The sequence below is a fragment of the Aegilops tauschii genome, chromosome 3 (genome assembly GCF_002575655.3).
Source record: "Aegilops tauschii subsp. strangulata cultivar AL8/78 chromosome 3, Aet v6.0, whole genome shotgun sequence".
Lineage (NCBI taxonomy): Eukaryota > Viridiplantae > Streptophyta > Magnoliopsida > Poales > Poaceae > Aegilops > Aegilops tauschii.
The window spans coordinates 581,228,561-581,372,739 of record NC_053037.3 but is presented as its reverse complement, the minus strand read 5'-3'; the positions used below and the strand labels follow the sequence as shown (position 1 = coordinate 581,372,739).

The 144,179-nt window shown below is 44.1% G+C and overlaps 2 protein-coding genes and 1 long non-coding RNA gene across 4 annotated transcripts; 1 reads left to right on the top strand and 2 right to left on the bottom strand.

Annotated features, from left to right (window-relative positions):
* Nucleotides 1-41,105: 41,105 nt before the first annotated feature.
* Nucleotides 41,106-44,033, top strand: LOC141042525 (uncharacterized). The gene is made up of 2 exons (XM_073511184.1): nucleotides 41,106-42,934; nucleotides 43,079-44,033. The coding sequence occupies exons 1-2, from the start codon at nucleotides 42,022-42,024 to the stop codon at nucleotides 43,513-43,515; spliced, it is 1,350 nt and encodes a 449-aa protein (XP_073367285.1). The 5' UTR covers nucleotides 41,106-42,021; the 3' UTR covers nucleotides 43,516-44,033.
* An 11,510-nt stretch (nucleotides 44,034-55,543) lies between these two features.
* On the bottom strand, nucleotides 55,544-84,830 carry LOC141020728 (uncharacterized). Its single transcript, XM_073495668.1, has 5 exons — nucleotides 84,537-84,830; nucleotides 83,764-84,491; nucleotides 56,115-56,276; nucleotides 55,862-56,051; nucleotides 55,544-55,576 (listed from the first exon to the last, which is right to left on the bottom strand). The coding sequence occupies exons 1-5, from the start codon at nucleotides 84,828-84,830 to the stop codon at nucleotides 55,544-55,546; spliced, it is 1,407 nt and encodes a 468-aa protein (XP_073351769.1).
* Nucleotides 84,831-94,973: 10,143 nt separating this feature from the next.
* Nucleotides 94,974-105,662, bottom strand: LOC141021067 (uncharacterized). Of its 2 annotated transcripts, none has more exons than XR_012181075.1 (4): nucleotides 105,101-105,662; nucleotides 104,805-104,941; nucleotides 104,265-104,338; nucleotides 94,974-95,241 (listed from the first exon to the last, which is right to left on the bottom strand). It is a non-coding gene; the product is annotated as an uncharacterized lncRNA (long non-coding RNA). The 2 variants fall into 2 exon arrangements; XR_012181074.1 differs by having other exon boundaries at nucleotides 104,805-104,992; nucleotides 105,101-105,661.
* Nucleotides 105,663-144,179: the final 38,517 nt, after the last annotated feature.

The following is a 144,179-nucleotide window of genomic DNA, read 5'->3' as shown; positions in this document are numbered from 1 at the left end:
GACAGCTACGGCAGCGGCGGAGTGAAGAAATCCGCTGCCGGCGTGAGTACGACGACGAAGAGGTCGAGGCAGTGAAGCTCTTCCTCACCGGCGACGATGAAGTAGCGACAGCGCTAGGGTTTGGGAAGCTCGAGCTGGAGTGAGATCGAGCGGAGTAAAAAAGAGGTGAAGAAGGGGAGGGGGTATTTATAGCCACGATGAAAAACTGTTCGCCCGAAGAATTGGGACGAACGTGCCCCTGACCGTTCTCATTCGCTTGACATGTGTCACCCACGTATTGAAAAGTGGAGATCGTGTGAGGTCGTGGGTGAATAAATAAGTGTTTTCATGGGATGCGGAACGGTTTGAGCGGCAAAACAGTAGTTTTGGATAAGATAAGTTAAAGGTTCTGTTCGCAAATTCTTCAGCTGACAAGGACATAGTGAAGATTTTGAACGAGTTTCAAATAGAACGCACAATGTGAATAGATTTGGTTGAGTATAGCATAGAGGGGGAAGGGTCCGATCACATTCACTTAGCAAAAGACGCAACTTGAAGAATTAGCAATAAGTGAATGCTGTAGAGGACATAAACTCATATATATATATATATATATATATATATATATATATATATATAAGAAAAACGACGAAAACAGTGAAGACAATGCAAAGTTGAAGAATATGAACAACCGAGGAATTTCAAAACTGAGAAAAAAACTCAAATTGAAGATTTTCAACTTTTGGTGGTGGCATGACCCACCGTATAAGAATGATGATTTCAGACACCGCGTACAATTGTCATAGGGTTCTGAGAATCAAATTCTTCACACTTAGAGTGTTAATCTTCATTGATTGAAGAAAAATGTTTCTTCATGTGTTGCACATCTAAATCATCAAATTTTGCATAAGTGTTAGGATGAGAGTCCTTTTCAAAGAACGTTCGAAGATTCTAAGATATTTAGCTCACACCGCAACTTGCTAAATCTCTTCTCATCCAAGGGCTTAGTGAAGATATCGGCTAGCTGTTCTTCAGTTTTCACATGCTCAATAGAAATGTCGCCCTTCAACATATGATCACGAAGAAAATGATGACGAATCTGAATGTGCTTTGTCTTCGAGTGCTGAACTGGGTTGTGAGAAATCTTGATGGCACTCTCATTGTCACAGAAGAGAGGCACATTCTTCACGTTGACACCGTAGTCCTTGAGAGTTTTCTTCATCCACAGCAATTGAGCACAACACGAACCAGCAACAATGTACTAAGCTTCAGCAGTAGACAGTGATACGCAGTTCTGTTTCTTCGAGGACCAACAGACCAAAGATCGTCCGAGGAAATGGCATGTGCCTGATGTTGACTTGCGGTCCACATGATCACCAACATAGTCAGAGTCTGAATATACAATGAGATCAAAAGCCGAGCCCTTGGGGTACCATAATCCAAGTGTTGGTGTGTGAGATAGATATCGAAGAATATGCTTCATAGCCTTATGGTGTGATTCCTTCGGCGTAGCTTGAAATCGGGCACACATGCAAACACTAAGCATAATATCGGGCCTAGATGCACATAAATACAATAAAGATCCAATCATGGAGCAGTATACCTTTTGATCAAAGTCAATACCATTTTCATCAGTGCATAGATGGCATTGGTGGGCATTGGAATTTTGACGCCTTTGCAGTCTTGCATGCCGAATTTCCTCAGTACATCCTTGAGGTATTTCTCCTGAGATATGAATATGCCATTGCGCTGTTGACGAATTTGAAGACCTAAGAAGAATTTCAATTCTCCCATCATAGACATTTGATATTCTTCACTCATCATATAGGCAAATTCATCACTATAATGTTGGTCAGTACAGCCAAAGATAATATCATCAACATATATTTGGCACACAAACATTTCACCATCATAAGATTTAGTGAAAAGAGTAGGGTCGAGTGAACCGGGTTTGAAGCCTTTCTTCATGAGGAATTCCTTCAAAGTATCATACCACGCCCGTGGGGCCTGCTTGAGGCCATAGAGGGCCTTATTGAGTGTGAAGACTTTGTCAGGATGCTTTGGATCTTCAAAACCTGGGGGTTGAGCAACATATACTTCTTCCTCAAGCTTACCATTGAGGAATGCACTTTTCACATCCATTTGATATAGAGTGATATCATGATGGTTAGCATAAGCAAGTAATATGCGAATAGCCTCAAGTCTAGCAACAGGTGCAAAAGTTTCATCGAAATCAATTCCTTCAACCTGTGTGTAGCCTTGAGCTACAAGCCGTGCCTTATTCCTCACCACAAGGCCATTTTCATCTTGCTTGTTGCGGTAGATCCACTTTGTGCCGATGATATTGTGCTTGCGAGGATCTGGACGTTTGACCAGTTCCCAGACATTGTTGAGCTCAAATTGATGCAATTCATCTTGCATAGCTTGAATCCACTCAGGCTCCAGAAATGATTCATCTACCTTAGTGGGCTCTGTGATAGAAACTAAAGCAAAGTGCCCACAAAAGTTAGACAAATGTGAAGCTTTTGAGCGTGTGAGAGGACCTGGAATGTTGATGTCGCTGATGATTTTGTCAATCTGCACTTCGTTTGCAACGCGAGGATGAGCAGGTTGTCGTTGAGGAATTTGATCAGCATTTTTTTCAGCACCATTTTCTTCAGGTGCCTTAGCTCGACGATCTTCACGTTCTGGAATGAATTCTTCAGCAGATTCTTCGGTAGGAATGACATCCTTAGTAGCCTTGAGCTTGATAGATTCCTCAGGAGGTATTTCATCTAGCACAGGAGGTAGGTGCTCTCTTTGCGAGCCATTAGTTTCATCGAACCGCACATCTACATCCTTGTGAAGAACGTTGTTGAAGACTCTGTAAGTGTGCGAGTCCTTTCCGTAACCAAGCATAAAACCTTCATGTGCTTTCGGTGCAAATTTAGAATTGTGACGAGGATCTCTAATCCAACATTTAGCACCGAAGACTTTGAAGTAACTCACATTGGGTTTCTTGTCAGTGAGGAGTTCATATGCAGTTTTCTTGAAGAATTTGTGAAGATATACCCTGTTGATGATGTGGCAAGCAGTATAGATTGCCTCAATCCAGAAGCGACGAGGCGTCTTGTACTCATCAAGCATTGTGCGAGCCATCTCAACAAGAGTCCTGTTCTTGCACTCCACGACGCCATTTTGCTGAGGAGTGTAAGGGGCAGATAACTCATGAGTAATACCAAGTTCATCAAGATAGTCATCAAGACCAGAATTCTTGAACTCAGTTCCATTGTTACTCCTGATGTGCTTGATCTTCACATCAAAGTTGGTTGAAGCCCTTGAGGAAAATCGTTTGAAGACTTCCTGCACTTCATGTTTGTAAGTAACAATGTGTACCCATGTGTAGCGAGAGTAATCATCAACAATGACTAAACCATATAGAGATGCATCATATGTAACAACAGAATAATGGTTAGGACCGAAGATATCCATGTGAAGCAATTCAAATGGGCGAGTGGTAGTCATGATAGTCTTCGCTGGATGCTTGGCCTTGGTCATCTTTCCAGCTTCACAGGCTCCGCATAAGTGGTCCTTGAGGAATTTGACATTCTCAATGCCAATGACATGCTTCTTCTTTGCAAGCGTGTGCAGATTCCTCATGCCTGCATTACCAAGTCGTCGATGCCATAGCCAGCCTTCTGAAGCTTTTGCAAGTAAACATATAGCTGGTTGTGGTCCTGTAGAGAAATCAACAATATACAGATCTCCTCTCCTAAAGCCTTCGAAGACTTTGGAATGATCAGCTTCCATGATCACAACACAACGATACTTGCCAAAGTCAACAACCATATCAAGATCACAAAGCATTGAGACAGACATGAGGTTGTATCCTAAGGACTCGACAAGCATGACTTTGTCCATGTGTCGATCCTTTGAGATTGCAACCTTACCTAGACCCAATACCTTGCTTTTGCCTTTGTCAGCGAAGATGATATGCTTCAGATGTGAAGGAGATAAGGGAGCATCCGTCAATAGATTCTTATCACCAGTCATGTGGTTTGTACAGCCACTATCGAGGACCCACTCAGTGGCTTTGGGTTGATCATCCTGCAGATGAATTAGTGCAGCTTACGAACTCATATACTTCATCAGTGAAGAATATGATATCAACTCATCAGATCAATTTCATCAAGCAGTAGAACACATAAAGCAGTATGAGGACGTGAGGAATGAAAGTTCATTTCATCATGATTAGCCTGCATCCTTTCAGGCATTTTCAGGTCTCCAGCAAATTCTTCAGACGTTTTAGCACGTTTGGGGACCTGACCCTACATAAGAGACTAGTTCCTTTTCTTCACCACCCACATCTGAAGGGGTGGCAAAGATTTCATTACTCTGCGAGCTCCATACGAGAAAGGTGGCATAGAAGCCAATCCATTTCGTTTCACATAAGAGGAGTTAGGATAAGCATATGAATAAGTAGAGAAATTCTTCGAGGACTTATGAACATAATGGTTAGAAGAATAATGCTCATATTCATAGCCCTTAGCTCTTCCCTGCGAAACAGAGGGGTTAGCACGATGATGATCATATGAGGACTTTGATTCCTTTGAGGAATTTGATCCATACGAAGAATTTGGTCCATATGAAGAATTTGATCTGGGGTTTCTATTCTTCACAGGTGGTGTCATGAGGACATTCACCTGAAGATTTTCGAGGCATCTTTTGGGAACCCAGATTTTCTTCATAGGGGAACCGTTCCTGCAGTTAGTGCCAACATATCTAGCAAATACTTCACCATTCTGATTTTTGAACAGTTTATAGTTGGAGTCAGATGACTCATCAGAAGAATGAGAAGATTCACAAGTATATCCAGATAAATTGGATGGATCAACTGGAGGTCCCTTTGCAGCAACCCATGAGGTTTCGGGGTACTGCTCAGGCTTCCAATATGTACCATCAGCATTGAGTTTCCTCTCAAAGGCAATACCCTCTTTCCTAGGGTTTCTGTTGAGGATCTGCTTTTTAAGCACATCACAAAGAATCTGATGCCCTTTGAGGCTTTTGTACATTCCTGTCACATACAATTCCTTCACCCCTGCATCATCAGTGATACTAGCAATGTCCTCAGATGAGGAATTAGAGATGACAGAGACAGGTGAAGAATTTGTAGCATTAGAAGCATTTGAACATTCAGGTTAAGAATTAGCAGATTCACGTTCAATGCACTTCAAACATGGTGGAATGAATTCAACCTGAGCAGCGCTGATTTGTTGAGCTAGCAATGAATCGCGCTCCTTCTGAAGATCTTCATAACTCACTCTTAGCTTCTCAAGATCTTGCTTTCTTTGAAGAAATTCATAAGAAAGCTTCTCATGATCAGATAAGTGAGTGTTATGATTACTCTGAAGGTTATCAAACTTAGACTGAAGTCTCTGAAGATTATCAGTCAAGGTTTGAGTGCGATCCATTTCTTCACCCAACATATCATCGCTTTTGTCTAACCTATTTTGAACCTTTTCTAAAGCCCTTTGCAGTTTCACAGCAATTTAGGAAGTTTAGAATAGCTGGGCTTAAGGTTGTCATCAGATTCATCCTCACTTGATTCAGAGGAGGGGTATTTGAGTACTTGGCACCTTTTGCCATGAAGCAATAGGTGGGAGAGTAGTCATCATCGCCTTGATCAGCCTTGTTGGTGAGGTCATTTTCTTCAGAGTTGAAGATAGACTTGCTGACGAATGCAGTAGCGAGGGCCAGGCTCGCCACACCAGACTCGGACTCCTCAGATGCCTCCTCTTCCTCATGTTCCTCAGATTCAGCCTCAGAGTCGATTTCTTTGCCAATGAATGCCTGAGCCTTCTTGGAGCTGCTCTTCTTGTGAGACGAAGACTTTGAGGATTTTGATGATGAAGATTTTGAGGATTTCTTCTTTTTCTTCGCATCATCAGAACTGTAATCCTTGTATTTCTTCTTCTTTGACTCCTTTTCCCACTGAGGACAATCTTGAATGTAGTGACCAGGTTTCTTGCATTTGTGGCAAAGCCTCTTCTTGTAGTCACTAGATGAGGAATCATTGCTCCTTGAGGATTTTCCAAAGAGACCACGAGTTGAGAACTTCTGGAATTTCTTCACGAGCATTGCCAGAGCCTCGCTCAATTCCTCGGGGTCACCAACGCTGCTTCCAGAATCCTGACAATCAGAATTAGAGACAGCCTTGGCCTTCAAAGAGCGAGTTCTGGCATAGCTCGATCCATAGAGATCTCTCTTCTTAGCAAGCTGGAACTCATGAGTGTTTAGCCTCTCGAGGATATCAGCGGGATCAAGTGACTTGTAGTCAGAATGCTCTTGTATCATCAGTGCCAGAGTATCAAATGAGGAATCAAGCGATCTCAGCAATTTCTTCACCACCTCATGGTCTGTGATGTCAGTGGCACCAAGCGCTTGAAGCTCATTTGAGATGTCAGTGAGGCGATAGAAGGTTTGTTGAACATTTTCATTGTCAAGTCTTTTGAAGCGGTTGAAGAGATTGCGAAGAACATCAACTCGAGAGTCACGCTGTGTTGAGACTCCTTCATTGACTTTGGATAGCCTATCCCAGATAAGCTTAGCAGTTTCCAAAGCACTCACTCTTCCATACTGTCCTTTGCTCAGATGGCCACATATAACATTCTTTGCTTGAGAGTTGAGTTGCTTGAATCTCTTCACATCTGCAGCATTCAGAGAAGGTGTGACTGAGGGAACACCATTTTCCACAACATACCAGAGATCGTTATCAATTGCCTCAAGATGCATTCGCATCTTATTCTTCCAGTAGGGGTAGTCCGTCCCATCGAAGGTAGGACACCCAGCAGAGACCTTGATCATACCTGCGGTTGACATAACTAAAACTCCAGGCGGTTAAACCAAAATCACACAGAACAAGGGAGTACCTTGCTCTGATACCAATTGAAAGTGCGTTATATTGACTAGAGGGGGGGGGGGGGTGAATAGGCGATTTTTATGAATTCTTCACTGAGGAATTTGCTGGTGAGGAAATTCCTTAGCGAAGAACTACTAGCATAAGTACTCAAGAGTAAATATAACAGAGCATAAGCATAGTCATCATGATGAGATGAAGACAATCACAGAGTACATGAAGCGTAATCACAGGATAACACAGGATGAAGACAAACAGACTGAAGAAATTGAACTGAGGAAATTGAGAAAGTCTTCAGTCAAAGTCTTCAAACACAGATATGAACAAGTGCACAACACAGTAATGAGGAAATGAAAGAGTTGAGCAAATAGAACCAGTAAGCTTGGTGAAGACAATGATTTGGTAGACCAGTTCCAACTGCTATCTCAGTTGTACATCTGGTTAGGGAGGCTAGGTATTTAAACCTGAGGACACACAGTCTCGGACACCCAGTCGATGACACGCAGTCCAAGACACTCAGTCCTCACCGTATTCCCCTTGAGATAAGGTCACACGGATCTCGCCCAATCACTCGTGGTAAGTCTTCAGGCGACTTCGGAACCTTCACAAACTCGGTCACTCGGCGATCCACAATTCCTCTTGGATTATCTAGACCATGATGCCTAACCGTCTGGAAGAAGCACAGTCTTCAAAGGTAACAAGTGTCGGATCCACGCAGGATCAATCTCTTCAGTGATGCTCAATCACTTTGGGTTTGTAGGTGTTTGGGTTTGGGTTTTCCTCACTTGATGATTTTCGATCAAAGTCCTCTGAGGATGGGTTGCTCTCAAATGACAAGTGTCAGTTTCTCTCGGAGCAGCCAACCAGCTAGTGGTTGTAGGGGGTGGCTATTTATAGCCTAGGGAGCAGCCCGACATGATAAGACATAAATGCCCTTCAATGATATGACAGTTAGGTGGGTAGATATTTTGAGACAGCTGGCGCGTAGCACAGCAACGGTCGGATATTTGAGGTTCAAATTCCTCAGGGCTATCATGTCCCTCACTGTGTAGCCAATCCGCACTGGCAAATTCCTAACTCCTTAGTTAGAACAAATTGCTCAGAGACCAGAAGAACTTCGTCTCTGTCACTGAAGAATATGACTGAACTGTATGAGATTTCCAATGGCTTCACTCGAAGGATTGGTAGGTGTAGGATTTTGAGTTGAGCATCACATGGAAATTTGTCCTTAGTATTTCCTCGACCCCCTTTAACAGTACGGTGTTTCCTATGACTCAAGAAAGAGAAAATGAAACTACGAAAACAAAAGTCTTCACGCTTCATGTTCCTCGAATGAATACCAAGTCTTCAAGGTCACACCAATTTCTTCACTTTCAAAGTCTTCAGAAAGTCTTCAGAAATCCAAAGTCTTCAGTCGAAGAACTTCATTTTCAGGGGTCGACTTTATCTGGAAATATCAAACTCGTCATAGACTTATAGTCCTGTGTACACTCATAAACACATTAGACCCTTAACCTATAAGTCTTCAATACACCAAAATCACTAAGGGGCACTAGATGCACTTACAATCTCCCCCTTTTTGGTCATTGATGACAATATAGGTTAAGTTTTCAACGGGGATAAACATATGAAGTGTAAAAACTGATATTGAGGAATTTGATTGCAAGATATAGAAGAACTCCCCCTGAAGATGTGCATAGTGAGGAATTTGCTTTTGAAGCAATGCACACTTGAAGAGTAGAATCATGGAGATCTCCCCCTATATCTTGTAATTCATTCACGCATTTGATATATAATATGAAGAATTTGAAATGCATGATGAAATATGGTGACTGATGTAATTCAGCATGCGTGCATTAATCATTAACGAGGAATAAGCATGCAGAAAATCTCAGCAGAAGTATCGGGCCACCATAGAGTTTCAGATTACAGCTGGGTCAGCAAAGTCATCAGAAGAACGAGAGTTGTAACTTAGCAAAAAACGCCCATATTAGATAGACCCGCTTGAAGACTAACTCAAATTTCTCCCCCTTTGTCATTGAATGACCAAAAGGATCGAGTGGAATGACAAACACGGGACAACAACTGTATTGGGCTGCCGTCTGACCAAACACACTGAACCCATCCGTGCTGACGACGACTCGAGGATGCCTTGGATCTGCCGTTCTTTCCTTATGCAATGCATCAAAGCGCTTCCACGCTTCACCATCCGATGTGTGCACCATCATCACATTCCCATATGCATCTAGTTCGGTTCTTTTGCCCGTTTTGTGCCATGTCATCTGTCTGGCCGAAGAACATTAACGGGTATTTTGGTCTGCGTCTTCTCACCCATACCGTTGTCTACCACAACATACCTGGAAGACTTGCAAATGGGACAATAGTTCAAGTCCTCATACTGAAGCCTAAATAAGACACATCCTTTCTCACAGGCATGTATCTTCTCATATGGCATCTTAAGAGCACGGAGGATTTTGTCTGACTGGTACAGGTTTGGAGGTAGCACATGGGCTTTGGGTAGAAATCGTCCGAATACTGTCATCATTGCGTCATAGCATTCTCTGCCCAAGTTGAATTGAGCCTTCAAAGCCATTATTTGTGAGATGGCATCCAGCTGACAAAGCTCAGTGTGCTCGTGGAGAGGACGTTTTGAGGACTCCAACATTTCAGTGAAGGCCTTTGCAGATTCCTCCATCTCCTCATCGGAGTCCCGAACATCGTCAAAGTCTTGCACCATGTCTTCCATCCCGGTACCATGCTCGTCGGTGCAACGACGAACCACCTCGGCTCTGGCACGTTGGGCAGACTCACCATGTAATGTCCAGACCGTGTAACCAGGTGTAAAACCAAGCTTCTGCAGGTCTTTACTCATTTCAAGCTCGTCCCTCATTTTATACTTGTCGCACCGGACACAGGGGCGCCAGCTTAATTTCTGGCCATTTGCAAATGCGGCTCTAACAAACCCCTTGGTTTTTGTTAACCATTCCTCGGTCCAAACTTTCTGACTAGTGTAACCGGTGTACATCCACGCACGATCACTCATATTGACTTCCTACTAGACACACAAGAAATATATACATAATTAAGCAAACCATATCCATCAGTTAATGGAGTTTGTCAATTTTATTACGTCCATGCAACCTACACGCTAATAGGTAAGGTCCTAATCCCACCCGAGTATGTGTAGATTGGGTTCGTTTTCCCATGCTCTGCTCCGGATCCGACGCAAAATTTTGGCAGCACCTCCCCGCTGTTCTCCTAATACACGTCTCGGCAATAAGCAGAGAGGATGTGTACCCGGAGAACAACAGGGAGGCACTAACGAAATTCTGCATCGGATCCGGAGCAGAGCATATGGGAAAACGAACCCAATCTACACATACCCGGGCTGTCCATGGATAACGCTGGACAATTCGAAAGAATCACGATTATAAATATGCAAATGCATGCATATTTATAAATGTAACCCTTTCGAACGGGAGACGCATAGTGGTTACGCATACTGATGATTGACACATATAGCTAGCAAGTTTCATCGGCACGAAGACCGGAACAGAGCAAATGAAGGGGGGAGGAGGAGATGTCATTTGTGCTCACCAACGAACGCAGGGGCGGAGCTCGTCGAACGCACAGGGAGGTCGTCAAACACCACACCCTCGTAGTGATGAAACAACTGCACATTTAAATACACCCGATGAACACAAATATATATATGATGTTTTGCATACCAAAATCGAAAATATACGACCTAACTCATAATTCACAAATATATGACCCCGTCGGGTCGGGGTTGGGGTCGGGGTGTGGTGTGGTGTGGTGTCAGGGTGTCGGGGTCGATCGGGGTGTCAGGGTGTCGGGGTGTCGGGGTCGGGTCGGGGTGTGGTGTCAGGGTGTCGGGGTGTGGTGTCAGGTTGTCGGGGGTCGAGGTCGGGGTGTCGTGCCGAGGTGTCGGGGTGTCATGTCGGGGTTGGGGTGTCAAGGTGTCGGGGTCGTGGTCGGGGTGTGGGTCGGGGTGTGGTGTCAAGTGTCGGGCTTGGGGTGTCAGGGTGTCGCGGTGTGGTGTCAGGGTAGGTGTCGGGGTCGGGGTCGTGGTGTGGGTTGGGGTGTGGTGTCAGGGTCGGGGTGTCAATGTGTCGGGGTCGGGGTGTCGGGGTGTCAGGGTGTCTTCTTCTTCTTCTTCTTCTTCTTCTTCTTCTTCTTCTTCTTCTTCTACTTCTTCTTCTTCTTCTTCTTCTTCTTCTTCTTCTTCTTCTTCTTCTTCTTCTTCTTCTTCTTCTTCTTCTTCTTCTTCTTCTAAATTAAAACTAAAACTAATCTAAAATAAACTAAACTAAAATAAACTAAAACTAAAAATAAAAATAAAATAAAACTATAACTATAACTAAACTATAACTATAACTAAAACAGAAACTAAACTAAAAGAAACTAAAAAAACTAAACTAAAAAAGGGGGGAGAACTCACCTGCAGGGGATCGCCAGTGGAGGAGGCGCGGGGCGGCCGGTGGACGGGAGGGCGGCTGCTGGAGGAGGTGGCGGCACGGTAGAGGGGAAGGCCGGACGGCCCCGACGGGACGAGGCGGGGGCGGCGACGCAGGGGAGGGGGCGGGGCGGCTGGACGGCTGCGGCGCGGCTGGCCGACGTGGAAGGGGCGGCGGGGGCGCGGTGGAGGTCGGGGCGCCGTAGGGGAGGGGTGCGGGGCGACGGGGCGAGGGGGCGGCGGCGGGTGGTGGGGCGACGGGGCAAGGGGGCGGCGGGTGGTCGGGGTGGCGAGGCGAGGGGCGGTGGGTGGGCGGGTGGCGGGGCAAGGGGGTGGCGGCGGGTGGTTGGTGGCGGGGGCGGGTGGCGGTTGTCGGTGTCAAAACCGGTGGATCTTGGGTAGGGGGTCCCGAACTGTGCGTCTTGGATCGATGGTAACAAGAGACTGGGGACACAATGTTTACCCAGCTTCGGGCCCTCTCGATCGAGGTAATACCCTACTGCTGCTCTTGTTTATATTGATGGAGTATGAAATACATAGTTGATCTACCACGAGATCATAATGCCTAAACCCTAGAAGTCTAGCCTATGTTTCTAATTGTTGTTGTCCTACGGACTAAACCCTCCGGTTTATATAGACATCGGAGGGGGCTAGGGTTACACAGAGTCGGTTACAAAGGAGGAGATCTACATATCCGAATTGCCAAGCTTGCCTTCCACGCCAAGGAGAGTCCCACCCGGACACGGGACGAAGTCTTCAATCTTGTATCTTCACAGTCCAACAGTCCGGCCAAAGTATATAGTCCGGCTGTCCGAGGACCCCCTAATCCAGGACTCCCTCAGTAGCCCCTGAACCAGGCTTCAATGACGATGAGTCTGGCGCGTAGATTGTCTTCGGCATTGCAAGGTGGGTTCTTCTCCAAATTCCGAGTACCTGTCGAGTAGTGTCCGGCTTACCATGAATGTTGCACTCCTTGGCTCCTGCGCCTAATAATGGCTATCCTCCACGTGTCGAGCGAATACGAGAAGTCGGGGCATTTTTACATTTGCAACCCTAACCATGTAAGTAAATCGTCTATTTAAAGAGACGGGGATCCCCAGATCCAGATCACACCATTCTCCCACAGCGAGTATCCATTGGAGCGCGCCCGGAAAAGCCCATCCCATCATGGCCGGCCATCGCAGCTCCTCCTCTCGCTCCCGTAGCCCTAAGCCAGGCAATTGGAAGAAGTGTTCCGTCCCCCACAACCAGTTAGTAGAGTTACAGACCCAGGGGTTTCCTCCCTCCTGCGTATATGGTCCCCGTCCGAGCCGGATTAGCCACTTACAATGGCGGGGAGCAAGCAGAGAGCTTTCCCAATCCGTCCAGGGGGGAGCGGGTATGCCTTGTCCCTTACTTATTGAGGGGACTCGGATTTCCAATCCATCCGTTCCTCCGCGGGCTCTTGGAGTTCTACGGCCTCCAGCTGCATAACTTCACTCCTGCCTCCATATTACACATCGCGGGCTATGTCGCCCTTTGCGAGCTGTTTTTGGGCTGCGAAGCTCATTTTGAGCTATGGGGGAGGCTATTCTGCCTCATACCCCATACACAGGAGGGGTCAATATATCAAGTGGGCGGATTCGAGATATGGCGCATCGCCAGGACCGGATACTTTTCCGGTACCCCGAAGAAGACGTCCGAAGACTGGCCTTCAGAGTGGTTTTATATGGAGGACGTCCCCCTTCCGGACCCTATTTGGATGGGCCTTCCTGAGTTCGACAACACCCCTTTGAAGAAACGCCGCAGCTGGCGCCCTCGGAGCCCCTAGGAGGAAGATAATAGGGAAGTCCTTTACCAGATGGACTGCATAAAAACGCTAGCCACAACAGGATTGACAATAATCGAGGTTATGGCAATATGTATAATGCGGGGAGTGCAGCCACTTCAATATCGCGGACAACCCATGTGGCACTTCAATGGAGAAGACGATGCCACCCGCTGCGGTCGTAAGGGACCAGACTCCGTCACTATTCTAGCGAAAATACTGTCCAATTTATATAAAGGAGAAGAAGAGGAATTTATCCGCATTAAGCCACGGGATGGATTCTCCATGTACAACCCCCCAAACTGGGTGAGCTGCTACCTTTTACTCCGAACCTTCCCGCATTCTTCGTCATAAATATTTACCTTGCTATTTCATAGCAGGAACTGCGAAAAGCAGTGAGGGAGGTCCACAACCCGCCTCCACAACTTGAGGACCCTGACCGGGCCCTCGACCCCGGACTTGAAGAAGATCCGGACATATTTGTGGAGCTCATCGACTGGACATTCTCTCAATTAAGCTGCGACGATGCCTTGGTGGCCATCATAGCCCATTATCCTGGGCTGCTCCCTACATCGCATGTAAGTAAAACTAGAGTCCCGACTTCCGAGAAGGATCCCTTTTCGCACTTGTGAAACTAACGTCCGTGTTTCCTAGCAGGAAAAACGCTCGCCGGACTATGTCCGGGGAGCCTTCCGGCCACGCCTCCAGCAGTCGGGCTCCAGAGCCGGACTTAGGGGCAGGCGCTAACGTGGGGCCAACCCCGGATGTTCCTCCTACATAGGATGCGGATAGGCTGTCCGCTACAAATTCCAAAGTGGAGAGTGCCATGAACCACAGGCGTCGCCGGGCCGTACTCCGCGACGCTTGTTTCTCTCAAGAGGCATTCGATGCCTTGAACTCAGGAGATGCGTATGTCCGAGCTGCTCAAAGTGGTCTTGCCAGAGCCACAGACTAGTATGTAAAGGATATACGGGTAAGGAAATCTAATAATTATGTATATCAGTAGCCCCTGAGACTTGAAACAGTTGGCACAACTGATTTAAGGATCATTGTTTGCATAGGTTCTTACTAAGAAGAATACCCAGTTGTCTCAAGAGCTGGAGGAGTGCAAAGCGCAGCTACGGGCCGCAGTTGCCGCAATGAAGGAGTCCGAGAAGGCCCCCTCTGGTAACACTTGTTTCTATCGAAAAGAATGACATGTACCAGTTAGTATTCGGCATGCATGCAAATCTAACATTAGATTCTGCAGATGATCCCGGAGTGAATCCGGAGGTCATGCGAGAGGATGAGCAATATGCTCAGCGACAGCTAAAGGCTGGCGAGCGCGTGCTTACGCAGGTTAGGCGGGAGAAAAACAATCTCCGGGATGCCAATACCTGGTTGGGCATTGAACTGGAAGATGTTCGGGCCCAGCTTGCTGACTCCGTAAAGGAGAATAAGAGGCTTCGACGCGGAATTATTAGTAAGTGCTTGAACGAACTTTTAGAGAGTTCCGCGAAGAAACCAGCTAACGTAGTTATATCTGTAGGTATGCTGACGGGTCGTCCCACAGAGGAAATACCCGGGTCTGCGGATGATCTTCTGCCAAAGCTCTCACAACTGCACGAACAAGTGCGACAGGTGATGCAGGGCATTGCCCAAGCCTTGTGGCCGTCCACCTCCCTATCCGGAGGCATGGTGGAGGTTGTGGAGGTGCTCAAGGGAGCGCGGCGGCGCTTCTGATTATGGAAGATATCAGCCTGCCGACAAGGTGCAAGGGAGGCCTGGGCCATGGCGAAGACGCGATATACCAAGGCTGACCCGAACCACATGGCCGAGGTCGGACCTGTGGGATCTGATGGGAAAGAGATCCCCGTCAGTTTGGTGTATGACCAAGTGCAATTAGCCGCAAAGTATTCCCAACAGGATTTTAGGCTAGACAGCCTGTTGGATGGTATAGAAGAAGAATTCAGTCAGTCCAAGTGACTGTGTACTTCAAGTGACATATATTTTCCCTAGCCGAATTGTAAATCATTTGTCATGGCGGACCTTTTCGCTTCGACCTCTGGACCCAACAGTCCGGAGTGTATCCGAATACCCGCTTAGTTATGTAGAAACTGGGGTATGCATGGAAACCAGGCGTAGGGGTCATAAGTGCTTGAACAGACAAGTACCCAACTAGCTATGTTATATTACATGGATAGTAAGAAACATCTTCCAGGGAGAATAGTTCCATTAAGGGTTCCTTTCCCTGGGTGCGCATGCGTTAATGTGCATGTCCGAACTATGAAAAGAGACGTAGGATATAAATATCTGGGGGCATGTATTACAATAAAGAAAAGTCATCTTTTGTTCACCGACCGAATATTCCCTTAAGAACGCTAGCTTTCGGCTTCACCCAGTCTAAGGTACACATCCGGCTGATCCGGCAGTAACAACCGCAGAGGTGCTCCCCTTATGCCCTAGCCGAATTAATGGGAACATAGGGCATAAACGCAAGAGCCAGGCAACCCAGCTTGGCCAAAACTTAAGTCATATCGATGCATATAATGGCGAAGAAAAGGTACATGTGGAAGAGTAACACATGTGCGGGGGGCATAGAGCCCGGGACATAGTTATATTAAGCTTCTTGAAAAGAAGCCCCCAGGTATAATGAGCACGCTTAGCGTGTCAAGATTGTGTAGTCAAGACACATTTTAACCTTTTAAGGCCATGAAAAAAGGAAGAAATAGAGAAAGAAAGAAAAGACAGGTAACAGATGTATATAAAAAAAATTGACGGAGGTAAGGAGACGAACAGAGTCCGGCACTAGGCGTAGAACCATTGGAGTCTGGCTGCGTTCCATGGGTTTGGCTCGAGTCGATTGTCCGATGCATCCCGCAGACGGTACGCTCCACCGGTCAGAACTTGGTCCATAACGAAAGGACCTTCCCATTTGGGCTTGAGCTTGTTCTTTTTCTTCTCCGGTAGGCGTAGAACGAGTTCGCCAACGTTATGGGTTTTGGCCCGTACTTCTCTGCTTTGATACCGTCGAGCCTGTTGCTGATAGAATGCGGAACGGGATTTTGCCACGTCAGGCTCCTCCTCCAAGGCGTCCAAACTGTCCTGCCGATCAAGCTCGGCTTCTTTCTCTTCGTACATGCGCACTCGAGGTGAGTCATGAATTATGTCGCAAGGCAGTACCGCCTCTGCGCCGTACACCATAAAGAACGGTGTGTATTCGGTAGTGCGGTTCGGCATGGTCCGCAGCCCCCATAGTACGGAGTCGAGCTCCTCTACCTATTGCGTATCTGATTCCTTCAAGGATCACACTAATCTGGGTTTAATGCTGCTCATGATAAGACCATTTGCTCGTTCGACTTGACCGTTAGTTTGTGGGTGATAGACAGAAGCATAATCGAGCTTAATGCCCATGTTGCCACACCAATTTTTTACCTCGTCGGCTGTAAAGTTCGAGCCGTTATCGGTGATGATGATGTGGGGGACGCCATAACGGTGTACAACCCCGGATATGAAGTCTATCACTGGTCCGGATTCGGCCAATTTAACTGGTTTGGCTTCTATCCATTTGGTGAATTTATCCACCATGACCAATAGATATTTTCTCTTATGGCTTCCCCCTTTAAGGGGTCCTACCATATCGAGCCCCCAGACCACGAAGGGCCAAGTAATGGGGATTGTTTGGAGAGCGGTAGGTGGCATATGGCTTTGGTTTGCAAAAAGCTGGCAATCGACGCATCATTGAACGAGATCCTGTGCGTCTGCTCGGGCCGTCGGCCAGTAAAAACCTGTACGGAAGGCCTTGCTTACAAGGGCCCGAGATGCGGCGTGGTGGCCGCCAAGTCCAGCATGAATTTCTGCCAAAATTTGTCGTCCTTCATCTTCGGATATGCACCTTTGAAGTACTCCGGTAGCGCTTTTCTTATAAAGCTCTCCCTCGTGGACCTTGTAGGCTTTAGACCGCCGCACAATGCAGCGTGCCTCGTTAGGTTCCTCAGGGAGTTGTTGCCTAGTTAAGTAGGCCAAGAAGGGTTCTGTCCACGGGGCGATGACGGCCATGATTAAGTGGGGAGAAGGTGTTATTTCGGTGGCAGAGCCTCCAATTATATCAGAGTGTTCGGATTCTGGGGTTATGTCCAGATCCGGACCGTTGTTGCTGGTCTCCCCTTCCCACACCACGGATGGTTTAAACAGCCTTTCCAGGAAAATATTGGGTGGGACAGGGTCGCGTTTAGCGCCGATGTGGGCGAGGATATCCGCCGCTTGATTGTTTTCTCGGACCACATGGTGGAATTCAAGCCCCTCGAACCGAGCTGACATTTTGAGGACGGTGTTGCGGTAAGCCGCCATTTTTGGGTCCTTGGCATCAAAGTCTCCATTTATTTGGGATATTGCGAGGTTCGAATCCCCGCGCACCTCTAGGCGTTGAATGCCCATGGAGACTGCCATCCGGAGACCATGCAACAGGGCCTCATATTCTGTTGCATTGTTGGAGTCTGTGTATAATATTTGGAGTACATATTGGACTGTATCTCCGGTGGGGGATGTCAGGACGACGCCTGCCCCCAGACCAGCCAGCATCTTAGAGCCGTCAAAGTGCATGATCCAATTGGAGTATGCGCCGTACTCTTTAGGGAGTTCGGCTTCTGTACATTCGGCGACGAAGTCAGCCAGTACTTGTGACTTAATGGCTCGCCGTAGTTTGTATGTTATGTCGAATGGGAGGAGCTCAATAGCCCATTTAGCAATCCGGCCCGTGGCATCGCAGTTATTTATTATGTCGTTGAGTGGTACTTCAGAGGCCACCGTAATTGAACACTCTTAAAAGTAGTGTCGTAATTTCCGGGATGCAATGAAGACCGTGTATGCTATATTTTGATAATGTGGGTACCGTGATTTGCATGGAGTGAGGACAGTGGATATGTAGTATACCGGCTTTTGAAGCGGGAACTTATGTCCGTCCGTCTCTCGTTCGACGACGAGCACTGCGCTTACAACTTGGTGTGTTGCCGCTATATATAACAGCATTGGTTCGCCGACATTTGGCGCGGCCAGGATTGGTTTGTGGCCAGGACGGCTTTAATTTCTTCCAATCCGGCAGTTGCCGCATCCGTCCACTCGAAGTGTTCGGTGTGCCAAAGAAGCCGATAAAGGGGTTGTGCCTTTTTGCCCAATCGGGAGATAAAGTGGCTTAAGGCAGCCACACATCCCGTTAATTTCTGGATTTGCTTGAGGTCTGGGTGGGATAGCCAACTGTGACAGAGCTCGGATTTTGGCCGGGTTTGCTTCAATTCCTCTATTGGAGACGATGAAGCCCAAGAGCTTTCCGGCGGGCACGCCGAAAACGTATTTTTCCGGATTGAGCTTGATGTCATATGTTCGGAGATTGTCGAACGTGAGTGTCAAGTCGGCTATTAAGGATTCGACGTGTCTGGTTTTAATGACCACATCGTCTACGCATGCCTCCACTGTTTTGCCTATTTGTGTTTCCAGGCATGTCTGAATCATGCGTTGATAGGTTGCACTGGCGTTTTTGAGCCCGAAAGGCATGCTGTTGAAACAGAAGGGGCCGTATGGAGTGATAAATGCCGTTGCAGCTTGGTCGGACTCCGCCATCTTAATTTGATGGTATCCGGAGTATGCGTCAAGGAAACACAATGAATCGTGTCCTACGGTGGCGTCAATAATTTGATCGATGCGGGGGAGGGGGAAGGGATCCTTGGGGCAAGCCTTGTTAAGGTGCTTGAAATCGACACATAGGCGCCAGGATTTGTCCTTCTTTGGTACCATCACCAGGTTTGCTAGCCAGTCCGGATGTTTTATTTCTCTAATGAATCCGGCCTCAAGTAATTTGGCTAGCTCCTCTCCCATGGCTTGTCGCTTAGGCTCAGAGAAACACCGAAGAGTCTGCTTGACCGGCTTGAACCCCTTTAAAATGTTAAGGCTATGCTCGGCCAGCCTGCGTGGGATTCTTGGCATGTCTGAAGGATGCCAGGCGAAGATGTCCCAATTCTCGCGCAAGAACTCCCGTAGTGCGGCGTCTATTGTGGGGTTTAACTGTGCCCCGATGGATGCTGTTTTTGTAGGGTCCGTTCGGTGGACTTGGAACTTGACTATTTCGTCCGCTGGTTTAAAAGAGGTGGACTTGGGTCTTTTGTCGAGTATCACGTCGTCCCTGTCCACTGTTGAGCGCAACGCAGTTAGTTCTTCGGCCGCAAGGGCTTCGGATAACGCTTGGAGGGCTAGTGCGGCGGTTTTATTTTCGGCTCGGAGTGCTATGTTCGGATCACTAGCCAGAGTGATGATTCCATTGGGCCCGGGCATTTTGAGCTTCATGTACCCGTAATGGGGTATGGCTTGGAAGATCGTGAATGCCTCCCGCCCTAAAAGGGCGTGGTATCCGCTACTGAACGGGGCCACTTGGAATGTGATTTCTTCGGACCTATAATTCTCCGGCGTGCCGAATACCACATCTAGTGTGATTTTCCTGCACATCGTGCCTCCCGACTAGGGATGATTCCTCTGAAGGTTGTGCTGATTTGCTCAATGCGGCTCTTGTCTATTTCCATTTTTCGAAGAGTCTCCTCATAGATGAGGTTTAATCCGCTGCCACCGTCCATGAGCAGTTTAGTAAGTAGGAAGCCGTCCACAATTGGACTAAGGACCAAGGTGGCTGGTGTTCGAGCTGTTCGGAATTTAGGTTCGTCACTGGCATTGAAGGTTATAGCCATTTCGCTCCATGGATTTATTGCTGCCACGTGGCAGACTTCGGCGAGGCTATGGAGTGCTCGCTTGTGCCTATTATTTGAGGCGAAGGTCTTGAAGACTGTCAACACTGTGTGGTTATTTTCCACGGTATGGTGCTCTATTGTATTGTTGATGAGGATATCCTCGCCGCTCTTGGCCACCTGCCGGAGTATCCAACATGCTTTAAGGCTATGTGTTGGTATGGTATCCGCTGAACTGTGAATTTTGCATGGCCCATTGAGCCATCCCTCCAGCACGGTTCCACGCCCTGTAGTGGGCTTTTGTTTCTTTGTAATTGGATCGGGTGACTTACGAGAGTACACCCTTTTAGTTCGGACGGGGGGTTTAGAGAGAGCCGGAGGATCCCAAAATTCTGTTTGGGTTATCCAGGCGCTTTCCATCGCACAGTACTTCTGTACTATGGCCGCCAAGTTAGCGAAGTGTGCTATGTCACGGCGAGTTATGGCGTTGAGGATTCCCTTGTCCGTGCAATTTTTGCAGAAGAATGAAATTGCGTCTTCCTCGCGACAGTCCTTGCCCTTGCTCATTACAAGGAGGAATCTGGCCCAATAGTGATGCACTGTCTCTTGGGGCTCTTGCCTAATGTGGGAAAGATCACTTATATCTGGGCAGGTTGGTAGATTTAGGTCCGAACCCTGACCCGATCCGAGACCCAGGGGCAGAAGAGTTTCCGAGCTTGGCAGTTCGGGCTCCGGGATGTTGCCAATAGATCTGGCCCGCTGTCTGATTCTAGGTTCAAAGCTTGGGCCGTGTCCTCCCATAGACGGGTATCCGGCACGGAGAGCTCGGGAATCCGGACACAGTTTGTCCTCAAGATAGAGGAAGAATCGCTGCGTTGCTCCTCCACCACCGCTATCTGATGGGCGACCGGCGGAGAGTTAATCTCCCTTTGGTCGGGTTTAAGCCCGATCCGATCATAGTCCGTAGCGACTCCCAGGGCGGCGATGCGATCCAAGAGCTCGTTCAAGGAAGAGAGCTCTATCGGATCCATCTGCTCGGCGAATTCTGAGCCGACGTGGAGGCTGTTTTTGATGACCCGAGAAGTCATCGTCGGCGCAACGGCCGAACCGGCGGTCATGACGAAGCCGCCTAATCGGAGAGTTTAACCTACAGCCAGGGCTCCCCCAGAGGTGATGTTGTCCTTGACAACGAGACGAGCCATCAAGCCTTATGATGACGGCACAGTGGAACTCTCAATGAAAGCACCAATGTCGGTGTCAAAACCGGCGGATCTCGGGTAGGGGGTCCCGAACTGTGCGTCTTGGATCGATGGTAACAGGAGACTGGGGACACAATGTTTACCCAGCTTCGGGCCCTCTCGATCGAGATAATACCCTATTGCTGCTCTTGTTTATATTGATGGATTATGAAATACATAGTTGATCTACCACGAGATCGTAATGGCTAAACCCTAGAAGTCTAGCCTATGATTTCTAATTATTGTTGTCCTACGGACTAAACCCTCCGGTTTATATAGACACCGGAGGGGGCTAGGGTTACACAGAGTCGGTTACAAGGGAGGAGATCTACATATCCGAATTGCCAAGCTTGCCTTCCACGCCAAGGAGAGTCCCACCCGGACACGGGACGAAGTCTTCAATCTTGTATCTTCACAGTCCAACAGTCCGGCCAAAGTATATAGTCCGGCTGTCCGAGGACCCCCTAATCCAGGACTCCCTCAGCGGTGGTCGTCGGGGAGAGAGGACAGAAACACACACAGAGAGAGAGGCGGCTGGGGCTCGGCCGTTAGTTTGGTCAACTCTTTGCCGTTCGCCCTCCTTTGCCGTCCACTTTTTTGCTCTTTGCGGTCTGCTGAGGGGGCCGTTAGGTTTTTTCTAAGCAGCTGGTTAGTGGGGCCCACCTCTCTCTTTGCCGTCTGCCAGCTGACGGCAAAGATTTTTTGCCGTCCGCTAGAAGACGGCAAATAAATGGCTGGTGGCAAAGACATTCTTTGCCATCCGTTTTCTGTAAACGGACGGCAAATACCTTCTTTGCCGTCAGCCAGCAGACGACAAAAAATTGGCAGATGACAAATAAGCTAATTCCAGTAGTGTGATAACTCTCCCTGCTTTGTGAAGCAAAATTCAAGTTGATGGCCGAAGGATAACAAGACATGCTTCATGTGCAGTCGGAAAACATCATGTGCTTCTCGATGCAAACACAGAGGACAGCACAAAATCAATAGCATCACATATTCACATCGTGCGACTGAAATTCTAATGAAACACGCACGGACTTCATCTGGCACAGTGTTTTCATTTCTAGTAGTGGGGCGTTTGCCAATTGTGATGCGAACACTTGTCTCTGTCGACAAAAATCTAGCTGATAAAAGGCATGTGCTTGCGGCACGTTCCAATTTATAGTTTACAACGGCGCATGCATTGTGGAGAGTTTTTTCTTCCAGGTAAAACTTGCTATTCCCTCCGGTTCACAAAATAGTTGTAGCTTTTTAAGCTAAAATTATTTATTAAATATAATATATTCTGATTAATAATTGTTCAGATGACCAAAATGGTCTAAGGCGGCATGTTAAGTATGTGCTCTGAAAGGGCGTGGGGTTCGAATCCCACTCTCAACAAACATAGTCTTTTCTTTCTAGTATAAAAACGTTTTTCCAATTTTAGAGGCGCATGCATTGTTCATAACGTCCACCTCAAAATCCAATGCTGACCACGAATCTCTAGTGTGCATTGTACAGGCCAAACCAGCTTACCATGCCCTCCCGGATGAGATCGTCATGTGGGAGATCCTCGTCCGTCTGCCCCCCAAAGCCCTCCTCCGCTGCTGTGCCGTCTGCCACGCCTGGCGCCACGCCACCTCTGCCCGTGACTTCCTCATGTCCCACCACGGCCGTCGGCCCACCCCCCTTCCTCCGTTGCTACAACTTTGTGGGCGACAAAGTTGACTCCCTAGATATCACCCCCTTCAACCACCAGGCAGGGGGTCGCCGCCGCCGAACAGCTACAGTCCGTTGCATGACTTGGACACGCCTTCTTCCATTCGTTGACCTCCCGCGACGGCCTCGTCGAGAACTACGCCCGCTTCTCCATGTGCAACCAGGCAACTCCTCAGTATGCTCCACTCCAGTTGCTTTTCTGACTTCATTTTCTTGGGGTGTACCAGCACGGCCCTACCGGCGAGTACAGGTTATTGCTGGGACCCGAAGCTCAAGATGGCTGCTATGTCTACACATTAGGCTCCGGCCTGCCCCCGAGGCACGTAGACATAGACTGCCCTGATGTGGAGGAAGAGGAACTAATATACCCCTTCAGATCTGTCCTGTTCCATGGTAGCCTGCCTTTGTGCATAGGCAACATGATAATTGCATTCAACACCATCGGTGAGTCGTTCCGTCAGATGCGTGCTCCAGTTGATCCTTGAGGCGTTCTGATTAATAATTGTTGGGATAGCCGATATGGTCTAAGGCGGCATGTTAAGTATGTGCTCTGAAAGGGGCATGGGTTCGAATCCCACTCTCAACAAACATAGTCTTTTCTCTCTAGTATAAAAACGTTTTTCCTATTTTAAAGGCGCATGCATTGTTCATAACGTCCAACTCAAAATCCAATGCTGACCACGAATCTCTAGTGTGCATTGTACAGGCCAAACCAGCTTACCATGCCCTCCCGGATGAGATCGTCATGTGGGAGATCCTCGTCCGTCTGCTGTGCCGTCTGCCACGAATGGGGCCACGCCACCTCTGCCCGTGACTTCCTCATGTCCCACCACGGCCGTCGGCCCACCCCCCTTCCTCCGTTGCTACAACTTTGTGGGCGACGAAGTTAGACTCCCTAGACATCACCCCCTTCAATCACCGGGTGGGGGTTGCCGCTGCCGAGCAGCTACAGTCCGTTGCATGACTTGGACACGCCTTCTTCCGTCCGTTGACCTCCTGCGACGGCCTCGTCATCCTCACCAAGAACTACGCCCGCTTCTCCATGTGCAACCAGGCAACTCCTCAGTATGCTCCACTCCTGCTGCTTTTCTGACTTCATTTTCTTGGGGATGTACCAGCACGGCCCTACCGGTGAGTACCGGTTATTGCTGGGACCCGAAGCTCAAGATGGCTGCTATGTCTACACATTAGGCTCCGGCCAGCCCCCGAGGCAAGAGGAACTGATATACCCCTCCGGATCTGTCCTGTCCTATGGTAGCCTGCATTTGTGCATAGGCAACATGATAATTGCATTCAACACCATCGCTGAGTCGTTCCGTCAGATGCGTGCTCCAGTTGATCCTTGAGGCGTTCTGATTAATAATTGTTGGGATGGCCGAGATGGTCTAAGGCGGCATGTTAAGTATGTGCTCCGAAAGGGCGTGGTTTCGAATCCCACTCTCAACAAACATAGTCTTTTCTCTCTAGTATAAAAACATCCTATTTTAAAGGCGCATGCATTGTTCATCACGTCCAGCTCAAAATCCAATGCTGACCACGAATCTCTAGTATGCATTTTACAGGCCAAACCAGCTTACCGTGCCCTCCCGGATGAGATCGTCATGTGGGAGATCCTCGTACGTCTGCCCCCCAAAGCCCTCCTCCGCTGATGTGCCGTCTGCCACGTCTGGCGCCACGCCACCTCTTCCCGTGACTTCCTCATGTCCCACCACGGCCGTCGGCCCACCCCCTTCCTCCGTTGCTACAACTTTGTGGGCGACGAAGTTGACTCCCTAGACATCACCCCCTTCAACCACCGGGCAGGGGGCTGCCGCCGCCGAGCAGCTACAGTCCGTTGCATGACTTGGACACGCCTTCTTTCGTCCGTTGTCCTCCTGCGACGGCCTCGTCGTCCTCACCAAGAACTACGCCCTCTTCTCCATGTGCAACCAGGCAACTCCTCAGTATGCTCCACTCCTGCTGCTTTTCTGACATCATTTTCTTGCGGATGTACCAGCATGGCCCTACCGGTGAGTACCGGTTATTGCTGGGACCCGAAGCTCAAGATGGCTGCTATGTCTACACATTAGGCTCCGGCCTGCCCCCGAGGCACGTAGACATAGACTGCCCTGATGTGGAGGAAGAGGAACTGATATACCCCTCCGGATCTGTCCTGTCCCATGGTAGCCTGCATTTGTGCATAGGCAACATGATAATTGCATTCAACACCATCGCTGAGTCATTCCGTCAGATGCGTGCTCCAGTTGATCCTTGAGGCGTTCTGATTAATAATTGTTGGGATGGCCGAGATGGTCTAAGGCGGCATGTTAAGTATGTGCTCCGAAAGGGCGTGGGTTTGAATCCCACTCTCAACAAACATAGTCTTTTCTCTCTAGTATAAAAACATTCTTCCTATTTTAAAGGCGCATGCATTGTTCATAACGTCCAGCTCAAAATCCAATGCTGACCACGAATCTCTAGTGTGCATTTTACAGGCCAAACCAGCTTACCGTGCCCTCCCGGATGAGATCGTCATGTGGGAGATCCTCGTCTGTCTGCCCCCCAAAGCCCTCCTCCGCCGCTGTGCCGTCTGCCTCGCCTGGCGCCACGCCACCTCTTTCCGTGACTTCCTCATGTCCCACCACGGCCGTCGGCCCACCCCCCTTCCTCCGTTGCTACAACTTTGTGGGCGACGAAGTTGACTCCCTAGACATCACCCCCTTCAACCACCGGATAGGGGGTCGCCGCCGCCGAGCAGCTACAGTCCGTTGCATGGATTGGACACGCCTTCTTCCGTCCGTTTACCTCCTGCGACGGCCTCGTCGTCCTCACCAAGAACTACGCCCGCTTCTCCATGTGCAACCAGGCAACTCCTCAGTATGCTCCACTCCTGCTGCTTTTCTGACTTCATTTTCTTGGGGATGGACCAGCACGGCCCTACCGGCGAGTACGGGTTATTGCTGGGACCCGAAGCTCTAGATGGCTGCTATGTCTACACATGAGGCTCCGGCCAGCCCCCGAGGCACGTAGACATAGACTGCCCTGATGTGGAGGAAGAGGAACTGATATACCCCTCCGGATCTGTCCTGTCCCATGGTAGCCTGCATTTGTGCATAGGCAACATGATAATTGCATTCAACACCATCGCTGAGTCGTTCCGTCAGTTGCGTGCTCCAGTTGATCCTTGAGGCGCTGACCTGTTTGAGATGGATGGAATGCTCGAAATGTCCATCTGCAATGATGCGACGACATCCATTGATATATGGAGGACGCAGGTCTATGAAAGAGAGGCTTGGGCCTTGAAATACCGGGTTGAATTGCCGGTTGCAGAGTTTGGGAACTTTAGCAAACATTGGTGGGTGGTGGTCGTCTCTTCAGACGGTGATGTGCTTGTGCTAGTCAAAGTTGATGACCGGCTACTTGAGATTAACGTGGATCCGCTATGAGCCTGCTTGCTTCTTTGTTGATGTATGAGAAGTTCTGATCAAGAAGCTTTGACTGTTACATTGTTGTTGAATTCCTTTTGAGCTGGAGTGGCTGACGTGAGTATTGATGCTAAAATTACTAGACATTTTGCAGTGTTTGAATTGTTTGCCAATTGCCCTGACTCATGTTTATGTTTATTGAACTGAAGAATTGCATGTCCTTTTATCAAGGTTTTCTTGTACAGAGATTACCCGGTAGTCTTCTTAACACCTAAAATTTTGCAAATATAAAATGATTTTCCTGTTTCTATGTTTTGTTTTAGCTGTCGATGAATGAGGTAGATTATCCTCGTCGACTAGCAAGTTGCAACTGAATTTTTATGATAGTTTGGAACACTAGTTAAATTGAAAGATTGCATTATAATTCTTGTTAGGTATCTAAACATATTATAGTTCTTCCTTTGTAGCATCATTTGCAATCATATTTGTCATGCAGAAGAAAGGTTTATCATGGTCAGGCTTAGGTCCCAGATTGTTCCCCTTGAGACTATGTAACTGCCAGCCATGCCCTTTTTTTCTGTGACCGGCACAATGCTTATGAATTGGGTCAACTATGAGCCGCCTAGTTTGTTTTTGATGTATACAAGTTATGGTCAAGAATCTCTGACTGCTTCATGGTTGCATGAAATTTATACTTGTCTGAATATCCTTTTGGTTTGAAGCCGCTAGCATGTTGATGCTTAAATTGTGAAGTCATTGTGCTCAGCATTTGAGATAGTTGCTAATCGATTTGCCTCATGCCCCTATTTCTCTGAACTGAAGAATTGACTTGTTTTTTTTTTTTGTCGAGGTCTTCTTCATTCTTGAAGATCATCCTGTGGTTTTCTTAATACTAAATATTTAGCCAATTTACATCTGCTTCCTGTTTCTAAGTATTGTTGTAGCTGAGGATTAAATGTGGCAGACCATCCTCTGAGTTTGTTCAGTTGGTAGCTTCACCTGATTATTAGATGAGCTTGGAGCTAGCACACTGCTGGTTAACACTGAACGGAATGGTTGCATTATACTAGTAAACTTACCAGTGGAATGTTCTGGTGCAATTCATTTTTAGCATGTGTCCATTGCATCTGGTTAGGTATTGAATTGCCCTGTTATAGTTCCATCCTTGCCATCCTTACCATCTGAGTATCTCTATCATGGCCAGGCCCAGGTCCCAGATCATGTTGCCTTTTTTCTTCGCTGTAACCGGTTCAACGCCGTGTTGCAGAGTTGCAGGCTACTCTCAATTGCCTTTTGCGTGCTTGCCCCTTGTCACTGGAGACAAAAATGTTTTTGAAGTGTGTGGTTACAGGTTACACTGTCGAATCAGTGTACAAGCCAGCGCCTGGATTAACTTATCCAGTGTGTCTGCTATCTTAAACCAGTGAACAGCTGAAGCTCTTATTCTATAGCAGTTGCATGAGCTTCTTTAACTGTATTATTTTTTTTATTTTCGGCCCTAGCTTGCAGTTTCTTCAAGAGCAATTAAGTGAGCATCTTTAACTGGATATTTTGATTTTCAGCGCAAGGTTGGAGTTCTTCTAGAGAAATTACATGAGCATCCTTCACTGAATTCTTTAATTTTCCGTGCAAGATTGCAGTTTTTATTGTACCAGAGCTCACCGATTGACTGGCTTAGTCAGTACATCGCGATCCGGCAGCGAGTGTTCCTCGATTCGTATCCTGACTTTAGTAGCTGAAGTTGGAGCGAGGTTAACTGGAACTGAAATTGACGGGAAAACGTGAAGCGTATTGGAAAAACAATGATGCAAAATTGGGCGGAGAGAATAGAAGGAAACCAAAAGGAGGAATACCAAGGAAAAAAAAGTTTGCTTTTTTTTTTTTCAAAATTGGGCGGAGAGAATAGAAGGAACATACTAGGTTAAAAAAAGATGAAAATGTTGGGAACAAGTTGCCAGAAGAAAATACAGTAAGCCATGCTTAGGGTATATTCAGAATAACATTATCTGCTTCTCGCAGACTTACATCAGTTGCCTTGTAAGTAGACATGAAGGAACATTTTGTTCGCCTATCCATTAAATGTGTTACCTACATAGGGAAAAAATGTGTTTATCCAACTCATGCAAAGTGTTCTTGTTCCGAGAAAAAGCATGATAAAGCCTATTATGTTAGAATCAATTTATTATGTTCAAAATATATGTACACACATGTGATAATTCTTTTTATTTTATTTTTAAATCATAGAACTGCATCAAAATATTACCCGAGTATCGGTGAAATTCAAGAAAGCTAATTACAATAAAATAAAAGGTAAAGTATAAATATAAATAAATTAAAAGTGTTATAAACACCATAAGAAAATATATAAAAGTGGAATATAAAACAAAAAGTTAAAAAAACATGAAGCAAAAATGAAAAAATTACTGGAAGATGAAACAAGTACATTTTGTTGGGCTTTGTTAAGCTAAGCTAGCGAGTTTTCTCTTTGAAAATTAAGCTAGCTGATTTTTTTTGTGACGTCAAACTTGCTGATTTTGTTAATTGTGAGAAGCCATCATGGTAATTGAAATGTTATTGTTTAAAGAACAAACATGATAAAATATATTGTGCTAAAATTAATGTACTTTTTTCCAAATATACACACATACATGAGATAATTCTTTTTATTTCTCAAAAAATTTATAAAACACCATAAAAATATTATGTACTGGTGGAACACAAGAAAGCTAATTATAAAAAAGTAAAAGGTCACCCAAAAAACAAAAAAACAAAAAAAGTAAAAGGGGAAATATAAATATAAAATAATTACAAATATTAGGAACTCTGTAAGAAAAAACAAAATAGAGAGAAGAGGGATAAAAAATGAAAAGGACAAAAATAAATGAAACTAAAATGCAAGAATACTGGAAGGTCAAACAACGGTATTTTATTGGGATTTTGTAAGGTAAGCTGGCTGGTTTTTCTCTGAATTTTAAGCTAGCTGATTATTTTAGACAACAAACTAGTTAATTATGTTGCGTACGCCTCCTCCCCAAGAAAAGGCTAGGTTTTCTCTGTCTCCCACCGGCACCGCCGCCGGTCCGCCTCATCTCCGGTGGCCTTAGGACTATGGCGACGCGGTGGATCCCGGTCCTTCCCGGTGGGAGGGCTCCGTCTTTGGATGTTCTTCGAGTTTTGTTTGGGTTTGTGTCCCGCTCTAAAAGACGAGATGGCGGCGGCTCCCTGAAGATGAAATAAGGTACCCCCCCTCCCGCCTAGTCCCCGTTCCGATGGTGCGTCTAGCATCGTCGGTGGACCCGTGAAGGTGTGTCTCCAGCGGATCTGTCCTTGGTGGATTTGCTTGGATCTTGTCGTAGTTCGTCTAGGTTCGTGTGTTTTCATGTTGGATCCTTCTGATCTACGCTACTCTTCAATGACGACGGTTGCTATTGTGGTGCACTGGTCCTATGAGGCCTTAGCACGATGACTTGCCAACTGTCTACTATAACAAGTTTGGCCGGCTCCGGCGAGGGAGGGGTGATGACGGCGGCGTGCCTTTGGTTCGCTTCAGTGCTTGTAGTCGTCGCTAAATGGTCTACGGATTTGGATGTAATTTTTATTATTTCTAGTGTTCGTTGTACTGCCATGATTGAAGATGAATATGTCGTAAGTTTTTTCACAAAAAGAACTAGTTAATTGTGTTTGTGATGATCCATGTAGTTAACTAACCTCACCATCAGTTTTTCTAGAACCGTTCTCGCCTGTCAAACCCTAGAGAGGAGAATTTCTAGATGCACCGCGCCGCCATCTCTTGTCCAACGGTAGGTCGCCGCCTCCTCCACAGCTGGTATGGGAGAGCGGGGAAGCCCCGATCTACCATATGAAATTGTGGTATTCCCCTCTGATGCTTTTACTAGGGTTGCACGGCAGCGCTGTCGGTGAAGGAAATATGCCCTAGAGGCAATAATAAAGTTGTTATTTATATTTCCTTATATCATGATAAATGTTTATTATTCATGTTAGAATTGTATTAACCGGAAACTTAGAACATGTGTGAATATATAGACAAACAGAGTGTCACTAGTATGCCTCTAATTAAATAGCTCGTTAATCAAAGATGGTTAAGTTTTCTAGCCATGGACAAAGAGTTGTCATTTGATGAACGGGATCACATCATTAGAGAATGATGTGATTGACTTGACCCATCCGTTAGCTTAGCACGATGATCGTTTAGTATTTTGCCATTGCTTTTTTCATAACTTATACATGTTCATATGACTATGAGATTATGCAACTCCCGAATACCGGAGGAACACTTAGTGAGCTATCAAATGTCCCAATGTAACTGGGTGACTATAAAAATGCTCTACAGGTGTCTCCGATGGTGTTTGTTGAGTTGGCATAGATCGAGATTAGGATTTGCCATTCCGATTGTCGGAGAGGTATCTCTGGGCCCTGTCGGTAATGCACATCACTATAAGCCTTGCAAGCCTTGTAACTAATGAGTTAGTTACGTGATGATGCATTACGGAACGAGTAAAGAGACTTGCCAATAACGAGATTGAACTAGGTATTGAGATACCGACGATCGAATCTCGGGCAAGTAACATACCATTGACAAAGGGAACAACGTATGTTGTTATGCGGTTTGACCGATAAAGATCTTCGTAGAATATGTAGAAACCAATATGAGCATCCAGGTTCCGCTATTGGTTATTGACCGGAGATGAGTCTCGGTCATGTCTACATATTTCTCGAACCCGTAGGGTCCGCACGCTTAACGTTCGGTGACTATCGATATTATGAGTTTATGTGATTTGATATACCGAAGGTAGTTCGGAGTCCCGGATATGATCACGGACATGACGAGGAGTCTCAAAATGATCGAGACATAAAGATCGATATATTGGATGACTATGTTTGGACATCGGAATGGTTTCGAGTGAGTTCGGGCATATACCGGAGTACCGAGGGATTACCGAAACCCCCCGGGGAGTATATGGGCCCTAATGGGCTTTAGTGGAGAGAGAGGGGCAGCCAGGACAGGCCGCGCCCCCCTCCCCCTCTGGTCCGAATTGGACTAGGAAGGGGGGTGGCACCCGCCTTTCCTTCCTCCCTCTCACCCACTTCCTTCTCTCCTAGTCCAACTAGGGAAGGGGGTGAATCCTACTCCCGATGGGAGTAGGACTCCTCCAGGGCGCGCCATAGAGGGCCGGCCCTCCCCCTCCTCCACTCCTTTATATACGGGGGAGGGGGCACCCCATACACAGAAGTCGATCATTGATCTCTTAGCCGTGTGCGGTGCCCCCTCCACCATAATCCACCTCGGTCATATCGTCGCAGTGCTTAGGCGAAGCCCTGCACCGGTAGCTTCATCATCACCGTCATCACGCCGTCGTGCTGACGAAGCTCTCCTCGACACTCAGCTGGATCGAGAGTTCGTGGGATGTCACTGAGCCGAACGTGTGCAGATCGCGGAGGTGCCGTACTTTCGGTACTAGGATCGGTCGGATCGTGCGACTACATCAACCGCGTTGTCATAACGCTTCCGCTTATGGTCTACGAGGGTACGTGGACTACACTCTCCCCTCTCGTTGCTATGCATCACCATTATAGATCTTGCGTGTGCGTAGGAATTTTTTTGAAATTACTGTGTTCCCCAACAGTGGCATCCGAGCCAGGTCTGTGCGTAGATGTTATATGCACGAGTAGAACACAAAGAGTTGTGGGCGATAATAGTCATACTGCTTACCAGCATGTCATACTTTGATTCGACGGTATTGTTGGATGAAGCGGCCCGGACCGACATTACGCGTACGCTTACGCGAGACTGGTTCTACCGACGTGCTTCGCACACAGGTGGCTGGCGGGTGTCAGTTTCTCCAACTTTAGTTGAATCGAGTGTGACTACGCCCGGTCCTTGTTGAAGGTTGAAACAGCACACTTGACGAAAAATCATTATGGTTTTGATGCGTAGGTAAGAACGGTTCTTGCTAAGCCCGTAGCAACCACGTAAAACTTGCAACAAAAAAATAGAGGACGTCTAACTTGTTCTTGCAGGGCATGTTGTGATGTGATATGGTCAAGACATGATGCTAAATTTTATTGTATGAGATGATCATGTTTTGTAACACAGTTATCGGCAACTAGCAGGAGCCATATGGTTGTCGCTTTATTGTATGAAATGCAATCGCCATGTAATTACTTTACTTTATCATTGAGCGGTAGCGATAGTCATAGAAGCAATAGTTGGCGAGACGACAATGATGCTACGATAGAGATCAAGGTGTCGCGCCGGTGAAGATGGTGATCATAACGGTGCTTTAGAGATGGAGATCAAAGGCACAAGATGATGATGGCCATATCATAAATCTTATATTGATTGCATGTGATGTTTATCCTTTATGCATCTTATTTTGCTTAGTTCGACGGTAGCATTATAAGATGATCTCTCACTAAATTTCAAGGTATAAGTGTTCTCCCGGAGTATGCACCGTTGCTACAGTTTGTCGTGCCGAGACACCACATGATGATCGGGTGTGATAAGCTCTACGTTCAAATACAACGGGTGCAAGCCAGTTTTGCACATGTAGAATACTCGGGTTAAACTTGACGATCCTAGCATATGCAGATATGGCCTCGGAACACTGAGACCGAAAGGTCGAGCGTGAATCATATAGTAGATATGATCAACATAGTGATGTTCACCATTGAAAACTACTCCATCTCACGTGATGATCGGACAAAGTTTAGTTGATATGGATCACATGATCACTTAGATGATTAGAGGGATATCTATCTAAGTGGGAGTTCTTAAGTAATATGATTAATTGAACTTTAATTTATCATGAACTTAGTACCTGATAGTATTTTGCATGTCTATGTTGTTGTAGATAGATGGCACGTGCTGTTGTTCCGTTGAATTTTAATGCGTTCCTAGAGAAAGCTAAGTTGAAAGATGATGGTAGCAACTACACGGACTGGGTCCGTAACTTGAGGATTATCCTCATTTTTGCATAGAAGAATTACGTCTTAGAAGCACCGCTAGGTGCCAAACCCACTGCAGGAGCAATGCCAGATGTTGTGAACACCTGGCAGAGCAAAGCTAATGACTACTCGATAGTTCAGTGTGCCATGCTTTACGGCTTAGAACCGGGACTTCAACGACGTTTTGAACGTCATGGAGCATATGAGATGTTCCAGGAGTTGAAGTTAATATTTCAAGCAAATGCCCGGATTGAGAGATATGAAGTCTCCAATAAGTTCTACAGCTACAAAATGGAGGAGAATAGTTTTGTCAGTGAGCACATACTCAGAATGTCTGGGTACCACAATCACTTGACTCAGCTGGGAGTTAATCTTCCAGTTGATAGTGTCATTGACAGAGTTCTTCAATCACTGCCTCCAAGCTACAAGAGCTTCGTGCTGAACTATAATATGCAAGGGATGGATAAGACGATTTCCGAGCTCTTTGCAATGCTGAAAGCTACGGAGGTAGAAATCAAGAAGGAGCATCAAGTGTTGATGGTCAACAAGACCACCAGTTTCAAGAAAAAGGGTAAAGGGAAGAAGGGGAACTTCAAAAAGAACGGCAAGCAAGTTGTTGCTCAAGTGAAGAAGCCCAAGTCTGGACCTAAGCCTGAGACTGAGTGCTTCTACTGCAAAGGGATTGGTCATTGGAAGCAGAACTGCCCCAAGTATTTGGCGGAGAAGAAGGATGGCAAAGTGAAAGGTATATGTGATATACATGTTATTGATGTGTACCTTACTAATGCTGGCAGTAGGGCCTGTGTATTTGATACTGGTTCTGTTGCTAATATTTGCAACTCGAAACAGGGGCTACAGATTAAGCGAAGATTGGCTAAGGACGAGGTGACGATGCGCGTGGGAAATGGTTCCAAAGTCGATGTGATACCCGTCGGCACGCTACCTCTACATCTACCTTCGGGATTAGTTTTAGATCTGAATAATTGTTATTTGGTGCTAGTGTTAAGCATGAACATTATATCTGGATCTTGTTTGATGCGAGACGGTTATTCATTTAAATCAGAGAATGGTTGTTCTATTTATATGAATAATATCTTCTATGGTCATGCACCCTTGATGAGTGGTCTATTTTTACTAAATCTTGATAGTAGTGATACACATGTTCATATTATTGAAGCCAAAAGATATAAGTTTAATAATGATAGTGCAACTTATTTGCGGCACTGCCGTTTAGGTCATATTGGTGTAAAGCGCATGAAGAAACTCCATTCTGATGGGCTTTTAGAATCACTTGATGCTTGCGAACCATGCCTCATGGGCAAGATGACTAAGACTCCGTTCTCCGGAACAATGGAGCGAGCAACGGACTTATTGGAAATAATACATACTGATGTATGCGGTCCGATGAGTGTTGATGCTCGCGGAGGGTATCGTTATTTCTGACCTTCACAGATGATTTGAGCAGATATGGGTATATCTACTTGATGAAACATAAGTCTGAAACATTTGAAAAGTTCAAAGAATTTCAGAGTGAAGTGGAAAATCATCATAACAAAAAAAATAAAGTTTTTACGATCTGATCGTGGAGGAGAATATTTGAGTTACGAGTTTGGTCTTCATTTGAAACAATGCGGAATAGTTTCGCAACTCACGCCATCCGGAACACCACAGTGTAATGGTGTGTCCGAACGTCGTAATCGTACTTTACTATATATGGTGCGATCTATGATGTCTCTCACTGATTTACCGTTATCGTTTTGGGGTTATGCTTTAGAGACGGATGCATTCACGTTAAATAGGGCACCATCTAAATCCGTTGAGACGACACCTTATGAACTATGGTTTGGCAAGAAACCCAAGTTACCGTTTCTTCAAGTTTAGGGCTGCGATGCTTATGTGAAAAAGCTTCAACCTGATAAGCTCGAACCCAAATCGGAGAGATATGTCTTCATAGGATACCCAAAGGAGACTGTTGGGTACACCTTCTATCACAGATCCGAAGGCAAGATATTTGTTGCTAAGAATGGGTCCTTTCTAGAAAAGGAGTTTCTCTTGAAAGAAGTGAGTGGGAGGAAAGTAGAACTTGATGAGGTAACAGTACCTACTCCCTTATTGGAAAGTAGTTCATCACAGAAATTAGTTCGAGTTATTCCTACACCAATAAGTGAGGAAGCTAATGATGATGATCATGAAACTTTTGATCAAGTTACTACCGAACCTCGTAGGTCAACCAGAGTAAGATCCGCACCAGAGTGGTACGGTAATCCTGTTCTGGAAGTCATGTTACTTGACCATGATGAACCTACGAACTATGAGGAAGCGATGATGAGCCCAGATTGCGCAAAATGGCTTGAGGCCATGAAATCTCAGATGGGATCCATGTATGAGAACAAAGTGTGGACTTTGGTTGACTTGCCCGTTGATTGGCAAGCCATAGAGAATAAATGGATCTTCAAGAAGAAGACTGACGCTGACGGTAATGTTACTGTCTACAAAGCGCGACTTGTTGCGAAAGGTTTTCGACAAGTTCAAGGAGTTGACTACGATGAGACCTTCTCACTCGCAGCGATGCTTAAGTCTGTCCGAATCATGTTAGCAATTGCCACATTTTATGATTATGAAATTTGGCAAATGAATGTCAAAACTGCATTTCTTAATGGATATCTTAAAGAAGAGTTGTATATGATGCAACCAGAAGGTTTTGTCGATCCAAAAGGTGCTAACAAAGTTTGCAAGCTCCAGTGATCCATTTATGGACTGGTGCAAGCCTCTCGGAGTTGGAATATACGCTTTGATAGTGTGATCAAAGCATATGGTTTTATACAGACTTTTGGAGAAGCCTGTATTTATAAGAAAGTGAGTGGGAGCTCTGTAGCATTTCTGATATTATATGTAGACGACATATTGTTAATTGGAAATGATACTGAATTTCTGAATGGCATAAAAGGATACTTGAATAAGAATTTTTCAATGAAAGACCTCTGTGAGGCTGCTTATATATTGGGCATCAAGATCTATAAAGATAGATCAAGACGCTTAATTGGACTTTCACAAAGCACATACCTTGACAAAGTTTTGAAGAAGTTCAAAATGGATCAAGGAAAGAAAGGGTTCTTGCCTGTGTTACAAGGTGTGAAGTTGACTCAGACTTAATGCCCGACCACTGCGGAAGATAGAGAGAAAATGAAAGTCATTCTCTATGCTTCAGCCATAGGTTCTATCATGTATGCAATGCTGTGTACCAGACCTGATGTGTGCCTTGCTATTAGTTTAGCAGGGAGGTACCAAAGTAATCCAGGAGTGGATCACCGGACAGCGGTCAAGAACATCCTGAAATACCTGAAAAGGTCTAAGGATATGTTTCTCATTTATGGAGGTGACAAAGAGCTCGTCGTAAACGGTTGCGTCAATGCAAGCTTTGACACTGATCCGGATGACTCTAAGTCATAGACCGGATACGTATTTTTTTATTAAATGGTGGAGCTGTCAGTTGGTACAGTTCCAAGCAGAGCGTCGTGGCGGGATCTACGTGTGAAGCGGAGAACCAAGACAAGGAGGGAGATATAGAAATTTGCAAAGTACATACGGATCTGAATGTTGCAGACCCGTTGACTAAGCCTCTCTCACGAGCAAAACATGATCAGCGCCAAGACTCCATGGGTGTTAGAATCATTACAATGTAATCTAGATTATTGACTCTAGTGCAATTGGGAGACTGAAGAAAATATGCTCTAGAGGCAATAATAAAGTTGTTATTTGTATTAACCGGAAACTTAGTACATGTGTGAATCTATAGACAAACAGAGTGTCACTAGTATGCCTCTAATTAACTAGCTCGTTAATCAAAGATGGTTAAGTTTCCTAGCCATGGACAAAGAGTTGTCATTTGATGAACGGGATCACATCTTCATTAGAGAATGATGTGATTGACTTGACCCATCAGTTAGCTTAGCACGATGATCATTCAGTTTGTTACTATTGCTTTCTTCATAACTTATACATGTTCATATGACTATGAGATTATGCAACTCCCGAATACCGGAGGAACACTTAGTGGGCTATCAAATGTCACAATGTAACTGGGTGACTATAAAGATGCTCTACAGGTGTCTCCGATGGTGTTTGTTGAGTTGGCAGAGATCGAGATTAGGATTTGTCATTCCGATTGTCGGAGAGGTATCTCTAGGCCCTCTCGGTAATGCACATCACTATAAGCCTTGCAAGCATTGTAACTAATGAGTTAGTTACGGGATGATGCATTACAGAACGAGTAAAGAGACTTGCCGGTAACGAGATTGAACTAGGTATTGAGATACCGACGATCGAATCTCGGGCAAGTAACATACCGATGACAAAGGGAACAATGTATGTTGTTATGCGGTTTGACCGATAAAGATCTTCGTAGAATATGTAGGAGCCAATATGATCATCCAGGTTCCGCTATTGATTAATGACCGGAGATGTGTCTCGGTCATGTCTACATAGTTCTCGAACCCGTAGGGTCCGCACGCTTAACGTTTGATGACGATTTGTATTATGAGTTATGTGATTTGATGACCGAAGTTTGTTAGGAGTCCCGGATGAGATCACGGACATGACGAGGAGTCTCTAAATGGTCGAGAGGTAAAGATTCATATAAGGGACGATGGTATTTGGACACCAGAAGTGTTCCGGGTGATACCGGGTCACCGGAAGGGGTTCCGGGCAACCCTCGGCAAAGATATGGGCTTAATGGTACAAGTAAGGGAACACACCAGCCCACAAGGGGCTGGTGCGCCCCCTATAGGGCCAGCCACGTGGGGAGAAAGGGAAAGGAGAGGAGGAAAAGGAAAGTATGAAGTAGGACTCCTACTTCCTTCCCCTCCCCCCTCCTTCCTTTCCCCCTTGTCCAAATATGGTAGGGGGGCCGAATTGGACTAGGGGCCCAACTAGGATTCCTCCGACTTGGGCGCGCCCTAGGCTTCCTCCCTCCCTCTCCCTCCTTTATATACGTGGGGAGGGCACCCCTAGAACACACATCAATTGTTCCTAGCCGTGTGCGGTGCCCCCCTTCATAGCTAACACCTTGGTCATATCGTCATAGTGCTTAGGCGAAGCCCTGCGCCGGTAACTTCATCATCACCGTCGCCACGCCGTCGTGTTGACGGAACTCTCCCTCATCCTCAACTGGGCCAAGAGCTCGAGGGATGTCATCATGCTGAACCTGTGCTGAACACGGAGGTGCCGTACGTTCAGTACTTGGATCGGTTGGATCGTGAAGACGTTCGACTACATCAACCGCGTTACTAAACGCTTCCGCTTTCGGTCTACGAGGATACGTAGACACACTCTCCCTGCTCGTTGCTATGCTTCTCCTAGATATATCTTGCGTGATCGTAGGAATTTTTTTTTGAAATACTACGTTCCCCAACACCACCAGCCAGCCACAAGGTTGCAGGGTGCACCCCCAATCTTGTGGGGCCCCTATCAGGCCTCCAGCGCCCATTTTCTGCTATATGGTGTCTTGTACCCTGGAAAAAATCAGAAGGAAGCTTTCAGGACGAAGCGCCGGCGTCTCCAGGCGCGCAGAACCTAGGCAGAAGCAATCTAGGGCTGCGGCAGAGCTGTTCTCCCGAGGAAACTTCCCTCCGGGAGGGGGGAAATCGTCACCATTGTCATCGCCATCGATCCTCTCATCGAGAGGGGGTCAATCTCCATCAGCATCTTCACCAACACCAACTCCTATCAAACCCTAGTTCATCTCTTGTATCCGATCTATGTCTCAAAACCTCAGATTGGTACATGTGGGTTGTTAGTAGTGTTGATTACTCCTTGTAGTTGATGCTAGTTGGTTTATTCGGTGGAAGATCATATGTACAGATCCTTAATGATAATTAATACTCCTCTGATTATGAACATGAACATGCTTTGTGAGTACTTACGTTTGTTCCTGAGGACATGGGAGAAGTCTTGTTATAAGAAATCATGTGAATTTGGTATTCGTTCGATATTTTGATGAGATGTATGTTGTCTTTCCTCTGGTGGTGTTATTTGAACGTCGACTACATGACACTTCACCATGATTTGGGCCTAGGGGAAGGCATTGAGAAGTAATAAGTAGATGATGGATTGCTAGAGTGACAGAAGCTTAAACCCTAGTTTATGTGTTGCTTCGTAAGGGGCTGATTTGGATCCATATGTTTCATGCTATGGTTAGGTTTACCTTAATTCTTTTTTCGTAGTTGCGGATGCTTGCGAGAGGGGTTAATCATAAGTGGGAGGCTTGCCCAAGGAAGGACAACACCCAAGCACCGGTCCACCCACATATAAAATTATCAAATTAACAAACGTGAACCATATGAGCATGATGAAAACTAACTTGACAACAATTCCCATGTGTCCTCGGGAGCGCTTTGCTTTATATAAGAGTTCGTCCAGGCTTGTCCTTTGCAACAAAAAGGATTGGGCCACATTGCTGCACCTTAGTTACTCTTGTTACTTGTTACCCGTTACGAATTATCTTATCACACAACTATCTGTTATCGATAATTTCAGTCCTTGTAGAGAATACCTTGCTGAAAACCGCTTGTCATTTCCTTATGCTCCTCTTTGGGTTTGACACTCTTACTTATGAAAGGACTACAATAGACCCCCTATACTTGTGGGTCATCAGCCCCCACCCTTGTTCTTGCCTCGGGACTCTTCTCCAGTATCTTTTCGCTCTAGCATTTTTATATTTTCCAAAAATATTCTCCGAAAATTTTCAGCCCATTGCAAGAACTTTTATTTCTGCACAAAAAACGACACCACGGTAGTTCTGCTGAAAACAACGTCAGTCTGGGTTAGTTCTAATCAAATCATACCAAAATCATATAAAATTGTTGTAAACATGGCATGAATACTTCATAAATTATAGATACATGTGAGACGTATCAGCGATATAGGCATGTTCAAGTGGGGTTGCTTGCCTGGAAGCTCTGTGGCAAAAGAGGGGTCGTCGGTGGAGTAACAGGCCTCAGGGGCAGCGTCTGCCTCGGGGTCTACTGAAGAGAAGAGAGGGAAGAAACAATAAATACACGCAAACAAATGCAACACAAATGCATGGCATGGTAATATGTTGTGCTGGTGGTGACCTATCGCAGTACTACACGTTGCAGACGGAGAGGAAAATATCCCGGCTTTAGGCATCTGTTAGATAGATGAACCGGAGGGGAAGGTTCCATGTTTACATGGTTGTTTGCATGGAGAGTATATTCAGGTTCGTCTCATTTTTCTGATCAACTTTCGTGTAGAAAACTTTTCGATCCGACCTACGGTTTATTTTCTATGATTTTTTAAAGATTTAAACCATTTTCTCAAATTCCTGGATTTATTTAAATTAGAATTAACAGAAAAAGTATTATTGCATTAGCATGATGTCAGGGTAACGTTAGCGAGTCAACCCAGCCGTTCGAGGTCAAACCTGACGGCTGGGACCCACATGTCAGTGTCACATTACTAAACAGATTAAATTTAACTAATGAGGTTAATTAGCTAGCAGGCCCCATCTGTCAGTGTCTAATTAAGTTAATAGATTAATTTTAATTATAAAAGCATTAATTATCAGGTGGGGCCCGCCTGTCAGCGACTGGGGTTGCCCAGTCAGCAGGGTTGACTGGTCAACCCAGTCAACTGGGGCCAGGGGCAGCAACGGTTGGTGATGGAAGGGTTGACGGACTCCAGGTCTTCACTAGCTGCATTCAGGTCAAGCTTAAATAAGGCGAGACGAAGGTGCCTGGACGTGAGGCTGCTCTCTCTAAGTGCCGCCTATTTAAACCCCTGGAGGCTTGCTCAGCCATCCAAGTCACTCACGATTCACATCACTCCCACTCATGATTCACGATCGACCAGAAGATCGAGAAGGCTGCCGCCGCCGCGTGCTGTGAACTCCGGCCAGAAGCAACGGTACTAATTACCTCTCCTCTCTCTTCTCCGTATAGTTACCGATCGAATAGGAACGTCTTTTGCATGCTAGCTTACGGCGAATGAAGCGTACGTACACATATCATGAAGTTAAGCCTGTATTACATACTAGACATATGCGTACTCCGTATATCCCTATGGGTTTCTTAGGGGGCTATGAGTATTTGATAAGACCCTTCCAATTGATCGCTGCCGACTCGCCATCGGTTGCCGCCGCCGTCATGCTGTGCGTCACCCATCGCCATGCCCTCCATACCGCCTGTCGTCGAGTCACCGCCGCCGATCGTCGCCATGCCGTGCACCGCTGGTTGCTGTCGCCACCATGTGACGCACTGACGGTCGTCGTCCCCACCATGCCGCGCACAGCCGCCGTGTGTCGATGTTTTGCCTCGCCATCATCGCCAACACGCCTCATCGGAGCTCAAAAAGGAAAAAAGAGAATTGACCAATTGAAATGCATGGTCCATTTGTTAGCTTAACATAGAACCTGTTTGATGAAATTAATTGAAGCCTGAGACGATCTGCAGCTTCGTATATAAATTCTTTTAAGAAATAGGAGTTTTTATAACGTTTTAATAAAATAAATTTAGTAAATCAGTCATGTTAATGGATTTGCTCCTTTATATACAAAAAAAAATATAGAATCTCCATGATTCAAAATAATATCATTTTTATGTATCAACCTTAATTATGCATGATTATTAACTATATACAAACACCACACACAAAATTCACCTAATTCACCTTATGACTATAAGCTAGCATGATTACTTGCATGTAACAACAATATTGTTTACTGCAATAGGATGGGAATAAAATATAACAAAAGGGAAAGCTTCTTTAATAAAAATAAGTAGATAATGGGCGATAATAGGGGCAAGTGAACTCTTACCTCTTGAGGGGCAAGTGATGCATCTTAAAAGAGCTCTATCTAGGTATATTTTGCAGGTAACAATGGTGTCAACCTGTCCCAAGCGACCCGGAAACCCCGGTGTGCTCATATTATTGACACTGCCGTTGCTTCTCTTGGGTGCTATCAAAATCAATTGTGCAACGCTCCCCGACAACAGCACAGATGTGCTCTGCCTGCAAGCTTTCAGACATGAAATCACTTCTGATCCCTTTGGATGGTTCATCTCTTGGAACTCCAGCGCCAACCATTGCTTGTGGCCGGGAGTGATATGCAGCCGAGCACATCCAGGGCGTGTGGTGGCTCTCCAACTCTTTGGCCTATACCTGGCTGGCCAAATCAGCTCTTCCATTGGGAACCTTACATTTCTCAGAACCCTGAACCTATCCACAAATGGTTTTTCTGGCCGATTACCTCCTTTGAAACATCTACAAAAACTTCAAGTCCTCGACCTAAGCGTCAACCAGTTGCAGGATAGTATCCCAGATGCAATCACCAACTGTTCCAACTTAAGGATAGTGGACCTAGCTACAAACATCTTGGTAGGTGAAATCCCTCCAAAATTAAGCCTCCTTTACAACCTCTCGCATTTACGACTTTCTCGGAATAATCCCATCGGGGTCATCCCGCCAACCCTCGGAAACATCACTAGCATACAAAGACTTGGCCTTGCCTACAATAATCTAACTGGAACTATTCCCGATGAGCTTGGGAAACTGACAAATATGAGGATGTTGGCCCTTGGAGGAAATAGGTTGTCAGGTGGATTCCCACGGTGTCTCTTCAACCTTTCTAAATCTCTTCAAGTATTAGGCTTGGAGTCGAATATGCTAAGCAAGCAACTGCCACCTAATATAGGAGATGCCCTACCAAACCTGCAAGAGCTTTATTTGAATACCAACGTGTTTGAAGGTCGAATTCCGGGTTCACTGGGCAATGTTTCGGGGCTGGGAACGATATAGTTAGAAATCAACAATTTAACTGGCGAAATTCCGAGCTCTTTGGGCAAACTTTCAAACATGTATGTGTTAAACCTTCGGCATAACAATCTTGAAGCTATTGACATCCAAAGCTGGGAATTCTTCAGTGCGTTAACAAACTGCACTAGTCTTGAATGGTTGTCACTAGCTGAAAATCAGCTACACGGAGCTATACCAAACACGATAGGTAACTTGTCCAGTATCCTCGATTATCTATATCTTGGTGGAAACGAGCTTTCGGGCACGGTTCTGCCAAGCATAGGGAACCTAAGGAACTTAACTTTTTTAGGACTTGGCAATAACAATTTAACTGGTACGGTTGAAGAATGGATTGGGAAGCTAATAAAGTTACAACACCTTAACCTGCAAATGAATAGCTTCATTGGGCCATTGGCATCGTTCCTTGGCCAGCTTACTCAGTTGATCGATCTTGATCTAGGAAACAATAAATTTGAAGGCCCCATACCATCTAACATAGGGAACTTGCAACAACTCTCTGACTTTGAACCTTAGCTCGAACAATATTCAGGGTGACATACCTATTTAGCTTGGCAGCATCACATCGCTCACCATCTAGATCTTTCATCAAACAAGCTTACGGGGAGAATTTCCTGATACTCTGTCTATATGTCAGAGCATACACACCATGCAGAAGGCCAAAACTTTCAGTACAATCAAGGAGTAGAGTGGATTATCTGAAGAAAGAGCTGGAGGTAAACTTTGTATGTATAGACTAAAGAGGTGTCGAAGAAACACTAAGCTTAACATTGTTTGACACAAAAAAAAAAGGAATATTGGACACTCATACAAGATAGGATAGAGGCTCGTATAAGTGCATCCCTTTTACACCGGGGAACAAACAATATTGCGGGCATGCCAGTGTACAATGTACACAAATACAAAGGGAAAAGAAAAGGTGAAGCCTGCTGGCGCGGCTAAGTGATCAAGCGATCATGGTCTTGTGGTTCCCGGGTGCTTCGGAAAGCACCCGGTTAATTACTCCCGTGATGGATGTTGTGACGTGATCGCTGTGCGTTTCTGGCAGGATGGATGCCAGGGCGGCTGCCCTGGATGGCGGTCCACGTGGTTGCTTTCCGGCAGGAACCATGGTGGTGGTGGTGGCTCTCCCCCCGGTTGTGTGGGCATGGGTGGTGCAGCGGTGGGTCTCCTGGACGCGCCTCCGTAAGGGCGGTGTCCTGGTCTGGATCTGGGGATTAGACCTCCGCGTAATCATCCAGGTAGCATCGGTGGCATGGGCGAGTTGCCGAGCGAAAGCTCCGTGACTTGGCGCCGGCTGCGGTGACACCCGTGGGTGTCGCGCTCTTCTTGAAGACGTCGTCTTGGATCTGCTCTCTGTGCCAAGGCTCCGGGTGAAGACCTTTGTCCGGCTGGACTCAGCAGCGGCGACGCTCTGCATCGTCTTCCCTCTTGAGGGTGTTGTCGTGGAGCTTAGGTGTGCTAGGGTGTTGCGTGGGTGCGTTTAATTCTTCCCGTGCTTTTCGCTGGACTCGTAGGTACCTAGGTGTGCCGATTATTTTAGGATCAGCTTTGTAAGGGGGCTATCTCACCATCTTGTATCGATCGACTGTGTAACTTGTTCGATTCCTTCACTACTAGGAAAAGGCTAATTAGTGGCGCACCTGTTTTGGCCATTAATGGCACACTATAGGTGCGCCACTATCATCACGCCACTAGTAACAAGTACTAATGGCGCACCCCTGGTGCGCCATTAGTATACCAGACAATAGTGGCGCACCAGGCAGTGCGCCATTAGTATGTCCCCTGGTGCGCCATTACTATCACTAGTAGAAAAAGGACCTAATGTGAGACATATTAGTCCCGGTTCGATTTTGGCCCGGTACAAATGGTACCATTAGTGCCGGTTCGAACGGCTATGCATTAATACCGGTTCGTGTTGAACCTTTAGTACCGGTTCGTGGCACAAACCGGTACTCAAGGGCTAACCTTTAGTACCGGTTCGTGCCATGAATCAGGACTAAAGGGGTCTTTCCCATAGTCCCGGTTGGAGACACAAACCGGGACTATAGGGCAATTTTCAAACTCTACCCCCTGTATCGCCATTTCAGTTTTGAAAAAATCAAAAGAAAATGATAGAAACTTCAAAAAATAAAATCCTTTGAGGGGTAGTTACATTACTACATGTACTAGTTAGGAAAATTTGAAAACTTAAATTTGGACATGTTTTGCAAAAAGTGTAGGGAAAATGTAAAACGGCTATAACTTTTGCATACGATGTCGGAAAAAAAGTATAATATATCAAAAAATTCAGCACGAAAATCCGCATCCAATTTTGACGGCCTACGACCTGTTTGCAATTTTTTAGAATCCTCAAATTTCAAAAGGAAAAAAAGATATGCTGAAATTTCATTTTTTTAATTTTGGTTAAATCTGGTCAAACTATGGTCAAACTACTTATTCAAGAAGTATTAATGTTACTACATAATTATTCAGGAATATTAGTGTTACTAAATAATTATTTCAATTTTTGGATTTTGATCAAATGTGGTCAAACTGTGGTCAAACTATGGTCAAACTTATTCAAGAAATATTAGTGTTACTAAATGATTACTGTTTTTAGAATAATAGTTTCAAACTCAAACGGTGAAACGTGTGACCTAATGCTCAAGCTAAACTGCTGAGGGTTAATTGGATTGACAGCTTACATTTGTTAGGAAAACAACAAGTGCAGACTTGGAAAGTAGGGCGAATAGAACTCCGAAGTTAAGCGTGCTCAGGCTGGGGGAGTGAGAGGATGGGTGACCAGCCGGGAAGTTAAGACGATTTGGAATGAGTGATCCACACTTGAGCAGTTAAAAGAGGTGGTTAGAGAGTAAATCATCAAATAAGTCAGAAAATTAAAAATCGAAAAAAAATCAAAAATTTCAAAATAAATTCAGAATTTTTTTCAAAAGAAAAAATCCTTTAGTACTGGTTGGTAACACCAACCGGTACTAAAGGTCCCCCATACCATGGCGCGAGCTCACGCCACGGGCCTTTAGTGGCGGTTCGTGCTGAACCGGTACTAAAGGGGGGGGGGGTCTTTAGTCTCCACCCTTTAGTTTCGGTTGCAAAACCGGCACTAAAGGCCCTTACGAACCGGTTTTAAAGATCCGTTTTCTACTAGTGTCATGGGACATCGAAGGTGGCTTCGCGACGATGACTCATGGAGAAAACACAAGGATCTATTTGATGGTGAAACCGAACCCCGAAGACGCCCGCGTACGAGGAGCGGCGAGGAAATAGACGAGCTGTTGAAAAATTGGAAAGATTGCCCACTGCCGGGAAAGAAGCGAAAGGCGCCAGAGCCACTGCTGAAGGTATGGAAAACGAGGTCTGTTTTCTGGGACTTGCTGTACTGGAATCCTCCGTGTGCCTCACAGCCTTGATGTCATGCATTTCACGAAGAACGTGTGCGAGAGTCTGCTTGGTACCCTGCTCAACATGCCAGAGAGGACCAAAGATGGGCCGAAAGCAAGGGCAGACTTTAAATCAATGGGCATCAGGGAGGAGCTTCACGCTAATGATGATGATGATGATGATGATGAGGCGAAGCAGGACACGGAAAGTCGTCGCAAAAGCAAAAAGGCCAAGAAGATCGAAAATGACTACCCTCCCACGTGCTTCACTCTAAGTCAGGAGGAGATCGAGCAGTTTTTCACCTGCCTCGTAGGAGTAAGAATTCCTTACGGTTACGGGGGGAAGATAAGCAGATACCTAGACTCAGCGAAGCAGAAGTTCAGCGGGATGAAGTCTCACGACTGTCATGTGCTGATGACGCAGATACTTCCAGTTGCAATCCGTGGGATCATGGACGCGCACGTCCGTGAAACGCTATTTGGCCTATGCAACTTTTTCGACGTCATCTCTCGGAAGTCGGTTGGCGTGAGGCAACTCAGAAGGCTACAGGAAGAGATCGTGGTGATACTATGCGAGCTTGAGATGTACTTCCTGCCTGCATTCTTCGATGTTATGGTGCATCTGCTGGTCCATATCGTGGAGGATATCATCCAACTCGGGCCGACGTTCCTGCACAGCATGATGCCGTTCGAAAGGATGAATGGTATCATCAAAGGATACGTTCGCAACATGTCTCGTCCAGAGGGAAGCATAGCCAGGGGCTTTCTGACCGAAGAGTGCATCTCCTACTGCACGAATTATCTAGGCATCCAGAACCCCGTTGGTCTGCCCGTCAACAGGCACCTCGGCAGGCTCGCTGGATGGGGTCACCGCGATGGTCGCCGCGAAATGCATGTCGACTTCGAGGGTCGACTCGCCGACTTTGAAAGAGCAAACCTAGTCACGCTACAACACATAGACGTGGTCGACCCTTGGGTGGTAGAGCACAAAACCTTTATTGAGAAGACGTACAATGACAGAGGCCAACACAGGAAGGACGGAGATATAATCAAAGAGCACAACTCATGTTTCACGCGTTGGTTCAAGGAGAAGCTTCTGTCGTACCCTTTACATGAGGATTCTTCCACGGAAGAAACACTCATATTCGCCTTGTCATAGGGCGCCGAGCACAACCTGATGACCTATGAGGCGTACGATATCAACGGCTACACATTCTACACAGAGGACAAGGACATGAAGAGCGATGGTTATCAGAACTCCGGGGTAACGATGGAATCCTACACCGGTAACGACAAGGACAGATACTACGGAAGGATCGAGGAGATCTGGGAGCTGAGCTACGCTGGAGAGAAGGTCCCAATGTTCCGTGTCAGATGGGCCAAGAGCATCCTAAAAGAAGACTGGTATTTCACCACCATGGTTATACCCGAAGCCAAATCTAAGACCGCGAGCGCAAACGTCACCGCAAAAAATGAGCCATGGGTACTGGCTTCCCAAGTGGACCAATGCTTCTTCATTACCGACCCGTCAAAGCCCAGTCGTGTTGTCGTGAGGAGAGGCAAAAGGAAGATCATCCGAATGGATGGAGTCGCCAATGAGCAAGACTTCGACAAGTACGGCGACCCGAAGATGGAACATGACGACGACGATGAAGTGACATACACCACAAGAAGAAGCAGTACCACCCTACCTAAAGGACGTCCGTTCAACAGAAGAACTCCATTTGCGAAAAAGAAGGACAAGAAGATTGTGAAAAGATAGCTAGCTAAGATCTATTGTATTTAAATTGTAGTCTTCATTTCTCGATTGTATTTCGACATATTGAAATGATATTTCTTCTGTTCTAGTCCTCATGAATATTTATTTATGTTTATTCTGGTATTGAATTTCTAACTCACAAAAAGTATTGAATTTGTTAATATTTTTTGAACTCATGAATATTTTTAAATTTCATGGGCACTTTTTGAATTCATGAATATTTTTTCAAATTTGATGATATTTTTTCATATTCATAAATGTTTTACCAATTCACAAATGAATGCAACTAAAAATCGAAAAAAATTGATGATATTTTCAAATAACAAATTTGATGATATTTTTACATATTCATAAATATTTTCGAATAACAAATTAGATGCAACTAAAAAAGTTAGATGCAACTAAAAATCCAAAAAAAAGTTAGTAATGGCGCACCAGGGGAAGGTGCACCATTGCTATCACTGTGTTTATGGCGCACCCCTAGATGGTGCGCCATTGCTAACCTTCCCCCCTCGCTAACCCTCCCTCGCCAGATCGATCCCCCTCCCTCCCCCTCCCTCGCCAGATCGATCCCCCTCCCTCGCCCCCCGCGCCCGCTCTCCACTGCCGCCGACGACCCCCCGCACCCGACGACCCCCGCGCCCGCTCCGCGCGGGAGTCGCCGCCGGAGCACTAGGAGGAGGAGGCCCGCGTCCACCAGGAGCACCACGCGACCTCCCCGCCATCTATCCCCGCCTCCCCCAAGCTCGCCGTCTCCGCCCTCCGTCATCTCCGCTCTGGCCACCACCTCATCGTGGTCAGGTAATCTTCATTGCCCTCCTCCCTCTGCCTCTCTTTTCCTCTCTTCCTCCTCTCCTCCCTCCAGGCCATGCCCTCTTCTGCTCTCTTTTGCTAGGTTTAGGTCAAATCCCTCTCGAATTTAGGTCAAATTAGGTTCAAAAAATTGCTAATTTTGGTCAAATTAGCAAGTGTCCATCTTGTTAGGTTCGGTCGAATCTGCTGCACACAAGAGCACATATCATTGTTAGATGTGATGACCTAGGTTTGGTAACCCTGTGCTTGGTTGTAGCTAACAAACAAATAGAAGAAGCTCATGCTTCTAGTCCCAGTTTCCATCAGCTGAACTTGTGTTTTGTTGCCACTAGTGCTAGCAAATGTATCATCAGTCATTTACGAAATAGACTGTCTTCTTGTGTGGTATGCTTGTCTGGGGGCACATGTGCAGACTGCATGTGCCCGGCAGCGGAGCAACATTGGCTAGGGGATGCAGATTAGCAGCAGTAAGATGTGTTCACCAGGTTGCAGAATATCCAGGAGCATATTCACATTCTCATTGCTGCAAATCGTCACCTGTGTTATCCATACATGTAGTAGTATTATTTTTGTGTTATAAAAAAAGCGATGCTCCCTGACGCTTAGTTTGCTGCTGGTACATCTCCAAGTGAAAATTCTTAGACATTTTTTGAAAAAGGTGGAAATCGTTGAGAAACAGGAGCACTCTTTAGGTCGGAATTTATACTCTCAAAAAGAGAGAAATAAAACTATTTTTCTCTTCGAGAGCCTCTCCTCATCTTGAAACACCAAAACCTGTGGCTGCAGCTCGTCATCACACGCAGCAAAGTGCCAAAACCCCAAAGCATTTTGGAATGGAATGGAAGACAGGGCAAAACTAGGACCCCAAATCTTGTTCAACGGCTCTCTCTGCTTATAATAATCTTTATTATTATTGTGATGATACCATGTTTTTTTTCTTTTTTCCCAGTCCAGTTGATTGTATGCCTCCCTCATCTTGACATAATATGCTTGCTTGGTTTATTATTATTATTGCTCCTGCTTATTCTTGTCTTGCCCATAAAGACGGATGTTAGTGTACTACTACTAGTCAAAACTTGAGATAATAATATATGGTTGGATGCACTCACTTGTCCTTAACAAGTCAGACTAGAGGATAATGTTCTTGCCCCTGTTGTTTCATGACAGTTACTGATGGTGCTTGCAGAATTAGATAGATATTCAGACTTGTACCATGTGTATGTATGTATTTAGCTTTTAGCAGCAGACACAAAGAAAGAAAACAACATAATGCTAGCTAGGCTAGGTGTACCACTCAAACTCACATCTAGGAATGATGGTTCTGAGCTTGCATATCCTTTACCAAATAGTTAGTAAAATGAATTGCTTGCTTGGTACTTTTTTTAGCTGCTGTTTTTATTCAAAAATTATTGGAGTTTATATCATATATATTGCTGGCATGTATTTCATATGTTCTGTAGCATTAAGGCTACATAGCATGCCATTTTTGTTGTATTAATTGCTTTCCCTACATGTTTGCAGGTTTAAGTGAAAAAAGAGGAAGAAAGGAGAATCATGGTAGGGTTTCATGGCTAGAAGATATATTGCTGGGTTTTGTCTCCGACCATCGTGTCGTGATGATATTGGGGGGTTTTGTCTAATACCATCGTGTCGTGATGATATTGTGGGGTGTTGTGGGGTTGCAGCGGGGCGGGGGTGGGATAATGATTTTGCAGGTACCCCGAGAGGCCCTTAAGTTTGCCGGAATGTCGATTAACTTCCGTTCTGGCAAATTCGGGTACTCCATATGTCCTATTTTCAGCAAAGGTCATGCTGAAATTTTCCGTGAATTTTAGCATGACTTTGCTAAAAATAGGACATATGGGGTACTTGCGACTAATGCATGGGCCGGGGTATCTTAGTACTTAATTAAGTGGGATCAACTGTTTTTTTGTCCATCACTCGATAAACTACATGTATGTGTATTTAGCATGACTTTTTTTGGCATAATCTATACCTATATGGAGTACTCATAGTTATTTAGCATCACTTAATTAAGTAGTACTCATAGTTATTACTAATCTCAGTTGCTCTCTTTCTGTGCCTTTTTACAACATGAGCAATGCATAGTTATTACTAATGGTATAATCTATACCTATATGGAGTGTGTACTATTAGTGTAAATCTTCTTTGGTTAATGATAACATGACAGGAAATAGCAGTGAAATTACTTTCTATAGGATTTTGTTGTTGTTATGAATTTTCAGAAAGGTTACTTAACTCACCTGTTGCAGAAAAAAAACAATCAGTGCTAACATGCTGATTTGTAATAACTCTAGCGGATACTTAGGCTTTTAGGGTGCCTCGGCGTCGACAAACATGATTGAAAAACAGTCAGTGCTAACATGATTGAAGCTCAGGCTTTTAGGGTGCCTCGGCGTCGACAAACCCTAAATGATAAAAGCTTAGCTTTTAGGATGCCTCGGTGTCGACAAACCCTAAATGATGAGACCATGATAATTCCTCACAAACCAACCCTTAAATAACACTGAGCCATTATGCCGTCACCCTTGAAGCCTTGCGGGCATTTGCAGCCATTAGCTTGTTCATTCTGTAGATTTCCAAAATTCAGTTTTGTACCGCTCACCGAAGCCCCAAGAAAGAAAACTGCAATCTGAAACAGATGATCAATTTTCAGCCCTTGGAATAGTTTAGTATTTTTTTCACACACTCAGACACCCTTGCTTGCCATGTGTGTGAGAGAGATAGTGAGAGGAGACAAGAAGAAGGGGGTTAGGAAGGGACTTGGACCTTAGCAACAACACACTAGGTTCCATCCCAAAACACCTAGGCAATATCACAAACATCTCTCAATTGTTCCTTGACAATAACCAACTTTTTGGCGACATTCCTCGAGAATAAGGTTATTTGGTCAACTTAGATATCTTGTTCCTTGACAATAACCAACTTTTTGACCAATTTGTTTTCCTATTTAGAGCGAAACATGGCCCACAACGATGAGGCCGGCGGTTCGGGCAAGGCATTCAGCTGGGAGCTGTCCCAGGAGATGGAGGAAGAACCTCACCGCTATGAGGACGCCGCGGAAGACACCGATCCCAACTACACAACCCCTAGTGGCGTCGGGGATGACAGCACTGATGGTAGCGCACGCACAGATCGCAGCCCACCGAAGAGGCAACGGAAGGACTGGCGCCCGAACGTGCGCGGCACCGTCAAGGAGGAATTTACTGAAGTGTCCTCCGGTGGGCATCCAACGGCGCCCAAAGAATTAGTCAAGGGGTACGCGGGACAACTCAGGTGCATTCTCCGGAGCACCGTCTCGATCAACACCGAGAACCTAAGGCATCGTGACCGAGGGAATTTGCGCAACCTCCTCTTCACGAAGCTGCACGAACGATACAAGTTCCCCGGTGACTTCGCCAACACACGCCTCTCAGGGAATAAAGTGAACAGTGCCGCCCTCACGAAGATGAGCACGACCCTGGCTACTTGGAGAGCCGCGGTGAAGAGAAGGATTGAACAAGGTGATAGTTATGAGAAGATCAAGGAGACAAATCCTTCGATCAGCGAAGTTGACTACCTGGAGTTCAAGATCAAGTGCGAGAGCAACGCAACCGCGGAATCAAGTGAGTGAGGGAAAGATATGCGGGACTTGAACTTAGGGGTCCACAAACTCGGTCCCGGCGGTTACAGAGTGGCGGAACCTATATGGGACAAGGAGGACGCGGAGCGTGCCGAGCAAGGCCTACCGCCCCTCTTCGATAAATACCGTGACAAGAAGACAAGGGACTATGTGAGGGCCCGGTACAAGATTGACCCGGTAACAAAGGAGCTTACCACGGATCCAAAGTCCAAGGCGCTTGAGCTTGTCTGGTAAGGAATACACGCCCGCGTAATTAGCTCCATATGGTTGCATTCTAATTAATGAAGCCAAATTTCTAAATGGTCCACGTTCCTTCCGCAGGACACTGAAAGCAGTATCGCAGGGTCGTCTAAGAGCTCCCCTTGGGACACCACTTTAAATAGGGCGTTGAATGTAATGAAAAACAAGGATAAGCTCAGTAAGCCGTCGTCAGCTGGTCGTGTGGCCGGCAAACGCTTGTCCATGAAATGGTCGGAATACTATACCGCTGGGCGAAAGGAGAGAAAGACCAGCTCGAAAAGCCAGGAGCGCGAGGTGCAAGAACTCAAGGCACAAGTGGCGCGGATTCCGGAGATAGTCGAAGAGCAAGTGCGAGACCAACTAGGAGCGACGATCACCGCCATTGTGCCTACCTTGATTGAGGGGCTGCAGGCGTAGATGGCGGGCGGCCAACAGGGACCGCCCCGATTCCCAGCTTCACGGGCAGCAACTCGCGCAATGCGCCGGTGGCGCCAATGGTGTCTCCGGCGGAGGCGGCATTGGTGTCTCCGGCGTCGGGGCCGACATTGGAGCTTAATGCACCTGGGTGTGGGAAGAATACGCCGGCCGGCACCTCGGCAGCAAGCGGCCCCTCCGTCCCTTGCACGCCCGCTGTTGGCGGTGCCTCGACATTAGCCGAGCTCGACGCCATCACGGTAACTAATTAAGCCTCTCGGCCGATGACTTCATCTCCTTGCCTTTGACTGGGCATCCCTGACGCCCTACATGTTTTCGCAGGGCGCCGCTGACGTTCCATGCACTCTCCTGCACTTCGTGGACGGTGAGTTAATCGATGTGGCCAAGGCCAGAATCGTTCAACCGGTCAGCCGCGTGTTCCACGGTAATCCGATGCCACCCACCGTGTATAGGGTTCAACTGGTTCGGGTGCTGCGGGGCTTCGATGACTTGTTACCTCCGTATCGACCCCCTGGGGCCGAGGAAGATGATGTGATGACCCTCAGCACCTGCATAAGCGGGCCCATGCTTTGGCCGAAGAGCCAGATTCGTTTGGGGGCGGGGGACAACACCCCACAGACAACACCGCTAGTCGTGCCGGCGCCAAGCCATAGCAAGACCGCCGCAACGCTAGCGGCGTCAGCTGATCCGGACATGCATATGGCACAGGATCCGGACAACGACGACGGTACATTTACCAACGTCGATAAGTACTTTAACAAACATGGGTACGATGACGTATTCTTGGGGCCTCCTTCTCAAGAACCCAACCCTAGAAAAGATGATCGCGATCTAGCTGGTACCGCGGAGAAACCCAATTGCAACAGGCGTCGTCTGGTGTTCAGTTCTCAGGAGACGCCTCCAGCTGCCGCCTTCACCGAGCCTCAGATAGCCGAGGTGCGAAATATTATCAGCCCCAACACACTCAAGAAGGTGGTCTCTGAGCGGAACTCGATCCCATTACAGCAGAAGAAGCAGAAGGGACAGAAAAGAAAGAATAACAAGGGTGCGAGCCAGCCGACACCGAGTACGATCCGTGCTCAGGATGGGCCACCTTCACCTAAGGATATCTCGAGGAGGGTGCATGTGACGGATATGCTCACGCTGACAAAATTCCTCCATGTCACCCTTGGACAGATTGGTGCCATTGTCAGTTATAATGCTATGTGGAAAGCCAAAACAAAAGATCACCTTCTTCATAAATTGAACCGCCGTGGCCGCATCACACTTACTAACTGGCTCTACCTCAATCCACTTCGTGAACTTATCAACTGCCACCAGGAGGTGAGTCTTTTTATCTTTGGACCTTTTGAAAGGCCCAACCATGTCAAGCCCCCAGACTGCAAACGGCCAAGTAATTGGGATCATCCATAGCTCTTGAGCCGGTACGTGAGCCCGTCGTGAGAACTTCTGACAACCGTCACATTTACTAACTAGATCCTCTGCATCAGCATGAGCCGTGAGCCAATAAAATCCATGACGGAACGCATTGGCTACAAGGGACTTTGAACCGGCGTGATGGCCACAATCCCCTTCATGGATCTCACGAAGAATCTCTTGACCCTCCTCAGGAGACACGCAGCGTTGAAATGCCCCCGTGACACTACGATGATGCAACTCACCATTGGTAATTGTCATTGATTTGGACCGCCGGGTTATCTGTCTAGCCAAGGTCTCATCCTCAGGCAATTCGCCCCGGGTCATATAAGCTAAATATGGCACCATCCAATCTGGAATGACGTGAAGAGCCGCCACCAATTGTGCCTCCGGGTCGGGAATAGCCAAATCTTCCTCCGTGGGCACCTTGACAGAAGGATTGTGTAGAACGTCTAGGAAAGTGTCCGGTGGCACCGGCTTACGCTGAGATCCCAACCGGCTTAAAGCATCAGCTGCCTCGTTCTTTCTGCGATCGATGTGCTCCACTTGGTAACCCTTGAAATGTCCAGCAACGATATCAACCTCACGGCGATAAGCCGCCATGAGAGGGTATTTGGAATCCCACTTGCCTGATACTTGCTGGGCCACCAAATCTGAATCGCCAAAGCATCTTACCCGGCTTAAGCTCATCTCCTTAGCCATCCAAAGACCATGGAGCAAAGCCTCATATTCAGCTGCATTGTTAGTACAGGGAAACATCAGCCGTAGTACATAACAAAATTTATCACCTCGAGGGGAAGCTAAAACCACCCCAGCCCCCGACCCTTCAAGTTGCCTGGATCCATCAAAATGAATAGTCTAGTATGTGTTGTCTGGCTTCTCTTCAGGCATCTGCATCTCCGTCCAGTCATTCGTAAAATCCACCAACACTTGTGACTTGATAGCAGTGCGCGGCGCATACGTTACACCGTGAGGCCCAAGTTCAATAGCCCACTTGGCAACTCGTCCTGTGGCTTCTCTGTTTTGAATAATGTCTCCCAAAGGAGCAGAACTAACCACAGTGATGGGATGACCCTGAAAGTAATGCTTCAGCTTCCGGCTTGCCATGAACACCCCGTAAACAAGCTTCTGCCAGTGCGGGTATCTCTGTTTGGACTTAATAAGCACCTCACTAACGTAATAAACCGGCCGTTGAACCAGATACTCCTTGCCAACCTCCTTGCGTTCCACGACGACGGCAACGCTGACCGCCCGTGTGTTAGCAGCCACATATAATAACAATGGCTCTTTATCAACAGGGGCCGCAAGGACTGGTGGCCCTGCAAGCTGTCTTTTCAAATCCTCAAAGACCGTGTTAGCAGCATCGCTCCAGACAAAGTCGTCTGTCTTTTTCATCATCTAGTACAGTGGTAGAGCCTTCTCGCCTAGCCGGCTTATAAAACGGCTTAAAGCGGCAACACGACCCGCCAAACGCTGAATGTCATTAACACATTTCGGCTTAGCCAGAGTGGTTATCGCCTTGATCTTCTCCGGGTTAGCTTCAATGCCTCTGTTAGAAACCAGAAACCCCAAGAGCTTGCCTGCTGGGACCCCAAAAACGCACTTGGTAGGGTTAAGCATCATCTTGTAGACCCGGAGATTATCAAAAGTTTCCTTCAGGTCATCTATCAAGGTCTCCTTCTCTCTGGACTTAACTACGATGTCATCCACATAAGCATGTACATTGTGCCCAATCTGACCGTGGAGACAGTTCTGCACACATCACTGATAAGTTGCCTGAGCACTCTTAAGCCCAAAGGGCATAGAAACATAGCAGAAGGCTCCAAACGGAGTGATGAAAGGCGTCTTCTCCTGGTCCTTAACTGCCATCTTGATTTGATGATATCCGGAATAAGCATCCAAAAAACTCAAACGCTCACAACCTGCTGTTGCGTCAATGATTTGATCAATACGAGGGAGCGCGAAAGGATCAGCTGGACACACCTTGTCTAAGTCCGTGTAATCCACACACATACGCCACGTGCCGTTCTTTTTAAGCACGAGCACCGGGTTAGCCAACCACTATGGATGAAAAACTTCAATGATGAACCCTGCTGCCAAAAGCCGGGCCACTTCTTCTCCAATGCTTTACGTCTCTCCTCATTAAACCGCCTAAGAATTTGTCTGATCGGCTTAAATTTTGGGTCAATATTGAGAGTGTGCTCAGCGAGTTCTCTCGGTACACTTGGCATGTCAGAAGGTTTCCATGCAAAGATGTCCCGATTCTCACGGATGAACTCGATGAGCACGCTTTCCTATTTGGGATCCAGGTTAGCACTGATAGTGAACTGCTTAGATGAGTCACCTGGAACAAAATCGACGAGCTTAGTCTCATCAGCCGACTTGAATTTCATCACTGGCTCATTTTCTGTAGTCGGCTTTTTCAAAGACGCCATGTCCGCCGGGTCAACGTTGTCCTTGTAGAATTTCAACTCCTCTGTTGCACAAACAGACTCAGCGTAAGCCGCATCTCCTTCCTCACACTCCAAGGCTATCTTCCGACTCCCGTACATTGTGATGGTGCCCTTGTAACCCGGCATCTTGAGCTACAGATAAACATAACACGGCCGTGCCATGAACTTAGCATAAGCCGGCCACCCAAACAAAGCGTGGTAAGGGCTCCTGATTTTGACCACCTCATAAGTTAACTTTTCAACCCTTGAGTCATGCTCATCTCCAAAAGCTACCTCCAGTTTGATCTTACCCACTGGGTACGCCGATTTACCTGGCACCACTCCATGGAACACGGTGTTGGACGTCTTGATATTTTTATCAGACAGCCCCATGCGACGGAAGGTATCGTAATAAAGGATGTTGATGCTGCTACCTCCATCCATGAGCACGTCAGTGGACTTGTATCCACCAACCTGAGGAGCCACCACCAACGCCAGGTGACCCGGGTTGTCAACCCCGGGAGGGTGATCTTCTCTACTCCATAGAATGGGCTGCTCGGACCATCTCAAATACTGAGGAACTGCCGGCTCAATGGAATTCACAACCCTCTTATCAAGCTTCTGGTCTCGTTTGCACAAGCTAGTGGTGAACACATGATACTGCCCACTATTCAACTGCTTTGGATTGCTCTGATACCCGGACTGCTGCTGCGCTCGAGCATCCAAAGTCGCCCGCTCTGTAGCCATTCTGGTGTCCTCCGACGCCAGATTTTCCTTGGCTTTTGCCACCTCCTCGCGTAATCGCGTCACTTCCGCATCATGTTGAGCCTAATCTGCTGGGCTAACCACGGCGGTTAACAGAGCCTTGATCCTATCGATGAGACCCATCAGCACCTGAGCCGGCGAGCTCACAGGGCCTCCTGCCCCGGCTGCCGCTGACCCCGAAGTCATTGCTGTCGCAGCAGTAGAGCTCAGAACGGGTTGCGTGCCGGCCATAAAGATCCCCACTCTGCTTGGTGGCTCGAAGGAGTCCGGAATACTGCTGCCATCGGAACCGCCCCCGAGCCCACCGTCTTGCAATTGATATAGCGAATCTGTATCACCCATAGATGACTCACCATCAGAGTAGATGGCTGTCTCGCCGCCAGACACGGATTTTTCAGAAAATTCTCCTCCGTGGATGCATCCCACGAAAGCACGCTTCATGGCGGGTTGAGCCAGGGCGGATTTCGCACGCTAAGCCGTTTCGATGATGTCGGTGCAGATGTCTGGCTCAGGGCCCGGCTCGCCGATCCGGCCGATGAAGACGTGGATTCCGACGAAGGGGACCCGGTATCCATACTCAATTGAGCCGGCGTCGGGGGATGTAGAGCTTGCCGCGATGACTCTTGGTCATCCGGCCCACAGCATACCCCTTGAGCCCTTCAAAGCTTCCCTTCAAGAACTCAAATCCATCGTGCGCTGGCCCCATGGTGGGCGCCATCTGTCGTGGAATTGTCACGTCAGATGTCCTGGTGCAAGGACTTAGTCGCGGAGCCATCGCAGCTAGGAAGCTTAAAGGGGTTAAACGGGACAAGGGACGCGAGGGTTTATACTGGTTCGGCCCCTTACAGTGAAGGTAAAAGCCTACGATCCAGTTGATGTGGAATTGCTAGGGTTTCGATGACCAGGGAGCGAATCTGCTAAGCCTGGTTCTTGAGTTGTTGTTTTTTTTTTTGCCCTGAACCGCCGCCGGGTCGTCCCTTTATATATACAGAGGTTGACGCCCAGCGGCCCATAGAGTCCAGGCCGGCTCATAAATAGTGTCCGGCTCGGTGACTACGTATTCATGCCTTACAGTACAAGTTATACAATATGGCGGTTTTACTCTTACAGGCCTTAAGTCGCCTTTGGGCCTTGGCCTTTAACTAAACCATCATCTTCTACCGTCTTCACGGGCTTCATATTGTGAACCGCCGTAGGTATAACCCGGCCCCACCTGGGCGGGTCATACTAATATTTACATCCCCGACACTACCGACTGATCTGCTCAATGCTGCAACCGGTGCTATGAGGAGTCTGCATGACAGTGTTCTTTCTTTGGAGAAGCGGCGTCTCTCCGAGAATGATGTGGCATAACCGGTATTCGTGGCCAAGGTGCCAGAGGGCAAGGGCTTTGTCGATAGCGCCATCGGGGGTATGACCGTCTTGCGGTTTCATGACATCTTCGCTATGTTTAACCTTCATCCGCTGCACTACACCGTCGTTCGGCTATTTTCGCTGAGTATGGAGATGCGGATCATTAGAGACAGGACCCCGGACATCGTGATAGTCGAGCCCTTCTACATGTGTGCCAAGATCTTGGGCAGCGCTGGGGACCGGCAAGTCGCGAGTTGATACCTCGAAGGCGTCATTCTGGCGAACCCAGATAAGGATAACTTCCTCGTGCCTTACTTTCCTGAGTAAGTCATCCCCTCACCGCCCCGTAACATATGATTTCTTAGATTTCGATCATTCTTTTTTTTCTAACATTCTGTGTTTTGTGCAGTTACACACATTGCACACTCATCCTCTTGAGCCCGAACTATTCCATGGCCACGTATTTCAACTCGGACCGTCAGTCGAAGAAAGACTACACAAATATCAAGAAAGTTCTTGATGATGTTCTCCCTGGCTACGCCAAATCTGGAGGCACCTTTAGGAGGCCAATTTTTAGGTATGGCAAGCACGTCTTGACCCACGTAACGACGTTTCCCTGCGTCAAGAAGCCGCCTGGCGGTCAGAAGGATGCCTACTACGCCCTCCATCACATGCAGGCGATCTTACGGGACCATAATCACCTTCTGCTACCAAATAGTCTCAAAGATTGGGCCGCACGCTTGTCGGCAATCCAGGACGCGGACCTCAGACAAGAATTCTTTCGCATCCAGTCGGAGTTTGTGGAAATCATCCATCAAGATGTCCTGCATACCTCGGGGCAGTTCTACATCAAATATCAACCATCCAACAGTGAAATAGAAACAACGCTACAAATGCAGGCTGACAATGAACGCACATTCATGACCATCACGAAAGACGGCGGCTTCATCCACACTCCGGTCCCGGAGTCGAGTCGAAAGTAGTGATGCTATGTAGTTCTGAAATATCGATTAGCTCATGTTGTAATTAAACTTTAATGAACTTGTAGGTCTCTTTGGTTTGGACAGTCGTTCAACTTATATGTAATCGATGCTATTTATTAGTAGGACCATGAATCGTGCTATTATTGTGTTGCTTTTCTCTTCTGATCCTTTTGTTGCATACTTATATATTGCTTATGTATTGTCTGTGAATTGCTACTAACGTTTTGTTTGTCTAGTGCATAGAGATGCCGTCGTATGTCGTGTACAAGGGTAAGGTTCCCGGAGTCTACGACGACTGGGAGGAGTGTCGAAGACAGGTTCACCGTTTCAGCGGTAACAGTTACAAAGAGTACACCACTAGGGCGGAGGCGGAAGCTAGATACGTGCGCTATCTAGCGGGAGAGAGGAGGGAGCGTTGGAGGAACCGGATGAAGACCAGTTTCATCGCGATGATGCTCATCCTGATGACCGCAGCTCTCTTCTATGTGATGGTAGTTTAGATGATCGATATCGACTTGTAATGTGAAGACAAACTTGCTACTCGCGGTCTCGAGACTTGTAATGTTCTAACTTTGTTTGGTATTTTGAATTCGGAGACTAATATGATGAATTGTATTCGGAGACTAATCTTCTATTGTATTCGATAAATCTGTTGTTTATATGTTGTGTTGTCTATATTGTGTGCAGTAATGTATTTTGTAACCTGTGCAAATATCAGAAAAGAAAAGAAAATTCCTAATATTCATACTTGTGGCGCACCATACTGCACTTTAGTGGCGCACTGCAATAAACACACTAGTGGCGCATTATCTAGAAGTGCGCCATTAGTAACCCAGAGCACAAGGTAAACACGCCCCCCTGGGAGGCATACACTAGTAGAAAACGGATCTTTAAAACCGATTCGTAAGGGCCTTTAGTGTCGGTTCTACAACCGGCACTAATGGGTGGAGACTAAAGACCCCCCCTTTAGTACCGGTTCGGCACGAACCGCCACTAAAGGCCCACCACGTGGCCTGAGCTCACGCCGTGGTAAATGATTTTTTTTGAAATTTTTGGAAAGAAAATTGATTTTTTTCGATTTTCAATTTCCTGAATTATTTTATGATTTAGTCTCTAATCACCTCTCTTAACTGCTCAAGTGTGGATCACTCATTCCAAATCGTCTAACTTCCCGGCCGGTCACCCATCCTCTCACTCCCCCAGCCTGAGCACGCTTAACTTCGGAGTTCTATTCCCCTACTTTCCAAGTCTGCACTTGTTGTTTTCCTGACAAATGTAAGCTGTCAATCCTATTAACCCTCAGCAGTTTAGCTTGAGCATTAGGTCACACGTTTCATCGTTTGAGTTTGAAACTATTATTCTAAAAACAGTAATTATTTAGTAACACTAATATTTCTTGAATAAGTTTGACCATAGTTGAACCACAGTTTGACCAGATTTGACCAAAATCCAAAAAATTGAAATAATTATTTAGTAACACTAATATTCTTGAATAATTATGTAGTAACATTAATACTTCTTGAATAAGTAGTTTGACCATAGTTTGACCAGATTTAACCAAAATAAAAAAAACTGAAATTTTAGCATATCTTTTTTTCCTTTTGGAATTTGAGGATTCTAAAAAATTGCAAACAGGCCATAGGCCGTCAAAATCGGATGCGGATTTTCGTGCTGAATTTTTTGATATATTATACGTTTTTTTCCGACATCGTATGCAAAAGTTATAGCCGTTTTACATTTTCCCTACACTTTTTGCAAAACATGTCCAAATTTAAGTTTTCAAATTTTCCTAACTAGTACATGTAGTAATGTAACTACCCCTCGAAGGATTTTATTTTTTGAAGTTTCTATCATTTTCTTTTGATTTTTTCAAAATTGAAATGGCGATACACAGGGGGGGGGGGGTAGAGTTTGAAAATTGCCCTATAGTCCCGGTTTGTGTCTCCAACCAGGACTATAGGTCAGACCCCTTTAGTCTCGGTTCATGGCACGAACCGGTAATAAAGGTTAGCCCTTTAGTACCGGTTTGTGCCACGAACCGGTACTAAAGGTGATCGTGGGGCCCCGGCCTGACGCCAGCCTGCCACCACCCCTTTAGTATCGGTTCGTGGCACGAATCGGTACTAAAGGTTCAACACGAACCGGCATTAATGCATAGCCGTTTGAACCGGCACTAATGGTACCATTAGTGCCGGGCCAAAATCGAACCGGGACTAATATGTCTCACATTAGGTCCTTTTTCTACTAGTGTGAACACGGTTTTCAAAGACCCGGGATCTCTATCTAGCTGGCGATACGTTGTGTCATCCATGCACCTGACGCATCCAGAAAATCCGTGGACCACCTGCCCCGCGACATATCCGTAACCGAGATAGTCGTGCACCGTCGTGAGCAGTGCGGCTCTCATAGGGAAATATTCTTTCTCTCCGGCGTCCCACGTATTGGCTGGCGTTTTCCACAGTGTGTCTAGCTCCTCTTTTAGCAGCCCCAGATACAGATTGATGTCATTCCCTGGTTGTTTCGGCCCTTCAATTAGCATACTCATGTGAATGTACTTCCTCTTCATGCACAACCAGGGGGAAGGTTGTACATCCACACAAACACAGGCCAGGTGCTATGTGTGCTTCTCTGGCTGCCAAATGGATTGATTCCATCGGTGCTCGCGCCCAGCACGATGTTCCTTGGATCGTCCCCAAATTCTGGGTGTTCGAAGTTCAACGCTTGCCACTGGCTCGCATCCTTAGGGTGACTCAGCATCTTGTCTTTTTTATTTATCTCCGGATCATTTCCGTCATCTTCTCGCTTCTTCTCCTCCCTATCCGCGTGCCAACGCAGGAGCTTTGCTACCGTAGGGTCCGCGAAATACCGCTGTAGACGAGGAGTGATCGGAAAGTACCACACCACTTTTCGAGGAGCTTTCTTCCTCTTCTTGTATCGAGTGACGCAGCACACCGGACATATGATAGACTCCGCGTGCTCGTCCCGATAAATGATGCAATTGTTCATGCACACATGGTATTTCACGTGCGGTAAATCCAGAGGACATACGATTTTCTTCACCTCCTCGAAACTGGTCGGGCACTTGTTCCCCTTTGGAAGACGTTCGTGCCAGAATGACATGTTCTCATCGAAGCATGCGTCGGTCATTTTGTGTTTTACCTTCATCTCCAGAGCCATGAGCGTTACTTTCAGGCGGGTATCCTCGGGCCTACATCCTTCATACAATGGAGTAACCGCGTCTATCTCCAGTTGATCCAGCTTGGCTTTCTCTCGGGCGACAGCTCTTGCGTTATCCGTCTGCTTGAGAAGCAGCTCTTGAATATGAGGGTCCTGCACCCAGCCCATCGATGGTCCATCGTCGTCTGCTCCGGCATCTTCATCTTCATGATCATGCCCTTTGTCTTGACCTTCCTCATCATGATGTTCGGCATCTTCTACATGATGACCGTGTACTGCATCTAGTTCGTGATCATGTCCTGGAGATTCTTTGTCTTCTCGCCCGCCCTCGCCGCGGTTGTCTTGCTGCCCTTCCTCATTTCTTGCCCGGCCCCCATGGACGACTTCATAGTCATCTTCATCACCTTGCCACCGATAGCCATCCATGAAACCACGCAAGAGCAGGTGGTCCCGCACCTGTACGGAATCCGGGTCCATAAGGCTCTTCAACTTGCATCTTCGACACGGACATCTTATCTCCGTCTCGTTCTTTTGAAGCATCTCGGCCTTCGCGGAGCTCAAAAACCTATTCATGATGCCTTCGGTCATCGTGCGGACCATGGTCACCTGCGGGGTAGAGCAAAACGATATTTTAGAACCAAAAAAATTGGCATGACTTTGCCTAAAAATAGGACAAAAAAGAATGCATAGTGCCAAATTCTCGCTGAAACGGAAATGAATCAACATTCCGGCAAAATATTGGCAACTATCGCATTTCAAATACCAGTACCAGCTGCAAACACAAACATATGCAACGCCACAAACATATGCAACACCACAAACATACGTAGATCTAGGCCATAAAAAGTGCATATGCACGTTGTTGGAGGGAGAAAAAAGTAGATCTACAACATAAAGAAAGCTTTCCCCTTACTTACCTATCAAAAAAAGGAAATTTAACCACTTAATTTGGGTGAATCTATGGTGCAAATGAGGTGAGGAGGAAGAGGCAGCCGAGACAAGCTTGGAGGAGGAGGTGGAGAGACTGAAGTGGGGAAAGTGAGTGTGGTAGGTGGCTGTCCAAAATATCTAGCTGCTCTCATGTTACCAATGGCGCACCACCTAACAATGCGCCATTAGTAACCCGTTCTGCAAAAAAAATAAAAAAAATTGTTAGTAGTGGCGCACTGTTGTTGTGGTGCGCCATTACTAGTTGCCATTACTAGTTTGAACTAGTAATGGCGCACTATACCCTGGTGCGCCATTACTAGTTTTGATAAAAAATTTAAAAACAAATTTATTAGTAGTGGCCCACAGAGTGTGTGGTGCGCCATTACTAGTTAAAACTAGTAATGGCGCACTATGCCCTGGTGCGCCATTACTAGTTTTCGAAAAAAAATTGTTAGTAGTATGGCCACTAATGGCGTACCTACATATGGTGCACCACTGCTATATAGCAGCGGCGCACCACATATGAGGTGCGCCATTAATGTCCATATTAGCTATAGCCCTTTTCCTAGTAGTGCTTTATCTATAAAGGGGGGCGAAAGCCTATTTTCTGAGCTTGATTATCCATACTAGCTGCTAGATGGCCGCCCCTGTTGATCCTGAAGCAGGGGACGCAGGAGGAGGGAGGGAGTAGGAGCATTGTTGCACGGTGAACTGGTCGACGTGCAGATCCTCTAAAATGATGCGCCATGGATGCCATGCATCCTCGGGGCCGCCTTCCAAGTTATGATGTTTGTTTCAAAATAACTAGTAGGGTGACCCGCGCATTTGCACGGCTAGATCCTTAATTCCGATTTAGGACCCATCTGTACTGCATAGTTTTGGTCATTATTATTGTATAAGTATGCACTTTTGTAGCTGAACATTATATTACCAAGACATTTGTGATGGTTCCTTCTAAATAAAATGTGCGAGGTGGCATTTCCGTAGAAAAAAGAGGGTTGTGATGGACAGAATTATATTATTTATATAGAGAGATATATACTTTTTTGCATTCATTATGCACCATTCAAAGCCACGTCGTCAACTTTCAACCGTTTGTGCCTTCATTTGCTATTTTTCATGCATTTACTGATTTGTTTTTTAGCTAAATGACCCCAAAATTGAAACGCACTACAAATAATTCTGAAAAGGTTGAAACTTAGCATGGTATCATTATTTCACCACATGGCATGTGCAAAAAAGTAGGGAGGGTGATGGCCAAAACTGAATGCATTTCGTGTACAAACTCGACACTCTCTTTCGAAATATATATCAGGGTTTTGGAAGAAAACTCATCTGTTACAAAGGCATCTTCATTTTTTTAAACTCATTACAACTCCAGACTTTTTGTGCGTTCATTATGCACCATTCAAAGCCACGTCGTTAACTTTCAACCCTTTGTGCATTCATTTGCTATTTTTCATGCATTTACTGATTTATTTTTGAGCTAAATGACCGTGAAATTGAAAAGCACTACAAATGAACTCTGAAAAGGTTGAAACTTGGCATGGTATCATCATTTCACCCACATAGCATGTGCAAAAAAGTAAGAGGGTTACGACCAAAACTGGATGCACTTCGTGTACAAACTGGACACTCTCTTTCAAAGTGTATATTAGGGTTTCGGACGAAAACTCATTTGTTACAAAGGCACTTCATTTTTTTAAACTCATTACAACTCCAGACTTTTTTTGCATTCATTATGCACCATTCAAAGCCACGTCGTCAACTTTCAACCCTTTGTGCCTTCATTTGCTATTTTTCATGCATTTACTGATTTGTTTTTTAGCTAAATGACCCCGAAATTGAAAAGCACTACAAATGAACTCTGAAAAGGTTGAAACTTGGCATGGTATCATTATTTCACCACATGGCATGTGCAAAAAAGTAGGGAGGGTGACGGCCAAAACTGGATGCACTTTGTGTACAAACTGGACACTCTCTTTCGAAGTATATATCACGGTTTCGGACGAAAACTCATCTGTTACAATGGCAATTAATTTTCTAAAACTCATTACAACTCCAGACTTTTTGTGCGTTCATTATGCACCATTCAAAACCACGCGTCAACTTTCAACCCTTTGTGCCTTCATTTGCTATTTTTCATGCATTTACTGATTTGCTTTTGAGCTAAATGACCCCGAAATTGAAAAGCACTACAAATAAACTCTGAAAAGGTTGAAACTTGGCATGGTATCATCATTTCACCCAGATTGCATGTGCAAAAAAGTAGAGAGGGTTACGGCCAAAACTGGATGAACTTCGTGTACAAACTGGACACTCTCTTTTGAAGTGTATTTCATGGTTTCGGACGAAAACTTATCTATTACAAAGGCACTTCATTTTTTGAAAGTCATTAGAACTCCAGTTTTTGATGTGTCCATTATGCACCATTCAAAGCCACATCATCAACTTTCAACCCTTTGTGCCTTCATTTGCTATTTTTCATGCATTTACTGATTTGTTTTTGAGCTAAATGACCCTGAAATTGAAAAGCACTACAAATGAACTCTGAAAAGGTTGAAAGTTGGCATGGTATCATCATTTCACCCACATAGCATGTGCAAAAAAGTAGAGAGGGTTACGGACAAAACTGGACACTCTCTTTCGAAGTATATATCAGGGTTTCAGATGAAAACTCATCTGTTACAAAGGCACTTCATTTTTTAAAACTCATTGCAACTCCAGACTTTTTGTGCGTTCATTATGCACCATTCAAAGCCACGTCGTCAACTTTCAACCTTTTGTGCCTTCATATGCTATTTTTCAAAGATTTACTGATTTGTTTTTGAGCTAAATGACCCTAAAATTGAAAAACACTACAAATGAACTCTCAAAAAGGTTGAAACTTGGCATGGTATGATCATTTCACCCACATAGCATGTGCAAAAAAGTAGTGAGGGTTACGGCCAAAACTGGATGCACTTCGTGTACAAACTGGACACTCTATTTTGAAGTATATATCAGGGTTTCGCACGAAAAGTCATCTGTTACAAAGGCACTTCATTTTTTAAAACTCATTACAACTCCAGACTTTTTGTGCGTTTATTATGCACCATTCAAAGCCACGTTGTCAACTTTCAACCCTTTGTGCCTTCATTTACTATTTTTGAAGCATTTACTGATTTGTTTTTGAGCTAAATGACCCTGAACTTGAAAAGCACTACAAATGAACTCCGAAAAGGTTGAAACTTGGCATGGTATCATCATTTCACCCATAGCATGTGCAAAAGGTACAGAGGGTTACGGCCAGAACTGGATGCACTTCGTGTACAAACTGGACACACTTTTTCGAAGTATATATCACGATTTCGGACGATAACTCATCTGTTACAAAGGCATTTCATTATTTAAAACTCATTGCAACTCCAGACTTTTGTGCGTTCATTATGAACCATTCAAAGCCATGTCTTCAACTTTCAAACCTTTGTGCCTTCATTTGCTATTTTTCATGCATTTACTGATTTGTTTTTTTAGCTAAATGACCCTGAAATTGAAAAGCACTACAAATGAACTCTGAAAAGGTTGAAAGTTGGCATGGTATCATCATTTCACCCACATAGCATGCGCAAAAAAGTAGAGAGGGTTACGGCCAAAACTGGATGCACTTCGTGTACAAACTGGACACTCTCTTTCGAAGTATATATCAGGGATTCGGACGAAAACTCATCTGTTACAAAGGCAATTCATTTTTTTAACTCATTACAACTCCAGACTTTTTGTGCGTTCATTATGCACCATCCAAAGCCACGTCATCAACATTCAACCCTTTGTGCCTTCATTTGCTATTTTTCATGCATTTACTGATTTGTTTTTTAGCTAAATGACCTTGAAATTGAAAAGCACTACAAATGAACTCTGAAAAGGTTGAAACTTGGCATGGTATCATGATACGTCTCCAACGTATCTATCATTTATGAAGTATTGATGCTATTATATTATCAACCTTGGATGTTTTATATGCATTTATATGCTATTTTATATGATTTTTGGCACTAACCTATTAACCTAGAGCCCAGTGCCAGTTTCTGTTTTTTCCTTGTTTTTGAGTATTGCAGAAAAGGAATATCAAACGGAGTCCAATTGACCTGAAAATTTGCGGAGATCATTTTTGGACCAGAAGAAGCCCCCGGAATAAAAGAGTTGGGACAGAAGAGTCCCGGGCTGCCCACTGATACGTCTCCAACGTATCTATAATTTTTTATTGTTCCATGCTATTATATTATCCCTTTTGGATGTTTAATGGGCTTTACTATAAATTTTTATATTATTTTTGGGACTAACCTATTAACCTTAGGCCCAGTGCAAATTGCTGTTTTTTTGCCTATTTCAGTGTTTCGCAGAAAAGGAATATCAAACGGAATCCAAATGGAATGAAACCTCCGGGAGATTTCTTTTTGGAACAAACATGATCCAGGGGACTTGGAGTAGACGTCAAGAAAGAAACGAGGAGGCCATGAGGCAGGAGGGCGCGCCCCCCACCCTCGTGGGCCCCTCGTAGCTCCACCGACCTACTTCTTCCTCCTATATATATCCATCTATCACGTAAACATCAAGGAGCACCACGAAACCCTATTTCCACCAACGCAACCATCTGTACCCGAGAGATCCCATCTTGGGGCCTTTTCCGGCGCTCCGCCGGAGGGGGAATCGATCACGGAGGGCTTCTAGATCAACTCCAAAGCCTCTCCGATGATGTGTGAGTAGTTTACCACAGACCTTCGGGTCCATAGTTATTAGCTAGATGGCTTTCTCTCTCTTTTTGGATCTCAATACAAAGTTCTCCTCGATCTTCTTGGAGATCTATTCGATGTAACTCTTTTTGCGGTGTGTTTGTCGAGATCCGATGAATTGTGGGTTTATGATCAAGATTATCTATGAACAATATTTGAATCTCCTCTGAATTCTTTTATGTATGATTGGCTATCTTTGCAAGTCTCTTCGAATTATCAGTTCGGTTTGGCCTACTAGATTGATCTTTCTTGCAATGGGAGAAGTGCTTAGCTTTGGGTTCAATCTTGCAGTGTCCTTTCCCAGTGACAGCAGGGGCAGCAAGGCACGTATTTTATTGTTGCCATCGACGATAAAAAGATGGGGTGAAAATCTGAGAGTTTGGAGTGATGACCATTCTGATTTCCATTATGCCCAACCATAGCCTACACCCTTTTCAATAGTTCAAGCAGACTGTTGTTTCTTCTTTCTTCGAACATGCGCATGATCTGTTCAGTGGTTGGCGGATGTGGCGGTGGAGGTGGTGGTTGTGGATACGGTTCGGGGGAATGCCCTGCCTGTCTTGCTGAGCGACGAATAGGGACATCCTCACTAGCGCGACTGCTGCTGCCTCCACGCGTCATCCTATTGTTTGTTTTTTCCAATATGAAGCAACCGAGATGAGCAACATCCATAAATGGGGAAGAAAAGCAAGCGACAAAGCCTGAAAGAAAGCAACAAGAAACCAAGGCGAATAATAACGAAGAAAAGTTCCAACATAATTATACATAGACTCATAGATGAAAGGAAACATCATGACGGGTACGACTAAGATCATACATGAAACGAAACATGATGATAAGTACGACTACATCCGTACATCCAAGCATCATGACAACCTCGGATACTCTAACAATCTAGTGCTCTCCTGGTCCTGCTGAGTCCTCTCCTGAGCCAGACTTGGATCCTGAATTGACGATGTTAACGGAAACCTCCGGTTTAAAGGTAACACGACGACGCTGCCTCGAGGACTCTCCCTCGGGGGCAGGTGCGGGATGAGGCTGGATCATAGGGGCTGCGGGAGTAGCGAGAAGCGAAGCCCACTCGGCAGGGGCACTGTGGGGAGTCACGGTCGAGGTGCCCGAGCTACTCGAATGAGTAACCGGGGTAGTTGGCAAGCTAGAAACTGGTAGAATAAAGGGGGTAAATCCTATGGAAGGTGGGAGCGGGACTGGACCTAACGTCCACCAAAGCAGTGCGAGCACGAGTCAGATCTCGGGCTAGCTCGTGAATTAGAAGATAGCTAGCAGTGATATAGCGGGAAAGGTGGCTAGCAGGACTCTCGGCCGCCGGATCAATAACAGGAAAGCTTACACGACCATCATCGTGGAGGGATGGGTAGTAGTAGAAGCCTGGGTGGGTCTGCATTTGGATCTCGTTAGAGCGTAACTCAATGAGAATCTCAAACGCAGCAAACTGAACAGCGTGAGCAGGGGTAGAAGCGAAACTAGTCCTAGAAGGACGTGTGTATGAACCAGATGCCGAACTGCAGCTCAAGGTAACCACCGCGTGATACTCGTATACTGAGTCTGCTAGGCGCTCCCGGTACACCCAATACACTGGGTCATCACCGTGAGGGTAGAGGCGACGCCACACTCTTCGAAGAAGGTGCGGCGAAGTGCACGATGACAGCTCCAACTGACACGCATACGGTACTGGAGCCATATACACTCACAACCATTAGTCGGTTAGAAATAACAATAAATCAAATGCATGCAATGCAGCAATCAGATGCAAACACTACCGGCACTCAAAACTAAACTAGCTACCGTTCAACTAACGCATCAGCGGTCTAGCGTGTCCTACGGTCAGCGCGGCTCTGATACCAAGCGTTGTGGCACCCCGACTCAGAGCAACCGGTTTACCTTGCATTGCTAGCCCAGAGATCTAGTATTCTGGCAACACACACCAACTTGGTACAGAAAACAACCGCTTTATTGATGCTAGCGAAAACATAGGTTTGATATTACATCAGATAGCGAGGCCAAGCGGCACACACGATGCGGCTGAACAGTATGTTCACCTATCTATTATCTATTATATACATAATACAAAAGTCAAACAAGCCATCATGTTCGTCCACATATGCTAATATTATTTACATCGTCCGACCAAAAAAATAACGGCTGAGATTTAAAAATATTACGTAACATATAAACATGTATGTACTAATATATTGGACTGTCACGTCTTTACATAAGTATTCCTATAATATATGTAGACTTAAAGCTCCGATGCCAGATCACGATGCAAAAACGAGGCACGTTATATGTATGCCAGATCACGAGTTTTGGTCACGCACGCTGCTTGCTTCCTTTGCCGATTCAATTCCCTAAAGAGACCCGAAGTCCGTAGAATAAAAGAATTTGCTGCATCCTAGCGTGTAGTACTAATCAGAAGCGGCCTTAAAAAAAACTAGCACATGCATGTATATCTATCTACTCCCTTTGTTCTTAAATATTTGTCTTTCTAGATATTTCAAATAGACTACCACATACGGATGTATATATAGACATATTTTAGAGTTTAGATTCACTTATTTCGCTCCGTATGTAGTCAGTTGTTGAAATATCTAGAAAGACAAATATTTAGGAACGGAGGGGGTATTATATAATTATTAAGACAAAAGGCAAACAAATCATCTCATGCGTCCACATAGATTAAATTATCTTAAACGTCAATATTAGAAATTAACGGTTCAGATTTATAAGATGTAGCGTTACATACAAATATTGTCAAGTACAAATAATTTGGCACATCACATGTCACATAACAATAGTCCACGTCTTTGATCCAATCATATGCCTTTCTACCAAATCAGATATAAGCTTACGTTGGAAATTCTCTGAGGAAAAAGAAAACTTACGTCGCTCATGTATATGTGAATAGTGTCCAGTGATAGGCGGAAGCGACGGGCAATGAGTGCAAACCTCAGATTATAGAAATGCATGGCAATATATAAGAACAATAGACAAATCAATTTGAATGTTATTTGTGTGAAGTGAACACAAACATGTCTTTCGAGAAAAGAAAATTGCTCCGCGCAAATATAAAGGTAGATGCAAGAAAATATAACTTCAAAGTTTAATTTGCACTATGCAATATACCTCGGTTTCAAAACAACTCCTGCTTGATAAAAAAATCAGTTACGAGCACAAGATTATGTTTTTAGGATTCAAAGGAGTTTAGGGTGATAATAATGTTACCTTAGATGGCCAAGTAACATGGCAAATACCATGTTGCTCCATGTAGGATAACTAATCTAATCGGTTAATTCAATGGAAGGTCACAAATAAAATTAGTTAGGCATAAGTGAGCGCTAATCTAGAGCTGCCCAAGACTATACATTAACGGGTAGGAGTTGCCCGGCATGTAATGGCATCACTTTTTTTTATGAAGAGAATTGCTACCTTGCTTCGTATTCCATTTTGATGACAAGTATTTCTGGACGGCGGGAGTACTTCCTTTTCCAGATCATGAATTTAGTTAGCATATGCTGGAGTATATCACAATACGTACAATTACAAGGACAGCGTTTTGTTGCTCCGGTGCATCTGCACCCAGTAAGAACAGTAAACTAGGAAAACATGCTCAGGGGTTCTATGAGAATCAAAATTTCTTCGACAAAAGACATTCGAGGATCTCTAGAGAAAAAAACACTCAAAAAGACATTTTTGGAGACTCTTGTTTTACTATTTCTCTAAAGCTCCTCTAGTGTCATTTCACCAGAACAATTTGTACGTTCCTAGCACACTCGAGCATCTTTGACGAAAAAATTCAGATATTTTTAGACTTTTACTATTATTTTGAATTGTTAATGAGGGAGTAGATGACCCAGGCTCATAATAGAATTGTTTATACAATTACCTTTTAGTACGTACAATTACAAGGACAGCGTTTTGGTGCTCCGGTGCATCTGCACCCAGTAAGTACAGTAAACTAGGAAAATATGCTCAGGGGTTCTAGGAGAATCAAAATTTCTTCGACAAATGACATTCGAGGATCTCTAGAGAAAAAACATTGAAAAAGACATTTTTGGAGACACGATGTTGTTTTATTATTTCTCTAAAGCTCCTCTAATGTCATTTCACCACAAGAATTTGTACGCTCCTAGCACACTCGAGCATCTTTGATGAAAAAATTCAGATATTTTTAGACTTTTACTATTATTTTGAATTGTTAATGGGGGAGTAGATGACCCAGCTGGCTGATCATAGAATTGTTTATACAATTACCTTTTAGTATCTAGGCAAAATTTCTAAGTCTACTTTAACAATGAACAAAGAAAAAAAATGTTTTCATAGTGTGCTTCAAAGTTTATGAATTCCTGGACTTCAGAAAATATGAAAATTGAAACAAAACTGTAATCTTATTTGTAGAATAAAATATCATGAATTAATATTTTGATAAGCTGGGACATGGCAGTCAATTCTTCAATTGGTGGTCATATCTAGACCGCCAGTCAAATGGTACATACGAAGAAAATAAAAATATATGTGCATTCCGAATTAGATGCAAGGCATGCATGTTCCATGCTACAAGACAGTGGATCAATTCGAGTGTGGTATGTCTATGATTACTTCGACAAAGCAAACTACTATTTTATGTCTGAAGCTATTTTATGAGAACAATTGTATTTAAAATAATAAATTACGTCAAGTATGCAATATCATTTTAGTTGTGCTGAAATAAAAAAGTCATAGAATGACAATATGGGTGCAATCAGAGAGAAAAGGCTATCAGAGGAGTGATTGAAAGGTGGGTGTTTTTACAAAACTATGAATGAACGTATGTTTGTAATTATAGTTTTTTCTATGGTATGCAGGCGAGATCATAATACTACGACATATCCCTAAATGGTAGAACATATATGAGTGCCTAATGGTTTTTCTTGGACGTAGGCCATAAGATTAAATATCCATAGAAGTCCGGGTGAAATAGGAAAAACAATCTGAGTGTGATGAAAACAATCTATAGTTTGAGTGATAGAGAGAAAGGTTTCAACACAAAGATTCAATAATAATCATATAAAGCATGTAAAGACATTTAGTTGTGTCAAAACCATGGAACAAAATCAAAGGTAACATAGATACGGTAAGATAGTACAATGTGTATAGTGTTAAGGAGATCTTGGGGTTCGGATATAGGCTTTCTATTATCCGTTGGACCAAATCTTTTACCAAAATAATTAAGAGATATAAAAATATATATGAAATCTAGCCGCGCAAACGTGCGGCTCACACCACTAGTTATTTAGTGAACATGAAAGGGCCTCGATCATGACAACTACGCCGCAACGGAACTATGACGAAGCAGAACTCCATAACAAAGGCACACCAATGTGGACACGGTCTAGAAACGGGAAGCACTCCGATCTGGTAAGACTTTCCTGAAAGCTGGCATGACACGCCAGGTCAGTACATTGAATATTCTTGCAAGCTCACAACAAGTAAAAGCATAATGACAAACAATAACATGACAATTAAGCAGGTTAAATGCAAGGCTTCAACATACTACTCATGGAGTGAACATGCTCGTGCACCTAGTCCCTCGGACTCCTTACCATACGGGTTACCTCGTAATCAATCTCATCGATACGGTGATCACTCCGGATCACAACGGAAACCAACTCTCAGGTTCCAACAACAACCATCTTCATGGTTTCAACAATCTCATCACATAACCAGTGCCAACCATATAACTTTAGTGTGCAAGATTAAATTATTTATGTTGATCCATGGTGTGACCTACTACGAACTGGGTCCATAACCGAAGACGTGGCTATTGATAGATTTAACACACACTCTACAGAGGTTAGCACACTGTACCCACACCACGGAATCCATGGCCTCGAACTCCCATTCGGGTGGACCAACAGCATTCCGATAGAACCAACCCATTGCCATGACACTCTCCCAGCCACTCCGACCAACTCCCCTCTGGGCTAAGTCATGAGTGGCCCTGATGTCAACCCGTGATATCCACGGCCACCATCGTGGCAAAACATAAACGGTCCCAAACAGGGACAAGGTACCATAAAACCAACAACGGGCACACAAGGTTATGTCTGCTTACCGGGCCAAGGTACCGCACGCCCATAAGCTTCCCTCATTGGAGGCACCGACCAGAGGCATGACAACCGACCGAATAAGGGCCTTCCCATAAAGGCAAGTGTGGTTGCACTGGGAAGCTCGATTCGGTGGCACCATGACCCGATCAACATTATGTTCAAGTTGAATTATCATCAGGTTTAACTTGAAATAAAAGAACTCGAGTCATAGTATGCCATGAACATGCAACTATCCGACATGCACTATATCCACATATCACTGAAATGAACCGGATCAACATCATAGAATCATTTTGCATGCACTACTAATCACTTTAGAGACACTGGTTTTAACTCACTGGTTTTAACCCAATCATCTTTAGTTATGACATTAGCATGGTAAAAATGATAAATCACTTATGAAAATAATACCGATCATAACCAAACCATAGTCATACTATCAAAATAACTCAATTGCATCACACTAGTCCATGCAGTCAAGTACTACAAAAAACTAAACATTCCAAGCATAACAATGAAGTAACACAAGCAATATTTATTAAATGATTAAAAGCATGAAATATATCATATTCAAGTTGGAAAATCATAGTTATTGAAATGACACCATGCAAATATTTGTTGGCTTGCTTTAGCACAGAGGAGGGTCACACTCCTCCTGGTTCTCCTCAAGGCAAGTTTCTCCTTCTGAAAATAATTAAAAACAGCAAAAGAAAATATCAAGAACCACTCTGAAATTCACCAGAAATTCTAGGCAGCAAGGAAAAATCTAAAATTTGGTGTGCTGCTAGAATATTTCAATACAAAGCAAATGCAAAAGGAATCAACTCATTTGGAGTTATAGATTAGGAGTTAGAGCTGGTCAAAATGATTTAAATTTGAATAAAAAGAAAATCTAGGGGGGTGACATCGACGGCATATTCCAACGAATACGCCTCCACTCGTACCGCTTCGGGCGCGAGTGGAGAGGCTGACAGCGGGCCCCACGCGTTAGGTCTAGAGAGAGAGAGAGGGGAACAGAGGAGGGGCGGCGCGTCGCCGGCGTTTCTCCGGCGAGGAGAGGTCGGTGGCCGCCGTGGATAGGGCGATGCGCAAGGCTACGGTGAACACACATATACCCGAAACGCGACGAGGGGTGGTCGGACGAGGTCGCCGTGGTCGTCTCCAGCGGCTGCAGCGGTCAGAGCTCATCGGAGAAGAAGATGACGGCGTTGTGAGGTCGCTCCAGTGGCTCCAGAGGCGTCAGCGAGCACCAATGGACCACCAGGAACACGCCCACGCAGTCGGTCAAGCTTGAGAGGCATGGGAGTGGGATGGGGCAGAGAAAGGGGATCGCCGGCGAGCTCGGGTCGGGGATGGCCGCCAAAGGCCTGCCCGGCCGGGCTGCGGCATCCTACGGGGTCGTGGAGGTTGAGTGCGTGAAGAGGTGAAGAGAAATGAGCTCGGGAGGGGTCTATTTATAGGCGAGGCTGAGGCGGGGCTCGAGGGCTCGCCGGAGTCTCTGGAAGCAGCGCACGGCGAGAAGGGGCATCAGTGAGAGGGGGAGAAGTGGCCAGGGCTCACGTGACCACTGTGTGAGCTCGGGGACAAGCATAGGACGGACGAGAGGGCACTGAGTCAAGCACGGGGGCACTGTGCTCCTCTGGAGCGGCGCGTGCATGATCGCTGCGGTGTCTCCTGCATCAGCGAGCGCAGCGAGGGTGCTGGGGTGATGCAGCGAGGCTGGTGGCGGGGTGCAGCAGGCTAGGCGCGGTGCTGAGACGAGAACGAGCTCAACAGAGGCTCGGGCACAGCTCAGAGCGCGTCGGTTGCGTGCTGGAGCCCATGTCCTCATGCGGTCACCACGCGCACTATGCCTTCGTGATGCCTAGGTGATGCCAAACTTTGTCTAGGCTATTGACCATGCTTTGTTTAGTCTAGGAGATGAGTGAACACACTAACAGGATGAGTGAGTTGATCACAGCTCTCACTGAAAGTCTCTGGACAGAAACTTGTGGTCAAATTTGTGATCAAACTAGGAAGAGTTAGGAGCTGAGCTCTGGGTTTAGTGTTAGGTTACTAAGTGTAACATCCCAAAATTCTAAATTTTGGAATGTTATATTAAATAAATAGTTTTGATTGTTTGTTTGATTGTGGTGTGATTGCTTGTGTGAAATTGAGTGAAATTTGAAACTTTTGAAAGTTAAATGAGAGGGAATGAAATGATTTTCCCGAAAGTTTCACCTTGCATTTATGATCTCCATGAATTCAAATTCATTTCATCACAAAACCCTAGAGTGAAGATAATATGACTTCTTCCATTTAAATAAATGAAAAGGGTTTTTGAAAATATTTGAATTTCATTTGGAAATATTTCAAATTTAGAAACTTTCAAAACATATGAAATATGAGTTGGAAATTTAAAAGAGTCAAATTTAAAGTCTCTTTGAAATTATTTTTAATTTGGAGTTATTTGGTTTTTATTCAAATTATTTTTCTCCAAAAATAAAATATATGAAAAATAGGGTAACATGATTCCCTACATTAGAAAATTGGAGAGAAATAAATTTGAAATCATTTTGGTATTTTTAAAATGATTTTTATGAGGTTTTATTGCAGCAGTAGCACTCTTTTCTTTATTTAAATTTTTGTGGATTTTATTTGACGCCAGAAAATTTTTCATGTTGTAGAAAATCATTTTCTAATTTTTTTGATATATTATATGCCTATATAATATTTTTATTTCTTTTGTTTTTATTTGTCTGTCTGTGTTTAAAAAAAAACTCCTCGGACCGACTGGGCCGAAGCCCAGCCGGCCCAACAGCGCCACCATCTCCCTCGCGCGTGCCCGAGCCGGACTCCCGCTGGAGTCCGCCGCCGCCCCGCCTCGCCCGGCACCCCCTCCTCCAAGCCGCGCCTCCCCCGGCCCCTTTAAAGGCCGAGGCCACCCCTCCCCTCGCCCCCTCATCTCGCCGCCGCAACACGCCGCCATCCCCGCATCTCGCCGCCGCCGCTGCCAACCACCGTTGCCGCCGCATCGCCGCTGCTTCGCGCCGCCCCGCGCAGCCCTCGCCGCCTCGCCTCACCGAAGTCGCACCACCACCACTCCCACCGACGTCCGCACCGAGCCGTGCCGCCGCCTGCTCGCCTAACTCCGCCGCCGTCGGACGCCACTGCCCCGCCGGAGCTCCGCCGCCCGAACCCGACCCGCCGGTCAAACTCGGTAAACCGCCTTTTTTTAGATCTTTTTTTAGAAAACCTAGATTCTATTTTTTTAGGTTTAGTTATTTAGTGAACGTTCGTTAGCTAGGGTTCTATAGCGAACGGATTTCGTCGGATTAGGTTCTGTAGCAAACGTTCGTTCGGTAGGATTTTTTTTCTTTTTCTTTTTAATTTCTACCAGGGACCTATCCGTAGTGTTATTTTTACAATTTAGCCCCTGATCTTCAAACGAACACAACTTGTTGCTCGTTTATCCAAATCCAACGAAACCAACGCCCACTTCTTCATTATGATCCCCTCTATCCAGATAACTAACTTAATATATTTTTGAAAGTTTAAAATTTGGTATCAAACAGATTTGAATTCAAACTGCATTTGTTCATAACTTGAGTTTCGTAACTCCGATTTAATTGATTCTTTTTGCAAATCGAATCTCTTGACGTAAACTTTCTGATAAGGCCAAATTCACTTAGTTTTGGTATTGTTAGAAATTGCTTTCTGTTTGCAAGAGTTGTTTGCTTGTTTTCGAAGTTTTCTGAGATCTTTTCTTCGATTCTTTTGCATGAGTGCTTATGTATGCAATTGCTTGCTCACGATAGATTTACCGGAGTGTGACAAGTAGAACTATCAGGAGTTATGAGTGCGAATCATCTCCATCAACAGTACAAGGCACGTTCACACTTTGATCATACTTTCCATACACAGTTTTTATGCATTAGTTTCGACCCTCAAACATTGCATGAGTAGGATGTAATAACATGTGGGTATTTGGGAAGTAGTTGATGAGGTAGGAACCTATTGACTTATATTCAAACCCTGGGTGTTACTACGTTATGCTTACTGCTATGCTGTGCTCGTAGACGTGGTTTGGTTTTGAGAGAATTCATGAAAGATGTGAGAGTTATTGTTAACTAAGGTTTAACTTAAGGTGGCTACTTTAATACACTTCTGGGTGGATTGGTTTGTGGACACCTGGGGAATCCAGTGTTGTCCAAGGAGATCCCGGGGTACCCGTGTGATTATCCTATGGTTCGCCATCCAGGCTCAAAGAGATCATTATGTTATTCATGCTGGAAACTTCCTTGTGCAGCCACATGCCATTATGGGCTCTGGCATAGTTGAGTATGTTGTGTGACCTCTTACAGTGGTAGACTAGCAGATGTAGGGGATGTAGGTGGTACTATCTACCCATCGTAAGAGTTAATGCTTCAGAAAAGTGCGCAAACCTCTGCAGAGTGTACAAACTAATCATGATTAGCCGTGTCCCCGGTTATGGACATTTTGAGTATCTGGTTCTTGAATTATCATGTTGATCTCATCACTCTATTTAATTAATAATTTGTTGGATTAATGTTAATTTGGGATTGAGATGGGGAATACCATTCTCAATATTTTCAACAAACTTTGTAGTTAATTAAAATATATTCCTTTGTTGTAGAAAAAAAATTAGCTTTATGCAAAATTAAACTTAGAGCCTCCAGCAGCCAAAAATGCATATAGTGATCGCCATTATTCAGCATTGCTCTACAGTGTGAAATTGCTAGTACATTCAATGTACTGGCCTATATGGCTGCAACGTCTCATGTTGCAGGATCTTACGATGAGTAAGTGATACGTTAGGGTTATGCTTTCTACACTCAACTTTGCCGTTGGTGTTGATGGGAATCCACAACCTTATTGTTACCTCCGCTATATGGATTTGAGGTGATAGTATTTACGTTACTTTATACATGTGATTTACCTCTGTTATAAATTCTCGAGTACTGTGTGTGTCAGCATACCGATCCAGGGATGAAACTTAACACAGAGACTTGATCCATTCGGGTCGGGTCGCTACACTAAGGCAATGATGCTCAAGAAAATTCAGCTCCAAAAGATCAAAGAATAATGCACTTGCTATACAAACTGCATTTTCTGGTCAGAGTGCAAATGAATTTTCCTAGCAAAATTGGGCCACATGACCACTTGATATTTTTGCATAAGATGATGAGTCACTGTCCAAAGGGTGTGTGTGAATTTTCTCAGATTTTTTTGGTCAAGAAAAAGAGGGGTTGCTTTGGAGGGAAATTGAAAATATTCAATTTTCAGGGTGAAAATGAATAGTTTCCTTTGAAGAATTTTTTTCCAAAGCATTATGATGAGGCATGAGAGGTCAAGAGAGGTTGTGAGAGGTGAGGAGTGTCACTTGGGTGAAAATCAAAACAATGCCCAAGTTCTAAGTTGTAGGATCGGAAGTATGTCTAGAGGGGGGTGGGGGTGATTAGACTACTTGACCAAGTAAAAATCTATCCTTTTCCCAGTTTTATGTCTTGGCAGATTTTAGCAACTTAGCACAAGTCAAGCAGTCAACCTACGCATGCGATTCTAAGATTATAGCAGCGGAATGTAAATCATTGCATATGAAGGTAAAGGGAAGGAGTTTGGAGGGAGCAAACGCAATGTAGACACGGAGATTTTTGGCATGGTTCCGATAGGTGGTGCTATCGTACATCCATGTTGATGGAGACTTCAACCCACGAAGGGTAACGGTTGAGCGAGTCCACGGAGGGCTCCACCCACGAAGGGTCCATGAAGAAGCAACCTTGTCTATCCCACCATGGCCATCGCCCACGAAGGACTTGCCTCACTTTGGTAGATCTTCATGAAGTAGGCGATCTCCTTGCCCTTACAAACTCCTTGGTCCAACTCTACAATCTTGACGGAGCTCCCAAGTGACACCTAACCAATCTAGGAGACACCACTCTCCAAAAGGTAATAGATGGTGTGTTGATGATGAACTCCTTGCTCTTGTGCCTCAAATGATAGTCTCCCCAACACTCAACTCTCTCTCACAGATTTGGATATGGTGGAAAGATGATTTGAGTGGAAAGCAACTTGGGAAGGCTAGAGATCAAGATTCTTATGGTAGGAATGGAATATCTTGATCTCAACACATGAGTAGGTGGTTCTCTCTCAGAAAATGAGTAATGAAAGTGTAGGCACGTTCTGATGGCTCTCCCCATGAATGGAGGAAGGGTGGAGGGGTATATATAGCCTCCACACAAAATCTAACCGTTACACACGATTTACCAAACTTGGTGGGACCTTATAGTGAAAATCGGTCTGACCGATTCAGTTCAAAATGTGAACGTTAGGTTTTTAGGTGGGACCGATATGCTAGGGTTAGGGCATAACTTGATCTCGGTGAAACCGATTACCTCAACTCGGTGATACCGATTTCATTAATAAGCAAACAGAGAGTTGGTCAGGCAAACTCGGTGGGACCGATCGCTCATTTCGGTGAGACCAAAGCGTTACGAAAAGGAAACAGAGAGTTTGCATTGCCAACTCGGGTGGGACCGATCGCTCATTTCGGTTAGACCGAAACGTTACGAAGGGGAACAGAGAGTTTGCAATCCCATCTCGGTGAGACCGAGATCCCTATCGGTGAGATCGAACTGATTAGGGTTTCTGGCTATGGCTATGTCAAATGAACTCGGTGGCGCCGGATAGATCAAATCGGTGGGGCCGAGTTGACTTTAGGTTTTGGACATATGTGGAATTGAGAAAGTGGTTGAGGGCTTTTGGAGCATATCACTAAGCATTTTGAGAAAGCAAGCCATTAAGCAACAGCTCATCCCCTTTTAATAGTATTGGCTTTTCCTATGGACTCAATGTGATCTTGGATCACTAAAAAAGAAAATGTAGAGTCTTGAGCTTTTGCCAATATATGTCCTTTGCATTTTGAGGGGTCCATATCTCTAGTCCATGCCATGCCAATCATTGAAATTTCTGAAATGATCATCTTGAAAAGATATTAGTTCAATGAGCTATATGTTGTTAAGAATTACCAAAACCACCCAGGGATTAGTTGCACTTTCAATCTCCCCCTTTTTGGTAATTGATGACAACATATAGATCAAGGCCTCGACAAATGATAATAAGAATGAAATACATCATCTCTTTGAGAAATATGTGATAAGCAAGAGCTCCCCCTAAATTTGTGCATTATTTAAAATTTGCTTTTGAATGCGAATGCACAATCGATTAGGATCATGGTTTACTCGTCCATGTCACATACATCTTGGTGGAGCGCTCAAAATGATAGAATGTGAAATATGCACTCATTACCAAGACAAAGTGAATGTTCATACAAGAGATATAGAGAATATCATCATCCAAGCACATGACCATAAAAGTATCTCACACACACAACCATAGAGTAGCATCCAAGCAAGCAAACAAATAAGTAGAAAAGGGGGCAAAAAGAAGCAAAGCTCTCTCTCTCTCTCTCTCTCTCTCAGCCTATGATCTATACACTTTCTCCCCCTTTGGCAACAAGTTACCAAAAAGCTCGAAAATGCATACTGCTATGCGGATCTCTAAGCTTGATCTTCGAGAGGTTGCGTGGAGAGGGGTCCTGCAACAAATGCATCTGAAGAGGTTGTAGGAGTTGGTGGAGTTGCAACTGGAGGGGCAACTGAAGCTGTGGCTGCATGAGCTGAAGTTGTAGCTCTAGTGTCTGTCACTGGCACTGCTGCAGACCTCTGTCTTCTGGGCACCCTTTGATAAGCATCAGTGGTGGTCTTGTCACTCCTCTCCTCAAGCTCTTCTTGAATCTTCTCCACTGAACTCTGAATCTCAGTCACTTTGACATCCAAGTCATGAATTTTTGTCTCAAAAATTCTCTCAAGACTCTCTTGATTCTAAGTCAGGGTGGCCAAACCTTTCTCTATTCTCAAAGTAGCCTGAATGAGATAGCCAAGTTGGTCTTGTTTGGACTTGAGAAATACTTGTGAAGCCTCTTCAACATTGGGCATCTTGGCTGCCTTCTCTTCTTTTGCTTTTGCTCTCTTCTCCTGAGCCTCTACTGAAGTAGGATCTGTAGCATCCATGACAACTGTGTTGTCCTCAAAATCAGTCCCCAAGGGAAGGTAATCTTTGTCCAACAGATATATGCCTTTGCCCATCTTCGAGTTGATGAGCATTTGAATGTGTGGAGCATACCCACATGATCTCGTTTAGTCTGCTGCAGTTCTCTTGATTGTTTCAACTATCAAGCTCATCACTTTGAATTTCTGTGGCACATCAAACAGTTAAAGCAAGTTGATGGAGTGGCTTCTGATCATCCTGTGATCTCCTGATTTGGGCAACAAGGTGTGCCTTAGAATGGTGTTCATAGTGGCCCATCCAGACAATAGATAGTACACTGAGCCTAGCTTGTGTGTCTCCAAGGCCTTGTCAGGAATTTCTTTGTACATGTTGGCCATGGAGTTGTGATCTTTCTTGCACTTTGCACAGACATCGATGTCATCCTCAGCTTCTTCCGGAGCATTGATAAGCTTGGCCCACTCAGCAACAGTAGATTGGTACCTAGTACCCTCAGACATCCAAAACAATTTACCATCGGGGTAAAAATGAGAAGTAGAGTAAAATTGCATAATCAGCTCATCATTCCACTTGGTCAATTTTTGACCCACAAAGGTGTCAACTCCATTGAGTCTGAAGCTTTCATGCACTCCAGGGAAATGATCTTCATTGCTATCAATGTACTTCCAATCTACCCATTTCATGTCACACACAATGGGCTTATTATCCAAGAGCATAGTCTCATAGAAATTTTGTTGTTCCTTTGTGTGAAATCTGTAGTCTACAGCAGTTCTCCTTCTTGCAGCATAGGGGTCTGATTGTCTCCACAATATGAGACATGCATCCTTCCTTAGCTTCATGTTTTCAGCCACTGGATGTGTATCATCATGATCTGGGATCTTGGGCTTCAATTTCCTAAGCACTTGGGCTTCCTCTTCTTCTTCCATTTCAGGCACCGGGGCCTTATTCTTTTCTGCAGCAGGTATGTTTCTGGTGCTTCTCTTTTGTGCAGTCTTAGAGGCTTGAGCAGTAGTTTTGGGGGCAGTCTTGGGCTTTGATGGAGTAGCCCCATACTTGATGGCATCCCCCATCAGCTTCTGAGCTTTGGGTGCTGGTGCAGCATCCTCTTCTTCATCTTCTTCCTCATCAGATTTTTCTACCATGGTTGGTCTTCCAAGTACTTTTTCAGTTGTGGTTCTTGCCCTCTTCTTCTTCTTGCCCGCAGCCACATCATCATCTGACTATTCCAAAGTGAACCTCATTGTTTCTTGAGTGGAGGCTCTGACTTTGGACATTGGCACTCTCTTGGCAGGAGCTTTCACTTTCATTCCGGGCTTGGTTGAAGCTGTTGTGCCATACTCTTTCTTAGCAACCTTTTTCTTTGAAGTGACTTCCTCATCAACAACAAAATCTTCATCCTCTGAATCTGAATTCTTCTTCCTCCTCTGCCTAGTAGCAGCCTTAGGCAGGTTGCTAAGAGTACTTCTGCTGCCATCATCATAGCTGCTTGAGGGACTAGTGCCCTCACTCAAATTGACCTGTTCCTCATACTTGTTCTGGCTGTCACTTTGCTCTGACATGGCTGAAACTACAAGCTGACTCTATGAATAGATATAGTTGAGATAGAGTGGATGAGCATCACAAAGTGCAGAGATTTTGCAAAACAATTGAGTCAAAAACTTAGTTTTAGTTTTCTACAGAAAGCATTTCGAAGCTATCGATTTGTTAAACTCGGTGACACCAAAGCAACATTGGAGTCTAAACTCATGGAATCGGTCAGACCAAGACACAGTTTGGTGACTCCGAGATTGCTAGGGTTTCACTGAGAGTTGAACTCGGTCACACCGATTCGTAAATTTGGGTCAGACTGAAAATTACAAGTGCAATGGCCTAGGCCAAATCGGTGAGACCAATTTCTACAACTCGGTCGGTCCGAGATGAGTTCGGCGGAAACCTAACCCTAAATTTTTGAATCAAAACTAATCTAAAGGAAGTTTTTGCTGGATAGGGTAATCTCATACGTGGTAAGAATCATGGCATTCACCTAAGTGCAGGAATCAGAGGTTAAGATTGCACATAGGGGTCTAGTTCATACCCTAACTCAGCGGTGGACTCGCTACGGCGGCAACGACGGTGAAGATTTCCATTGACGGCGACGGAGACCAGTGGCGGAGGGTCGCTGGCGATGAGGAGATGACCCAAAGACCTGAGTAGGCAGAGAAGGATACGAGCGGGCGAAGGGTTTTGGAGGAATTTCCAAAATTTGACCCGTGGGTATATATATATATATATATCCTGACCCTGTCGGTGTGACCGAGTGGAATGACTTGGTGGCACCGAGATGCAGAATCGCAAGCGGTTACTGCAACTCAGTGTGACCGAACTATTCAAATCGGTTGCACCGAGATTGAAAACCTAGATCAACTCAATGAACTCGGTATGACCGAAAGGTATGAATCGGTCAGACCGAAGTACATGGAGAGGTTTTGGAACTTTAAGTCTATGACGAATCGGTGGCTCCGAGTGCTCCTCACCTAGAGGGTTCGAATCTGACTTGATCAAACTTTGTGATGTAGCACGAATAGAGTTTGAGACGAGAAAAGCATAGATAGCCAGAGGGAGTTCTTAGGCATTCTTGTTCATCCATTTGGCAAAAGAAAAAGAACCAAACAATCAAAGCAACAAATGGATCCTCGAATGGAAAAAATATGCAATCAACATGCTCACATCATAAGAGGGCAAATGAAATATGTGGCAAAGCATGCACAAACACTCTAGCATCTATCAAGCAATTGGCGATGACTAGGTCATCTATATATGAGTATATTGACCGAGGAGTCAAATGAGAACATTTGATCGTAGGTCATACTCATCGTTTAAGCACAAGTGGGGTTACCACTTTTACATAAAGCATTGTTGTGTTCACACCATTAGAGTTGCTTTAGCTCAATTCTTAGAGTAAAGCTCCCCTCGATGTGATATCCCCCCTAAGAGGGATGAACTAACCTTGGGTTTTGTCGATGATGACTTCATGTAGATGTTGAAGATGTGGTTGCTCAATGTTGATGTAGATAATTTGGAGCAATCCATTGGAGTGAGTTGCACTTTCAATACCTACATGGGTTAGTCCCACAAGGAACAAACAAGGATATCAATAGACATAGAGTGAAGTACACACTAGATGATGTCCATGAAAGAATTAGGTTACCTTGTCCCTTAACTTACCAACAAGAGGGTTTGTGACTCCTTGAGCTACTGCAAGGTGTGGAAGTTGTTTGCACTTGTTTTAGCCAAAATGAATATGAGTGAAGTATGTTGGCGTAGTCACCCTCAAGAACTCTCTGGTTCTTCTTCTTCGGGATCCACATCATCTTGATGGGAATCCTTGGAGCTGTAGTCGTACTTGATGGAGTAGAACTTGATGTAGTCTTGGGAACCCACTTGACCAAGGCCTTAGGAGCTTCTTCAAATGCATCAATCTCCTCTTGAAGCTTGTCCTTGCCTTTTTGCTTGTGGTCTCTTGGTGGAAGATCATCTTGAGCTTGTGTCCCCTTGAAGGAAGTAGGATCATTCTTCTCTTGTTGAGGTACAAACTTCGTTCAAAACCAACACCTTGATTCTTCCGGTGCTTCCTTGCTTGCGTACAATTTCCTCAAATTGCTTACTTCCGGCAAGGCTCTTGTAAACACCTTTCTCTAAGATTCCCTTCAATAAGCTATTTTCTTGCTCAAGTGTAAATTGTCTAAGAGAGTCATTAGTGGAATCAACAGAACTACTAGAAGCAACAATATTGGATTTAACATGATTATTGTTACTACTAGAAGAAGAATCTTTTTCTTGTTTTTGTTGCTAGATTTTACTTGTGGCATGTAAGTAGACAAGAGTAGACGCTTGGCAATGTAAGAAGAACTTTTCATACGAAGATCATCATTGATTGATTTTAAGAACCCATGCTCTTGCTCTAGGTTGAGCTTTTCAAAGCGTAACTTCTCATGAGTCTTTAAAAACTCTCGATGATCTTCCAAGGTAGTTTCATGAGCTAACTTAAGATTGTTTAGTTCTTTAGTTAGACGCTCAATCTCCTTCTTATCATCGTCATTCGTTTTATCTTGATTAGCATGATTAATAGCAAGTTTATCATAGTTTTCATCACTAGAATTGTCAACAAGTAAATCATCATCACCTAGCAAGTCATCTTCATCACTATTGAAATCAAAATACTCGGGTGTGATACCTTGGGGCATTTAGCCACGAAGCATCTTCCAATCCCTTCATTTGGTGAATCAAATATGTCGTAGGACTTGGATGACACAAGTGCGAAACCGGCAACACCTTCATCTTGAGTATATTCGGAGTCAGAGTCATAACTTCTCTCGGGATGGTGGTCGGAGTCGACGCCAGATACCCATTCACCAGCATGAGCTTGATGTCTTCGTTTTGTATAGCTCTTTGATGACTTGTACTTCCTTTCCGAATCCTTGCTTTTGCGAGAGGGTCTTCGTTCATAACGATCATCTCTACTCCTTCTCTCTCTTGGAGGTGATTCTTCTCTTCTGCTTCTTCTTTTAGGTGAGTCTTCTCTTCTTTTGTAGGGAGTCGTACACTCATTGGAGTAGTGTCCGGGTCTTCCACAATTGTAGCAATTACATTCACGACTAGAAGATCTTTTGTAATTGTAGGACCTTGACTTGGAACTTCTTTCTTTGCTTCTACTCTTGTAGAACTTGTTGATGTTCTTCACCATTAGGCTCAATTCTTCATTGAAGGCTTGTTTCTCACTTGATGATGTAGGAGCATCACATGAGGCTTTGTAACCACCACTAGACTTCTTGTGAAGATCTTCTTTATCCTTGAGTGACATCTCATGAGCAACAATTCTTCCAATAACTTTGGTTGGCTTGAGATCTTTGTAATTGGTCATCATTTGGATTAATGTGCACACGGTGTCATATTTTCCATCCAAGGCTCTTAGGATCTTCTTGATGATGAATCTATCAGTCATCTCTTCACTTCCTAAGCCGGCAATCTCATTTGTGATGAGAGCAAGCCTAGAGTACATTTCAGCGACGCCTTCATCATCCTTCATTTTGAACTTGTCAAGCTGGCTTTGAAGCACATCCAATTTGGATTCCTTGACGGAGTCGGTACCTTCGTGCATATCAATCAAAGTATCCCAAATTTCCTTTGCATTCTCAAGACGGCTGATTTTGATGAATTCTTTGGGGCACAATCCGTTGAAGAGGATATCGCAAGCTTGAGCATTGTATTGCAAAATCTTCAATTCTTCCGTTGTAGCTTCGCGATTTGGTTCTCTCCCATCGAAGAATTCACCTTGCAAGCCAATACACACAATATCCACGTTGATTCCGATAGGTGGTGCTATCGTACATCCACGTTGATGGAGACTTCAACCCACGAAGGGTAACGGTTTCGCGAGTCCACGGAGGGCTCCACCCACGAAGGGTCCACGAAGAAGCAACCTTGTCTATCCCACCATGGCCATCGCCCACGAAGGACTTGCCTCACTTTGGTAAATCTTCATGAAGTAGGCGATCTCCTTGCCCTTACAAACTCCTTGGTTCAACTCCACAATCTTGACGGAGCTCCCAAGTGACACCTAACCAATCTAGGAGACACCACTCTCCAAAAGGTAATAGATGGTGTGTTGATGATGAACTCCTTGCTCTTGTGCTTCAAATGATAGTCTCCCCAACACTCAACTCTCTCTCACAGATTTGGATATGGTGGAAAGATGATTTGAGTGGAAAGCAACTTGGGAAGGCTAGAGATCAAGATTCTTATGGTAGGAATGGAATATCTTGATCTCAACACATGAGTAGGTGGTTCTCTCTCAAAAAATACTCCGTGACTGATGCCGGGCTAGGAGTGAAAGGAGATCCCTTTTACTCCTCCTATTGAGGTGGATGCATCGTGACATGCACAGTTTGTGGAGCCTTGGACATGGATGCCGGGGTGGCGGCCCCGGATGGCGGTCCGCATGGTTGGCTCTCCGGTGGGCACCATGGCGGCGGTGATGGCATTCCCTCTTGGTCGTGTGGGCAGCGGGAGGTGGTGCAGCGGGTGGCTCGGGCGCGCTATTTGTCTCAGATGATGGCGTCGCCCTGATCCGGATCTGGAGTGCTGGGCTCGTCGCGCTTGCCCTGGAGACCTCGTCTACTGACAGGGGGAGCTGCCAAGCGAAAGCTTCCCGCTTTGTCGCTGACGACTGCGACGCTCAGGGGCGACGTTATCTTCTTGAAGACGTCATCGTGGTGCTCCTCTCCGTGTCCGGGTTCCCGGTGAAAACCTATGTCTGTTCAGGACTCGGCAACGGCGACGCATAGCGTCGTTCTCCCTCCTGGGGGCGTTGTCGTGGAACTTAGGTGATATAGGGCTTAGTGTGGTGTTGTTCTCAATTCCTCCTGTACTTTATTTCGGTAGCGTAGTCGCATGCGTGGTGCATGATCCGGTTAGCCTGGGATCGACATTGTTGGAGGGCTACCCCATCCCCTTGTATTGTTCGGCCGTGTACTCTGTATGATTGGTGCTTTATATATAAAGCAGGGAGAAAGCCTGTTTCGAGAGAGAGTGTTGGCCGACTAAAAGACGACATGTTCAACAGTTAGGTTTGGCGGAGATACGCATGTTGAGATGGATGTGAAGCCACACAAGGAGGACCAGGTCTGGAATGAGATAGAGGTGGGCATATTCAGCGCAGGCCTCCAGAAGCTCCAGTGCATAGCGGAGGACTAATGCGTGCTGATACTCGAGAGAGGTCGGGTAGATCGAACTTGACATGGGAGGAGTCCGTAAAGAGAGATTTGAAGGACCGGAGTATCACCGAAGAACTAGCCATGGACACAAGTGCATGGAAGCTTGCTATCCATGTCCCAGAATCATGAGTTGATTGCAAGATCTTATGGGTTTCACCTCTAGTCTACCCGAACTTGTTTGGGACTAAAGTCTTTGTTGTTGTTGTTGTTGTTGTTGTTGTTGTTGTATGCAGTCAACTGTCTAAATCGTGTGTTTATGTTGCGTAGGTTTTGCTGCATAAAAGAACTGCAAAAACGTCTTATATTATGGGACAGATGTAGTACCTTTTTAGCAATCATGTGTTACGCCTCGAGTGTTTGGGCATCTGTTCTTAAGAATCCAGGAGGCATGCTTTGATGATATGTTGATTCAGATGTCTAATTTTGTACTGTAGATGGTGTACTATCTCTAAGGTAAACTTTTCAATTGCTATTTGCAGGAAAAGGAAGTACGAAGAGTACAAAAACTCAGTTTTACTTGCACATGCTCATTCCTGGAGATATGTAATGAGCAGATTTTGGACTTGCTTAATCCAAATGCAACAAATTTACAGGTAATCATTAAAATGTAGTATCTGCATATAGCTATTTGGTCGTTGCATCTGCCTGCGCGCCGGGGCTCCCCTGCTACGGAGCGCCGCCGCTTAGTCATCCGCTTGCTCGAATCCTGACGCCATCGGCATGGACCATCTCCTGCAGACCTACCATGCCCGTGGTCGCCGCTGACAGAAGCACGTTCGTTCTGGGCTGCTAATACTATCTCTCAGATACGTGTACAGAAATGTTAAGTTGTTGTTGCTGCTGCTCTACCTCCTTCTCTCCCCCTGACCGTGCAATCTGCAAAGGCTGCTGCTCTTCTTTCTCTCAGGAGCTTCTCTCTTTCATAGCAAAATACAAGATCTTGCAATAGAATTAATGTATCAATCCAAAATGTGATTTTTTATTGTTATGAAAAATATTCGTCTAATGTCAGGTTTAATGCAGAGAAACCTTGGCAATAATGTGCACGTATTGTATTCTTGATGTTGCTATTTCATGCCCTATATCTGTTTACTCATATGTCTACAACAACTAACCATCTGTTTTTATGTTTCTCTGCCTCCATCCAACTAGGGCTCTTTTGTGTGTGCAGGACAATCCCAACGATTGTCCATTCATTTCATCCGTCGTGTACATCTTGGAGAACGGAAGCACCAAACTTCATGTCCCGAACCAACCGGTATATTCTGCACCTACGAATAGCAAAGTAGAGCATGCAACAGGCAATACTCAAAATTCAAAGTATAGGCTAGCTTACAGTTCTAGAGAGAAGATAGGTCAGTTATCACATTACAAGATATTTTGTAAAGGGGGGCTCAGATCAGATAGATGCAAAGGTGGTTGGTGATAAGGGTACATTCCATTCCAGCTCCATTATTCATGTTGCTAACCCTCTTTCTTTTTATAACTGTTCATGCTCCTAATTCTCTTTCTTTCTTTTAACACTTGCCAAACTTAGTAAGCTGTTATAAGATGACAAAGTGAAATTCCAAATTACACAAAATGACATTAGGATTCAAGCATATTACACTTTGATTGTAAATTTGCATTCGGATCAGACCAACTACTAGAAATGTCCAGATGATATCTGCATGTTCATTTTATTTTACTGCTTTTATTTTGCCTTCCTCTCCCTAAAATAGTAAGTTGTTTTTAGCAGACCTGGATAAGCATCGAACCATTGTCTTACTTAATTGATCTGCTTTGTGGGACTTCATTAAACCAACTAAGTAAACAGATTTAATTGCCTGCTATTGGAAAAAGAGGAGTGAAGATATTTTTAACTGTTCATGTACTTTCTGTTTTATTTGTACGGAGGCTCATACTCACTCAAACATTTAATGTTTCCATATAGTCCTTTGTTTTGTTACAGAGAATGTATCATCGTAGTAAAATAAAATAATATTAAAGTTTGCTTGTGGTTGATGCATTTGTAGAATAATGTCTACTTTATTATAGCAAGACCAAATTAGGTTAGGCTGCATATGTTGCACTTTTCCGATATAGAATACATTCTACATACCAATAAGGCAATAACCATGAGGTATACCATTAATGTCATGTTTTTTTTCAGATTTTTATTACTAAATAAAGGGAGCATCACTGATAATTAAAATATATTTTTTGACGGGCAATGGCAGGTGCTCTGCCTTTTCATTTAGTAGAGGGAAAAACTGTACATATTAACACCGAGAAGGTCGGAGTTTGGAAGAAAAAAAGAGGAGCCAGGTTACCAGTAGGCAACCAGACCCGGAGGAAAGGATCGACTAAAACTCCCAAGCCCCAGCAAAGAGGCCAATCTCATCTCTAATCATCCTATGCACTCCCGGCGCGGATGCTGTCTTCTGTTGGAAAACCCTTCTGTTTCTCTCATTCCAAAGATTCCAAGCGATGTATGCCGCCACGGTGGATGCATGAAGATTGTCATGCAAGATCTTGCATCTGATTGAAGTCGTCCACCAGGATTTAATAGAAGTGGCAGCAAGGGCAGCAGAAGCAACATCAGGGTGGGAAAAGTGAAAGGATTGCCAAATCTCCTTCGTAAAAGGGCAATCGATCAAGATGTGTCTCGCAGTCTCCGGAAGCTGATCACAAGTGCTGCATCGATCGTTATGTGGCCATCCTCGAGCCGCCAGGCGATCAGCAGTCCACAACCTGTTTTGGAGCAAGGTCCAAATGAAAAATCTGATCTTAGGCTCAGCCTTGATTTTCCAAACCTGTTCAAGTTGCGGCATTGCAATTCGAGTGATGAACTGTATATTGTAAGCGGATTTGGCGCTGTATCTTCCATTGGAGGAGTGAATCCAAGAGATTTCGTCCTCCCGATCAGTGAGAACGACCTGCTGTAGGGCCGTCCAGAGGTTCAGAAGGGAGTCTAGAATCAGAGCGTCGTTGATCCTTTGCAGCCCAGCCATCCATAGATTATCATGTATGCCGTCCCGTACAGACACGAGCTTTCTACGAGATAACTTGTACAGAGTAGGGGCAATATCCATCGGAGCCATTCCATTCAGCCATCTATCCGACCAGAAACGCGCTTTCCTACCATCCCCCAGTTGAATGCTAGTGCATGCAGCAAATAACTGACGATCAGTGTGGTCGCAAGGGGTTGGGGTGCCTTTCCAAGGGCGATCGACACAGTCCCACTCATACCATGGCCACCGCAGACGAAGGGCTCTGCTGTATGCGCCGATTTCTTTTATACCAAGGCCCCCAACCGATTTTGGAGCACAAATGCACTTCCAGTTAACCAAGCATTTCCCACCATAAGCCTCATCCTCAACATTCCAAAGGAATTTTTTTCGCAGTTTATCAATTTGCCTCTCAGCCCATTTATCCAGTGCAAACGCAGTGAGGTAGAACGTAAGCGTAGAGGTGAGGACCGAATTAACAAGGAGTAGTCGGCCAGGTCTGGTGAAGAACCTTCCTTTCCATGGTCGTAGGCATCCGGCAATCTTATCCAGAAGTGGCTGTACCTCAACCCTTCTCGGCTTTCTAAGTGAGAGCGACAGTCCAAGGTAGCGACACGGTAAGGCCCCAACAGTTCCTCCAAAACCCTCCAGGAGAGTGGTGATGTCAATCCCTTCGCACCGGACAAGGTAAGCCACACACTTTCCTTGGTTGATCTTGAGCCCGGACACGTCACCGAAGAATTCCAAAATTTGTAGCACGGCTTGAATGTCCAAACTAGACGGTTGAATGAAAAGAGCAGCATCATCAGCATAGAAACTTGCCCTTAGCCTAGCAGAGGGCGTCGACAGGGGGGAGAGGATCTCCAACTACGTGGCTCTGTTCAAAATTCTTTGGAGGGGGTCCATGGCTAGGATGAATAGCATGTGGTGTTTTGGTTCAGATTGCAGAGCCCAAACCTGATGTTACCCCATTTTCTCTACTCCTAATGGACGAGTTGGTTGAATAGTCCACCCACTTTCGTCTGGTTTTTTTCGACTGGTTTTTTTCGTCCGTTTTTTTCCATCAAATTACCCCCACCCCCACGCCCACCCACTGAACCCCACCCACGCACGTAGCCAAAGAAACAGCACCCTGCTGCCGATCAGGATCGCCCTGACGCCCATCCCCATACCCCGCTGCCGATCAGATCTGCGCAGCCGTCATGCGATCTGCGCACTCCACAGCGCCGCCGCCGTGGAACGACTCGACAGGGCCGCCGCCACATTTCTGGATCGCTGGTAGTTTCTAGATCGCGGGGCGCCGCGGAACGTACGATCGCCCTGACGCCGATCCCCATACCCCGCTGCCGATCAGATTTGCGCAGCCGTCGTGCGATCTGCGCACTCCACAGCGCCGCCGCCGCGGAACGACTCGACAGGGCCGCCGCCACGTTTCTGGATCGCTGGCAGTTTCTAGATCGCGGGGCGCCGCGGAACGTGCGATCGGCGACGCTGTACGGTTTCTACCCCAGGTATGAACACACAGGTTTTCTTTCTTTGTTATGTCTACGTGTACAGATCAGGGCGATCCTGATGGACTCGTGTTCAAACAGAATCAAGCCATGGCAGACTTCATTTTCCACCTCCGCCGCCGGCCGCTGCCCGCGCTCAAACCCCTCTGTAACTAATACAATATCTTCTAGGTCAATACTTCCGTGACCTAAAACGCCTCATATTAGTGTACAAAGGATCGCCCTCAATTTAGATAACATGAAAAATACTTTTAGTACTGAATTGGTTATCCTTCCTAAAGAAAATATTAACAGTCACTGAAACAGTACAACATAGTTGCATCAATCAACACCACAACTTCATGTGCCCACGATATTTGAGGTTCAGAGCAGTCCTTGAGAGTAGTTTTAACTGGATTTTGACTGGATTCCAAAGTGATTTGGAATTTGGGATTAATACATGCCCGCGACAGCGCATTAGTAATGAAACAATTCTCGGAAAGAATCAGCAAAGTAGAACTTGTGAGGTTTCATTATGTCCCTCCAAACAACCTTGATGGACATCCTTGTCAGAATAGCACAACCGCATATGAATCAATTAACACAGCAATGGGAAGATAAAGAATTATTCTGAATAGCAAAGAATAGGTAAGTTCGCATGAAAATAGGTTACCTTTCTAAATTCTAAACCTGTACAATAGCAAGCTGCGCTTGTGATCTTCGACGGCCTTCATCTGCCTGCAGTCAGATGAACATGACATCTTAGCATCTTGAATTCTTAACATGTATCCAGCAAAGTCAGTTCACAAAAAATGCAAAGTAGCAAAGTCTGTTCGACATGTCTTTCTATTTTCATATATATAGCAAGACTCATAAATCTGTAACAACCTGCCCTTATGGACTGAATTTCTATACAATGAGAACGGGCCTTTAGTAATGTTGGTATTTCACGTGATCTGCTTGCAGAGTCAGTTTACATGTTTTTGCGTGATACCTGAGTCTGTTGGACATGTCTTTTTTTAGTAGTTACATATGGGGACTCCACACAGCAAGCCAGCGGAACAGACGACTTCATCACATGTACCTCCAGGTATATGTTCACCTATAAATTGTGCTACACAAGTCAAACATATATATGTTCAACTATATATGTGTTGCAGGCCCGATGGAGGGGACAAGTGTTGACGACTCTAACGAAGGGATTATACCCGTAGCCGATGATGTTGACAAAATTTACCCACGTAGTCCAGGTATAAGGTTTATTTTTATCCTTTTTAGTTGAAAAATCATACATAACAGACTTGGGCACGCCCGATTCTAATGTATCAACATCTTTACTTCTAGGAGTCCATATTACTCCCTCCAAATGGATGATACTTGAGACCGATGGTGATAGCACATATGATACTCCAGGTATATATCAACCTCCTTGTATATGTTCAGCTACATATTTTGGTATGCATGTCAAACACCATCACAGGAGATGTTGCAGGCCCGATGGAGGGGCCAAATGGTGACGACTCTAATGAAGGGGTTATACCTGGAGCCGACGATGTTCACAAGAATTACCCAAGTAGTCCAGGTACTAAGGCTGTGCATATATACTGAGATTGCTTTTATGCTTTTAATGTGATAAATCAAACCTAACAGACTTGGGCAGAACCGATTCTAATAGATCAAGCGTGTGACTTGTAGGAGTCCATATTACTCACTCGGACAGGACGATACTTGAACAGGCCGATTGTGAAAGGACATATGTTCATCAACCTTCCCATCTGATTTCGGGTAAGTATTATGTTGTCGAAAGGTTAAGACCATGTGCCTACAACTTTGCCTTGTTTCAGTCCAATATATTGTTATGTTAACATGATGCAGACAACCCTCCAATCTCATTCCTATATAATGTAGATTCGTTGCCAGCTCTCAGTTATCTGACAAAATAACTAGCTAGCATGCAACGTGACAGTTGGCAAGAGAGGCCGCATAATGTTCCACGCCATCCTCACAGTGATATCACTAATGCAGATCAACCATCCTCTGTGGACCTTGACGAAAAAAGAGAGTTGATAAAAGCTCGGAGGCGAGCTGCTTATAGAAAGAAAAAAGAGGAGGCTACCGTCAAGCAACAAGAGGAAAATCTGTCTGCCCTTACGATATCAGGTAAGAATGCTTTATGGAAAGGCACTGCGATGATATTATATATACTCCCTCCATTCCACAATATAATGTTAATATCATTTCACATGCAGATATGCTGAATGTGGGTGGGTTACCTCTCGGTGATATCACTAATGTGTGTCAACCAACCACGGTGGACCTTGACGATAAAAAAGAGCAACTAAAGTCTCGGAGAAGAGCTGCTTATCGAAAGAAAAAAGAGGAGGCAGCCAGCAAGCAAAAAGATGAAAATCTGACTGCCCTTACGATATCAGGTAAGGATGTTTATGTTTCAGCAATATGATGATCGTATGTATACTTTCTTAGTGAATAATGTAGGCGACATATGTTTCCTCACCCCAACCCCACGAATAATTGACCAAGAATAGAGAATAAAAATAATTGACCAATAGTTGACCACTGTGTTAACATACAATTCCTGATCATTTAGGTTCAATTCGATATATGGCAGACATACGACTTTTGAGTACATACAGACTTTATGTATGGACACGGAGGGATTCTATAAAAAATAAACCCTAGATAAAGAAGTAGCTTCAACCAGCCCTGTTACCTCTCGGTGAACAATGAAGACCCTAAACCCTCCGGGCAGATATGCAAAATGTTCCCATGTTACCTCTCGATGATACCAACCCAACTACATCCAGCTATACATCATTGTTTAACCTGACCGTGCAGATATATAAAGTAAGTGTTTGTGTAGTACATGAAATCTTCTTGAACAATGAAGACCCTAAACCCTCCGTGCAGATATGCAAAATGTTCCCCTGCTACCTCTCGGTGATATCACTAATGGGTGTCAACCATTCTCGGTGGACCTTGACGAGAAAAAAGAGCAAATAAAGGCTCGGAGGAGAGCTGCTTATAGAAAGAAAAAAGAGGAGGCAGCCAGCAAGCAACTAGATGAAAAACAGCCTGATAAAGAACACAAGGGTGACTTAACAGACGAGCAAATTGAGCAGAGAAACGCGCGGAGGCGAGCAAGTTATCGGAAAAAAGTGGGTGACGGAACGATCGATCTTCAAGAAAAAAAATCAGAAGTTGCAAGAATGGCGCGTGCAACACCCTAAAACCATGACTGAGGATGAAAAGGGGGAGTCAAGTGCAAAGAGAAAGGCAAAGTATGCTGCAAAGAAAAACATGCCATGTGCTGAATCGATCGCAATGCCACGTCCAGATCTAACTAGCACATTGTCCAAACCTCACACACAATGTCCGACTCTCACACTTTCAGCCCTCGCGCAACAATTCGACAGTGAACAAATAGATCATGCTCCTACGGTCAATGCGGCCCCCACATACATTCGCAACACCGAAACCGATGGTACATATCCTATCAACCATCATCTTTCATCATGTAATCATTCATGAGATATAAATAATGATGTATAGTGTTGTAGGTGCATACCTAAGCAGAACCTTCGGTGATTGTGTTGTAGATGGCGACCTCATCGAAATCAATGTGCACCTACAAAATGTCGACCAGCAAACCAGTGATCCGGTAACAATAGCGGATAATGGAGTGGACGAGCAGAGTCATGAGTCCAGAGCAGCGCCTGGGAGGAGAGAGCGAGCTTGCAAGGGTGGTATGGTGGCAAAGAAGCGTCAACAGAAAATTGTCAAGCGAAAAAAAATGTACGCAGGTACCGCATGGTGAGAGGAATGTTCTACGCGATCGACGTAATGAAAAGTTTGCAGGTAGGGTGATGACCCCAACCGTCAGGTCCATCTCCATACCGAAAATGAGGTCAACTGGACAACCTACCGTAGTGGAAGTACACGGTGCCTCGACCTCATCTAGCACGCCGGAGTACACGATCAGAAGTGAAGGTAAAACTCCCATCCTTACTCTCCTTGCGTCCCTTGAGACTGAACCCTCATTTATTGGTTTCGCACCTGAGAAGACGACATGGAAGCTTACCTTAGTCGTCTCATGAATGATAATGTCAACCCTGATAGCCTCTTTGACGACGAGTATTACCTGTTTGCTGGTGAAGGTATGTACACCCACTTGAGCAACATCCACCCGTTTGAAATATCACACTAATTATAAACATTGTTTGCAGGCTCAGATCCTGATGACATGGAGCTATGTCGACCATGATCCATTGGACTATGTCTACTCAAACCTCCCAGACCACACACACATCCTGAAGCACGCCGCAAATTGCGATCACTGCAAGGCCAAGAAGTTTGTGTCTGAGGCCCCGGATTTTGCTGTCGCAGTGGGCAGATCCAGCTGAAGCAACTGGAGCCCGTCCCGGAGCTAATGAGGCTTTGGTCTAGCATGGATGCGGACTCAAGGCATTTTCGGGAGAACATACGGTTCTTCAACGGCCACTTCTCCTTCACAACCCTCGGCGTCGGCCTTGATGAAAGCTACACAAACATGAAGTCTGGGGTGTACACGTTCCAGGCGCACGGCACCATCTACCACAACGTTCATTCCTTCGGGCCAACATCACGTCCAGATCATCTACAGTTGTACTTCTACGACGACGACCCAGTCCTAACCCATCGCAAGGCTGCCACCGAGCAATTAGACCAAGATGTCGTCAGAAAGTTAGTGGACATACTCAGGGAAAACCCGTACTCCCAGCAGTTTAGGAGTTTGGGTGCGCACAGGGACAACCTCGACGATTACAGGATAGACCTCAACACTGACCAGAGACTAGACTAACGGAAGTATAATAGACCTCTGTCATCTGAGGTCGCTGCAATTTGGGTGGAGGGCACTGACCTAGCAAAGAGGTTCGATCGTAGGATTACACTTTGCGGGAATGACAACCAGAGGCACAGTATACATGTGACGGCTTGCTCGTATGACCCTCTCTCTTACCCACTCTTCTACCGAAGGGGGGAGCTCGGTTGGCACCCGAAACTTCCTAAACGTGATGTCCCTTGGCCGGTTGTGCAACAACCAAGAGGTAGAGGTGATGATGATGATGATGAGGATGCAGGTAAGCCTTATGCATATTCTGTCGTTTAGATGAATTGTATTCTTCTCATATGAATCCTAATGTCTGCGTTACTCATCCATGTGCAGAGGGGAATAGCAGGTTATGCGTCTCGGTGAGAGACTACTACTGTTACATGCTCCAGACATGACCTGGGATATTCAATCCCATACTCTGTGGAGCACGATTGCTCCAGCAATGGGGGGTGGACATGTACATCAAGATTGAGAGTTGTAGGTTGAAATGGTACAGGAAGAACCAGACAAAGATCCGTGCCGACCTGTATAAAGGAGTTGTTGATGCAATTACATCCGGGGAGTCCCGGGCAAGCGCTGTTGGAGTAAGGATAGTGCTACCTGGAACGTACCCAGGTGGCGACCGCGACATGAAGCGGAGGCATATGGATGCCATGGCAATTGTCCATACCTACGGGAAGCCTGACATCTTCTTGACCATGACCTGCAATCATAACTGGGAAGAGATAACGAATGAGTTGTTTCCTGGTCAGACAGCGCAAGACCGACCTGATCTTGTGGCTCGTGTGTTCCATGGCAAGCTAGAGGCTATGAAAGAGATGTTGTTCAAGAAGAATATCCTGGGTGTTGTTGTTGCACATGTATACGTAGTCGAGTTCCAAAAGAGGGGCCTCCCCCACGCACACTTTTTGTTGATCATGGATTCTGCCTATAAGCTTGTCGTTCCAGAGCAGTACGACCGACTCATTTCTGCCGAGCTCCCAGACAAGCAAAAGTATCCTGAACTCCACGCCTTGGTGGTGAAACATATGATGCATGGACCATGCGGTGCTCTCAACCCCAAAAATGTTTGCATGCAACAGAACGAGTGCAAGTGCAGATACCCGCGGTCGTTCAATGAAAACACGGCACAGGGCAAGGACAAATACCCTGTTTATCATCGTCGAGATAATGGTCGGCAGGCTAAGGTCCGGGGTAAAATGTTGGACAACAGATGGGTTGTGCCGTATAACCCTTACCTTCTGCGGATGTTCAATTGCCACATCAACGTTGAGGTTTGCTCCAGCATAAAGGCCGTCAAATACCTTTACAAGTACATATACAAGGGCCATGATAGGGCTTCTTTCAGCATCGACCAGCCCAACGCTGATGGTAACATTGATGAGATCAAAAGATACGTAGACGCGAGGTGGGTTACTCCTCCAGAGGCGATGTGGAGGATATTTGGCTTCCCCTTGTGTGCCAATGACGCGCCTGTCCTACAGTTGCCTCTTCATCTCCCGAATATGCACAGGGTGGCATTCAATGAGCAAGCTCACTTGACCGACGTAGTCGCCTCTGAGAAAGCTTCCAAATCCATGTTGGCAGAGTATTTCAAAGCTAACCAAAACCACCCGTGGGCTAGGAATATATTGTACAAGGATTTTCCTGGAAGGTTTACATGGCAGAAGGGTAAGAAGTATTGGAAAGAGCGGGTGGAGCGTTATCAGATAGGTCGAATTGTGTCTGCCAATCCTGCTGAGGGGGAGCGATACTATCTGCGTGTGCTGCTAAACCATGTTGCTGGCAAGTCATCCTATGAGGACCTGCTCACCGTGGACGGTAGGCTATGCGGGAGCTTTAGAGAGACTGCCAAAAGGTTGGGACTCATTGAGGCAGATAACACGCTCGACGACTGTCTTACCGAGGCAGAGCAGTGGGCGATGCCATGTTCGCTCAGGAGGCTCTTCGCAACAATTTTGGTGCACTGTGAGCCAGGCGACGTGCGTGGTTTATGGGATAGGCACTTCGAGCCTATGTCTGATGACTATCGGCGATCACACACGTGCCCGATTGAGGTGGAACAGATGGTGTTTCTTGACATTAGGGGTATGTTGCAGTCCATGGGCAAAGACATAGCTGATTTCTCTCTTCCATGCATTGACGATGCATTCGACCCAACCAAGGGAGAGGCCAGAGAAGTGATCGAGGAATCCAACGTCGATTTTGACATCAACGACTCTAAATTGGCTTCGTCGCTAAACTTGGAGCAGAGGGTTGCATACGACGAGATACTAGCTTCTGTTGAACGCAGTGATGGGGGTGTGTTCTTTGTTGATGGACCGGGAGGTACAGGGAAGACCTTCCTGTACAGGGCGCTGCTCGCCAAGGTTCGAAGCGAGGGAAACATCACTATCGCTACCGCGACGTTAGGCGTCGCCGCTTCTATCATGCCTGGAGGCAGGACTGCCCACTCGAGGTTCAAGATCCCATTGAGCTGCGACGCTGGCGCCTCATGCACCTTCACGAAACAGAGTGGTCCGCCAAGCTACTGAGGATGGCCTCATTGATACTATGGGACGAGGCCACCATGACTAAGCGACAGGCGGTCGAGGCACTGGACAACAGCGTGCGCGACATCATGGGAAGACGGGACCGACCCTTTGGAGGAAAAACTGTTGTGTTTGGCGGGGACTTCAGGCAGGTGCTTCCGGTCGTCAGGAGGGGGTCCCGGGGTCAGATAATCGATGCAACCCTTCGAAGTTCACACCTCTGGAAGGGTATGCGCCAGCTAAGGCTCGTCACCAACATGAGGGCTCATAATGACACCTGGTTTGCGGATTACTTGCTAAGGGTAGGTAATGGCACCGAGGAAGTTGACGATCAAGGAAACATACGACTCCCTGAAGATATTTGTGTGCCGTCTACAGGTAAGGGTGACGACCTGGAGAAGCTGATTGACCATGTGTTTCCGAGACTAAATGACAACATGTCCGATCCGAATTACATGACTTCACGCGCAATCCTCTCCACCACGAACGACAACGTCGACAAGATAAACATACGCATGGTAGAGCGTTTTCGGGAGAAGAAGTAATCTACCATAGCTTTGACAGTGCAGAAGACGACCCGTATGGCTACTACGCTCCCGAGTTCCTAAATGGATTGACTCCCAACGGTCTGCCTCCGCATGCACTCAAACTGAAGCTCAACTGCCCCGTCATACTTCTGAGGAACATTGATCCGGCTAATGGTCTGTGTAATGGGACGAGGCTTGTGGTGCGAGGTTTCGAGAGGAACGCCATCGACGCAGAAATCGTGATCGGACAACACGCAGGTAGGAGGGTATTCCTTCCTCGAATACCCCTATGCCCGTCTGACAACGACATGTTTCCATTCAAGTTCAAGAGGAAGCAATTTCCTGTAAGGCTTAGCTTTGCTATGACGATTAACAAGGCTCAAGGCCAGACGATTCCGATTGTTGGCGTGTACCTACCTAATCTTGTGTTCTCTCATGGTCAACTCTATGTCGCACTGTCTCGAGCCACCGCAAAGAGAAACATAAAGATCCTCATTGAGAAGGAGAAGGAGAAGGAGAATGCCAAGAAGCAAAGCGGTAAACCTAAGAAGCGAAAAAGACCTGCCTTGTCCTTACAAACCTCGATGAAGAACATCGTCTATCAGGAAGTCCTTACAGGCTGAAGTCCGCTCTTAAGAAGCTGGCGGGTTTTGAATAAGATAAAGGATTTACTCTTTTGCTACAGACAATTTGGTGCTCTTCTGTGTTCTTGTACAAATATTTATCTTTCGATGTTAGCAACTGATTATGTTTATTCAACAAGTCAAATATTAATAATATTGCCTCGGATTTGTGACTTTGCAAGTTGCCAATTTTTCCTATATGTGACATTATTTCTCCTTTTGCCGGATTGCATGTATATTATTCTTTTGTTGTTTTGTAATCAATCATCTACTACATCTAAACTAGGCTTTGTTTTCCTACATAAGTATTGCACACTGCCTGGGTCACTCCGTTGTTGTAAAATTCACTGGAGTGTTCTACATTAGAGAAATATTTATGATGCGGCCCCAAAGCAGGCACAGTCAATGTTATTTATTTTTGTCCTGTATAGTCTCTTATTTGCCCCTTATTTGAATTTTATAATCCTGGCTTTTCAATACATATCTAAACAGACATGGTGTGTTTCTAACTACTTAGTTGCAGGTTTGGCACAAGTAAATGGATGGATGCGTGTTGACATCTTCATGATCTCAGAAATATTTCCAGTAGTATTATTTTCCTTTCATTGTGCCATATTCTGTCAGTTGCTTTTCCTATTGCGTGTATCTTGCAGATAAATAAGAGTTTTAATGAATTGTTGGAACCTGGACAGTACCACAATTTATAACCACCTATTATTCTGCCACGAAATGTCCATTTTATAGCATATCAGGTGCGCTTCTTTCTGTTTGTGCCTTCAAAATATCAAACCAGAGGACATCTACTAATATATTTTTGTAGCTCTGTTGCTTCCGATGGTACATGAGCTATCACTGTGGTTCATCTACCAATATATTTTTGTAGCTCTGTTTGCATGTGAAAATTGTATACATGGCATGTACTATGAAAGAACAGTATGTACATGTCGGTTTTTTTTTTCTATGTCACAGACATCTGATCCTATCGTTCTCCCTATATGTCGTCCAAACACATCTATATGAACCTATATGTCGTAAAAGTGCATATGTACTTCTCAGTTCTTATAGAGAACGAAAACTGGGTGGCACGCATTATCATAGTTGTGTATAATCATTTAGGGAAATGTCAAAAAGTAAAAATCCCGTTAATTGGGAATAGAGAAATTCAAGTAGGTAGGAAGTAATGACATACCAAATGATAAAGAATAGCACCACTGCAGCTACAAAATCGCAATCGTTTGCTCAAAGCTCTGAACTCAATTCACCCTGAAAAACATAGTCATCTGAAGTCAGACTGCATGATAGTCGGATGGGACAAAATCAATTCACTGTCTAAAACCTTCCATAGGGGACATACAAATATTTTGCGGTATATAGGTTCCTACTGACAGTTCAAGAAATGCAAACATATAGCACTATTATGTTAAATAGGTCACCCTAAACCAAGCTATAGATTAACCATGGTCATGAGCCCAAGCATAATGACTACCCGTACCAAGCAAAAAATAGGACCTTGGAGATATGTAATGTAAAGTCAAAAATAATAATTATCATGCTTTCCTTTTGTTCCCTGAATCGATATTTTTAGAAAGCAAAATGGAAATACAAGGCACACATCATTAAGAAAGAGATGGTCATATTCTAATATTAACTCCTGCTCATTGTGGACGGAAGGCTATGTGGTAGAGCCAGCAGCCGACCAAAGCACCTGTATTAGGAGAGGATTTGTTACCTCGATGTGTTGATAAGGCAATGGATTGGTCATGTCCCACAGGATCACGCAGCGGACGTAGTCATTGACACATTGGGGAATCGGCTCGGGCTGGCCACTTCGTGGAAATCGACGGCGCGGCAGCACACTATGCTCGGCTGGGGTAAAGAACATCATGCGGTGAAATCTAATTATCTGGATGACATGATCTAATTACACAAAATAAGATATCTTAATGGTTTTGTTAACTCAGATTATAAATCATAAAATTTATAAGAGGTAGCAAATTGTAAAAGTGACAAAGTTCGACAAGTCACCTCTTTTCGTTCCATAAATCATGTGTTGTCCATATCATATAGCTTGGAGGATAATATCTGCCCATAGAAATGCTCAGAAAGAAGAAAAATGTTATTATCGACAAAATGAAATGTCGGAATGAAATATATTCAGAGCTCGAATGAAATCAGCAAAGTAAATAAACCCCTTTTCTTTAGATAATCAAAAAGGTCAGAGTAATGGACCACACATGACAATAACCAGCATAGTTAACTTCTACTATTTCATCTATCCCCAACGTATATATAACAAAACAGTATAGAGAGGTCGGATAGGACTGATATATTAACTTCCACATCAAAGATCTGTGTCAACACACACATCCGATTGACCTTGTCCAAGGCCAAAAGAACAGTAAGAAAATTGGGGAATGACAAGATAACTGATTTGAACATGCAGGACATTGTTACGTTCCTCACACGCAGAGGAACAGACTAACAATCAAGCAGGCAAGTAAATAAATATGAGGTAACAATATTATGTTTTTCGTTCAGCAGCTGGTCTGATAAAAAAAATAGTTGAAGAGTTAAGAAGAATATATATCCACTTGAGTGGTTCCTTGGCAGACGAACTTTTTTCATGGGGGTTGGCAAGCAAACTTAATTGTAAATGTAGGCAGCAATAGTATACAGTACCAAAGATATAATAGTGTCGATGTAGTAGTTGCGACTGTATCTCATCTAACAACAATTCAAAGAGAGAAAACATGTATGTACGAGCTCACTAGGAAATCAAACCATTAGTCAACATGGAGCACCATGAAAAGAGTAAACTTTAACTGAAGAAATGTTTGTTTTATTCTCACGTTGGTATTCTTCAGATCTGCATTAGGCCAAATTACCTTTTTTTTAATCAATCTACCTTGCAAGTGAAGTGGACTTAACTTATGTTTACATGTAAAACTTAACATGTATTATGTTTAATTGGCTCTAGCAAATATTTCAAAAGCCCGTGGCAACCCTAATTCATGTTTATTTTTTGATGTTCTCTTTCTTGTTTGAACAAGGAAATGTAAGTAAATGTTACAGCTGGCACAAACTTGAATGAAGGGTTAATGCATTTGAAAAAAACAGTATTCAACATAGTTTTAAAAAAATCCCGTGTATAAGGAAATTTTAGAAGTGTTTTTGAAAAATGTACAATACGTGCATGTTAACTATTTTATTTGCTTCCTTTAAAAAAAATTCTAATCGGTTTATCACACATGAAATCTTAAGACATGTTATCTTTTTTGTCTTGTAATAATATAGTAGGTTCTACTCACCGAATCACAAAATTGATCCCATTAATTAATATTTGATTGTGACCAAATCGGTCGATTTGTTTATCGATTTCGTATCCAGAGCTTCCTAGAAACGCTTATATATAGATCAACCCTTCCAGCGACCTTACCAGACCTCTCCATCCTCCTCTCACATGGCGTCATCCAACAGTTCAATTCACATGCTTCGTTGGCAGGAAGAAGAAAGTGAAGATTTCGGTGAACTGGAAGATCATGACGGCGCTACGCCGATGCGTCCCTTTGGTAAGGGTAACACACCAAAGCCAAAAAGGCTTAGGATGCATAATCACGTCGAGCCTATTAACCTGCCTATTAGTAGTAGATATCCCGTTACGAAAGACGATAGGAAAGAAGGTTTGGGGGACGGTTGGGGTACTAGCAACGATCAAATTCTGCAGGCAACCAAGGAGAGCAACAAGCTGATGCAAACTCTCATAAAGAAGATCAATCAGTTGGAACATATGGTTGTGAAGCACATGCAAACATGCGAGAAGAAGACGAAAATGCCTTGAAAGGAGCAATCATGAGGAGTTATACAATATTCTTTACAGCTTTTTATGTTTTATGTTTCAACGCTCCTTAAGAGCATTTTGCGTTGTAATCGATTTGGAGTCAAACTATGAAAGTATGAATAAAGAACAGATATTGTTTCATGCTTGCTTTCTTACTCTCTGTTTTTGATCTTCCCTTTGAGATTTGTCGCCGAACACGCTATTTTTTTCTTTTTCTTATATGAATACGCGGTACAAATGCTGTAATCCGTACTTCCATCGAAATATTCTTTTTATTACAAATGGCATTTACTGCGTTTGTGCTATATTAACTAACTTACGTCACAAAACGCACAGGCTTCTCAATTAAGCATGCTGGTTTTGAAAGTGCGGTTGTTACTACACTGTGCATACAGAATCAAATTAAAAAAGAGACGCTAATTAAAAAAAGATCGAAGTTAGCTTTTCACGCGCATACTCAATTGTGCATGCAACCGCGACCAACGAATCAAGCCATCAAAGACGGACTGAACAAATTAGTACTATTGCTAATAACTTTGATTTAATTTTTTGTTACTATTTTAAAATGCCCGTAAAATAGTCGTTGCAAAGTAACACAACGACGTCTCATCACATGTTATAAAATCAAATATGTTGGGATTTTTTTAAAAAACATATAGTATAATAAAAGCTGAGTAAATAATCGATTTTTGAATTTGATTACATGTTGGTAATTAATGGTAATATATTTAATCGACGAAATATTGGCGAATCCATGGTAATATATTAATTGTGTGACTACACTTACCTTAACGCACTATCACCTTAATTATGTTGATATATCCAATTATTGCGTTCCTAACTAAAAATCTGAAGTCATCATTATATTCCCGCAGTTTGTTATATTGAATATAGGGGATTCACAGGCGAAAAGGAAACAATGATACTGGTGAGATAATTGACATGATTTCGATCAGATTAAGAATCTGAAATATCTATAAATAATTAATTGATTCAAAAAGTTTTAGCAATAAATTTTTTGTTGCCAAAGAACTCTCATAACTTACTATTTATAATAGTTTCGATAGTAGAGGTTTTTTTTCGCTAGACGGCCACATGCAAATAATTGAAAGAATTTTGATTTTCCCGCCTGTGGGCCCCTTGGACTATATATATAAATGCCACTACCCGTGCCCGTGCGCCTCTCTATCTTTCTTTAACACTTCATCGAGGAGGGTGATGGCGAATCCACCGGATCCCATCATGCCTCTGCCTACCATCCCTCCAATGAACAGGCAAGTGTACAGATCTTCATGCACGCTTATCTGACATCACCGTTTGTTTATCCCATCATTTCGTATTATTTTATGTAGGTACCTGAATTTTCAAAGTGTACAGATGGAACATATCTATCAAAGATGTTGGATAATTAGAGCTAAGGTGATGTGGAAGTCCCATATCAGGGTGCATGCAATGGGAAACCCATACTTTCGTTGCATACTTCTGGACCAGGAAGTATGAGATTAGTTATAACTAAATATAGCAACCTTTTTTAATGTATATACACATGTGTTCTAAAGTCTTGTTATCTGAATTTTTAAATATTTCTAGGGAACAAAGATTGAAGCAATTGCCTTCAGCAACCAAGCTTATCGATTCAACGACATTCTGCAGACCGGGCTAACATATGACTTCAGTAACATCGGGATAAACCCCACGGAAATGCTAGATGGTCACTTCTGGTATCTATGCATGGAGTTTGTCATTGAACTAAATGCTATAACCATGGTTAGGACATCGGTGCACAGTATTGCATCGACAATCTGTCCACCATTTTTCCCACAACTTGGTGCCATATCCTTGCTACAGGACAAAACCATTACCGGTGCAACATCTTTTAGTTTGTTTTTGCATATTTATCGATTTAACATTTTGTCTCACCCAGACTTAATTTTTTCCAGATGTTCTTGGTATTCTTGTCTATGCTGGTAGGATACAACATAGGTGGGATTCAGTATATAGACGGCAGGTCCATTTTGTTGAGATAGGCATCATGAATTTTCGGTAAATTCCAATCAGTACTTGAGGTTTTATATGATTATTAATATTTGATAGTTGCCTACCACCAACATATCTTTATCATTCCAGACGGGAGATACTGTTTATACGCCTAAGTCAAGAGCATGCTGGTCGTCACTTGTACCACTTGCAGAGCACTGAAAATTTGTTCGAGAAAATTGCAGTTACGTACATACAGTAAACCGGAGGGATAAGTGCATGGGGACTATGAGGGAGAGCACATTCTTGTTCTCCCCCAACATTAATGATGATGTTCATCATCTTCAAGGTAAGTTATATAAACTATTTCGATTTTTATGGCTTTTTGTTCTTTTCTGTATTACGATGTTATTAGTACTAACAAATTGTTTTTACGTAGATATCCACGAAGCCTGCTTAATGACACTTGACGAAACACTATCATATGTCAATGCTGCAGTTGTAGCCAGGAAAAATGGACAGTAGATGACTTTGTTTTTCAACACGGCTCAATAAAAAAGCTCGTTTCCCTCGGTCCTTTTATCTACATTTGGAATAATAATGTATTCACACAGAACAATCATTTCTGTTAAAGTGTGTTTTCTTTTTGCTTGTCAACTCTAAGTGTAGCCATTATGGCAGTATGTATTATTTGTACGCGTACTTAATTCGGGATATCTGGTTTTATACAAAGGTTGATTTTATTTCGATTCGTTGAGATTGAACTGTAAATATGTCATGCCTTAGGAACAAAATATTCAACTATAAAAAAGGAGAAAGATCTGATACGCCCCCGTCATGTTTTTTTATAATTAGAAAGAATCATCTACGTCTTAAATACGACTTGATATATTTGGCAGGCAATAAAAAGCATTAAAAATATATCCGTTTATATATATGCTGCATCGACATCCTAATTGTCAAGACACCTCAGTGAACGATCACTCACGCGTATCGATCAGCGATGGAGCCCATCATTGGAAACAATGCGCCGGCGATCCCTAACTTTTGGCAATTGTTTATACACATATTTTAGCCTATTAGACTATTATTTAGATTACAATTGTGCCACACCCCTAGCTTTTGTACCGATGAACAGTTCTCACTGCCTAATTTTGCAATGCAAATTAAAATGCATGATTAGCACGTAGTGCTTTCCTGATCATTTTTTTCAGTGAATTATTTAAGTGAACAAATAAATTCATTAATATTTCATCGTTATTGTGTACGTCGTTAATTTTCTTTTGCTGTAGCTAATCTCGTATCGTATAACTTCATCCATACACGCACTGTTATACGATATGATGTATACTTTATTCTTCAGAAATAATCACATTCCAGCTATAGAATAGTAAATAAACATATGAAGGTCATACGGCACGTACCTTGCATATATTATTTAATCCTGAAGTTGTCCTTGATCTTCCTCTCTCGCCGTTGCCTTAAATTCCAGCTAGCGATTAAACGCTGATTATTTTTTATCTGTTCCTGAATAGAGTAAAAAAATGATATATGCATGGTTTTTCTTATTGATCAGTACCCTACAGTACACAACTAGAACCACGTTAATAGTAGATATGTTAGCTAGCGATTAACTTTATCTAAATAGAATAGACATATGGGTAAGTAAAATTAAATTAAAACAGGCACTAACGAATGATTCATAGGATGAAAAAAAGCAATATGCATCTCAATTGGTGTTATATAAAAAAGAGTAATCTCAAGATTTGTTAGCTGATTTACATCGAATTTTGTATTCCTCCTATTCTTCTGGCACAAGTAAGATTATTATTACGTACTTTGTAAACTCTTTATTGATGGAAAAACATATCAATATGTTTATTAGCTGTGTATATCTTGAAAATATTATGCAGAGATTTTATAGTCAGAAAGAAGCAAATTGGCATTGAATTAATGATAAGTAATTTAATTTTTTGGTAAGTTAATATGTCTGACATCTTTTCTAAATTATTAATAGGTGTGTATTTGATATGAAAAGGAAACAGATCCTTGCCATACAGAAATATTAACGGCATGACTGGATCAAGGCATGATCTGATACCCAGATGTCCTCCGCATGGCATACTATATATATGTCAACATTAAAATACTATGCCATCCCTCCTCTCCCTCCTTACTGTCCCTTCGCCCAGACCAGGAGGATGATTTGCGAGGACTACGTTGTGTAAGCAAGAACCATCAAGAATTGGAGTTCCTCTCGGTATGTCAATTTCTGGATCTTTCTCTTATATAATAGCGTGTTATTTATTAGATTAATAGTTTTTATATGTTTAGTTATACCATCAAATCCCAGAGAAAGAACACCATTGCAGATTATGCAAGCTTATATAAATATCATACCCAATTAAATTGTTTGTAGTGGGCTGGAACTACTTATAAATTGTTTATACACATATTTTAGCCTATTAGACTATTACTTAGATTACAATTGTGCCACACCCTTCGCTTTTGTACCGATGAACAGTTCTCACTGCCTAATTTTGCAATGCAAATTAAAATTCATAATCTTAAATACTTTTTATGTTGGAATATGGTTCAATAATTTAGTGAACAGTCCTAAGTTTAACAACAAGCTAAGTAAGCATAACAATTTACCAGAGATTCCTTTCCATTTTATGACCTCATTGTTTTATGCATGCCTGTCTTCTAAGTCCATATTACTGATTCCATGAAGTAGTTGTCAGCCATAATATGTAGGCCTTGGGAATATCTGTCACGAGAAATGTAAAACTGTTATGGTATGTACATGTCTTCACTAGGCACTTGCATGTATGTAAATAGCTACAAGTAATAGATGAATACACCTGTTAAGTTTTCCTATTGGAAAATATAAAATATTTAAAAAATGTTCGAAGAGAGACAATTGTTTGAATTTTTACAATCAAAAACGAATTTTATTTGTAACAGAGTCATATTCCGAAGAGATGTTTCATGCTGATTCACATGGGTCATAGGGAAGAACAAATATTTATGATGATAGTATTACCAGGTCGTACTTAATACGCATATCAATTGCTAGCAAACTAAATATTCACAATCATGTGAAAAAAGTAGGCAATGTAAACTTTCAGTAAGAGATACAATAGTGTGGAATCAGCAAAGTTTATGTAACCATTCAAAATGACAGTTAGAAAGTATATTTATTTTATTTATCCATGGCAATCATCAAATGTAAACTTAATATTTTTTTGCTGGTAAAAGGTTAAATGGTTTTAAATTACAAGAAGATCAACAGATTATTTCATGCACTCAACTTCTCCAATATTGCTCCATTATCTTTCTTCCCTTTGCTCTGTTTAGTCCCTTCATGAAAATCACAGTTAGTAGGAAAAAATAATTAGTAAACTGAAGAAGCTTATCTCGAGAGATAATTTATGCATGTCAAAATGCAGTACTTTAAGAAAAACTTGCAATTGATATAATAGACTTTGAGTTATGTACAATAGCAACACCAATTATAATTTATTTTTAAAACTGACCAAAACTGGGTGATTGTCTCTCAATGCAATATTTAAGGGTGTTCTTTTAATTACAAAGCAGTACTACCATCACATGTAAGTTTTAGACCCTCGCGCAAAAAGCATCATGATTCATAGTTAAGTTCAGTATTGTTCAGACTACCACAGATCTTCCAAACAAAACAACAACAAATTCAACTGGTCAATTTTTTGAGTGAGCAAGGCATAGTTTGGCAATATAATGTAAGTAAGAATTGAACTACTGTGAAACCACTATTTTTTGAGCAGTGGGCAACAAATACTCTGGATGCTAAAAAACATACATTTTCTGAGTACTGTCAAGTCCACCGAAGTGTTTTGCTGGTATTGTTTTCCTACAGTTTTTTTCAGATAACTATTTCATGGCCAAATAAATTAGCATCTGCTAACTTAGCTTCGCCTAAGCAACATGTTGGAAGGAATAATCAGTGTGTGCTAACGGATTCCGGCTTAGTCAAAAAAACCAAAATACTTCACTCCCAAACGCACCCTAACTGGACTTCAACACACATAGCAGTAAATGTACTCCATCATCGTTACACCCTCACATAGCATAGACAAATAATGAAATGGTTATTGATAGTTAACCAGACATGCGACTGTATGAAATCAATGTGAACCTGTCATTTAAGTCGATATTTTGTTCTCACGTACCTGCTCCCATGCCATTTAACATATTGGTGCTGTAGGAGTTGTAATTGTCGTCCCCCGGCTCCATCTCTCTGCTCTCAGTGCTCGTTCTCAACACCGCATGACACACATCTCGGCTCACACACAGAAATTTTTTGATTAGTTTTATTGATAGGCAGACTAAGAACCTAACTACTGAACCCTCTTCCCAAACGTTGAAGAAAGCAGTTTGCTAATTTTGTTAATTACAAGTCAGATCAAAATATAATGTTTAATCCAACTGAAAAATCTTGTGGAAGATCTGACCAAGTATTTTGTAGACAACTGCATGTACAAATACTATATCACATAATAATAGGTAGCTTTGACTACTTTTACAAATACTGAATTATGATAGGGTGAACATGATGCAGACGTACCATATAATATTCAAACAATAAGCAGATATGTCTGCATGAGATATTTGATGTATGGAGCATGAGATATTTGATGCATGGGGGGGGTGGGGTGGTTAAGGAGGAGCTTACTCATGATGAGCAGCCAGGCATGCAAGTAATAACTGGATTTGTGGCCGTCGTCCGTGCATTGCCGAGACAGAGCTTGGGGTATGCTGTCTCCCTCTCATCACAAATCTCCATCAACCTGGGGTGGGCGGTTGCAAAGAAATCATCAAAGCCGCGTGGTCGATAGACGGCGGAGGCTGCGGCGTTGAAACATGATTGCGGCGTCAAATGGAAAGGGCCGGGCACCCGCCTGACTTACTTGAGCACGTGCTTGGTTCAGTTCATGGCGACGGCAAGGCGGAGCGGACAGGAGATGAGAGATATGTGGCATCGGATGACGATGGAACAAGGGGACTGGCGCTCGCTCTGCTCGCTACAGATAGCAGTAATCCAGTCCATCATCATTACACACACAAAAAATATGGTGTAAACCGAAATGGCCATGGGGGGAGCTGCTTACCGAGGAGATGGTCACGTTGACCTTGCTTCTCAACTCCATCAACGCCGGATCCGCGCTACTCTCCTGGCGCATCAGGTCGTCCGTCGAGGAGGAATAACACCCGTCGCCCGCTAGATCTACGGTGCGACCGTCGTCGCATGGATTCGAGCGATTCGGTCAGAGCCGTGGTCGTCGGTTTTGCCGCGTGGGGGCGAGAGCACAGACAGTACAGTGGGTGAGGGGAAGGAGAGTGGAGAGGATGCCGCCGCCGTCGGGTCAAGAGCGGCGGGAGTGGAGTGAGGTAGGGGAAGGAGAGTGGTTAGGTGTTTGTGTGAAAGATCCGCCGGCGGTCGGAGTTGTGCGGCAGCCGGCTGGCCGATGCAGGCGGCATTGCTGCGGGGGAGGGGAGAAGTCGAGGGTTGGGATGCGGCGGGGGAGGGGAGAAGTGGATAGGAAAGTAGTTGTTGACACTCTCAACGCGCATGGGACAGATCCGGCGGGACGGCGGTGGCGCATGGGACAGATCCGGCGGGACGGCGGCGGCGCATGGGACAGATCCGTCGTTCGGCGGGCTTAGTCTCCCGGCTGGCGGTCGGAGTTGCGTGGCGGCTGGCGGTCGGAGTTGCGTGGCTGGTGGATGCAGTCGGCGTTGCTGCGGGGGATGGGAGGCGTCGAGACTTGTGATGCGGCGGGGGAGGGGAGAAGTGGAAAGGAAAGTAGGTGTGGAAGTGAGTTGGTGGAGGGGATACATGAGTGTGGCTAGGGTTTTAGTGTGGCGGGGGAGGGCAGACGGCTAGGGTTTTGTAGCCTGTCTTGTGGGTTGTCGGGTCGGGCTGTGATCCAGCTTGGGCCTGGCTGGGCCGGTGAGGCCAGCACGTGTGTCTGGCCCGTGTCATCCTGGTCATGGTGGATATCTAATTTTATGCTTACGTGCAAATTGTGCTCGACGTTAGAAATGCTATCCTGACATTTGTACTAATTTATTAAAAGAAATCTTATACATTAAATGTATAGAAAACTCATATAAAAAAATATATATATGTTATTAAATATGATTAATAAAAATAATTCTGAATACTAATTGTATGACAATAAAAGAGATAGGAAAAAATTATAATACTTTGTTGTAGAAGTTTTGTTTGCAAGTTTCTGTAATTTTTTTGGCTAATTTTTCATGTCCTATATAAAAAAGATAAGGTAGGCGGCGTGGTATGAGGAGAGGTGGGGAGGTGGAAAAAAACTTTTCAAACACAATTATGAAAAAGCGAACAATTTTTTCAAACACAATTTTTTGTTGAATTTTCAGAAGAAACTTTTAAACAAATAATAATTTTGATAAATTTGGGACCATGAACAGTTTTTGAATCTTTAAAAAACATTCGAAAATGAGAACCATTTAAAAAAACCGAACAATTTTGGAAGCGTGAACAGTTCTTTACAAGCACAAACTTTTTTTGAATGTTGAGAACAAACTTTGAAAATCGTAACCTTTTCAAAAAATCCATAATATTTTCATAAACGTGAACAATTTTTTAAAATATGAACATTGTATTAAACTTGAGAACTAATTTCAATAAACAATAACTATTTTTGAAACTCCAGTACAATTTTTTAAAATCCAGTACAATTTTTCAAAAGTCAGAACATATATTGGTAAATCCATAAAAAATTTCTAAAAAGCAAAAACATTTTTCGAATTTGAGGAACAAATTTTGAAAATACCTAACATTTTTTGATAATATATATCAGTTTTCTTTAAAAAGCAATAACACTTGCATAATTTGAAAAAAATATTATGAAATATCAAAACATATTCTAGAAATCAAGAACATTTATGTAAAAAGCAAAAATATTTATGAAATATCATGAACATTTTTTGAAAATTCTGACCATTTTTTTAGAAACATGGGTTATGACATTTATTTAAACAACATATATTTCTAATAATATCAAATAGGTTTTCTTTTTTGCATAGAAATAAGTTGTGTTACAAACATTATTATTTTTATTATATACTACATATAATAATATGATGCAGTAGGAAATATCATTTATATTTCATCATATATATTTCATCATGGTATACTTGTTATTAATGCTGGGATGTTTTTTTTGTAATTATTTTTGTACCTCGCAAAATGATATTAAACAAAAAAAATTGTAATTTTTGATTTGTAATTAAAAAAAATGTATATATATAAACATGGTTCATAAAAATAAATATTTTTATGCTTGTTACATATATTAAGGGTATCACAAAAAAACATAGAAAAAGCAAATAAAGTTTGTTAATGTTGGGTTGTTTGTTTTAGTTTTTGTTTGTCAATTTTCCATAGCCTATCATTTAATTTAAAATAGTTTAAGCAATTTCAGACGCCTACTAACTTATATGAACATTATAGTTAGTTGTTTTCCCCGAATTGTTTTGTTTGTAAAATGATTTAAGCGGCATATTTTTCTAATATAACCAAATGCTTTTCTTATTATCAGATAAAACAATTGTTTTAGTTTCAGATACAGTTCTATTATATATTATATATAGTTTTATGATGCAGTCAAAAATATTAAATATATTTTAGCATAGATATAAATTGATGGGTTCCGACATACGCACTGATGCAACGATGACAGACCGCACTGAAACACCGCGAGAAGAGGTGCATATAGCTAACCTTACTCTGCATCTATATTATATACGATAAAATGAATGGTGTATTTATATTTTTGTTTTTTCAGAATATAGTATACATGGATATGGACTCTGGAGATGCACGGAAAGAATCCATTGAGGGTTCAGATGCAATGTCGCTGCAAGGGGCCGGAAATTCACAACATAATCACGTCGAAGAGGTTATATCTCATAATAAACCAAAAAAAGATGCTAATTTACATGTTATCCCACAAGGTATTTTTTTATATTATTATCAACATTTTTTTGTGATATTGCCTTTTGTATTCAACTAATTTGGCTTTTATTGTTTACTAAGCTGGCTCACCTTTTTATGAATTTGAAAGACTATGTTTGTACCCCTAGAGATATTACAGTCATCGAATCAATCAAGTCTGCCCCTAAGAATACCCAGTTTGTGGACATTGGAGATGCCTTGTTAGCAACTGACGATTTGGAATGCCTTATTAGAAATGACATGTTCTTACATAACGGTGTAAGACCTATTGCACAAACTTTGTAATTAATTGATTATATATAATATCATAATTTATAAATATAATCTAAATATTGTTTGCAGGTGATAAATGCTTACATATATTGCATGCTTGCTCACGATCATCTACAACACAGGGCGGGTGAAAAGGTACACATTATTAGCACATTTGTATCGGGCCAGATAAAAGAAGACGGGGAAAGAGACATAGACCCATCAAAATATCGTCGCATCATGCGTCATGTTAATACTTATCTAAAACAAGATATGGTTAGTTTTTTCTCGTAATCCATGCATATAATTATGGATTGTTTTTATTTAGTTCATATGTTTAATGATTTAATAATAACTATATCTAATTGTGACTGTGACTTGTATCTTATTTACACCAGTTATTCATTCCGATTAACATGCCGGGCTACCATTGGTATCTAGCAGTTGCGAATGCCAAAAAACGAGAGATCCAAGTATTGGACTCACTTCGTGAGAATGTCAAACGCAATGACCTTGCTACTACGGTAACTATCTATTTCTTTTCTCATCTTAGCATTTATTTTGTTTGACTTATATATATATATATATATATATATATATATATATATATATATATATATATATATATATATATATATATATATATATATATATATATAGTTACTGGGGCTCGAGAAATGGCTGAAACTTGCAGAGCATTGTCCGGAGTTTATCAGAGGTCATAAGTGGCTTGATCTCAATGTTACAAAATGGACGGTTGTAGAGCAAATTCAGGAGGCAATACAAACCGATGGGTAAGCACTTGTTACAATGGTTTGTTTTTAGATTCATCTGTGTGATATTCTAAAGCATTATTTTATAATATTATAGCGTACCATGTGGATTGTTTATGCTAAATTTGATGGAATACTGGACATCACATGGACTGTCAGACCAGTTTACGCAGGTATTTCAGTTTTATATATTATCTCATAATTTTTTATCAAAATATCTTATAAATTGTTTTCATATTTTTTTGTAGGAGGATAATTTTCGACAAAAATTAGATGTCCCATGTACCATCAACCTCTCAACGAAGAAACTTTAGCTAATTCTGATCTTGAGATCCTGGATAATCCATCTGACGTGGTCGAAGACAAACGTCCCGCCCCAATCACTATCATTCCCACGGACCAACGTGAAATACTTGTCGGCCTCTGCAACTACATCATGTCGATCAATGATGCTGGGTGTTTGGAGTTAGTATCATGTATCAATATTTAATGTGGGGATGTATATTATTGTTCTTCTTACCATCCAAATTACAGGAAGGTATGGGTCCGGAGCTCCACACCCGATCCAATGAGCTTAAGTCTTAAGAAACTTCAGTGCATACTTAACATGGAGCAGCCCATGGACAATGATTGCTTCAACACCGCCGTGCTTATGCTGGCATGTGACGAGGGATTATTGTTCACAGACCCTCATATACACTACATGGATCTACGATTTTGTGTAAGTTACCGTAACTATTCATTCTAGGTGCCATTAGTATCAAAATGTTGAAACAATATTTTTTCTTTTACTTAGTCCATGCTACTAGAGTCAACACGAGGTCAGAAGTTTTGTGAGAAGAAAACTATCCAGACGTTGGCAACATTATTTGATAGCTGCCCTGGGATGGAGCCCGACATCTCATCTTGCAATAAGGTAAATAAAATATTTTGACCATTGTTATCATGGTTTGTTTTTGTTTCTAATAGCTCCACTTGTAGATTTATCTTCCCTATGCATCCATCGGCCGATACATCCTGTACATCATCGACAAAGAGGCATGTCGTCTATATATTATGGATCCTATTCAATCATCACAATCGTCAGAGGATAAAAACTTGAGGCATTCACTGAAATTAAAAAGTTTTTCAAGGGATTTCAAAGAAGCACTCGAAATAAAGCTGCCTGGGTGGAATTCTGATATATCTAAATGGCATCGTTTATTTCCGGCCGGTGTTCCAACGAGTATAGACGGGTAATGAATTCATAACAAGAATATTTACTTTTGTTATCATTATATTATTTATATTATTAATTGAAAGTTTTCCAGGAATGTGTCTGGCTATTTTGTTTTTCATTTTATGCCGGTTTGCGCGGTGAGTATTGTGGGTTACATGTTTTAAGACCTTGGGCGTAAAATTTTCATACTAACTACATTTATTTTTTCTGCAGGATGGGTATGAACTGAGGAAGCATTTTTTATTATACTTGCTAAAACATCGTGGGAATGAAGCTAGCTAGAGGAAACTTTCCTGATATTGTGAAAGAATTTCTTAAGCGCATCATCTAGATATTAATATTTTTGTAATAGATGTTAAGTTGTAACATCACTCAGTTTGTTACATTGCAATAATGGACTTCAGTCTGTGTTATATTGTTTGTATGTGTGGATTTTAACATGTAACTGTGGTAAACTATTTCAAGAGCCCGTGTCAACGCACGGGCACTCTACTAGTGTTTTGTAATGGGCAAGTTAAGCTTCTGATGCTACATAGTTGGCATGCAGCAAAATCTAGCAACCATTGGTGCAGTGCCAAATAAAGTAACCACAGCCGGTTTTATCAATAGAGTCGTATTTCAAAGGCACCCCTTCGCGTAAGTATGAAACAGTTCTTCGGCTTAAGAAACTAGAGTCTTATCTTACTAAATTAAATCTTATTAATAGCTCATTTTTATTAGAAATTCATGATCCAGGACCATGAGAAACCAATACTTACGTTGTTCAGGGAAGCATTGAGGATATCGTGTAGAGGATAACACATGCCAAGGGTTATCTAAATCGAGTTTAATTCGGACTTCAATCGTGGTATTTTCTGACTGTCTAGGTCGGTCGGTGCCAGTTACTATATAGCTTGCTCTTCCTAACAAAAGTAACACAAATTACTATACCTTGAACTTTGCAACCTTAATATGGAAGTCATGAAACAACATTATCCAACTGCAGGTATGAGTCAGAGGTAGTTTATACTAGTGGAAAGAAAACTCAAGAAGTAACCTGGGGATTTTATAACATTATAAAAGGCATTGCAGCATTCAATCTTAACCTGATGAAAAGGTGCGATTTAAAATAGTAAAGAGTTGCAACAATGATTGAGGCGTCTGACGAGAGGGCCAAGAAAAATAACGTATAAGCTGTGTAGACAATACATGCACATGGGTAGTTATTTTGAGGGCTTCAGACAAATAGGCCCAGTAGGGATCAAATCTCTTTGGCCGTGCAAGCTTTACTGCCTTAGAAACAAGCTTGCTGAGTTTTTTTTGTCAAATCTACTTCCAATTCTGTACCTGTTGTTACATCTCTGATAGCCACGTTCTCTATGAAATGAAATCGATTTTCATTGTTGCTTACAAGCTTTGCCTGGTTTTGTTAGGAACATCACGATTTTCATCGGTAATATATTCAGTAAAACTTACATGCATGCATGAAAATATACTTATATATTCCTTGGACAAGATGCTCACAGTTTTATCAATTTTGTTGATGCTTCCAGAAAAACAGGTACAGGTTCTTCTGTTCACATGCTTTGATCTTCAATTTCACCTGATCTTTCTTTGCGGAGATATATATTTTGTCGTAGAAGTTGATATTCCATCAGTTGGCAAGTTAGTGATTTTATTTAGAGATGATGTTATTTTAGATGCTGACTATTTACTTGAGTGTCATACGAGTAATTTCTTGGAAAATCTTGGGTGTCTGCTTAGCTACAGATAAGAGTAACGTATTCATTGGAACATTGTGCTACACTCCTGCAATTATATGCAGAACCTGAGAACCAACGGATGGGCTGTGTTCTGCCTTATAACCTGAAGTTACTTTTATTTGCAAATGATAGCAAAGATTAGGAGAACAGTTGAAATAAAATCAACACTGCACACCATCTTCAATTTGACGTGTGATTATTTTATTTTCATTTATAGATGACTACATTCCAAAAGCTTTTTATTATGAAGAGATTACCCTAAAAATAACAATCGGGGTTTTCGTTCAACTTGCTTCTCTGGTGCATTATATTTACCTTATTAATTAGCAGGATTTGAGTCCACATCAAAACTCGCTCCAACCTTTGCTGTTTTTCTCAAGATCAAACCTCATGAACACCTACCTCTGCCTGCTACTCCCTCCGTTCCAAATTACTCGTCTAATTTGGAACGGAGGGTGAACTAAAATCACGACGAGTAATTTGGAACGGAGGGAGTACTTCATAATAATGACTGGATATAAAATGGTTTCAGAAAGTGCAGGCTTGCCAGAATGAACCCAAGGGCATTGACCATGATGCTGTTGCTAGGATGGATTTCAGAGGGTTAGGCATGTCGGAGAAGTGCATTCCGCTTTAGGTGCGATCTTTTGGTCCAACCCAAGACATGGCTGTTAGCTTGTTGGTACATGTACTTGGATCTCAGGATAGCGCCGGGCACAGCTCTATCATGCAAAGCTATTGGAGTGATCAAACTCTGTTGTGATGAACGGTGTTCTTGTTGTAAATTGGCGATCATCTGAAAAACATTTCATCTTTGAGAAGTAGTATGATAACTATCACTCGCATGTTTGCCTCGGGTAGAAGAAAACAATTGAAGTACTCTGTTTCTCGAGATTCGTTGTTTTTCTACTGTTGCTGGTTCTCTGCCTGAGTTGTTTTGAAAAGGATTTCATTTTGGAGTAATTAAATAGCATACTTGCCATTCGGTGAAGGATATGTTCGAAGCAAGTAGTAGTGTATTTCTTCTCAAATGAACATTACTTCCTGGAACACAACAGTTTAGTTTGGCAAAAGGGAATCTCCGGTGGTCGTTGGCATGTCCGGCTCTAGGCTCTCCTCAAGCAGTGGGTGTACGTGGCTGTCGGTCTTGGTAATTGTGCGCTGATGGAGGCTGACCTCGGCCGGTTGGATCTTGCGATGAATGCCGTACCCTCACGTCTTGGCCTGACTCATCTGTTAGGAGCAGAGTAGGATTGGGGAATCGGCAATTCACTCGTCATGCCATTGTCAAATGTGCGGTTACAGGTAAAACTGATGGCACAGTCCTTCAGGTAAAACTGACTGACAGGTGGGTCTGGGATGCCAGCCTCCTCCTCTGCATCTTGGTTTTCAGTACAAGTGTTAACATCATTGTTCTTGACCATGCAGGAGAACTTGTGCCCGTAGACGCCGACATCGTTTCATCAATCTCTTCACTGGCTTCTTGTGGCCTCGGACACAGGAGAGAAGCACCACTCCAGCTAAACCGTCAGATGATCAGGCCCTGCAGATGATGTACTTACTTTTCGCATCTGGATTCATGTCCTATCAGCATTCAAATTCACTATTTTTATTCATGCTACGAGATCAACCTTCACCATCTTGCTCGGAGGCCTGCACGGGCTCGCCCTTTTTTTTTGAGAAAAAGGGCTAAACCTGCCAGACTGGCACGTACAGGAGCCCAATCATTTTCAAAGCATGTGCGTGAGAGCATCACCCGCACATGCTTTGGAAATGATTTGGCTCTGGTATTTTTCATAATACATATTAAAAGAATGAAACTATTTTTGATCGTTTTCAAAAAATTATGAACATTTTTTGTATGAACATTTTTTAAATGGTAAAAGCATTTTTTATATGCTATCAAGATTTTCTAAATGCGCGAACAATTTTACGTTTTACTATAATTTGTTTAATGTCACAAAATATATTTTAGGCATGTGAAGATTTTTTAGATGATGTGGATTTTTTTAAAATGATACTAACATTTTAACATTCTTTATTACATATTCATGGCATTTAAGAATATGCAATCTACATATTTTAAACATGTCAATAGTTTTTAAATCACACAAGAATTTTTGCATTGTACAAAAATTTGGTGTACATTTTATAGAATTTCACGTGAACAAGCATTTTTTTCCATGAGCATTTTTAATGCACTATGAACTATTGAAAAACTTAAGTAAATAAATTTTATAAATGAAATTTAAGTATTTTTTAATATAAATGTATATTGTATATTTCAAAATATTAACAGAGTAAAAAATAGGAAAGAAAAAATAAATGAACGAACAAGAAAACTAACTAACAACTAACATTACTGGGCCGGCCTATTGGACACACTTCTTAGGGCCAGATGGTACTCGGTCTCACTAGAAGCAAGGTATAGCAGCACCTGAACTCCCCTCCCCTAAAAAAAAAAAAAACCTGAACTCCCACTACGCCAAAAAAATGGTTTTTAGCATTTATGCCACTGTTGTGTCCCATTACTCAAGTTTGCCACTAAAAATTTCAATGGTTGAAAAATGCCACCGCTCCATTAGGCGCATGCTTAAAAAAGGCCACCACACACCATTGTTTTGAACTCAAAGCCCATTTACCATGTTATATGACCAAAACACCCATAGACCCACATGTCAGCTCTCCCGCTATGTCACTACGGTAATGTGTGGGTCTCACTTGATCTCCAACATCGTTCTTATTTTTCTCTAAAAATCTTCGCTTGCTTACTCTTGAAAAGTAGAGCCCACACTTATCACTGTGAGATCGATGGCCGACGGAGGTCAGAGCACGGGGGCCGCAGCAGGTCACTGCCACACAAGCACGCCTGGCACGACACCACGGGCGGCAACTCCAGTCGGCCTGGCGTCGAGCCGTGGCGGTCGAAGCAGGCCCACGAGCACGGTGCCCTCTCACTCAGCGGCGGCCGGGGCGCGTGGACCCGCTTCCACAAGCTCGGGGAAGCACTTTGGCCGACCACCAAGGGGCTCCACACTGGTAGAAAAAGAGGCTTCCATACGCCCCCATTAGTCCCCAAAACAATCGAACCGCGACCAAAGGGGTCTTTAGTCGCGGTTCGGGAGAAGACCCGCGACCAACTATCTGGGCCCAGCGCGCTCGGTCGACAGCTGGCGGACGGGAGGGGCTTTAGTCCCGGTTGGCCTGGCCAACCGGGACTAAAGGTCCCCGAAGGCCTTTAGTCGCGGTTGGCCAGGCCAACCGGGACTAAAGGCCCATCCAGCTGGCGGACGGGAGGGGCTTTAGTCCCGGTTGGCCTGGCCAACCGCGACTAAAGGCCCATCCCTATATATAGGACTCAGCTCATTTCACTTCACTCAGCTCACTTCACAATTTTCAGAAGGGGGTGGTGGGTTTGCTTTTGGTTTCTCCTATGCACACAAGGTGTTTGATGAAATGCCCGAGAGCCTGAAACAAACATGATATGAAGTGTCCGAGCCACACTTGAGCTTTCTCATTTATTTTTCCTCCGCGATCGCGGTTAGCAACTTGAACCTTTCATGTGTCATTGATAAAATATGCATGTGTGTAGTTCATTGTTTAATTTGTATTATTTCTAGCTAGTTAGTTTAACAAATGCATGATGGTTAATTATATACTTTATATAATAATAATGCAGATGAATCGACAATGGATGTACGGTCCCCGACTCTCCGGCGAGTTCACTACGGGTTTGAAAGATTTCCTCGTAGTGGCAAATGCGAACAAGCTGCAAGGTTTTATTATCTGTCCATGTGCTGTCTGTAAGAATCAGAAGGGTTACTCCTCCTCAAGAGACGTTCACATGCACCTGCTTCGGCACGATTTCATGCGAAGCTATAATTGTTGGACCAAGCATGGAGAAAGAGGGGTTAGAATGGAAGAAGATGAAGAAGGGGATGATATCGATGACAACTATCATGATCATTTCGGTGATACTTTCATGGAGGATGATGCTGAAGGTGGGGAAGGGTTAGGTGAAGGTGAAGAAGAGGCACATGATGAGCCCGCTGATGATCTTGGTCGGACCATTGCTGATGCACGGAGACGCTGCGAAACTGACAAGGATAGGGAGAATTTGGATCGCATGTTAAGAGGATCACAAAAAGTCGTTGTATCCAGGATGCGATAATAGTCTGAAAAAGCTGGGCTGCACACTGGATTTGCTAAAATGGAAGGCACAGGAAGGTGTAGGTGACTCATCATTTGAAAATTTGCTGAAAATGTTGAAGAATATGTTCCCGAAGAATAACGAGTTGCCCGCCAGTACGTACGAAGCAAAGAAGGCTGTCTGCCCTCTAGGTTTAGAGGTTCTGAAGATACATGCATGCATTAACGACTGCATCCTCTACCGCGGTGAATACGAGAATTTGAATGAATGCCCTGTATGCACTGCATTGCGTTATAAGATCAGAGGCGATGACCCTGGTGACGATGTTGAGGGCGAGAAACCCAGGAAGAGGGTTCCCGCCAAGGTGATGTGGTATGCTCCTATAATACCACGGTTGAAACGTCTGTTCATGAACAAAAAGCATGCCAAGTCGTTGCGATGGCACAAAGAGGACCGTAAGTCCGACGGGGAGTTGAGACACACCGCTGATGGAACGCAATGGAGAAAGATCGACAGAGTGTTCAAAGATTTTGCAGCTGACGCAAGGAACATAAGATTTGGTCTAAGTACTGATGGCATGAATCCTTTTGGCGAGCAGAGCTCCAGCCATAGCACCTGGCCCGTGACTCTATGCATCTACAACCTTCCTCCTTGGTTGTGCATGAAGCGGAAGTTCATTATGATGCCAATTCTCATCCAAGGCCCTAAGCAACCCGGCAACGACATCGATGTGTACCTAAGGCCATTAGTTGAAGAACTTTTACAGTTGTGGGCCAGACCTGGTGTACGTGTCTGGGATGAACACAAAGGAGAGGAATTTGACCTACGAGCGTTGCTTTTTGTAACCATCAACGATTGGCCTGCTCTCAGTAACCTTTCGGGACAGACAAATAAGGGATACAATGCATGCACGCACTGCTTACATGAGACTGAAAGTGTACGTTTGGTTAATTGTAAGAAGAACGTGTACCTGGGTCATCGTCGATTTCTTCCCCGAAATCATAACGTAAGAAAGAAAGGCAAGCATTTCAACGGGAAGGCAGATCACCGGCCGAAGCCTGCGGAACGTACTGGTGCTGAGATATTTGATATGGTCAAGGATTTGAAAGTCATCTTTGGAAAGGGTCCTGGCGGACAATCAGTTCCGCGGGGAGTTGACGGGCACGCACCCATGTGGAAGAAGAAATCTATATTTTGGGAGCTAGAATATTGGAAAGTCCTAGATGTCCGCTCTGCAATCGACGTGATGCATGTTACGAAGAATATTTGCGTGAACCTGCTAAGCTTCTTGGGCGTGTATGGGAAGACAAATGATACAAAGGAAGCATGGCAGGACCAGCAACTTTTGAAAGACCCAGATGACCGGCATCCGGAATGGTTTCAAGGTCGTGCCAGCTACGCTCTTACCAAAGAAGAGAAGGTCATTTTTTTTGAATGCCTGAGCAGTATGAAGGTCCCGTCTGGCTTCTCGTCGAATATAAAGGGAATAATAAACATGGTGGAGAAAAAGTTCCAAAACCCGAAGTCTCACGACTGCCACGTGATTATGACGCAATTGCTTCCGATTGCTTTGAGGGGGCTCCTACCGGAAAATGTTCGAGTAGCCATTGTGAAGCTATGTGCATTCCTCAATGCAATCTCTCAGAAGGTAATCAATCCAGAAGATCTACCACGGTTAGAAAACGATGTGGTCCAATGCCTTGTCAGTTTCGAGTTGGTGTTCCCACCATCCTTCTTCGATATTATGACGCACCTCCTGGTCCACCTAGTCGAAGAGATTTCCATTCTCGGTCCTGTATTTCTACACAATATGTTCCCCTTTGAGAGGTTCATGGGAGTATTAAAGAAATATGTTCGTAACCGTGCTAGGCCAGAAGGAAGCATCGTCAAGGGCTATGGAAATGAGGAGGTAATTGAGTTCTGTATTGACTATGTTTCTGACCTTAAGCCGATTGGTATTCCTCAATCGCGACATGAGGGGAGACTAAGTGGAAAAGGCAAGATCGGAAGGGAATCCACGATATGTATGGACGGTCATTCTATGACTGAAGCACACCACACAGTTCTGCAAAATTCCAGCTTGGTGGCTCCGTACTTCGAGCAACACAAGAATATTTTATGCTCGGACAACCCGGGGAAGCCTGAATCCTGGATTAGAAAGGCCCACATGGAGACTTTCGGCAGTTGGTTGTGAAAACATTTAATGAATGACAATGATGTTGGAGATCAGCTGTACATGTTGGCCAAGAAACCATCTTCGACTATAACGACTTTCCAAGGGTACGAGATAAATGGGAATACATTTTACACCATCGCCCAAGATAAAAAGAGCACCAACCAAAACAGTGGTGTCCGCTTTGATGCAGCAACCGAGAATGGGCAAAAGGTCACATATTATGGTTACATAGAGGAGATATGGGAACTTGACTATGGACCCTCCTTTAAGGTCCCTTTGTTCCGGTGCAAATGGTTCAAGCTAACAGGAGGTGGGGTAAAGGTGGACGAGCAATACGGAATGACAATGGTGGATTTCAACAATCTTGGTTACCTTGATGAACCATTCGTCCTTGCCAAAGATGTCGCTCAGGTTTTTTATTTGAAGGACATGAGTAGCAAACCGAGGAAACGGAAAGATAAGAAAACGATCAGTACATCATGCGATGATCTAAAGCGCCACATTGTTCTTTCAGGGAAAAGAAACATCGTGGGAGTGGAGGACAAGACAGACATGTCAGAAGATTATAATATGTTTGGTGAAATTCCGCCCTTCAAAGTGAACACTGACCCAAGCATTAAGTTAAATGATGAGGATGCTCCATGGATACGGCACAATCGTAAGCAAGCAGGGACACAAGGGAAGAATTGATGTGTAATAATTTATTGTACCAAACTTTGTATTTGGTCGATGAACTGAATGATGTATCAAACCTTTTGTCAAACCTTCAAGGGATTTTAAAATGAATTAGTTTTATTTTTCCGATTTTTTTGATATATAATTGTATTTTTAAGATTTTAAAATGAATTAGTTTTATTTTTCTGATTTTAAAAGGAAAAAGGAAGAAGAAGAAAGAAGGAAAAAGGAAGAAAAAAACAAAAGAAAAAAGGAAAAACAGAAAAAAAAAACAAACAGAAGAAAAACATAAGAAAAAAACAAACAGAAGAAAAAAACAGAAGAAAAAACAGAAGAAAAAAGGAAAAAGGAAAAAGGAAGAAAAAAAGAAGAAAAAAAAAAAATAAAGCAAAAAAGAAAACAAAAAACAGGCAAAAAATAAAAAATATGCCACCTACTGGGCCACCACGGCCTGAATACGACTAGAAACCCACTAATGGGCCAGGATTCAGGCCCGCAGAAAGCCCAGTAGGCCCACATGCACATAGTGACAGAATAGGCCCGTAAGCCTGCATTTGAGAGGAGCTCGAAGTGGTGAGCGCAGCCGCGCTTATAAACCACTGTCGAAGCCTCTCGGCTAGCGAGGTGGGACTAAACATCCTACCGCACCGCGCCAGTTCCAGCACAGACCCTTTAGTCCCAGTTGGGGAGGCGGACCGCGACTAAAGGGTACCCTTTAGTCGCGGTTGTTGTCCCCAACCGCGACTAAAGGGTCTTTCTGCGCGGGAACGAAAGCGGCGCCAAAACCCTTTAGTCCCGGTTGGGGAGGCGGACCGCGACTAAAGGGTACCCTTTAGTCGCGGTTGGTGTGGCCAGCCGCGACTAAAGGGTACCTTTAGTCGCGGTCCGCCTCCCCAACCGCGACTAAAGGTGCGTCTATAAATACTGCACTTAGCAGTTTCGCCACTTCCCATTCTCCTCTCTCTCGACGCCGAAGCGCTGCCCCGACGCCGACGCCGAAGCCCTGCCCCGACGCCGAAGCCCTGCGCGCCGCCGCCCCCGTCCCCAGTGAGCGCCGCCTCCGCCCGTGCCTGCCCTTGCCCGCCGCCCGTGCCCTGCGCCCTTGCCCGCCGCCCGCCGCCCGCCGCCCTACGCCCTGCCGCCCGCCGCCCGCTGGCCCTGCCTGCCGTCCTCCGCGCGCCGGCAGAAGAAGAAGAAGGAAGAAGAAAAAGGAAGAAGAAGAAGAAAGAAAAAGGAAAAAGGAAGAAGAAGAAAGAAGGAAGAAGAAAACAAAAGAAAAACAGAAGAAAAACAAGAAAAAGGAAGAAAAAAGGAAAAAGGAAGAAAAAAAAGAAAAAGGAAGAAAACAACAGAAGAAAAACAAAGGAAGAAAAAAAAGAAAGAAGAAAAAAAAGGAAAACACAAGAAAAAGAAACAGAAGCAAAAAACAAAAGAAAACAAAAAAACAGAAGAAAAACAAAGGAAGAAGAAAAAAACAAAAGAAAACAAAAAAACAAACAGAAGAAAAAAACAAAAAAAAAGGAGGAAGAAAAACAAAGGAAGAAGAAAAAAAGAAAGAAGAAAAACAAAGGAGGAAGAAAAAAAAGGAAGAAGAAAAACAAAGGAAGAAGAAAAACAAAGGAAGAAGAAAAAAAGAAAGAAGAAAAAAAAGGAAGAAGAAAAAAAGAAAGAAGAAAGAAAGAAGAAAAAGGAAGAAGAAAAAAAGGAAGAAGAAATTAAGAAAGAAGAAAGAAAGAAGAAAAAGGAAGAAGAAAAAAAGGAAGAAGAAAAAAAGAAAGAAGAAAGAAAGAAGAAAGAAAAAGGAAGAAGAAAAAACAAGAAAGAAAAAGGAAGAAGAAAAAGAAAGGAAGAAGAAAAAAAGAAAGAAGAAAAAGGAAGAAGAAAAAAAGAAAGAAGAAAGAAAGAAGAAAGAAAAAGGAAGAAGAAAAAACAAGAAAGAAAAAGGAAGAAGAAAAAAAGAAAACCAAATGAAAACCAAAAGAAAGAAGAAAGAAAAAGGAAGAAGAAAAAAAGAAGAAGAAAGGAAGAAGAAAGGAAGAAGTAGAAAGAAAGAAAAAAGAAAAAGGAAGAAGAAGAAAGAAAGAAGAAAGGAAGAAGAAGAAAGGAAGAAGAAGAAAGAAAGAAGAAGAAAGGAAGAAGAAGAAAGAAAGAAGAAGAAAGGAAAAAGGAAGAAGAAGAAAGGAAGAAGAAGAAAGAGGAAGAAGAAAGGAAGAAGAAGAAAAAAAGAATTTTTACTTAAAGAATCTTATTTTTTAATTCCTCCTCCTCTATGTCCCCTTAATCTTATTTTTTAATTCCTTTATACTTAAGGAATTTTTACTACATGCAGGAGTGACATATGGCGGACGATAGAACCGAGCCGCTTAGGGATCCGGAGGCTGAACGTTATTTAATGGGCATCATCAACAACGAGATTCCTTATGCGCCGGGCTCAGAATATGAGCAACAAGAGGATGTAGTCTCTTCTTATCTGAACCTTGACGGTGGAACAGAGATTGTCGATGATCAAGAAGGTGAAGGAACGGACATTGTCGACGGAGGTCAACCGTCAACAACCGACGATCTCGAATTGCAAGTAGCAACCACCTCCGGCGAGGTATATATATACATTGAGAGCCTCTCGTGATACAAACTTACTGAAATGTGAATACATATGTATTAACGCGCGCGACTCTCTTTCTTTTTTTAGCCCTCCGGATCGAGTACGACAAAGCGTGGCAAATCCAAGGCGATGAAAACAGGAGAAACATATGCCATTGAGTTTGTCAGTGAAACCGGCAAGCCCCTACAGCACACCTCAAAGTTTATCAACCAATGCGGAGTCGTTGTTAGAGACAACGTCCCGATCACCGTCCAGGAATGGAAGGAGCCAAAGAAGGCACGTCTTGGTTTCAGTTTTGTCGACAAGAGAACGAAAAAGGATTGCTGGAGAAAGCTTATGGAACATTTCATTCTACCTCCAGAATACAACAAAGTCGATGAATTCGGTAACGAGGTTCCGGGTGGACGTCAGAGGAGGAGGCTAGTTAAAGAGTTCGCTCTTCAGAAGATGGGCGAAGCATTCCGGAACTTCAAGAAAAATTTAACCCGTGACTATGTCAACAAGGGCAAGACTCCGGATTTCAATGGACAACATGAGAAACTGAAAGATGATTGGCCAGAATTTGTGAGGCAAAAGCAATCGGAGCATTTCAAGGAAATATCGAAAAAAATAAGGATAATGCGAGTAAGAAAAAGTTCCATCATATTATGGGGCCAGGAGGATACCGCCTTTCGGAGCCTAGGTGGCAGAAGATGGAGGAGGACCTGAGGGTGCGAGGAATCCCTCTAGGTACAGAGGGATGGGACCCAAGGGCCAAAAGCTGGTGGTACGGGCATGGGGGATCGCTAGACCCGGAGACAGGGGTGTGTGTTCACCGGCAGAGACAGTTTGCTCCCACCCAAGCCCTTATTGACGCAATGACCCAAGCTCAAGAGGGCTTGATCAAGTTCAACAGAGAGAAAGACGCACTGACAACAGCCCTTGGGAATGATGAACACGGAGGACGTGTACGAGGCAAAGGCAAAGTTCCGTGGAAAGTAGGGTTTTCCCAGGACAATGACCCGTACTGTTACAGAAGCCGTAAGAGAAAGACGGACCGGGATGCAGATCTTATGACGAAGTTTGCATCGGAACTCCATGAGTTGAAGCAGACTGTGCATGAACTAGTGAAAGAAAAATCGGCTGCAGGGCCGCATGAAGATCATGAAGCGGATCGCGGAAGCCAGCAGCGGAGAAGCAGCGTGGCTTCCACAGATGCCCCGCCTGGTGCTAGTGCACCGATGATCGAGATTCGTGCACCGGAGCCTCACTACCCCGTGGATGATGTAAAGGAGATGAAAGAATGTGATCTGCATTATCCCGTGGGGAACGTTTCCACGAAGGTAGCTAGCGGCAGTGCTTTACCCTGTACACCTGGAGCACTCCACCACAACAACCCCATTGCATATGGCTATGCTCGTGTCACGGTGGAAGACATAGTCCAAGGGTTTGAGGACCTGGAGATTGACAAACCTACACCCGAAGGGGAGAGAAAACTTGGAGATGTCAAGCGCCAGTTCATTCTATGGAAAAAGAAGTACATAGTGTTTCCAGGCGAGGCGCCAAGGCTAGCAAGTCCACCCCCCTCCGATGGTGGTGGTGGTGGTGGCGGTGGTGGCGGTGGTGGTGGTCGTGGTGGTTCACCTACACCTCCTTCACGCCATTCGACGCCGTCCCCCGATCCACAACCTCCGGCGGGTACGACGCCCCCCAATCCTCCTCCGGCGGGTACGACGCCCCCCAATCCACCTCCGGCGAAGAAGCAGAAGCAGGCGGACAGCAAGGAAACCCGCTCCTGGACTATTAACCCGGACCCTTATGTACCTAAGACCACAAGGGTACCGGAGCCATCACTGAAGCCTCTCCTCCCAAGGCCTGGGGAACTTAGTGAAGCTGAAACCAAATTGGCCGCGTCTGCTGATTATGAGAAATGGAAGGCGGATATGAAGGCGAAAAAAGAGCCTGAGCCCAAGCAAGTATTCACTGAGAAGCAAAAGAAGTGGGCTAAGGATTTTTTGACGACACCGTCCCAAGCCGAGCTGAATATGCCTGACGACTATGGACATGAACTTCGTAGGCAAGCAAAAATATTGAAGGAGGAGAAAGAAGAAAGTAAAAAAAAGCGGGAAACAAGTTGACCAGCTCGGGATGCAGAAGAAACAATCGATCCCCCCGCTCATAGTGAAAGCCGGTCCGGAAGAGGACCCCGAGATCATAGCAGCTGCGGCAGCACTTGGATTGACTGTAGCGGGTGCCATGAAACAAGCGTCCGAGATGGGTTTGACTCTTCGTGCCTTCTTAGGCCTTGAGGATGCGCCAGTATGTGAGATAGCATTACAATATGTGCGGAATGGGCCTCTCGTCGAGCCTGCGCGGGAAAAGAGTCTACCACCACAAATGCGAAATCTGCTACGTTGGTACAAGCAATTCATAACATGGGCCGACAAAGAATATGTTTATGCGGATGTTACAGATGAGCATCACACCAAACGGTACTCTGTAGAAGTTCATATGAGTGAATTGTTCCAGCTGTTCAATCTGCGCGACCTCGACAAATCTATGCTGAGTTGCTACGTTCTGTAAGTGATTTATTTCTACCTCATCTCGTTCTTCATTGCCTGCACTATATATATATATATATATTGTCCTAACTATATTGTTGCGTACGCTATTATGCAGATTGAAGATTTGGGAATGCAAAATAAGAAACATCCATGATGTTGGGTTCATTGACCCACATATCGTTAATGGACATGTGTTACAATATCACCCCGAAGACGTGGAGAAAGACCTGTACAAGTTTCTTAGAAAGCATCAACTCAAAAGTCATATTCTATTTCCTTACCATTTTGGGTGAGTGTTTCTCTCTTGTGCCCATTCTCTTTTGTTTACTCCATGCATGGTATGTCTAATCGATGAGTTATGCATGACTGCGCATGTAACGTGTCCGCAGGTTCCACTGGATTCTGCTAAATATTGAACTTCACACCTCCAGAGTTCTAATCATGGACTCTATGGATTCAGATCCAAAGCGTTGGGCCGACATGAGAAAAATGCTGCAAAAGTAATTATTTTCAATCATTTGAGCTCTATATCGATCGGTCTGTTTCGTTCATTTCCTAATATCAAGTAACTAATAACTCCCTTATTCATTTAATTTTCTTTGCCCTGTAGGGTTTGGAGACGGTTCTCAGAAGAAATTGTCGGTGAATTCAAACATGAGCTAGATTTCAGAAGGTTAGTTAATGTGGATAAGCAGCCACCGGGGACCAATCTATGTGGATACTATGTTTGTGAGAACATCCGGAGACACACCACTGAGCGGAAGGCATCAGATAGCGTGCGGAACGCGACGGATAACTTGCGGAGGAGGCTTAGTCCAGAAGCTCGCTTCCGACCAATTCAAGAAGAATTAGCAGGATTTTTCATGAGGGAAGTCATCAATCCTAAAGGAGAACACTATATCGAGGACGAAGAAATTTATATGCATACCCGAGATTGAAACTTGTACGAAGTTGTATATGGTCATCCATCCTAATTGTGTATGGAAACTTGTTCGAAGTTGTATATGGTCACCCGAGATTGAATATATATTATATATTCCTCTTGAATTCTTCTTGTTTGAAATTTCATATGCATGTATATAGTAGCGTAAAATATGTGTACTGAAACTTTATTAAAATTAAAATAAAACACAAAATATAATATAAAAGAAATAAAACACTCCAAACTAAAAAGAAACCAGGTTTAGGGGGGCTAAAACCCTAAACCTGCGGCCCTTTAGTCCCGGTTGGCCACGAGAACCGGGACTAAAGGTCCTCCGCCCCGACGGACCACGGGCGCCCACGTGGACGGGCCTTTAGTCCCGGTCAGCCACAAGAACCGGGACTAAAGCCTTTAGTCGCGGTCCGTAAGAGGCGCGACTAAAGGGGGGGTCTTTAGTCGCGCATATTTAGTCCCGGTTGCACAGCCGGGACTAAAGGCTGTTGCGAACCGGGACTAAAGGGCTTTTTTCTACCAGTGCCATGACGCGGTGCCGGCCGGTGAAGAAGGCGTCGCCAAGCGATCCGAGGCGGCGAATGAGGGTGCGAGCTTGCAAATGTTCTCAACCAGTCGGCGACCAAGTACTAGCTCAATGTGAAGCCTTAAACTAGTTCTATATTAGGTTTAATCTACTATGCTTTTATGTTGTATGCTTGAATGTATGAACTCCGATGGTGAACTATTGTGGTGAGAACTAAGTTTCAAATGGTTTTAGTTGATTATTCTGCCGTTCCTTCCATGGTACCGCAAATTCATTTTACATGATCTCTTAAATAAAATTTGCGGTACCCCCCCCCCCCCCCCCCCCCCCTCCTAAGATCTCTTAGCGTGTTTCTAGTTTAGTCCACGATCATTATCTATCTGGATTTCCAACCCTATAGTTATATATGCTGCCCTCAAACTTCAATGGACTTCGCAATTTAGTCTTAAGTTTTTTTTGTTCCTGACATGTCAGGTGCCCCGCAGCGGTGAGTCAAATCTGACCGAGAGTAAGACAGTTCAATCACCATAATGACTATATTTTGAGGTGTCTGTAATATAGTGACTAAACTGAAACCGTGGGGCAAGTTCAGTGGATGTGATTGACAACTCTTTCTAAGGCTAGAGGATTCAAGATGACATTAAAACTGAATGTTATGTTTTTCAGCTCATTACATTTTTGGTAGCATGCGAAATTGCAAATCAAATAGTCTCTAAACCATATAAAAGAAATAAATAACATTTTGCATTCGAGATGTGGTGTAAATTGTTTCATTTATTAAACAAATGTCATACAAATAAGTAAAACGATATAACTTCAAATACAGCATGTGTTTTGCATGTGTCCGATAGTAAAATGGATATTTTGCAAGCCTCACCAGTGTGAGGCAATAGTTGGATCATCAAATAGCGCAAATATACAGATGAGTCTTCTGTAAAAAGATGAATTTTAAGGGGAGGGACACTTCCTTAAAATTGCGATGAATCTTCCATAGAATTCCCAATGAGATTCAGCAACGAGGAATTGGAGCTGGAATTGCGGTTGTAACTTCCTTAAGAGCTGTGAGAGTCATCCATGCAAATGGAATAATTGAAGCAGCGATGCACACACGAGCACACCAAGAAGCAACAGAGCCAGCTTTGAACCTGGCCACTAACGGCTTCTTCTCGTGCGTGAAGAGCCTCCATCCGAGGCCGGTGTTGACAGCCACTGCGGTAAGAAATATGAAAGAGAACTGAACCCTGTCGATGCTCTGTGTGCTGTTACTGAGGATGTGCACCGAAATACCCAAGAAGCCTATAAAGGTGACCTTGGTCAGATCCAGCGACGCCGGCTTAACTTCTTCGTTCCATTGTTGCTGACCATTGGTTTTAGAGGCAAGAACTGCCCATACTCCAAATGGAAAAATTGACATCCCGAGCGCCACACCAAACGCCCACCAGCTCCTCAGCGTCCCATGTGTGATTAACAGCACGATCAAAGCTAAGACAACTCCGAAGATGTAGTCAATTACATCAAGGATGTGGCAAATATCCTTCCCCTTCATTTTATTACCGATTATTTCCGCCGGAGGCAGCATATCCATCAGCATGACAGCCACGCCAGCTATGCATGTGGTGAAGCTCAACCAGAGAGATCCAAGAAGCAGCTCCTTGTACTTCAGCTCGTTTCCTTGTATGGTGCCGTACTGACCACCTAACATCGTGCCTCCCAAGCCCAGAAATAGAAGGAAAGTGATGGCAGCCAAGAAATCGACAGAGTTTCTGCATCGTGCTCGTGTCCATTCCACACGATGAACCTGGCATAGATTATGGTCAAAATCCCAAAGAAAACGAGAGGAATCCACATGAGTTGGTGTTTCTTGCTGGTGAGAAGTAGGGTGAGGAAGGCGAGGATCATCAAGAAAAGACCACAAAGGTAGATGGAGATCATGTACAAACAAAACAATTTGCCTTTGAACAACTTTGCTACGCTGAGGAATAAGACTGAGAGTATGCTGGAAACAAGAGTGAAGCCGGCCAGTGGGGAGATGCTGTCTCGTATTAGGTGCCCATCATCTATGCTCTGCTTGTCCAGCTTAGTCAGTGAGATCGAGACAGCTAGAAAAACTGGGCATACCATTTTCACGACAGCTTCCGTGAAGATTTGCACTCGCTTCTTCAAGTTGTCCAGATATACCTTCTCGTGCCGACTTATTTGTGCCTACAGGGGATATTAATTATATGGTAAATAACTTTTGTGTTGTCAAAAGCACAAGAATTTATCTCTTACGCGTTGTTTTTGTTGGACAAAGGACAACAACAATGCACCAATTAATCTGAATAATAAGGAGGAATAAACATAATAATATGATCAGATGATATAAGCGATTTACATGGAAAAAACCTAATCAAACGAGGAGTAAAAAACACTATTGTTGACAGACCAGTTCACTGACCTTCCAAATACCCAAGCAGAGATGTCAACTCCTATCTTGCCGGAAAAAAAAAACTACTATCAAAGGGGCTGGTGACTATGTGTTGTAGAGAATGGTTTTTCAGCCCCCAGTTGCCTAGGCACCCTCTATGAACAGTGAAATAAAAAAATAGAAAAAAAATAAAAAAGTCTGAATCTTTGTAGGTGCTTGCAAGTTTTCATGCCAAAAAACCATTCGATTCAGTTAACTAGGTATCTATCTGAATGTTAACCGGATGGGGTTAACTAAATCAGTTCACAACAAGATTCAGTTAACTGAATCTTTACTAGTTGTCACTAAATTGTCATGTCCTATTTGACTGAAGTTTAGGGTTTTCAAATGGTTAATTATTCTTGGGTTAGTTACTTCACTGATTGATAGATGTAGTTGAATTATCCGTGTGCACTGAATGAAACTGGCACTAAATGCCATTATTGAAATTTGCAGGGTGTTGTGAAGTGGGTACATGAGTTAAATTTGGTTGAGTGATACAATGGACAAGCTGACCACAGAAGGGGTGAGTCAGTGTACATGGGTTTGAGTGATTTAACTGATGGGAAGTGTCAGTAGGTGTGCTTAATTTAATATTCAATCTGTGTTGATTAAAGGCAGCAAATGTTCCTAACTGGGAAAGAACTTGCAATATTCACAATTGCAATGTTCAGACTTTATTCAATCAAACTATACTAACATTTTTATCTTTCCATTGACACCTAGAGCACACCTATAGTTCTATAGTAAGCTGACTGAAAAAAGTTTGAGACTTAGGTTTTATGACATTTTATCTTTGCATTGACATCTAGAGAACACTTATAGTTCTTTGCATTGAAATCTAGAGCACCATATTTTGACTTTAATAATGGATAATATGAGCACCAATATTCAGATAATGTGAGTAATATCATTCGGATAATGTGAGCACAAAGATGATACTATGAGCACAAACATTCAGATAATATGAGCACAAACATTCAGATAGATAGATAGATAAAAAGCACACATAGTTCTAGTTCTTCATACGCAAGCCACACTACTAAGTTCACAAACTAATTGAACCCATATATTGGTTCAGATCTTGCTGCAAAACTTAACTAAGAGCTAAGTGCTGCATCACTCTTGTTGTAGCTTCAGAAGACAGAGTGATCGATGAACCTGCCCCATGAAGCGGAGCTGCCTTTTCTTCTTCCTCCTGTTGCTTGTGCCTGTCTCCACCTCCATTTGCTGCTCCATCCGTTGCTCCATCTGCGGCGCCTCCACCTGCTGCTTGTGCATGTCTCCACCTCCATCTGCTGCTGCTCCATCGGCGGCGCCTCCACCTGTTGCTTCTGCCTGTCTCCACCTCCATCTGTTGCTCCATCTCCCGCTGCTCCATTAGCTGCTCCATCTGCGTCGCCTCCACCTGCTGCTCCATTTGCGGCTCCTCCATCTCCATCAGAGGCATGGGCAGCAATGGCACCACCCTGCCGAGCTCATAGTCCACACGAAGTTGGTCGTGGTTCTGGTACATGTACCAACATGCCCGCTGGAATGGATCCGGGTAATTACTGGCCTCCGGCATGGCACAGACCAAGTTCTCGATGAGTGGGTGGTGGAGGTCAGACAGTCTTGCCCCCTCCTCATGCGTGACGCATGCCCTTATCGCGCGCGCATGGTTCTTCAGAATTGCAATGCCGTCGAACCAAGAGCTCACTTCGCGCTCGTAGGCGAGCTTGGTGTTGTCGCCATCGAAGATCTCCTACAACGTCTGGCCCCATCCGAGGCCAAATGCCATGGCGTGATGGAGGTTTTCTTTGGTTTCTTTGGTAAGGAGGAAGTTGGATGGAGAGGAGCGACGTAGAGGCTATGGAGTTGTGGTTATATGTGCCAGAAGGGTGAATGTGGATGAATACACTGTGTGTGTGTGTGGAGACTGGGGTTTTCTGAAGAAACCGAACGGGCACAGCCAATCGATCGAACTACCGCTTAGTTTTCCTTTTCTTTGGAGAATAATCGAACGAGCGGAGCCCAACCCAACATCCAAGTAAATAGAAATGATCGAACGCTCCCAACCTAGCCCAGTAAACATAAATGTAGGAATGCGCCGGCCCGACCCAACAGCTTCGTCCTGAGCACACAAAAAAAAAAACGGTCGTGAACGGGTGTTAGCGCCATGCCGTCATTGCTGCCTGCTTGCTCGCGACCAGCCACGTCAAAACGCGCTCAAAAAGTGGTTCAGTGTTTCCTGCCATTGTCAATTTTTCGCAAGTTGTGACACGAAAATGATGGTTCTGTTCATTTGACTTGTTCATCCATACATCGATCAGGCCAGCTGCCTACAACCTAATTAAAGGAGTCCTCTAGCAGATCAGGTCGGCTGGGAACATGCATAGAATCAACCATACATGCAAGTACAGAGCATAGTGTTCCAGCTCTCATGCTTGTCGACCCAGCGTCAGGAGCTAAGTTATACTTGAGGCATTCCGATCTGATCTGATCGAAAAACTAGGAACCAACTATACAACCACTGACCACCGGCACATGGTCGAGGAGAGCGACGGAGAGGCCAGGTCGATTTGTCGGCAGATAGAAGAAGAATTTTTTTGGGTGTGGCGGGTTAAACTCAGTTTTGATGGGCCGTCCTAGGGCAACACGGTGACGGATTCAACTCAGTTATCGGATGAGGCAACTGCACGATCGAGGAGATTGTTCGGGTGTTGATGGTTTCATAGTAACACCAGTGCTCAAACGGACGCAAATGAATCGATCCAGCTAAGCTAACCATGGCCCCTTTGGTTACACCCTTAAAAGTTTGCATGAATCTTAAAATTAATTTAAAAGACTATCACAATATTAGTTTGCAGATCAAATGTATTGGATAGATCGATTTGGATATAAAAGATTTTATTCTGCTTTTTTATTGAAAGGGGACCTTCTAATCTGCATCGAAAATCGTAGGCTTTTCTAGAGGAGGTGTACCGAAGCAAAGTTCAACAATTTAACACAAGTAGTGCGTATGCAAAGACTACTCCGTCAATTTGTAGTGTCCGTCAATAAAGGCTACAAACGGTTTGTAACATCCGCTAGTAAAGACAATAAACGGTTTGTAGTGTCCGTCGGTAAAGACTACAAACGGCTTGCCACGTACGTGTACACGAACACTACAAACGGAAACACATCTATTACGAGGTGAAAAACAACAAATGGTTTGTACATTCTTCAATTATCTGGGGTAACTTCTATTAGGCAGGGTAAGTGAAAGACTACAAATGGCTTGTACTGACCGTTGTCATCTTTGGCATTTTCACCTCGCACTGCCAGACTACAAGTCGTTTAGAGTGTTCATATAAACGAACACTTCAAACAAAGACGTTTCTTAAAATGTACGCAAGTTCAAAATGGGCCATTTGGTACTCAGCCCAGCCACGCACCTTGTTCCAAACTTGCGCAGTGAACCGGCAGTGGATAAACATGTGGGTGCAGAAGGGGCCATTTAATTAGTACTTCCTCCGTAAACTAATATAAGAGCGTTTAGATTACTATTTTAGTGATCTAGACACTTTTATATTAATGAATAGTGATCTAAACACTCTTATATTAGTAAATAGTGATCTAAACGCTCTTATATTAGTTTGCAGAGGGAGCACTCACAACCTACTTTTTCACTACTTCCCTCTACGAAGTGCCTCACAAAGAAGATTAAGAAGATTAGAAAAGGTTTCCTGAGGTGTGGGGAAGAAGATGCACGTCGCAGTAAGGTTTGCTTGCCTAAAAGTTGTGCAGGGCTTGGCGTGAAGGATCTGGAAAGGTTCAGCCGAGATCTGCACTTAAGGTGGCTCTGATTTGAGTTGCTCGTGAGGGAAAGACCTTGGATAGGATCACTAGTGCCTAGTGATGTTATTGAAAGACAATTGCTTTCTGCTTTTGCAAGATCCAGATCGGGAACCACAAGAAGGTGTCTTTTTGCATGGATAAATAGCTCGGACTTCAAAATGAGGTTCTCAGTACGTGCAATTGTACTTGGAAGAGGGGGTTGCAATGTATTAGTACCAAAGAGAAAATTCATTTGTTGATTGCAATTTGGAAGCCATCACTATCAACGCCAATTCTGACATTATCACTTGGACCCTCACGGCTTACGACTCTTACTCGACTGGGGCTGCTTATGACATCTAGTTCCACATCAAGATCAAGAACAAGGCTCTACGAATGTTGGGAGGTCAAGGCTGAAGGAAAAGTAAAGTTCTTCTGACTACTCCTGCAAAGCAGACTATGGACGACACACATGCATAAAGCAAGAGATTGGCCACATGATGATGTCTGCTCTGTGTGCGATCAGTTACTCGAATCGGCAACTCACCTTGTGCTAGGTTGCACCTTTGCTAAGCAGGTCTGGTTTTCTTTCTCCTCCTCTCATCCTCAGGCCTCAATGATTGCTTTCCCGTGCTCCTCTTTCTTGGGGTGGTGGAAGAAATTCTTTTTGGCATCATAAAAAAAGCTTGACTCTAGAAAGAGGATAACAAAAGCTTTCTATGTGGTTTAGCACCCCTGGAAAGAGATAAATTTAAGGGTCTTTGAGAAATATAAGGCCATACCACTACTATAGGAAAACTATGTAGTGGCATGCCCAAAAGGTCATTAATGGCATGGGGATGACATGTCACTAGTATAACGCCACTGATAACTATTACTAGTGGCATAACCCCTTGCAGCCACTAATAACCCAAATACTAGTGCCGTACAGCAACAACACACCACTAGTATATCATTTACTAGTGGCGTGGTCATAGAAGTCACGCCATTAGTAACTTACTACCTCCGTCCTGTTTTATTGGTCCCCTCTGTATTTTGTGCCTAACATTGACCGTAGATTTAACTAACAAAATATTACGCATCAATATTTTGTTAGTTAAATCTACGGTCAATGTTTGGCACAAAATACTAAGGGGACCAATGAATCAGAACGAAGATAGTATACACTAGTGGCTTGTGCGAATAACTACACACCACTAGTAACAATTCTCTGTACGAAAAATATACAAAATATGAATGCATTTAGTAAATTAGTGTTGCCATAACAACATTTTTAGCTATTTTTGCTGCCATGGCAACATTTTAGCCAAAGGGCTCATTTTGCTACCATGGCATCTTTTTAGCCATTTTTGCTGATATGGTAGCAAAATGAGCACCATGACAGATGACACTCTCCCATGGCATTCATTTTGCTGCCATGACATCATTTTTTAACCCATTTTGCTGCCATGGCAACATTCTTTAGCATATCTAAAACTATTGTTTTCAAGGTATATATCCAACAACAATGACTAATTCTCTTCTATACATTGTTGAGGAAATCCTTAACTGTAGCTGCTCGGTTGCCTAGTGAGTAGGATATTAATAGGCTAATCGGCAAGTTAATCATCGATTTAATCACTTAACTGTCTGATTATTCTGTTTATTGGCTACTGATACACTTCCATTTCTATTTCGAGCATCAACAATTCAATGAACAAGATAATTACATGTCTGTCGCTTACTTCTAATGAACAAAACATCAACTAAACCTAAATCTTCCTTTTCTACTCCCCCAGTTTCCTTTCTCCCCTTTTTTCTCTTCTTTTTAACCTAACGGTAATTATCCTAAAGCTAAAAACCCTAACACAAATTGACCAAAGAATTTTTTGGTCTTTGCTAAAACTTAAAAATAAAGTTAATTAAGTAAATCTAATAACTAAACACGAAGAATAAAACAAATAGACGAAGGTGGGGACACATAGATTGAGGGGAGGTGTTGGCAGGGGGAGGGAACGATGGAGGCTGGGGAGGAGTTGTTGGGGCCGGGGAGAAGCGGGGTAGGGGGTGCCGATGGTCGGGCGCGCGTCAGTGCCTGGCGATTGGGTCGGTCGAGGGGTCGAACGGTGGATGTGTGGGTCGGGGGAGGGTTGCGCTGATGGGTGACGATGTCGTCGGCCACACGGTGGCATCAGAAGATGCAGCGTGGATCGAGCGATGGGAGATTTTCTCTAACCTACCATAAAAGTAATTTGGGCGTCGAATAAACTAAACTTCATTTTGTTTGTCTAACTCTCTGGATTATTAAAACTTCAAGTTTGCTATTCGACAAGCGCATAATTTTGTTAGGTGTCAGTCAACCCGGATGCGGAAGCCACATCATCCCTGACGAGTGTGAGCCAGGATTTGTTCGGAGAAGGGTACATTACAACATTGCGGCGGAGCAGATTAAGGAGGTTGATGGTACGGGTGCGGGAGGGCTGACTGCTAGCACCTTAGAGGAACGGGGCTTGGTGTAGTGGTTGGTACGGTGCATGACTGGCGTAGGAGGCGAGTCGAGCAGGACGGGCAACGAGATGGCTCGTTGCAGGGGAGAAGGTTCAGCTGGTGGTACGAGGCTAGGGCGGAGCCATGTCAGGGGCGAGGGGGGAAGGCAATGCGGAGGAGGGAGGAAATAGAATGGGGAAAATCGACTGAGCCAAAAAAATCAGCGAAACATGTGGTTGTGTTGTACGGTGTCTCTGTACTGTCTTTTCTTTCTTTTCCATTTTGCCTTGTTGGTAGCTTACCAAGCTGGTAAGGGCACATGACAGATGACGCCTGTAGGAGCTCGTCTCAAATGTGCGAGCAAGGTGCAGTGAGTTGGCGACGGTCGACATAGGAGACACCACCGGCACTACCCGCCGCTTGCTACCTCGATAGCCTTTGGTGCTGCGCCGCTTTGTATCCGCCTTCGGGCATGTATCGCTCCTTTACGTTGCTTCATACTGGACTTATTACATTGTAAGGACCTCAGTCTAAGGTCGGGCAAGCGCCTCCTTTCTGAAAAAATAGCTTACCAGGCTGGTCACGTGGGTACTATCTTTTCATTCTCTTTTTTAAATAGAATACAGATGCAGATGCTCATTCATACACACATATTTACTTATTTGTATGAACGCACTCACATAGACCCTACCCATAAGCATCTCCGAGAAACTGAGCTGGCACATTATCTTCAGATTGATAAAGTCGGCACAGACGCCTTTGTAGTTGACGGAAACGTCTTCTCCCAGTGAACGCACATCGCCGGAACGAGTGAAATAACTTCAGGAAAAGACAAGAACCGGTGTAAAGTCTAGGACTTGAGAACTCTGGTAGGCTGTGGATACCATACCACTGTCCTCCTAACCATCCAACCATAGATTTTGGTTCGCAATATGTTTTCTTTCTATGTATA

What these genes read in the sequence shown, in the direction of transcription:
- LOC141042525 (XM_073511184.1), top strand. Translation starts at nt 42,022, where the DNA reads ATGCATCTTAAAAGAGCTCTATCTAGGTATATTTTGCAGGTAACAATG. An exon ending in GAATACCAACGTGTTTGAAG is followed by an intron (nt 42,935 to 43,078) that starts GTCGAATTCCGG and finishes ACAATCTTGAAG; the next exon opens with CTATTGACATCCAAAGCTGG.
- LOC141020728 (XM_073495668.1), bottom strand. Translation starts at nt 84,830, where the DNA reads ATGTCAGAGCAAAGTGACAGCCAGAACAAGTATGAGGAACAGGTCAAT. An exon ending in AGAGAGTGCCAATGTCCAAA is followed by an intron (nt 84,492 to 84,536) that starts GTCAGAGCCTCC and finishes ACTTTGGAATAG; the next exon opens with TCAGATGATGATGTGGCTGC. An exon ending in TTCAACGGCCGGTTTATTAC is followed by an intron (nt 55,577 to 55,861) that starts GTTAGTGAGGTG and finishes ACGGAGATGCAG; the next exon opens with ATGCCTGAAGAGAAGCCAGA.